The following is a 130,557-nucleotide window of genomic DNA, read 5'->3' as shown; positions in this document are numbered from 1 at the left end:
TATACTCTTAATTTGGTTCCCTTTTATAATCTCATACATGCTAAATTTGCCTATCTCAGCTAAGGTTTCCAATATCTGTACATTTTTGATGTCCCTGAAGTACAACTCTGCAAGAGCTTGACTGGCACCAAGTTTCATTGAAAAAATTAGATTATTTCTCTGCTCATGTAGGGTGTGTTTTGCCCCAAGCTAAACAGGCTAGGCTTTAGCCCTACTGTGTTCTATGGGGAACATCAAGTGGCTTCGATGAAAAGAAAAAGAAGATGACAGATCTTGTGTTCCCTTATTTATTGGACTATTATCTCATGCCAACACCTAAGGAAGACTTGAAATTATGCTCTAGAAGCCAGAATTAAGACTGATTGAATGACTGGCATTATTAAAGATCAGTGCTATTGTAAACAACAACAATAATAAGTGTGCCTAGCAATATTTGATTTTTTTTTTCCCCTGGATTTGGGATGGGGTTGGGCATTTGGAAATTTTATTTATTTATTTTATTTTGTTGCAGCAAATCCAGGGGACATGGCCACAATAAACAGGGCAACAGAGGTACGGTACAACTTTCATGGCACTTCAGGGGATACCGGCACCTAGCGCATGACCCAACCAAACAAGCTGGTCAAATTGGATCCTTTCAAACATTGTAGAGGGTGCGGGAATTCCTAAGAACATCAGAAGAGCCCTGCTGGATCAGACCAAGGGTCCATCTAGTCCAGCACTGTGTTCACACAGTGGTCAACCAGCTGTCGACCAGGGACCCAGAAGCAGGACCAATTCAGCTTTTGAATGACATGCTGTCCTTGGTGTGATGGCATAAAACAGGCTTCCTCAATCTGGTGCCCTCCAGATGTGTTGGGCTGCAGCCATGTGGATAATGTGAGTTGTTATATCCCAACACAGCTGAAAACCACTAGGGTGGGGTGGGGGACAGGCTGGTCTAAGAGGTGAGCCTTAGAGAAGTGTTCAGTGGACACTTCTCAGTCATGTCTCAGTGAGAACATAAGTCATAAGCAAGCATCGTCAAAAGGCTGCTTGTTTGCCGCTACTACAACTGCAGCAAAGTGTGGATGTGCTCTAGGTTGCACCTTCTGTTCATTTATGATGAACAGAGTGAGGGTTGGCCAGTGTCCCACATCTACAAAGTGTACATCAGTGTGTGTGTGTATGCACACACAAATGCCACGTGTGAGTTCAGTATTGGAAGCAAAGTAAAGGCCCATTACACACAGGTAGCCCCGGGGCCCATCATGGCCTTGATCTGGCCCTATGCATCAGGAATTGTGTTTCTGGCCCCTATGTTTTAGTATTGAGATTACCTGGAAAAGGTGTGTTTTGTATGATTGGATTGTTTTGCTCATGAGGAAGAGCATGTGGCATTTGAGAACATACACTTGGTTGAATTAATCTCTGCAATATAATAACATACAACGTTATTAAGTAGGGCTGTACACACCCTCCCCGAAGCGCTTCGGATCCCGATCTGGACCTTCTGCATTGGGCCCAAACTGGTTCGGGTTGATCCAGAACTCCCCCAATCAGCTCCGGAACTGGATCCGGAGCGGGATCTGGAGGTCCGGATCAATATTCGGACACCATTTTGCCCCCCTTCCCCAATTACTTGCCTCCACGGCGGACAGCAGAGGCAGGTAAGTGGGGAAGTGGGGACAAAATGGGGGCTGAATAAGCCCCCTCCCCCCTTAACTGGCTCCGCCATCCGCCACGGACCGCGGCAGCAGGTGGCGGAGCCAGGTAAGCCCCCCTCCTCCACTTACCTGGCTCTATTATCCGCCACCATGGTCCATGCGGCGGCTTCAACTGCCGCCCAGGCCTAAAGCCGGAAATGGGCCGCAGTTGAAGCCGCCGCACGGACCGCAGCAGATGACGGAGCCAGGTAATCCCCTTCCCCATTTACCTGGCTCTTTCTTTCTTTCTTTCTTTCTTTCTTTCTTTCTTTCTTTGCATTTGCAATTTATGCAAATCTCTATTTAAGCATTTTTTTAAAAAAACAACAGAAAAAGTTCCTGGATTTGGGGGAAAGGCCATGGCTCGGCCCGCAAAGTCAGGTGGGCAGTGTGATCTAAAACATATAGATCAAATTATTAAGTAGCCACATCCTTATTTCCAAGGAGAGGTTAAATATTTGAAGTCTGCAATCATATGCACATCTGCTTTAGAAGGAACTACACTGAATACAATGGGACTTACTTCTGAGCAAACAGGCATAGGGTTTCGCTGAAAGCATCAGCTCACATTCATGTTTCATAGTCTAGGCATTTGCATACCACACTCAGTTTAGGAAACCAAGGCCTGAATCTCAGTTTGGAATAACATTAATGGATTTCCATCTCAGGAAGGAGTCTTGATTTCTGTTAATAAAGACATCAGGAGAAGCCAGTGAGAGAGATACATGCTTTGTGTTATCTGCCTTCTCAGATGGTAGAGATTGGCTCATTAGCCTTAAAGCATATCAACTCAATAACCCTATTTATTCCATATAGAATAATGATTTACTTTAAAGGAGAGACGGCCACTGCAGAAACAAAAATGAACTCATTCATTATTAACTGCTTTCATATGCACAGATATGCGTTTTAACTTATGTACAAACACTGAGAAGTAGGGGAAAATAAAAATAAAATAAAAAAGTAGCCCAGAGATAAGTCAATTCCTAAGTTACAGAAAGTCAAAGAAATCTCATGTCTCTTACTAGCACAGTGTTGGAAGCAGCAATGCTATGGCCACTAGACAATGTCCAGACAGCCATAGGATTTTTCAGTTTCTGGGAACCAAGGTTGGAGTCAGAGCTCTGACCTTGGTTCCCAGAAACTGTTCGCCCTGCTCCCTCGTAGCTGGTGTAGTTCTTTCCATGCCAGCTACTTCTGGGGTGCCCTATCATTTGGCACAGTGAGGCAGTTGTGTCAGGTGGCAGAAGCTAGGTGGTATGGATAGGCAGCAGTGACAACTCCTTAGCTGTTCCACTCTGTTGGGGGACTGATTAGATAGATAGATAGATAGATAGATAGATAGATAGATAGATAGATAGATAGATAGATGTTCTAGGCAACTTCTGTATGTGTAATAGGTGTAGTGACAACTTGAGTTTCACCACAGGCATGCACAGCACTTTTCATTAGGTTGTGCACCCAGGGACTTTTTTTTAAAGGCAAGCATTTATTGGATACACAATCATAAAGGACATTATTTTTATTCATTTATGTATTAACCACTGTAGACACTGAGGGGGAGGGGAATGAGGAGTCACTCCTCAAGCCCCAGCAGTGGTGGGGCTTTGTGACATTGGCTGGAGGAGGAGCTTACAGGGTGATATTAGCCTTTTGGGTCCCTCCTCCTGGCCTCTTTGAAGTATGTATGTATATATGTATTATTGCATTTATATCCCACCTTTTTTCCTCCAAGGAACCCAAGGCGGCATACATAATCCTCCTCCCCCTCTCCATGTTATCCTCACAACAACAACCCTGTGAGGTGGGTTGGGCTGAGAGTCTATGACTGGCCCAAAGTCACCAGTGGGTTTCCATAGCCGAGTGCGGACTAGAACCTGGAACTCTTGGCTCCCAGTCTGACTTTTTAGCCACTATACCACACTGGCTCTCAAGTGTGGCTACTGGCAGAGAGGATCCTAGCAGAGTGATTCTGTTTTGTTCCTGCTGATGGGAGCAAATTGCACGGTGTTGGGGGGTGACAGCAGTGGAGAAGCCAGGGGACCATTCTCACTGTGTCTGGATCCTCCTCTGGATCCCCTCAATGTCCCCCTTAATTTGGCGATTACTGCTTGAGACATTAGGGTGTGCCTGGGCACACCTGGCACACCCTTTTCCATGCCTATGAAAGGCAGTAAAATGTCCTGGGTCAGCCTTGTACATACATCTGATGGAGTGGGCAATAGCATGAAAGCTTATGCTGTTCTCAATTCACCCTTCTTTATGCTGCAATTGTGCTCTGTTTTGTGACGTACGTGTGTGTGTGTGTGTGTGTGTTTACTCTGTTCCATGATAATAGCAACTTTGTTTTTATTTTGTTTTCCCCTATTTGCACGGTTTTTGTTAAGAAAAAAATAATTTGAATTGATTTTGTTTGTTTTTCAGCTCTCTAAATGGAGCACATCTCTCAATTGGAAAACGGGTACAAATTGAAATGTTGTAGATCTGCTAGAACTTTCACAATCTGGTACCCTCCAGATGTTTTGGGTCTTCAACTCCCATCAGCTCTAGCCTGCATGGCCAATGGTCAGGAATGCTGGGAATTGTAGTTCAAAATGCCCGGAGTACTGCAGGTTGGGGGAGGTTTTGATACACACACACACACATGCACATACACACACATTCTGAGTTATTATCCATGGCTTATTAGATGTCCACAGAAAACCGAAAAGATGCCTTTCACAGTCCCTTGTATCCTGCTGCTAGAGGAATAGTCCTGCAGTGTTCAAGCAATATTGTTGCCAATAAAAATATTTTTTGTTAAAAAAAAAAGATACTTTAAACATGCAGAAGTTGTGTCTGAAAATTAAATATCTTCACCATTAATTTTTCCGTCTCCAAATTACTGAAAAGCACCAGTCCCCACTAAAGCCTAACCGCTTGTAAAATTGGATTTTTGAAGATTAAGTCTTTTGAAAAGTAATGCTGGCCGAAGGGAGGAAATAAGGTGTAGGAGGGACGTTAGAGCCCTGCTTTGTATGGGCCACACCCCATTTCACAGATGCTAGAATTCATGCTGATCACATCTGTGTTTTCAGACACGGTGATTTAAAAGAGCTGAGATAGTAAACCTCACAATATATGGAGCAGAGAGTGATTCAGGCCATGGATAATGAGATATTGATCTCCCTGCCTCCAGGTTACAGGTTCAAATCTGCATAGGTTGGTAGTCACTTGAGTAGTGCAAACGACATCACATCCAGGACTGCTTCTTGAAGGCCTTAAGGTGGTGCAAAGATCATGGTGGAAGGGTTGCCCATAAACCTATTTAACCGTGAGTATGCTCATTCTCCTATCTGACTCTCATCACTTTGCCATGCATAGGCATAAAACAATTGCCTTACACCAGGGGAGGGCCACCTTCAGCCTGTGGGCTACTAGTCCTGGTGGCTAATTTTAACCTCCAGGATCAGAAGCAGTAAGTCTGTATACACTAGTTGTTGGGGAACATGGGTGGGAGGGTGCTGTTGCACTATGTCCTGCTTGTGGGTCTCTGGTCGACAGCAGCTTGACCACTGTGTGAAGAGCGTGCTGGACTAAATGGATCTTTGGTCTGATCCTGCAGGGCTCTTCTTATGTTCTTACGTGGTCCACACTGGAGCCCAATCTGGTCCACAGAGGGTTGACCACCCTCCACAGCTGCCTCCATCTTCCAACTACCAAACACTTGAATCCTGAGGGCATGAGGTGCAATGAGGAATCCCTTTCTTATCTCCAAATGGAGTAGGGCTGTCCATCACGTGGGAAATCCATTTTTTCTTTGGCATTATGGAGTTCTTTGACATGCCAACTCAGCTCACATTTATGGGCCAAGCTGTGGGTTTTTCTTGAACATAAGAAGTACAATGCTGGATCAGGCTGAGGGTCCAGCTAGTCCAGCCCTCTGTTCACACAGTGGCCAACCAGCTGTCGACCAGGGACCAACAAAGCAGGAACTTTTTTGTAAGTTTTATTTTAATGAATGTGTGCAGTAAGAGCAATGTATTTGTGACGACCTCATAGCAAACCCTGGGAATGAATGAATGAAAGATATTATGCTCCCTGGGAAGAACAGAAAACTATCACTGGTTCACGTCTTCTAATTCCAAACACCATTTTTACTCCAGTTTCAATGGACTGGTTTAATTGGGTTTCCTTCAGTCACCATGGGAAATCTGTTCTTGGACTAATAGGTTTCTCTGTTACTAAATTTGCTTTTGCTCAGTTTCACCCCATTACTGCTAACTATACTCCCTTCAAGCACTCCTCTCCCACTCGTTGGTGGTTGCAAACTCCATATCCTTCCAGGTGCTAAATGACGATATTGCTGCTAGAGCACGTTTAGCTAATTACACATCCTGAGAAGGACTGTAGTTCAGTAGCAGAGCATGCACTTTTTATGTAAAAGGCCCCAGGTTCAATCCCTGCTTCTCTAGGCAGGGCTGGAAAAGAGTTCTTTCTGAAACCCGGACAGTCACTGCAAGACTGTATAGGCAATACTGAGCTAAATGGTCAGACTGAATGTTCCGAATCTGATTGATATGCATTAATTAGACTGTCCTCCCATTTAATCAGGTCTGTTCCTCTTCCCCAAACCAGAAATACATTCATAGAAGCTTCTGCACATACATTTATGTCTTCAATAGTGTAACTTCATAGTCTAGGTTCTAGATCCTTAGTGGTGTACATCCTTGTTCTAGATCCTAGAGCAATATTGTTCTTCTCACCCAAGGTTTGATGTACGCACCAGTGCATGTATGATGAAAATGTGTTTGTGGGGAGATACCACCACAGTAGAATTTCCTTAGAAACATTCATGAGTGGTAAAACACAACATGTACACCAGAGCTCATGCTCAATGACCAATCCGAGTGCATACTTCTGCTTACCCTACGTAGGTTGCTCTTTATGTTGCCTCATAACAAGTGCACCCTTAGTCCTCATCTGCATTGCAGTTGATTTGCTTCTATTTAGGTTTTCCTTTGGCCTACCGCACATTTCTCTACTGACATCTGCTCAATCCGAGAGATCCAACGTAGACATGAAGGTCTGTGCTAGTTGTTGCCTCCATTCATACAACTCCACTGCATGTAGGGATAGATGAACTCACCTCTGTTCATTTTAGGAGAAAGCTTACCAAACCGCACAAGCCGCTGGACTGCCCAGCGAGTGCCTGGGGAGCACTGTGGGACCACCCGGCCCCTTAGTGAGCTAGCATTTTGCATAAAGATGTTGGCTCATATTTTTGGGAAATCTAATACATAAATGGTGGCAGTAAAGGGGTCATCAACACAATATTACAGGTGAGCATCAGGGGAAAGTTTCTGGTAGGTGGCAATGGCCCAACAAGAGGGGTTAGGGTGGTTGAGCTGTTGGACCCCACCCCTCACCCAGCCATGGATTCCCATGACATCCCTAACTGCATGCAAACATCACTTGAGCATCACTGTTTCTCACTGAGGCAATGGGACCAAACCCTACAGATTTCACCTAAGAAGGTGGAAGAGATAAGAGAGACCACAGAGAGATGTGACAAGCTCCACACATAGGCATAAAGGTAGTGTCTGGTTTTCTTGGTTTTACATCCATACATATTTATGAAGTGTGAAAAGTCGATGTGCAAAATTGCCCTTTATTAGATTTCTGTACATTCCAGTTGTGTTATCTGTGTAGGCCACTCAGGACAGGTCTCCTCCCAGAGTTCTATGCACCCTCTTGGTACACAGACGGCTTCGTTTAAGAAGGAACTGGCCCACAGACCTGTGTTATCATTATTATTATTATTATTATTATTTATTTATTTATTTATTTATTTATTGCATTTTTATACCGCCCAACAGCCAAAGATCCCAGGGAGGTTCACAAAAACCATTCAGAGTATAAAACAGTATAAAGACATTTGCATTTAATAATATCAGCAGTATATATTTGGATCCAATGACTACTGGAGTTGTTGGGATATTCACCAACCATTGCAACATTGCCTTGGCCAACTGTTCTCTTTCTTTCTTTCTTTCTTTCTTTCTTTCTTTCTTTCTTTCTTTCTTTCTTCCTTCCTTCCTTCCTTCCTTCCTTCCTTCCTTCCTTTTTCATTTTAGGGCTATCACTTCCTCTTCTCTTTATTCTGCTATCTGTGGGTTAAATCCTTCTTCTAGCTGCATTTAATCATATTTATCTTAGCAGCATTTTATTCTTAATCCCTGCCCATTTTTTTAACCTCTTCAAAATCCTTTGTGCTATTACTCTGTCCTCAGCGGCACTTGCAACACCTCCTAATTTACCATCATCTGTGAATTTAATTAATGTACAGTTTCCCCCATCCTTCAGATCATTAATAAAGATGTTAAATGCAACCATGTCTACAACTGATTATGCCTTTGAAGTAGATTGAAAGTTACAATAGGACGCAATCTCGTCATAAATTATTGGCTGGGATTTTGGATTGTTGCATTCATCAGTGGCCCATTTGTTACAAATACAAACACAAATCAACCATTCAGTTCCAAATATTAGCCAGTGTCTTCCATTTAGGTACCTTCAATCAGGGCCAGCATGAGGCCTAATCTACACCAAGTAGGATATTGCACTATGAAAGCGGTATATAAAAGGCAGGAGCCACACTACTGCTTTATAGCAGTATTGAAATGCACTTACAACTGTTGGGGCCCATTGACACATGCCATATACCGCTTTCATGCCACTATATCCTGCTTGGTGTGGCTCCTGCCTTTCATATACTGCTTCCATAGAGCAATATGGATGGCTTTAAAAGGGGGTTGGATAAATTCCTGGAGGCAAAGGCTATCAATGGCTACTAGCCCTGATGGTTGTGTGCTATCTCCAGTATTCGAGGCACTAAGCCTGTGTGCACCAGTGGCTGGGGAACATGGGAGGGAGGGTGCTGTTGCACCATGTCCTGCTTGTTCATCCCTGACCGATGGCTGGTTGGCCACTGTGTGAACAGAGTGCTGGACTAGATGGACCCTTGGTCTGATCCAGCATGGCATTTCTTATGTTCTTAATATCCTGCTTGGTATAGATGAGGCCCAAGACATTATGCTATCCAAGTGGCTGCAGCACATAATCCAAAACATGTTTCCCCATGATTCCTTGCTGGATGCAACTCTTCTTAGATTGCATGCTGTTTAGGCAATCGCAAAAAAAAGGATAGATAACATGGGTGTCATGATAGTCTTAAGTCAGCTCCAGCACTATTCAAGAATTGCATTTTCTCTGAAAACAATAGCTGGCCAGGCATCCTAGTGACATGCATGGAACTCATTGAGGTTAACAAGATCATGCTTACATTCTCCACCCCCAAATTTTATGGATTAATCCCAAAGTCAGAAAAGAGTGTGCAGATGTACACGCTGTCGAACCATAGGCTTTTCCTGAGGGGTTTGGACCTCTAAATGACAAAGGGGGTATTCATGACTTTTCATGGGCACCTGGAGTCTAGCAGGCACAATTCCACTCTACTTCAAATTCACATCCACCCATATATTGGGGTGAATGGGGTGGGCTGTAATGTGTGGTGGAAGGGAGTTCCCAAAATATTGGGCAGAGGGACCTTCCATTAGTAGAGCTTCCTCTCACAGGAGCTTCCTCCTGGATCCAGTATAGATGATTTCCATCCAGTTTATACAGCGCCGGCTCAGAGATTTTGCTGCCTGTGGTGGAGGACAAAATGGCACCCCTCCTATTCCATGTACAAAAGCCAATTGGACCAGCAGATGAAACTTCCTTCAGTACAGGCAACAGGACAGCCTTCACCATACCTGAATGCAGCAGGCTAGCTTAGAAACCACAGGGCAGGTCATATGGCCGCCCACAGCTCTCTTCTCCAAAACTTTGCTTCTGCCTTCCGGCATCTGTTTCCTGGAGTGACTGCTTGACTTTACCTAATGTTAGGGTCTGCCCTGAGTTTATGATGAAAACTGCAAATTTTGCTAAGTACCTACCAGAAAATGAACTTATCCCATTCTCAATCACTGTGGAAAACAGGATGCTGGATGAGTTGGACCATTGGCCTGATCCAGCCAGGGTCCTCTTCTGTTCTTATGGTGAAAACACATTATCACTGATTTTGTGAAGTAGCAACCAGCTTTCTAATACACTCTTGAGCCTTCCCCTTATTGTCGTGCTGTAAAAAGGAGTGAAACCTTCTCAGCATTTTATCATGCTGCTGTGCCAATACTTGCAATTATGTTGAGTATAACAGTTTATGGTGATGGGACAATGTATCTATGTTATTTCTCCAGTGAATCTATGGAAAGTAAAAACCAACTTATTTTAGGGGCCTCCAGTCCTTTGTTTATTCTTATTATTGTTAATATGGAAAATAATGCACTTGAAACCATGGCAAAACCATAAAAGGGATGCAATATTTCCCAAGGATGACTTATTATTTCTTGCAGTATTACCCGTAGGTCATTATACGATTATTGGCATTACCGGTTATAACCAACTCCAGAAATTTCCTGCTTACTAGAGTCCTTTTTCTTGTGTCAACAAAAGGTAGAGTCCTGATATACAGTTGCTGATGGGAGGTATAATAGACAGTCCCATCACAGATGCTAGTATCACACAATTTGAATCTTTCTTCTACTTGTTCAGATTTGCTATACCTTAAAACAAAGTCACCATCGGTTTGCTGGACCAAGTTACATTTTCAATTAGATAAATGCTGATAAAGACATTGAAAAGACATTTCTAAAATGGGGAACTCAATTTGTATAAGCAAATTAAAGTCAAAATGAAATGCCTTCCCTAGATAAAGTCCCTGATCTTAAACGAAAGGATCTATAAAACAAAATACATTAAACAATACATATATTAAACAAATGGTGCCTTAAGTGCCATTTTTGATAGAAGGGCAGAGTACAAATCAAGTAAAATCAATAAATGGGGTTTCAACTATTTTTACCCATATTGATTTGAACTGTTAGCGCACATGTGCGAACAGAGTTAGTGGACAAGGGGTGACTATTGACTCCATGTTGAACTCTCTTCATACATGACGTATTTTTAAAATTGAATAAAGATTCTAATCCATGTAGGCGTTACATTTGAATTGCAGCTGTAACACATGCAAAAGGTTAAGTGTCATGAGTGAAGATGCCCAAACAAAGAAGTTGGTAAAACCTTTCATTGTTCTCCTTTAGTCCTCCTTCTTTCCATCATTTGCAAGATCTTTTTTTTTTTTGACAATGAGAATTTTCCACATTTCTGAAATTTAGGCATATTCAAAACATCATACATGACCATTCTTCTGAACATTTTGTGATGTTTTCTCTCACAGTGATGGAAATCAGATGGAGGGATCCATTTCGATTCAGCCTCTACAGCCAACATAGTAATAGCAAGCAGTATTTTTTTTAAAGAAATATTTGCTGCTGCTCTAGGTATGGTGGTGACCAAGTCCTTTGTACAAGGCAGCTCCTACTACAGCTTGGTGAACTGAGCTTTGCTGGCTGAATTGTGAGTGCTGAGTTTTCTGTAAAGTTGCCAGGTGGCTTCATCACACTCCCAGGTATAGCTCATCATTACATGTGTCGCTGTATACCCACCATGACAAGTTCCCAGTTGATACATCTGTATTGATTCTATGGCTTGGATTCAGCATCTGCCTGTGTAGACAGAAAGGTTACTGATTCAATGGAGCATTTCTGCTATTGGAATAAGGGAGGTGATCTTCACTGATTCTCTCCTCCTGCTACAGTACCCTATGCCACCCAAATATTTGGTCTGCAGGGTTGTGAACAGTAGGGATGTAGGAAACGGCCTGTGTCAAGCCGTTGGTCCATCTATCCCAGTACTGTTGACACTGACTGGCAGCAGTGGCTCTCCAGGCTTTCAGGTGGGAGTTTTTCCAGCCCTACCTGGAGAAGCCGGTGATTGAACCTGAGACCTTCTGCATGCAAAGCATGTGCTCTACCAATGACCTGTGGCCCTTCCACCCAATGGTGTGGGAAAATGCTCCAGGATGAAGAGAGAAGGGTTCTCAGCAAATAACGCCCACACCCATACACACACACACACACACACACTTTTCGCCAGCAGGAGCATCCTGCACAGAAATCAGTCCTGGATCCAACCCTATACCTTGAGTGAATCCAATGTTAAATTTGTTGAGATGAAGAGGGGACAGTTCTGCTCCAGAGTCAGTTGAGACGGTGTATTCCATCCGTCGCTAAAATTGCAGCTGTGGATTCCAGTCTGGTTTCAAATGAAGAATTGAATTTGGGGCCAAGACAATACTTCATACAATATTCTGTTTTCAGAAATGGTACTTCATTCATCAAAAGCTGTTGCCTGCCTACCATGTATATGACGATTTGTAGTTTCACCTCACATGGCGTATATATATGCATAAATAACCATGTGCTGTATAAATAATTACATGTAGGAAAGGCAGTAAAACACAGACGACATATTAATACTTTTGACATACGAAAATAGAAACCGCAGCATTATTCCGCACGGAGAGGGGGCATTATACATTGAATGGACTCACGTAGAGAACATTTCCCAAAGTTTCCGGCCGCCTTCACCAACCTCTTTCAGGTCACACTAACATTATAGTTAGCAAATTGATAAGGTTCCTCCGTTAAGCTTTATTACTTCTGACACGAGCCTATGACACTTTATAAAAAGAAGTAATCCCGAACAATCTCTAGGTAATTAACACCTAGATAAACAAACATAAATTTCTATATTGCATTTATTTGGACTACCACTCAAATATGCGTGAACCATGCTTTTTTAATTAAAAGATAAATCTATGTGACACTTAGCCTCAAACTTAATTATTCAGCATAGTATAATAAAAAATACAGCCCATTAAATGTGTCTTGCTCTGTATTTCTGTATTAACAGCAAAACAGTTCACTCTGGGATCATTTAAATTTTCTTCCCTCCTCTTTTCCTGTGATTTCCCTGTTCACCGAATCTCTCTCTCTCTCTCTCTCTCTCTCTCTCTCTCTCTCTCTCTCTCTCCCTCTCTCTCTCTCTCTCTCTCTTTTAAACATGACTTTAGCAACACCAACAGGTGAGGAGCTGTAGAACTTTTTTTTTTTTTTTTTTGTAATCTTCCCCTATCAAACCTGTGCAGGTTATTTTCCCTTTAAAATGTTTGACTGCAACCATCATTTTCCCTTTCTGCCCCTACGTACCTACCCACATTCTTCCTAGTAGAAGCATTTTGGCAATTTTGCCAATTCTGCCAAGCGCAAAGAGCCAGAAATGAAAACTACACTAGTTGAAAATAATTTTGCTGGGATTGTACACGTGGGGAGCACAATCCCAGCAAAATTATTTTCAACTAGTGTAGTTTTCATTTCTGGCTCTTTGTGCTTGGCAGAATTGGCAAAATTGCCAAGATACTTCTACTAGGAAGAAGCTTCTTGGTTATGGTACAGATGTTGAACAGATAGGAGAAGAATTCCTTTTCCCAGTGGCAGTAGAAAGAGGGGTTATAGGCCTTATAAAAGTTTCAACAAGAAACATTATCTTAAAGCTGAAAGCAGCTTCCAAATATGAGGTGGAGAATGTCTTGTCAAGGCATCCACCATCTGCCCAGGGAGGCTGCTGGCATAGTGAGGTTCTTCCTAAATGAGAGGCTGTGTGTGTCAACATGCGTGTGTGAGAGAAAGAGAGACGGACAGAATAGTATTTAACAATATTTGTGAATTTTCTGTTTCCCACAGCAAAGATGGGCTCCAGCTGCCATGTGCCTTAATGGAAGGTCTTGTAGCACCAGCTGTTTCCAAAGGTCAAATGAACAATTTTATCATGGGCTCTTACTGTCCATGCTGGGATGTACAAGAGATGGCTCACAATGATTTCTATCAAGATGCATACAGAACATCTGTCCTCACATTTATTGCATTTGTGAGTCAAAATACATGTTTGGAAATATTACTTACATAGGTTCCTGGAACAACACATGATGCCTCTAGTTGGAACGCCTCTCCCAACCCGAACATACTATGCTCAACATCTGGGTCCCCCTCCAAGTGCCACCTCCGAGGAAGGCTCGGAAGGTGGTGAGAAGGGAGAGGGCCTTTTCAGTGGTGACTCCCTAACTAGGAAATGAGCTTCCCATTTAGGTCTACCTGGCACCAACACTGTCATCTTTTTGGCACTAGGTTAAGATTGTGCTCTACTCTCAGGCATTTAATGACATATGATGGGGCAATTATGCCAGCCACCCAAAGAGGTCAAGGGTTCTATTGAAATTGTTTTTAGCTGTCTAAATAGTTTAACGTTTTGAATATGTAAAGTTTTATGCTGTTTTTTATGTTGTACTGTATTATGAATTATTGTATACCACCCAGAGCGCTTTGACTATCGGATGGCATAGAAATAAAATAACTAAATACATACATACATACATACATACATAAATGTTAGTGGCTGAAAACAACCACTGAATTTCCCCAGTGAATATTTCATTCATCAGATTCTGTATCGTAAACAATGACATAACAACGCAATTGAAACAAGTGTTCACCTTTTCCCCCCAGTCAAAAATGCATTGCTGTACTCTGCAGAAATATCCACATGCTCTGTTTCACTGATATCTCAAAGAAGCTCAACTTAGATACTTCCGAACTGTTACTCATTGTTGGACTCTTGTGTGACGTGAGAAAGAGACCACCTTCTGTGAGAGCAATTTCACACATTCAGGTCATCAAGTGATAATAGCACTTATCACATATGAGATCAGAGCTCATCCAAAGTTAATTAGTCAGGAGAGGCTGTGAAAGTTCAGTAAATCAGTCTTCCCCAAGCTGATACCCTCCTGGTACTGACTTGGGATGCTGGGAGTTGTAGTCCAACACACCTTCCTAAACTAGGTTGAGGAAGGCTATTGTAAACGATGGCTTTAGCGAAGAAAAAATATGGCACACCAAGCTTCCCCCGAAATCTATGGGGCTTCAGAATCTAACCAACTTTGTGGATATCAGTGAGAATACCCATGTTTGTTCAATTACACTCCACTTGATGAGCACACAAAATGTAGATTCCCTCTTTCAAAATATGGTCAAGGGAGCTGGAGTTACCTTCTTTTACCATAAGCAACATGGATCCCTGACATGAAGTGATAGAAACAGCTTGCTAGTAAGAAAGTATTAATTGCTGAATACACTTTAATGCTCGATCAGAATAAATATAACAGTAGGTCTGTTGAGACGACACCTTAAATCCTGCTAGTTAAGGCTTTTGGTTAAGCAGCAGGGTTTAAGGTGTTTTGTGCAATGTGTTGTGCTAAATCCTGCTCACTCAGTAACCACAGTCAGACCATCTGCAGAAGGGTTAGCGGCTGTAACTGTGGCTGAAAGTGTTTTGTGCGACAGCACGGCTTGTGGTTAGTGCTAACCTCAGAGAACCACAGTTTGGTTTACAGAGCTTGAAGTGTCATCTGACCGGGCCCAGTATTTGCCAAATTGCTCAGCCCATTCTGATGAATGTCTGATTTGACTAAGGCTGCAACCTCTTGGGGAGCAGGCCTCACTGAATGCAGCGGGACCTATTTCTAAGTGAATATGCCTAGGCTTGCTGCTTTCTGAACTCTGCAAAAAAGAATCTGCTTGAATATTCTTGAGTAAGATTAAAGACAGCTCAACTGTTAGGATGCTAGGATATTCAATGGGTTGGATTCAGACCTAGGCATTGAAATCAATGCCCCAAGTTAGTCACAACTAACGTTGGTCTCCTTGAATTCAATGGGTCTATTCCAAGTAGGGATGTCTGTTGTTGAGAAATGTGGTGTGTGTTTTTTTACTTGACAGAGTCCTGCAGCATGTATGAATTGATTTGTCAGCCAAGCTGCAGGCTTGACTCCAAATTCCGTCATATTTTCACAAATTGTTCAGAAAACTGCAGAATCTGCATCATCATCATCATCGTCATCATAATCATAATACTGAAAAGTTCAGGAAAATTCAGAAACTGACCCAACTCACTGCAGGCACCACAACAGGAACCAGAATTAATTCTGGGGGCCGAACATAGGAAAACCCATCAAACTCCACCACCCCAAATTGATTCTTCTGACATCCCTAATTTTAAGCATAACAAAATCTGAATCCAGCCCAATAATTTGTATTCTTCTCCAAGGAAATTTGATGTATTTTGACTGTAACATATTTTTAGAAATTCTGAGTAAATTAAGAATACTTACATAGTTTTTATATATACCTGAACACTGAGTTGTATGCTGTAAACCAGAATATTAACTGGTTCTAGAAACATGATGAACGATTCATTATCTTCCACAATGAATTGCTTTGATTAAAATCCATCAGACTGAACCACTATGAGTCTCTGCAAGTATGCTTGCCAATGTGATTGCCCTTACATAATGAGTTAGTTCGGTAGCTTGAAGACCTTAGACCATGAGAATATGACACTTTCCCAACAAGTACACACATTTCAGTTTTCTTATAGTACTAATTTTGACATTTCATTTCTATGTATATTGGTGGATCACATGTCAGTATGAAACCTAGATGTTTCAACATTCACAGAATCTTCTCCAGAGTTGACCATTTCCCACCCTGCCGGTATGGCTAGGGTGGGAGCAAGTTGTTGTGGGCAGGGGAGAAAGGAAATAGCACATCACGTGCCTTTGCACGTAATGCTATGTAGTGCATGGGCGGGGCTCACCTATAAAGGTGAGTCCTGCGCACTTACCCAGCCTCTTTTGCTCTTCTGGCCCCCACTCTCCCACCCTCAACTAGTATGGGATTAGCTAGTCGCCCCCTTTGGAGGGGGGGGCTGAGTAGGAATTTTACCTGCCACATATTGGATGTGGTGTACAAGGTTTTTTTTGCCTATTTCGTACTGGAATTTAATATTAGTCGAGGGTGGGTAAATCGGTTGATCTGTCGGCAGGGTTGTGCGGGAATCTTGGGATATTCTATGAGGTTGGTTAGCACCTTATGGTGAGTGGCTGGTTTCGAGGCTGGTTTCAAGGTCATCAGGGACTGTGGGGCTCTCTACCCAGGATATGGCTTGCATTTAGAAACCTCACTGTCTCGTTTACTTGGGGTTATGTGGCTCCAGGTGGGAGTGACACGGGGAGGTCTCCCCCTGAGCACACACATGTAGCTTTTATGCAGGCTAGTTGCTTGGAGACAGGATGCTTGAATTCCCACACTCTCACATTGTCGTCTTTCTCAGAAAACTCTTGCTTTCGATGGGAGGCAAATGACGAGGCTTGCTAAGTAATCTACAAAGCTTTTATTAAGCAACAAACATTTCAACCTGAGGAGAGTGTAACCTCTTGGAAATGTCTCCCTAGGTAAAACTATGCAAACTAAGTGAGACAATTGTCTGACCAAGGAGAACAGGAAGCCACTTCCCAAATGCCTGTAACTTCAGAGAGCCTGGTGCGGAGGCAGGTTCTGGTGTAATCAAACTGACTTTCTCATGCCTTCCTTCCAAGTCATGTGTTCGAGCTTCCAGCGGACCCTAGCATCAGCTAGCTTGTCAGGATGCTCACCTCCGGAAGAAACCTCACTTCCCACTGAGTTTGTAGGCTTTGGCCTTGAGGAGATCAGCCCTGGAGAGGGCTGACTCCCAGCTGGGGAATCGCCCGTGAGAGCTTCCTCCTCCACTGGTACAGGCTGGCTGGTGTCTGGCGCTGCATCTTCTAGTTCTGTATCTGATTCTGATTGATTACCTGAAACATCTTCTCCCAAAACAGGGGCAGTAGGATTAGACATGACACACATGCAGATCCAGGGAGGGGTGAGTTACCTCATTTAAATAAAGAGGCCCTAGTTATATCCAAGCTCTGGTGTCCGTGTTGTTATTTCCTTGCTTCTCCCTCTATCCGCAACAGTTCTGTTGTGTTTATCTGAACTTCCCAAAAAGGGAATGTGACATCAAAACTAGCCTTTCCAAGCTTTGCTGATCACCAAAGTGAAAATTCAGATCCTGCATGCAATTTTAGATTAGAATTCCAAACTACTATTTTTCTTCTTGTCTCATTTTAATCGTGCTGTAATTTTATTACATTTATCAAAATGAATCGGAACCTAAAATAATGAGTAATCGGTTTAGCTGGAGAATAGCAGGAGTGAGAACATGAGACGAGCAGTCATATGGTGCAGCTTTTTCTGGGCTGCACCATTTTGGATTGCATACATATTGCCCTTCCTCCCTAAATACATTTTCTTTAGTAGAAGCCCTGAAATGGTACAGCCCAGCAAACATCTCACTATGGGATTTTTCTGATTTTGTGTTCTAGTTCTGGTTTTCTTTCCCTGTCTCTTTTTGCCACGTTCCTTTTATTTGATTTGCATATTTGAAACACTGACTTATTGGATGTTACTCTTTCCAATGAGCAGTTGTCAAGAAGAGAAGATTGAGGGGAGACATGATAGCACTCTTCAAATACTTAAAAGGTTGTCACACAGAGGAGGGCCAGGATCTCTTCTCGATCCTCCCAGAGTGCAGGACACGGAATAATGGGCTCAAGTTACAGGAAGCCAGATCAGGACATCAGGAAAAACGTCCTGACAGTTAGAGCAGTACGGCAATGGAACCAGTTACCTAGGGAGGTTGTGGGCTCTCCCCCACTAGAGGCATTCAAGAGGCAGCTGGACAACCATCTGTCAGGGATGCTTTAAGGTGGATTCCTGCATTGAGCAGGGGGTTGGACTCAATGGCCTTTAGGCCCCTTCCAACTCTACTATTCTATGATTCTATGAACTTCAGATCCTTTAATTTCATCTGAGTGGGAAAATCAAACTACATATGAGAAGAAAGATGATACGTCTGAGAATATGATGCCTCTTGCACTTGTAGATTCCTTTGGAATGGAAAGACGTCTGATGGCATGCACCATTTCAGTAAACCTCACAATTTTCTAACATAAAAAAAAATCTATATAAACAAATATTTTCTTTGATGTACACATGGCTTTATACATTATAGTGTACGATGCACAATTAGAACACTTTAAGATCAGTTTGATAGACCCATCACCTTTTTTTCCTGTAGTACATCATCAGTATTAAATAATTATATGCTAATATTTTTAATCAAGCTAGTTTATCTATTTGTTCAGAAAAATATAATAAGGGGCTTGAGCAAACATCAGTGCATTACACTCCAGTACCTGCCTAACAACTATAACTTTACTAGCATCAATTCCCACCTCTACCCCCTCAAATCTAACAAAACTGCAGGGGGAAAAATGTTTGTAACTTCCTAATAAAGATAAGCAAGTAGGAAAACTTCTCTTTTTTCCCAGAGGTAGAGGTTTTATTGCGTAAAACACTGGATAAAACTGTACTGCTTAAAAGACATTTTTTTTTATTCTAACAGAAAAAAGAAAAGAAAAAAACAGTCATTTGCTAGGGTGGGGAACAACTTTTAATACTTCTATACCAGAATAAAGTTCTGTCAACTGATGTATTATAATAATAAATAATGACCAAGAATAAACTTTAAATACAAAGTTTTTTTTCCTAATCGTTACAAGCATAGCAACAAAATCCTCTACTCTATTGATCTCAGATTTTCTCCAAGATAGTTTTTTTTCCTTTGCGTAGGAATGTAGACAGTATTTTGACCAATATCACAGACTACAGAAGTTACAGAGAAAAAACTTGACATGTTTAGATATGAGAAGCATGATGATATTCAGAAACTGACAATGTTTCACTGCTCCTGTCACTTGTTTGTATTCCAAGTTACAAATGTTCTGGGAGGAAAAAAAGGGTGGATGTCAGAGGCAAAAATAGGGACAGTAGCACCAGACCAAATGGATTCAACACACACATCACAAAGAACGGGGGGGGGGGGAAGTTTCCAGTGTCACAAACGGAATTATTGCCTGTCATATCTGAAAATGCTCAGAAGACACAAAAGAATACTGAAAATAGCTCCAAAAAGTGCAAGAAAATGGAATGTGGGACCTTTTTTTTTTCCTCTTTTTTTTTCTCGCTAAGATACTGAAGGCAAACACACAAAAAGCAAGCGACCGAAACACAGTCACCAAACACGGTAGTGCAGTTAAAATCCTAAAGCTTACTACAGTCAGAAAGTCTTCAATTACATTTTGATCCTTTTTCCAAGGATCATAAGAAACAGTTGCATTAAGTTTATCAACTCGGTTTAAGTAAGGCAGTGAGAACTAGACTATGAAAAAAAAAAAAACCCAAAAAACAAGAAAAGCAGCTTGCCTTCTGCCAGACGGGGGTCCAAGGAACACAGCGATCTCAGTTTAACTGGAACTTCAATTGGAAGGTACCATTTTTATTTTTTCTGACAGCATATGCAAACCGTATTCCTTATTAGCCTGAGAATCTTTTTTTTCCTTTCTTTTCAGTCTCAGGGTAGCGCTACGAATTTTATTTACATTGATTGCAGTTTAGAGGGTTTTTTTTTTGTAAACTGCTGTAGGCAGAGCTGAAGGTTTTTTTTTAAGGCCCTGGGGTTTTACTCTGTGCTCCCAGCCTGCAAGGACATATTGACTTTTTCCCATTCTTTTTTTTTCTCTCTTTAAAGTCTGAATGATTTTGTTTTGAGAAGAAGTTAATACTTCTCTATCATCGTAAACGGCACCAATCTTGCTTCTCTCAAAGGAAGTGCATGAAAAGACTAACATCTTTTGCTATTCAAGTGGATATAAGAATAAACCATTAACCGGAATTCTTATTTTTGTTCCTCCTTTCCTTTCCTTTTACTCAGTCATGTAGTTCATTGTCATCTCTCCAAAGCTTCTTAGGTGGGAAACAACAGCATCAAATTTGGAGGGGCCAATTAATAGAAAAGCTAAAATCTGCAAAAATATAGAACACACTTTTCTTTTTCCTTACAAAAACAAAGAAATATTAGTTAACACTTTTTTGTTCTTGTTCTTCTTCTTTTTTTTCACTAGGACAAAAAGCAGGATATCTGGATTCATATTTTAGGTCAAACCTCTTGAAAAGAGAGTGTTCCAGTAAAAACAAAACAAGACTCCTGCACAATGTCTGTAACACTTATTTTTTTAAAAAATACAACATTGTAATAAATGAAAACTAATCTTGACTGGGGAATCCTTCATTCAAGTTTTCTTTAAATGGAAAAGAAACAAACTTTCTATTGAATTATATATGCACCGATATCTCCTCTAGATAAGGCTAAATAGTTACCCTATCCAGTACATTTTTCAATATGCATTTCTAAATCTCTCTATAGTAACCTACTTTATTTTTTTTTAAAGGAACAAAATAAGAAGGAAAACTTTTCTCTCAATACTGCAAGTCGATCTAAAAATAAAATAAAACACAATCCCAAAAAGACATCATACAATAAATCTGCAATCTCTCCTTGGGCTGAAGAATTTCTTTCTCTCTAACACTTAATTCATTTGGTCTATGTGTGTGTGTGCCTGTGTACATATATGTGTGTCTATCTGGCTATCCATGTCATATATATATATATATATATATATATATATATATATATATATCTTTTAAAAATTAAAATGTAATAACACAATCCTTTTCAGTATAGGTCAGCGTTGACCGTAGCTTATGGGCCATCTAACATTTCTCCTATAGTGCAGTTGAATTGATTTTCTCTGCAATGACAGCTCCAGTCAGACTGGCTCCAATACATCTCATTACTATGCTAGGCAAATGACAGCGGTTGGTGTCATATTAAAAAGGTGTTTTCAACAATGAAAACACAGACACCGCCCCCCCCCCCCACTTCCACAATCTTCAAGGCAACATTAAATCAGTAAGATGGGATAGGTTATTTGTTGTTTTTCTGGCAAGAGCATTATTTCGGAACAAATACCACTTCTGTGTTGGAAATGCCCCCTTTTATTTCCATATTTTTCCACACACAAGAATCTTACATCTTCCTCACGTTTTTGGTGTGTGTGTGTGGGTGGGTGGGGGGGAAACACCCACTTGATTTATCCCCACCTACATTGTTTGGAAGTACTTGTTGCCAGGTAACAGTTTAACAGCCATTTTCAAGGGCTGGGATATTTCTTTTTCTTTTCTTTTTTTCCTTTTAATATATATCTATATCTATATATCTTTAATGTCTTAAACACTGCGTATACTTCTGGGAATTTGCACACAATTCGTTTTCCTCAGAAGGCAGTTAAGCAAACTCTCTGTTACCCAAATGCATATCTAAAAACTGTGTAAAATAATATTGCAATATACAGATTGATTTGTTCTGGTGCATTACTCCTGGGCCTCTCTGCCCTCCTCCGTTAACTCTGCTGAGCTCCCAGGTTTGACAGCTGCAGGTTCCTCTAAATTCCCAGAAGTCTCGGAGTCAACTCTGGAGCGCTTGAACCTGCGGTCTGGATACTGGCTGTTGTCAAAAGGCATGCGATGGACACAAAGAACGTGGGTCTTCAGATTTCCCTTCTGAGAGGCACTGTAGGGGCAGTATCGACATTGGAAAGGCCGGTGACCTGTACAACAGACAAACATCAGGTTAGTTTTTCCTCACATCGACAGGGTTTTTTTCTGTTCTTTTTCCTGTTCTTTTTCTTTTTTGTAGTACAGTTCATGGAATGAAAGAATGTAAAAATATAAACATCTTCTTTTTTCATATATGGGCTGATTCATACAGCCTCTTTCTGAAGCGGTACAGGCTTTATACAGGCACAGTGCCACCAAAATTTGACAATGGGGCAATATTTGCCCATAATTACACACACACACACACATGGAATTTGCAGAACTTAGAGGATTTCTACACCAGAGAAAACCCCTCAACTTTATCAGTGCTTTCTGTTTCCATTTTTGTCGCATGGTCACGATGTGATCTCCTTACATGACCTTTCCTTTCCCCCTCCGCTTTTCCACCTCTACCTGTGAGTTATATGGGCATGTCTAGACCTAGAGAGGGCAGGGGGAGGATCTCACGACATGGTGATCACGAGATCCTCCCCCTCAGTCTACACACAGCACAAGATATCCCGAGAGGAAGAGAACATCGCACCCGCCATTTTGGTTTCTTTTTTTATCAAAAAAGCATGCTTGATTGCTAAAGGTAGGTGTTGTTGTTTTTTAAAAGACCCTGCTCCCCCTCTCTGACCCCCTCTGGGCACGGTTTCTGGCCCCTTGCATTTACTTGCGAGGAGCCGGGAAGAAACCGGGATGGCTGCCCACACGTACCACAGTCTCGGGACAATCCTGAGACTGTGAGAAAAGTCAGGATTAAAGCCGTTCCAGTTATCCCGGGGAAAGGGAGGGATCATCCCTCCCTGCCCCCAGGATCCCGTGTGCATCATGTGGATACACAGGGATGATCCCAGGGTGATCACCAGGATAAACCTTCATCTAGACTTGCCCTGTGTTTCATTTATTTAGCCACAAGATGGTGCTGTGGTCTGCCTCATCTAATCACGGGATTTCCTCTTTTCATGCTCAAATGGAAAATGAGTCTTTTTGTTGCTAGTTTATTTCCATTTCAAATTACACCAAGGAAACCATTTGAAAGTATGAGGGAGGTGCTGGAGGCTGCCAGCATCGTGTAAAGACCCACGAACATTTGTGAGTGGCCAATCACGAGTGTGCAATTAATTGCTCATTTGAAGAAGCCCTTAATGTATCGGACAAAAGGCCTCTCTCTCTCTCTCTCTCTCTCTCTCTCTTTCTGCAATTTGCAAAGGAGAGTGGATTTCACATTAAATCTATCCCCCAAGAAACTGCAGTGCCCATGACATGAGTTTACCACCTCAGGATAGAAAGGGGGCAATGAAACTTTGGACAAGTGGGGTTTTTTTCCTATAGAAAAGAGTGAGTGAATTATTTGACAATTCAAATATCATACCCAAGTTTTCAAAAGGTTCTGCCCAGCTAAAGGAAGTGAATAAGGCTCACACTGATGTAGAATGGTGCTGAGGCAAACTTGCTTAGAACACATTTTTCTCAGAAGATTCCTGATTTTTCTTTTTCTTTATTTCTTAACTCCACCCCCCAAAAAGGTCACTCTGCAGCATTTTCTCCAAATATGTGCCACCATTTTTGTTTGAGTATTGGCTGCCATTTCCCCCTCACGATGCAAAGATGATGCTCTGTCTGGGGCATTGTGTAGGAAGCAAAACAATGGGCAGGCCTGCCAACAAAGTTACTGCTGCCACTTGTAGAGGTAGCAAAGGAAATCAAAAACCTTGGGAAAGAAGAAAGATACTGTACGATGGCTACTGCTAACAGTGAGCCCTGCCCCTGAGAAACGGTTGGAGAATTTCTCCACCTCCTGGAGAAATTCAGTGAAATGACTCCCCAATTCCTCGACTCGCAAACAGGGTGGAGGGTTTCTATCCATGCACCGCTTTAATTATAGCATATAATCCTCTTGAACTGTACAGCTCGCTTCTTGCATAGATTATATTTTGTGCCCGATTATTCCGATCCAGCCTAAAATTTAATGCTGTATCTAGCTTGGGAGATTGTGTTTCAGCAATCACATTTCAATTTCAACCTATGCTGGGAAGTTGTTGATGTGTTTTACTGGAACTTTATGAGCTTTGTCTCTCAAATTAACTTAAACCAGAGCCATCTGAGGTCAAATGCACTTAGCTTACTTTAATTTGCTGAAATAAATGAATAAATAAATGTGCCTGACCATCTACATAAAAAGCCGAGGCGACTGGGAGATACAATCTATTAACAACAACCCTATTTCTTCTTTCTGTTGTTTGTGTTGCATGCAAACATCCACTCGTGCTTGTGAGCTACCCTCACATTTTAGAGGAGGAATGATCAAAGCGACTCAGGCTTTATGTACATACTGGGCATGATCCAGGTGTGTACATGGAGAACTATCACTACAATCTTGCAAAGAATGTATTATGCTAACTCCCATCTATGTACCACATGCTTGTCTCCCATATCTGAGAGGGAGGAATAGATGGCATAACATTTACAGGCGTTAGCTCCAGGCTGAACTGTGAGCCTTCACACCTATAAATCACTATTGGCTCTCAGTCCAATTTCAAATCTGACTGCTCTAGGAATGAATGCAGTAGTCTATGGCCTTAGCTAGACCTAAGGTTTATCCCAGACAAATGGAGGGGTCGTCCCTGCCTGTTCCCGGGATCCCCTGTGTGTCATTTAGATGGACAGGAATGATGATCCCGGGATATAGGCCTGGTCTAGCCATGGCCTATTTCCAGCCCATTTCAGTTCCACATGTGTTCATCCATATGATCCTTCCTCCTGCATCAAACTACTATTTTTAAACAAAACAAACCCAGAAACCCCCAACAACAACACACAAATTTCAATATGAGGTACCTATTTGGAGATGAGAATTAGTGTGAAAACCAAAGGATAACTGCATTTCAGCCCACGTTTTAGTCTGGGAAGTGTGAATCAGTACACTTAAAAATATGGACCAAACAAAAACTTCAAGCATCCCTAGCCTAAGTACTACTCAAAGTTTTGATAAAGAAGGAAGGAACAAGGAAGGATTCATCTGAAATGTCTATTTTAACACCCAAAGGAAAGGTAGAGGGAAATGCCAGGAACAAAATTATAAGCAGGAGATAGGTACAGCTCAGGAATTTTCTGCAGAAGGATTTTAAAAGGCTGTTAATGGAGAAATTGCACTTTGGAGGCTAAGGATGAATCTGCTTATTACCTTGTGGGCCGATATAATCTATGTTGTAATGTGCTAAGGGATTTTACTGTGGCAACAATGAAGCCTCTGGCACCCATTGGATGAGCTGAAGTGATGCCATGGGATATCCATGAACATTCTATTTGCTGGGGGAAGTTGTCAGCAGTCAAATGCTCATAATAGTTCAGTGGGTTGAAAAGAAAGGTAAGTTGGGCTGAAGAAATCCCTTGCAGTCCCTCACCAAGGGCCAGGAGGAAGTGTTTGGAGTCAGGTGGGGAAACTGAAGGTTATATATCGTATTTCTTCGATTTTAAGACGCCATCGATTGTAAGACGCACACTAATTTCAGTACCACTAACAGGAAAAAGAAAACCTAAGACACACCTGTGATTTTAAGACGCACCCCATTTTTAGAGATGTTTATATGGGGGGAAAAGTGTGTCTTAGAATCAAAGAAATAGGGCAGCTTAGTAGGGCTGATGGTGAAAAGCCCTGGACAAAGGAGGCAGAGGACTGAAAAACAAGAGCCCAAAGAAGGGGTAAATATTGGAGACAGAGGCCTTAGCTAGGCCTACCAGTCTAGCACGATGGAGGGGTGAAGATCTTGAGATATTTTTATTGTGAGATCTCCTGCTCTGTTTACACGCAGCGCGCAATGACCTCAGAGGTAGAGGATGTCATGCCCGCCATTTTGTTTTTTTAAAAAAGAGGAAGGAGAGCACGCGCACTCATGCACAAAAGGTAAGTGTTTTATTTTTTTAAAAAAAAAATCCTGCTTCCCCCACCCCACCCCCGATGGGCACAGAGCTCCTGAGGAGCTCTGGGCCCCGTGTGCAGGTCCCAGCTCCTTGCGAGTAACCGCGAGTAACCGAGACAAACTGGTACGCCAGCCCACATGTTTTGTGGTCTCAGGATCAGCCCAAGACTGGGGGGAAAGTGGGCCTAAAGTATAGAGCAAGATCCCGGGGCAAGGGAGGGATCATGCCTCCCTGATCACGGGATCCCCTGTGCATCATGTGAATGCACAGGGACAACCCCAGGGATCAACCCGGGATAAAGCCCCATCTAGCTATGGCCAGAGACTTAAGGAAAGTTAAGAGGAAAGAACATTTTATAGTTGCTCAGCACTCATAATTTCTACATTGGGGGGTCCTACTTTTTCATATTTTGGGGGGGGGGAGTTTTCTATGAAGAATATTGCCCAAAAATGTCCACCAAGAGTAGCTTGTAACCTTAAATTTCAGGGAAAAGTCTATGCAAGTGGTTTTAGATTAGTGCAACCAACTACCGTATTCCTTCGATTCTAAGACGCACTTTTCCCCCTAAATAAACAGCTCTAAAAATGGGGTTCGTCTTAGAATCGATGGCGTCTTAGAATCGAAGCAATATGGTAGATGCAAAAAGACTCTATCCTATTAAAAACGGGTCTGAAACATCCATTCTCTCTAGCTTTATTGCTTTTAGAAAGCTGAGCAAGCAGGGCTTTTTAAGATTGCTTTGCAGGCTGATTGGGGCTACAGCGCGCCCCGTGCAGCTCCGGCCCTCGTCAGCCACGCCGGGAAGACACGTGGCTCCAAGAGTCTCCACCCCCCCAAGCACCAGGTCCCCCCCCCAGCTGCCGCGCTGGGAAGCGCGCGTCCCGCCTGGAACTCCTCATGCCCGCGGAAAAAGCTGTGCCCAGAGGCTAAAGATGTGCTGCTCCACTGAAGCTGCTCTCACGCGGCAGCTCCAGCTCCAGTCATCTCTCTCCTCCTCGTGCAGGCAGGCCTCCAAAAGATGAAGTTCCTACAGCAGCCGTAAGCCAGGAGGAGGAGCTGGGAGGGTAAGCACCTGTATTTTTTGCTTACCCCTAAGCCCCTCCCAGCCCAGTGGCCCCAAAACCCAGCTCTTTCTAAGAAATTCTAAGATATTTTTCGAAATTCTACTCATAAAAGATGTTCAAAGAAATTTGTTTTTTCTTCGAATCAAAGCTTTTTTTCCCTGTTGGTGGCACTGAAATTAGTGTGCGTCTTAGAATCAATGGCATCTTACAATCGAAGAAATACGGTAGGTTTATGGTATTATAGACACTTAAGTCCCATCCATTTCAATGGTTCTACTCTCCGTAGGACTAACATTGGCTACTCCTATGGTTACCAGCACTGAATCAGGCTATCTGATCCTCCTGTCTCTGAAACAGAATTTAGAGATGGAAAATTAGGAGGGATTTCTGTATGCGAATATAGAAATATTTTACTACCCCCTAAAGCAGAGGTACGCAACTTTTTTGGCTGTGGGAACCACAGGTGACGAAGTGTCTCTATGAAGATCTCTGCAGCAAAGAGAAGAGAACCGTCTTTGTAATCCTTCTACCAGTGATCCTGATAGAGATCTGCTATTATCAGCGATGGAAAAAGGGTGCTCTTTGGGATCTCTGGGGAAGGGAGTGGAGAGAATAGGGGGTGGGGTATTTGGTAATGAAGTGAGGGTCATGGGATCATTAGGGCTGTAGTAAAGGCCTCAGGGACTGCAGGTTGTGTGACCATGTTCTAAAATAATACACAATTTGAAATTAAGTCTAATGCTATACTAACCCCATCTGCCTCACAATTTGCAAAACTCTTAACACACACACACACACACACACACACACACGTGTGTATGGGATGAGATATGGCCTCTATCAGGGTGGGTGGGATTTTGGCAACATTTGTGGTTGATAGGTGCTTGGTGTTTATATTAACTTCATGAGGTGGTGCTGTGGGGCTCGTCTTCCTTTAAACATTGTCTTTAAAAAAGGCTTGTTCACATTCTGGCCACCTGGAAGGCTGTGGAGATTCTGTAAAACCACATGCCACGTTGAAAGGGCCTCATCCTTTTTTAAAAACCAAGTTTACAGGAAGAAAAATGGCATGATGCCACCTTATAAAGGTAAGGTAAACATCAAATCCCAACCCCCTCAATCCTTCCCCCCACAAATTTCACCAATTTCTTTCTCACCCTCCATCTTAAAGAATCTTTGGCTTTTTCCTACCTTCCACATACCCACAAATGCCCAAATAAAGTTTGACAGAACATTTTAGAACAGCTCTAATTACGTCTTCACAGATCTTTTAGTGGGGCACCATAGCCGGAGGGTCTCATAGAAACTATTTCGTTCTGTTTTGTTTTCGCACAATTTGAGCTTGTAAATCTTAAATAAGGAACCTTAAATAAGGACTATTAAATAAGGAATGACTACAGTACTGAAAGTTGAAACAGATTGTCTCCTCCAAGCCTATAACATTCCCAATCACTGTCTATACTGTGGGGATTTCCCAATATAGTGTGGAAGGACCTAATGGATTTCTCTGATTGGACAATATTCCCCAGTTGGGTTCAAAAGGGACATTACCTTCATACACCTACTTGACTCCTAGGGAACCACTGAGGATTAGGCTCCCTTGGTGAATTCTCACTCTATGTTCCCTGATGGTCATTTATCTAGTCATCCCTTCCCCAACCATGGAATCTCATCTCTTCGTATGAGTCCTGTTGTCTTAACCCTATGGCTATGATAGATTGTTATGGTGGATTCATATCATACAGTCAGAAAACACTACAGTGCTGTTGTTGTGGATGATGGCTGGCTACCGTTCTCCGTCATTACCTAGAACACAGTTATCACAGTCTAACAAATCTAAGGACCTGTAAGCTAAAGCTGGAATCTATTTCCCAACCTACTATTTCTACCTGTGATACCAGTGGTAGCTACCAAGTATATTAGCTTAATCAAGAGCAGCAATCGTTAAAACATTAACAGTAATTCATTAAACAATTTACTAAAATAATTTTAAAGGACCCAAGAAGAGTGAACTAAATAGCACTTAATTATGCCTCCAAATGCTTTCTCCACTTAGTATCATACTCTCACCCACCCACCCCCAAATTCTGAAAATTAATATAGGCACAAACACATTACAGATTTTGCTTATTAATTCAACCACATTAAACAAGCAGGAAAGCATTAATGACACCTAAAGTGGTCTCCACTCTCCACTGCCTTGTTGTTGTTTTTTCCTATCACTAACTTTTGGGGGCCATCAAAAATTTCACATCACTGTCATGCGAAAAGTTAAGTACACAATAAGTTAATTTATATTGTCACTGTGCAGTACAACGGCGGTAAAGAGCACATCAATTTTTAATCTGGTATGAATAATATATAAATATGTATACACAGTGAGGGTCAAAAAGTGTAAGAGCAAAAAAAGTGTAAGAGTATGTTGTTTACAGCAGCAGTCATATCCCTCCCCCCCCAAAAAAAAATCCTGGAGATCAGTCTTACAGAAGATAACAACATCTGCAATTTGCTTGTAACTAGGGGGTAAAGCAAAATGCCCATTTCTCTTGGGGAACACCACCCATTAATTACTGCTCAAAACTGGTTGTGGGCAGCAAGATCTTAAAATAACCAGGCCTAGATAAGCAGGCAAGTAATTTATACCATTTTTATCAGATGGTAGTTGAGGAGGATTTGGGGACTGCTGCGGGCTCCTCCGTTTCAAGTCATAGATCACTTATATACTAGCTGGGATGTATCTCCCAACATATAATCATTTGGAAGTCATTTTAAGAGAACACTCTCTCGTCGTTCTGAAGACAAATATCGTACCACGATTCCAGAAAGTAAAAATTATCAGTGGGTTAGGCTGGCAACTGGCAGTCTGTGCATTTAGGACTGCTTCGAAAGAGCCAGACACAAAGAGGTGAGGAGTGCCATTGTGGCTTTGGGGTCTCTGAAAGAAGCACATCTCATAGGTATCTCTGACTGTTCCGATCTTACATAGATACCTTTCTGGCTGCTTCCCTATGCATATTTTCAAAATGGTGTTTCTTCCCTATCTGTCCTCTACCCTTTTGATGTGCCTAACTGTAACTAACATCATGAATTTTGGTTGTATTTTTTTTTACTAAGCTGAGCTATTTCTTTATGGACATCCTGCAAGTGCATTCTTGATTTCAGTTCAATGGCTCTTATTAGCTCTGGTTTGTGAATGCATTTCAACATCATAGGAAGTATCTTAGAGATAGACAGCCTGTATCACCAATAAATGTGTTCTGTCTTGTTTCTGCATTAATTGGATTTTTTTAAAAAAAAAAATCCATATGAAAATATGAATTTAAGTATGTACTAAATAAAAATATACTTTTTAAATGTATTTTGATAAAAAAAAAAATGAGCTGAAAAGTCATTGTGTGAAGTTCATGGGCAGTTAAGTCCCAACACACATTAATGGGCAGCTAAGTCCCAACACACATTAATCCAAGAGGTGCAGATCAATCCTTTTTGGAATTTGCAAGGATAATCCCCCCCCACACACACATCATACTTAGCATTACAGACTTAAACTTGTTTAATTGTAATTCTCTCCTTCAAGGGAACATTGGGAACTGTGAGCAGGTCTAAGGATGAAATTCTATACACGCTTAATTGGGAGTAAGTCCAACTGAAACAAACAGGAATTGCCAGTGAATGCCTGCAGCTCCTAATTTGGTGGGGTTGTGAATCCATTCTGGGTTTCCATCAGACCCACCCATAACTCTAAAGGAGCTATCCAAGGTGCTGAACCTGGTTTGGTGATAGACTCAGCACCGTGGACAGCTCCTTTAGAGTTACGGCTGGTTGCAACTGAAACTTAGAATGGATTCACAGCCCCACCAGCCTCTATCGGGAACTGCTCCTGAATAGACATGCAGAGGATTGTGCTGCAAAAATCTTTAGAAGTGAGTTCTCAGTTCACACACCAAACTACAGTTTCCAGGATTCTTAATCAACGACAGTTAAATTGGTATGAAATTAGTATTATTTTGTAGTGCTAGTGTACTACATCCCTCACTACTGAATCTTTGTGAAGTACCAATCTGGAATGACCTCTGTGTTTATTATTCCTTTGTAACTTTTCTCTGGGTTAGGTCAGTTTAAGCCTTGTTGAATTAGATTAGTCAAAATTTCTGTTGTCTGGTGTGCTAAACCCAAACTACTCCTGACTATCTTACAGGAGTGTTGGTATTAAGTTGGCAACCGTTTTGGAGAACATTTCTTAGTCAAAAGGAAGGGCAAAAAGGAAATTCCCCTCCTTTTTACAATGTACTTTTTTCCCCCTTTGCAATGTTACTCAATTAATTTGGCCTTTGAGACGGAAAATGGTTTGTTTTGTTTTCTTTTCTTTCAAATTTGTGTTCTGATATGTAGCTTTGTGACACAGAATGTCAGCTTGTATCAATCACATCACATCACATTAAGTTTCATGAGATGGTGCGCTTGAGTGCTGAGTCCAAGGAAGAGCATAAAACAGAATAGGTTCTGAAATTTTGAGGGTGTGCGTTGTTGGTGTGTGTGTTTTCCAAATCTCAAATGCTGCTTTCGTGACTCTTATCAGGTTGACATAGCTTATAGCAGCAACTTTTCCCTTTTTTTCCTTTGAAAGTATAGTTCATTAGTAGATTTCTAGGGATTAAAATATTTGTCAGCTTTTTAGAAAACACACTGGCACCCTTTCAGAACACAAAACAACACCTAACGGAACATACAATGCAATCCTATATATGTCTACTCAAAAGTAAGCCACAATGAGTTCAATAGGACTTACTCTCAGGTAAGTATGTATACACTAGCAGTCTGTTTTAAGGTGTCTGTTCAGAAGTACATTCCATTGAATTCAATGGGGCTTGTTCCCAGGTAAAAAGATATAGGATTGCAATTTTAGTGGCCATAATCCAGCAATTAAGTACATGGAATCCGTCCCATGAAGGAACTTCCCATATTCATGGGAAATGCTCAGAACACCCAATGGGATATCCAAGTCATGGCCAATACTTGCGAGAAGAACCCTTTATCAGTTACTAATGTATGGGCATCATTAAATGCCATTATTTGAAAATGCTACTATGGAAGGACACACAAATAAAAGAAGATAAAGGTAATCAACGTTAAAGATGTTTATTTGCATGGTCAACGTAAATTAATTCTGCTCTTTTACCAATATTTGATCAGTGTCCAAACACCATCTACAGTTCCACCAAGAAATAACTAATCTCTGCGATCTAAAAAGGCACATATGTAGGGGTTTGCTCAGAAGTGTAAAAAAAGACCATTAGAATAGTCATATGGCTGAGATGAGGAATTAATTCCAGATTGTTACGGTTGTACTAATAGCAGCAAAATCATGGCTTTCTCCCAAAACAGCAAGAAACGGTAATTTCAAAGAAAAATGCCACTAGTCTATTACTCAAAAGCCTTCTGCTTTTCCCACTATGCTGTGTTTTATGGTTTTGCATATTTGTATGGATATTGTTTATGCGCAGATGCAAAGAGAAAACATATCAAAACATACACACATTCACACTCTTTAATGTTAGATAAAGAAGCAAGAAATAAGGATAATCTGCTAATGAACATTAAAAGCCATAAAAGCAACTATAAATTACAGCTGACAGGGCACAGATTCCCCTTAAAAACAATCCTCTCCAGATTCACCCTCTCCAAATTCACCCTCTCCAGATTCAGTAGCAATTTGACTGAAAAATGTGACAAACTCTGGTTGTGGAAGTTGTTCCCTGGAATAAGATGAGAATGATCAAAGATGCTGTAACATTACTACACTCTTTGCATGGATCATTTAAGATAGATAGATAGATAGATAGATAGAGGGCTCATCTACACCAAACAAAATATTCCACTACGAAAGTGGCATATAAGAGGCAGGAGCCACACTACTGCTTTACAGCGGTATTGAAGTGCACTACAGGAACTACGTTACTGCTTTATGGCGGTACTGAAGGGCACTGACAACTGTTGGGGCCCATGACACATCTACGCCAAGCAGGATATAACACTATGAAAGTGGTATAAAAGCGGTATATGGTATATATCAATGGGCCCCAACAGTTGTCAGTGCACTTCAATACCACTATAAAGCAGTAATGTGGCCTTTTATATACTGCTTTCTTAGTGGAATATCCTGTTCAGTGTAGATGAGACCATAGATAGATAGATAGATAGATAGATAGCATTTCTAAAACATTTTAAATGTGATTGTCTGCTTCCAGTCCTTGGAACTATGACTGAAGAAGAAGAACGGACACTAACAATGGCCGCCCATAGAGGATTGGAGACGGAGCTTCCCAGATTAGTTCTTAGTCAGGAAGCGGGGAAACAAACTGAGTTCAGGCCAGGCATGCATTCACCCACCCATGGCTCAGTGGTAGAGTGTATCCTTGACATGCACAAAGGCCCAGGTTTATCCCATGCCAGCTGCTTAAAAAAAAATGAGGTAGCAGGTGACAGGAAAGACAAAGTCTGATGGAGACCTGTTGCTAGCCATAGCATAGCAGGCAATGCTTGGGTAGATAGACAGATCATCTGATCTAGTATAAGGCAGGTTCCTGTGGTTAGGGAAGTACAGATTTTGTTCCATCTGTGTTTTGTGGATTGTCAGGCGTTTTTCGATCCATCATTGTCTGCTCGTTGACAGAGTTGGATTTTCCTTACCAGAATTATGTTCTATTTGTGCTAATGGGCACTTGATCAAATACACTAATCCACATTCCTGCTAATACAACCCACCCACCCCACCCACCCAGTGGAATACCAGTCCACAAGCCCGGATGGAAGCCAAGAATGAGGTACAGTTTCATAAATGAAAGTTGGGGACTCTTTAGGGAACTGCTCCCATTTTCAAAACAGAGCACCACATTATGTAGTCCAGGAATTTGAAGAGGCACGTATATTTCCCCCTGTCCCTTAAAGCCTGCCTGGTGACGACTGCTGTGCTTGTGCATTTAGATTTCCCTCCCCTCCCTGCAATGAACTCCTGGCATATATATATATATATATTTTACTATCCATAGCTAACGTTCTAAAATACTGTATGCATTACCCGATAGACCAAAATGGCCCTAAAGCAACCATTCTGACCTGGAACATAATATTGTGGATCAGAAAAATGCTGAATAAATGCATTCATCCAATAGACAATAATGGCTCTGATGAAGCCATTCTGCTTTATGAGTCTCACAATATACATTTTGGAAAGGGGAAAACAAAACGCCTCCCCTATTGCTGGACCAATTGAGATGGCTCCAGTCAACTACATACTCATAATGAAAGTTTTCAGAAACTTTCTAGATGAGCTTTCATCCAAACGTTGACACAGAGGCTGCTAAAAGGAGCCGCTGACTGAACAGTAAATATTCCACAAGATGCTGTTGCCCCAATTATAGTAGAAAGAGCGAGAACAGCTTGTTTTGCCGGGGTGGGTTCCATTGTTCATGGGTCCAGATCTGGGCCTGGAGTGGCCCAAAATAGTTCAAATTGAAACAGCTGCTGAAATGTGGAGAATGTTTGTTCAATGGTTGTTTGTTTGTTTTGAGGGGGAGAGGGAAATAGTCAAAACATTTCAGAGGGGGTGATGATTAACTTTTCATTTTGGTGCTCTTTTCTTTTTCTTTTTAAAAAAGTAGTCTGATGGAGAAAGGGAGTATTGCTGGCTTCCATCCCACCCCCTCAGGAGGTGATAGTAGCAACGCTACTTTAAGATGTATTTCCAGTACAGTCATCTGGTAGGGACAAAATGGTGGGTGGCAGCCAACAGCATTCTCTCAGAGAGAGAGAGAGAGAGAGAGAGAGAGAGAGAAACTACATCAAGAGGATAGATCTGGGAAGCCACCATTGAAAATATCCCACAACACCCCGGACCACTCAAGGTAGCATCATTGTAAACGTCAACTGTGACACTTGTAGAAAATCTAAATTGTGACTCATAACTAGGTAACACAAGACATGGTGGCTGTCCTATACCATGAGCCCTTCAGAATCACAGGGGAAGCTGGTAGTGTCCAGTGGAGTCAAATCTTGTCAAGGAAGACAAAATCCAGTCATCATAAGCACATTCAAATTAAGCAAGTCCAGTCCAGTCAAGGTAGGTAGAGTCATGTCACAGCAGGCAAGGTACGATCAAGTAGATAAACTCAGGCAAGGTTGATGTTGGATACTTCCAAGTGAGCCTTGCTGGCTGAGGCTCTCGCTTACATAAGGAGCAAAAGCCAACTGAATCCTTATGAAGGCTGACAAGACCTGTAGCATGGTTGGTTCCACCCCCAGAAGAGCTTACTAGGTTGCTTGATTTTGCCATCTTTGACTCCTGTTGTGCATGGCTGGGGAAGAGGAGATACTGCAGGGATATCATTTGAATCCAAAGTTGGTGGCACACTCCCCCGTCAAGAAGAAGGAGGAGGAGGAAGAGGAGGAGGAGGAGGAGGAGGAGGAGGAGGAGGAGGAGGAGGAGGAGGAACTTTGCCTTCATCCTCATCCTCCATTGCGTATAAGGTCTGAAGGTTAGAGGTCCTCACTAGTCTCCTCCATTTTTAAAAAAACCCTTTTCCCCAGCAGCACAGAGGTGTGCATAGGAGCAGAGTGTTGTAACAAATGGCTCTGTTGTGGTTCCTAGCCTACATTTTTGAAAAGAGACTATATATTTTTTTTTTAATGAGAGGAATTACTACTTCCACATTAACTGTGTTGCCTTCTACAGTTATGTGTAAGGGCAAGTACACACACACACACACATACACACACTGTCATCCTGCATATTGTGTATACTTTTAAGTCATCCATCAGATGACTCACCAAAACGTAGTGGAAATATCAATAATTTTAAGGTTAAAAAAGAAATCCAGTAAAATATATCTATTGATGAGTCACAGGAATATATATGTGAATTATCACTGTATGAGGCAATGGTAAAGACAGAAGGATTTTCAGTTGAGTAATTAAAGTTCCAGAAATATCTAGTTATAATTATGTCCATGACAAATGTAGAAGGCCAAATCTTTTATATGCCTTGGAACATTACTCCACCATTTAGAGAAAAAAAGCAGTTGCGCAAATATGGCAGACACTATATTCTCATGGTAGGGAACACATGGATCAGTAGAAATTATGGGTCGTTGCAAAGCATTCGGATCTTCAGGGCTGAATGTTGTAAACTTGACTGTTTCAACTTTAGAGTTCATTGGCTGATGAATTCTTTGACATCACCAAGTGAATTTACAATAGGAAGTAGTCTATCAGATGGATTACGAACAGGGATCCAAGAGTTACTGGGGAAAACAATGGAACACGATTATGAATGAGAAGAACAAGTGTGAACTTTCCAAATTAAACTGGAAGTTCTCCCTTTGGGAAAATGTCTGAGGTATTTCAATGGAAGCAAAAAAGAGCTTTGCAAATGTGAGTGAAATTTCTTAGAGAAGTTGTACACAATCCAACAAGATGACCCATTTCCATGAGTTTTACAGAGTTTTGCCTAAGTATCTTTTATTTCTTAAACTACATTATACTTGGCTTCCATGATGTCACTAAAAATAAATATGCTCCTGCTTTTTAATGTGAGCTGCTGCTTTGTTATGAAAGTTAAGTAATTTAGATGCTATTTTGTCACATTATAACTCGTCTTCCCACCAAAGATGCTATAACCTACAATGACAGTTTACTAAGGTGTCTCAAAAACTCCTTGCAAGTAATTTCTAAACGGTGACATTACACATAATCTAGGTATAATTCAGTGCCCTGAACAAGGAAAAAAATCCTTCTCTTTCAAATAACGACTATACATCTGGAAGTGAGAACAGAGAATCACTCTGTTAAAAATAAACTTGCTTTGCATCCAAATGCATTGTTGCTGCAATGAATAATATTACTGTATGTGTAAGGGAGCATAATTTAAACGTGTGGGGGGGGTCGTCTGTGTGTCATGTGTGTGAGTCGTGTGTGTGTGTGTCATGTGTGTGTGTCGTGTGTGTGTCGTGTGTGTGTCATGTGTTTGTGTGTCATGTGTTTGTGTGTCATGTGTTTGTGTGTCATGTGTGTGTGTCATGTGTGTTGTGTGTGTGTTTATGTGTGTGTTTAGAGCAGAGGTGAGCAAATGTTGCCCCTCCATAGGTATTAGCCATCATTTCTAACCAGCTTAGTGTAAGCGGAGTTGTAGGCCAAAATACCTGGGAAGATTAACCATAGAAATGAGCAAGAAGTTCACTAGTACTTGCTAGTTTGTTTTGGCATTTTAGGGATGAGAGGACTGTGCAACCGAAAAACAGAAGAGCCATGCTGGATCAGGCCAAGGGTCCATCTAGTCCAGCACTCTGTCACACAGTGGGTAACCAGCTGTCGACCACCAACAAGCAAGACAGGTGCTACAGCACCCTCTCTCCCACGTTCCACAGCAACTGGTCTACATAGGCTTACTGCCTATGATACTGGAAGTAGCACATAGCCATCGGGACTAGTAGCCATTCATGGCCTTCTCCCCTTTTTAAAGCCATCCAAATTGTTGGCCATCACTACATCTTGTGGTAGAGAATTCTGTACTTTAACTGTGCTGGACCCTGGGCATTACACCCTCAGTGGCCCCCTTCCTCGGTGAATCTACATTATCATCACAACTGGCACTAGCTGCTTTGCTCCTCATGTTCTTTCAGATCACTGCTACCACTTGCTGGCTTGGCAGGCAGAGGGCAGTGAGTAACTAGGCACTAGCATCTACTACTATTCCTTCTCCTCACCTTTTCTGAGAAAGCTCTCACACACACACACATCTTGACACACACACACACACACACACACACGAAAGGTGTCAGCCTTTGCTTTTCCTTCCTGACACAATCCAGGATGCATAGCCAAGGAATGGCAGATACCTGCAACCAGCTGCAATGAAGCATGCAGACGTTTCCATCTGATCCACTTATTTCACTGCCATCAAATAAACCAAAACAAATGGGCAGCTTGCTTACATAACAAAGGGTGGTTTTAAAAAGTTATAGAAGAATATAATACAACCTAAAAACGTAAGAGCATAAGAAGAGAGATGCTGGATCAGACCAAGGGTCCACCTACTCCAGAACTCTGTTCACACAACAGCCAACCAGCTGTCGACCAGGAACCCAGGAGCTGGTCTACATAGGCTTACTGCCTCTGATACTGGAGGCAGCACAAAACCATCAGGACTAGTAGCCGTTTTTCCACCGCAAATCATATATTAGAGCACGGCTGGATCAGACCAAAGGTCCATTTAGTCCACTAGACTGATTCCAGTGGCCAACCAGATGGCTCTGGGAAGCTCACAAGCAAGCCCCCAATTCGTTGTTGCTCCTCATCCTCTGGTAGTGAGAACCACCTTGCCACTGATACCTCAGGACTGAATATAACCACCATGACTAGTAGCCTTTGATAGACTTTTCCTCCATGAATTTGTCTAACCCCCCTCCCTTTAGAAGCCATCCAAATTAGCGGCCATCACTACATCTTGTGGCAGCGAACTCCATAAACGAATCTATAAAAATTGGAGGAAGGTTGATCTGAATGAAAGAGCTGCTGGCTGAAAGAAACAGACAGAGACAATAAAGAACCTTTTTAAGTATTGGAATAATAACATTAAAGCTTATTATCGAAACACCGTAAATGGTTGTTGTTCAATATTATTCGATTCAATGGGAGTTCGGCAATTGATTCCAACAGGATGTAGATTATACTCAGTTATTATAATGAAGAATTTATTTATATTGGAAAAGGACATGGACTAATATTTAAAAGCCCAAGAGTAGAATCCTTAGCATTTTAGTCAGACATCCTGCTGAGTTCAATGGAACTTTTTTCATACTAAACGTGCAGACTAAGCATCAGGCTTTGCTACAGCTTGATGAGAGGTTTGGACTAGGGATGTGCTCTGCTTCTAATCGGACCGTAGAAGCAGGAGCGGAGCGGGGGGCTTCGCATGCCCTTAAGGCGGAGGCGAAGAGGATTGGGGGGCCAGCGGAGCGTGGCGAAGAGGATCGAGGTGAAGGCGGATCCTTCGCCTCGATCCGGAGCTCCGCCGGAAAGGTAAGTGGGGTTTACCGGGCCCTGCCGCTGTTTTACAATACAATGTAAAAGCTCAACCAGATAAAAACAGCAGCAATGCAAAATTACAAATTTAAAACCATGTTATTTAAAATTTATAGATTGTTAAAATGCTGGAAGAATAAAAAGGTCTTCACCTGGCGTCTAAAAGCATATAATGTAGGTGCCAAGCGAACCTCCTTAGGGAGCTCATTCCACAGCCTGGGTGCCACAGCAGAGAAGGCCCTCCTCCTGGTAGCCACCTGCCTCACTTCCTTTGGCAGGGGTTCACGGAGAAGGACCCCTGAAGATGACCTTAGGGTCCAGGCAGGTACATATGGGAGGAGGCGTTCCTTCAGATAGCCTGGCCCCAAGCCGTTTAGGGCTTTAAATGTTAATACCAGCACTTTGAATCGGGCCCGGACCTGGACTGGCAGCCAATTTTACCAACCTCGGGAGGATGGAAGGCTGAGTCGACCCGAGCCGGCTGCCTGAAACCAGCTTCAGCTGCAGGAGCTATACTAGCGTGACCAGATTTAAAAGAGGGCAGGGCACCTGCAGCTTTAACTGGTGTGATGAAGAGGAAATTTCACCAGGTTCTCCATATATACAAATGACACCTGCAGAAATTCCCTTTACAATACAACTGTTAAGGATACAGGAGCCCTGTCCTCCTTTTCATATAGTCACCCTAACCAACCTTATATATTTTACTACATGTTACCAGAGGTTAGGGGAGACCTTGACAAGTGCCTACCATTTTCAGTGGTAGCCTCGTGTAATGTGTCATTTCATCCTAAGATAGAAAAGGGGTGCAGATACTACAGAATTTATATTTCATGGACAAGAGATATTTATGAGGCTAAAATACATTTTTAATGTTTTTGAGTCTTGCTTTTGAAATAATAATAATAATAATAATAATAATAATAATAATAATAATAATAATAGATCCCAGGCACAATGCACACACACTTAAGTACATTTAACACTGAAATCAATAGCATGTAATCAGTTCACTGGGTGTGTAAATCACGTTGATTTCAATAGGACTTGTGCGTTAACATTCTCCGGATGGCGGCCATTCGCATCTAATGAAAAGAATGTCCTTTGCATCTCTGTTTTGCGGAATGCCTGGAAAGAAAAGCCGTTCCTTATTTTGTTATGCCAGAGGGAGTACTCTAATGAAAGTGAACATGGCATTGCTTCCTGGAAAGAAAGACCCTGCCTCTCTTTAAACATGTAAGGCCATCACCTTTTGAACTCACCCTCCTTTAATCCTTGTAAGGCAAGAGAAATGATAAGAAGCCATGTGGGGCTTCCCTCAATCCCCCACCCACCCACTCGCCCCCATCAGCAGCTTCAACAGCTGTGAAGCCCTCTTCCAGCACAATTCATAAAAAAAGACGACGTGTCGGATTTTCGCCCGTGGCGGAATGGCGTACAATTCCTGGCCCTTCAGGCTAAAACAATAACATGCAAAGAGGAAAATGTGAGAGGATTTTTCTTCTCCCCTCTCTCCTGTTCCCCCTTTAAACTTCCCACAACAACCTCAGCAAAACCACATGACTTGTCTTGTACGATCTCCCTGGTGTTTTCAGCGCTACTTTGGCAGGAAATCAGAATTACTGTTATATAAATTCCATCTGATGCCAGAGCTACCATCTGTGAGTAAAACTGTTTCACCTACGTCGGCCGGCAAAGCCATTCTCTCAGAGACAAGGGAGGAGGTGGGAAGGGGGGAGAGAGAGAGAGAGAGAGAGATGGGGGGAATTTTTTTTGATTAATTTGCAGAATGCTTGTGATTTGCTCATATATTATTATAACTGCTCATCACCACATGACAAATTCCCAGCACTCTGCACAGGACCCCGTTCATTTTCAGCAGTTTCTTTGTATCGGCACCTGACAGACTGTAGAGCCTCTAATGACTTTCAGATGCTTACAAACAGTAATTCTATCTTCAGCATAAAACAGAATAAAAAAAAAATAGAGGGGCGGGTAAGAATTCGTAGGAAGGGGGGGGCAGAAAGTGTTGAGTTAGTCTGTTTCATTTCCTTCCTCTGTATCGACGCGATTTAACTCTTGAGAGCAGCGTCAGTTCCAAGATCGCAGGGATTCCTGAACAAACACACACACAGAGGCAAAAACTGCCAATCTCAGGAGAAAAGGTGAAATAAATAATAATTAAAAATGCCCTGCTTCTTGATGCACACACTCACATACAAATGCACATGCACACCTCCATGTCAAAAGCAGCTGAATGATTACGCAGGAATCCCAATCCAAATATGGTGTAGGGATGAGGAAGAATCATCCAAAGCACCCTAATTTTATTTATTCCCCCCCATTTTGATATTTCCGATAACCTTCCTGCGTTTCCGGCAAGCGCATCTGCTTCTTAACTGCAGAAGATGCCCCCCGCTCTTTAAAGCTATGATTATGCTTTCTGAAACACTGTCTGTGTGCTTGATTGCCTGTTTTAGATTAGAGATTTTAGCAAGGAAACAAAGACTTGAGGATGCACATCAGTCGTACATATGAGAAACCACAGAAGGAATAAGCAGTAAAATGTGATGCACCATCTGTCCGCTAACAATAACCTGCATGTTCTGAAGGTTTACAAATTATTTAGTGCACAACCTCGCCGAATTATAGGACCCTTAAACAGAGCAATAGACTGGGGATGTGAGAACCTCTTTGATGTCCCCACACACACACCTTCCTTGCCTGTTTTGCTTTAGTTTGCCTCCACCCTCACCCTCACCCCACACCAAACACATCCTCAATTGATTGCTTAACAGCGGAGGTATTTCCCAATGACTATTGGAGCCGGTTGATTTTCATTAACTAGGTCTCCATAGAATTTTGTGGCACAGATTTGAACAGTGGGGTATATATTGCCTCTCCAGCCGTAGCCTGCTTCAAACATCATGTTAATCAAAAGACGGTCTCAACATAATAGCCACTTGGGAGGTAGGCTTCTAAGGGACAAATTCCGTCTCAAACAGGGATGAGCTATTGATTTCAGCTCGAAACTCTGAAGAAGGAGTTCCTAAAGCTATTTAGAGGTTACAGGCTTGGACATAGGGGGTACATGGGAAAGGCTTAGTAGGCAATAAATCGTCTGGTATCCTGCAATGGTAAAGTGTTACCGTCCCCATCTCAGTTTAAAAAAGTGAAATGAGTTTTTCTTTCTTTTTTTATTTATTTGTGACTATTTTCTTGAAAACTGATTTGATCCAAAGTTGGGGTGAGGTTTACTGGGTTCCTGGGGAATTGGCAGATTTGAATTTTATGCTGCCTGAAATTTAGGATCTTTGTTTCTACCACCATCCCATCTGCGTGGCCTCTGCTTGGAAATGCTTCAGTAAACGTTAGGCGTCCGATCCAAAAGGCAGGGATGGGATCATATGGGGATGAGGAGTGGATGGCGGGGGGGAGCAAACTCAGGAACCAGTTTTGTTTTTGTAGTGACCAGCAGGGACAGAAAGAGCAGGTTGATGGAATGGCTTCTGCTACATGATAGAAGAGGAGCCAAGAGATACCATCATTGGGATATCTGATGTCCTAATTTCCTCGTTAAATCCATCAGTCTGCAGCAGAGGGAGAGAAGGGAAGCAGAGCACTCCATCAGCAGGGCATTTCCTTCTCTCCCTCCGCTGCAGGCTGATGGACTTTAAAGAGGCAACTAGAATGTCAGAAATGACAATGGTGCAAAGGAAACAGGAAGCACAAATGTATCCTGTTCCCTGTTATTCTTTATCTTCATCCCATGCAATGTAGATCTTTTGCAGCTCCCTAGAAGAGACTTGCACCACCTGCCCCTGTGACAAAACTATTTACATTTCTCCATCAGAGAAGAGGCCAAAGATATCTCTGGCCTGAGGAGACACAGTGGAACGGGAAGCATAAGACACTTGATTGGTGCATTCATTCACATGTCCTCTTGAGTTTCTTGGGAGGAGCATTGTGATTTTAGTTTATGGCAAGTGGGGCCTAAAATAAAATGTTGTAGTCTGGAGAGCTGCTGTTCAGGATTGCAGCCACTCCATTCCCCTCTCCCTCCCCCTCCCCCTCCCCAGTTCTCCTTTTTTTTTTCTCTAGCAGCATTCCATGGGCAATTGACATGCTCAGTTCTCTTTGGGATACTTCAGGGTGGGGGGCTCTCCCCAAAATATCACCTATGTCTTCAAAGACTACTGATTCCACATTGGACTAAAGCTGGAACAAGAAGAGACCAGGACAGGGCTGTAAAGGGTTAAACAATGTCGGCAGTCTTGTCTGCCACAACTAGAGATGTTGGAGGAATCCGGATTGAGGATGAAACTCGGTGAGTTTTTGCTAGCTCGGCCCCCTGGATGGCAGCTCATGGATCCCTGAGCTGGCTTGACTCAGCACATGCTGAGTCATGCAAGCTCACAGTTTCCTGGTTTGTGGGTCTCTGTGTGTGCAAATCCCAATTTGCACACATTTGCAGCTGGGAACATTTATGCCTGCAATTTTCTGCAAATGGCAATTTCCATAAATGTTTCCAGCTGCAGCTTTGCACAAATCACAACCCCGTTCTCACCAAGCACCCAGGGACCCTCTGGCTGTTTGCCCCACGTGCGTGCATGCGTGCGTGCCAGGGTCAGGCAAACAGCAGGAGTCTGGCAAGCAGAGCATGAACAGAACTTGTGGGAGTCCACCTGTCCCTATGAAGGACCAGTTCAAATGCATGGCTGTTTATTGAATCTTGCAGAACTCAGAGTGGGAACCAATGCTAACCAAAGTGAAATGTGGAGGAAAATTGGTTTTCCCTGTCAAGGGCTGCATCCCCTTGGGCTGCATTCCAGGAGAGGGGAAGCCAAAAGTGAGCAGGGCCACCCTTTCTCTCTTTCTCATCCAGTTCCCTGACCTGCCCCCACCCTGTGCTGACTCAAATACAACCCACCAGCCTCAGAGCATCATCACACAGGTGGAAATCGTATCTGCTTACCGTCACTTCTCCACCCACGCATTTGTCCCTCATTACTTCCTCTTTTGAAAGAGGAAGCAAACAGCTTGTGCATGGCCCGTTCAGTGGGCTGTTTTGATCCCACTGCTTCTCCTGCACACAGTAGGAGGTAGTGGTAGGGTGACCATATTTGGGAAACCAAAAAAGAGGACACCTAGTGTGTGTGTGGGGAAGCAGCTTTCTGAGTCCTGCAAAAAGTACGTTATTCCCCCGCCACCTTAAAGAACCCGATTGGAGTGGAGGAGGGGAAAGGATTTCATTCTGCACCACCACCATCCACTCCAATTGGGGCCTTTTCTATAATGTCCACGAATGACCCACTTTCCCCTTTAAGACCTCAATTGGAGCTCGGGGTGGGGGAATGATGTGCCTCAAGAAAGCATGTCATTCACTCCTGCCATGCTAATGGCAGCCTTAAAGGGGAAGGTGTGTCATTCCAGGACATTATTGAAAATTATAGAAAATCCCCCCTGACACTATGGAAAGAACAAAAACCAGGACAAATCCGGGGAAATCCTGACAGTTGGTCACCCTAGGCAACTTCCATCTTTAAAAATAGGTTGGATTTACTGGGGTGTTTTATTGTCATGCAAAGCAGGCTAGAAGGGGTAGGAGGTGCACAGGAGGCAGATGATGTCATGAGAGGGACCAGCAAAAATCCAGGAGTGCCCAGTAACGAACATGCAATAAACACTTGTCTGATGGAGCTCTCATTCTACGAGTGTTTTCCTACTTACTATATCATTCAACTGCCCGTCTACATGGCCCGACTATTAGTTTGGTATAAAAGATCACATATAAAACAAGCTGAAGTAGTCGGGTTTGTTATCAATTATTTCCAACATAAGTCTCCCAAGTGATTCTAGACACATACACAGAGAGAAAGTCCAGTACAGAAGTAGAAATTTGCAATATGGAGGCCCAATGAAATATGAAGGCCACCTTAAAAAAATAAAACAAATAACAACCGCTACATTGCACGACTTTCTCTGCCAAATTCTCTGGGGAGAGCTGGGCACCTTCATTTATCCCAGTTGGACAGAATTAGAAGTTGGGGTGACCTTACCAATTCTTAGGTACAGGAAAAGCAATTGCTGTCCCTTACAGCTTGGTGGTGTTTTTGCCCCAGAAAAACATAGTATACTTGGACTTCTTAAATGCAGTCCTACACATTCTCTGCTGCTAATTGCTAAGGATGGTTGACTTGCTAAGAATTAACTGGCAATTCAAAAAAAGACAAGGGGAAAAAAGGACCAGACTTCCCAAGCAGTAGTGATTTCTATGCATGGTGGAGTTTTACATCCACAACGTTTTGTACACAAATTTCTATTAAAGTTTCATTTGCTTAGATTATTGCATAACATTATTGTTGCCCCAATAAATATAATCCAGTACTGCTGGAATCTGTTTGTCCCCTCCAATAATGTCGGCTCAGTTCTATTCTACTATTCTATGATAAGTACGACAACGGAACCAATGACCAAGGGAGGCCGTGGCCTCTCCCACACTAGAGGCCTTCAAGAGGCAGCTGGACAACCATCTGTCAGAGATGCTTTAAGGTAGATTCCTGCATTGAGCAGGGGGTTGGACTCAATGGCCTTTAGGCCCCTTCCAACTCTCCTATTCTATGATAAGTATGACAATAGAACCAATGACCAAGGGAGGCTGTGGCCTCTCCCACACCAGAGGCCTTCAAGATGCAGCTGGACAGGCGTCTGTCAGAGATGCTTTAAGGTGGATTCCTGCATTGAGCAGGGGGTTGGACTTGATGGCCTTACAGGCACCTGCCAACAATACTATTCTATTTTCTATGATAAGCTCAAGTTTTGCCAGTTTGCATATCCCTCTTTTTGGCATGTCTTGTCAAAATTCAAATGTGCTTCCCATCTCCTCCCTTTCTCTGACTTTGTCTGAATGATTCCAAGTGAATTTTTACATTTGAAAATACTGAACTTCTGAATGTCTGTAAAACAGATCCTTAAAAGCCTTATTCTGTCCCTCCCAACATGTTCCATCGGGCATTGCTCACCCCTCCATATGTGGAAGGACTGCTGACAGGGAGGAGGTTGGTATCAGGGGACAGTCACACAACACTGAACAGGGTGCATAAGAAAGGATGTGATTTGGAGGGGACCACCCCACATCTCAAACATGGCTGTTGTTGTTTTAAAAAGAAGTTCTGGTAAAGAATGTGGATTTTAGCAAACCACATCAAACCTCTGATGCTAAATACCACACAGTCTTCTCACATTAACTTTTTCTCTCCCACCCTCAAAACACAGCTTCTGAGTCTCCATTAACTTTAGCAAGGATGGACAGGATAGCCAAGAGCGACCTTTGGAAATGGCATGAAACATGGCCCTGTTGTATTTCTTTTCCCCTTTTGTAAAGTGAATTCATCGTGCACAGCTTGTATTTCGAACATCTGGGTGTTGCTCCTCACGGAAAACTATGTCCGATACTCTTTCAACATGAAAGATACAAATAAGAACATTTGAACTGCCCTGGTGGCTCAGACCAGGTTTCATCTAGTCCAGCACAATCTGTTTCTGACTGCAGCTAACCTGATACACCTGATTGCTCACAGGTAGGACATGAAGATGACAGCTGTGGCTTGTCCCCAGCACTTGGTATTCAGAGGTAGGCTATCTCTGAACATGGAGGTTCTGGCAACTTTGCCATGTTATCGGGAAATATGCAGGTGCAACCAAGCACAGGAATATAGCCAAAATAAAGGTAACTAGTGAATTTATTTAACAAAAAGCAAAAGACCCCAGGTATCTCAGGCCTTATTTGGTTGGGTTTAATGATTTGGGTTAGTAGTGAGGAATAAGAGTCGGAATTGCATTTAGAAATCGCTATAAAGGGATTGAGATTAAATGCTTTGCAAAGCTGTTGTTTATAATCCTCTGTGCATAGTGCAAAGGCTTTCAGATGCATTCTCCCCAGTGCTATTTTTTAAAACAACAACAACAACAACAACAACAATAGTTTGATTTGTTTATGAAGTAGTGTGTCCCTATTTCCCTGAGATACAGACATTGACAGTAAATAGACCTTTTCTAATTGAACTGATAGGCTGAAAGTGAACATGTCCTTGAATTCACATGGAAAGATAGACAGTGATTATTTATAATAAGGGATGTATCAACTGCCGTTCCATTTGTACAGCAAGGACTTTATCATAAGACTCATGTTTAGGTAAATAGCGCCAAATAAGATAAATTTGGTATTAAAGGACAAATACTTTTGTTTTGATTTTGTTTTACAGTGTCAGATGTACACAGAAATAGATGTTTGGTTGACAGCTTGTCCTGTAAAGTGTAGTAAGAGGGAGGGTTGAAATAACTGTGTGTGTGTGTGTGTGTGTGTGTGTGTGTGTGCGGTGTGTGCTGTGTGTGTGTGTGGCTAATATATCAAAGTTTCTTCATCAGACTGTCTTCATTCCAAGCTGCACATCAGGATGCTTTTTAATTTATATCTCAGATTAATTTAATTTGAAACGTTTTCGGCCCTAGGTCCCTGTTTTTTGGTAGCTCTGGAAGAGAATTGCTGGATTTGCAAAACAGCATGGATGTGTGCGCGTTAATAAATGGCCTGTGTATTTAATCAGAGTCGAATCCTTTCTTTTAAATCACGCACACAGACACACCAACCCCGTCTCCCAGAGCTTCCTTTGCGCCCGATATTAGAGCTTTAGCTATCTCCTTGCTGAAGGACCTATTTGTCTACTTTAAGTGAAATCACTCAATTCTCAAAAGTCAGTGGAGGACTTTGGGAGGGGAGGGGGAGGGGAGAGGCCACTCCAAATAAGTTCCATTAATCAAAAGACACCGTCTAATGTAACTAATATTTTACAATTAGAGAAGACAAGATGGAACTAAAAGCAATCTATCTCTCTTACACCACATGATCATCGATTCATAATCAGAAGACTGAGAGTCGCACAAAGATGCATTTACAGGGGTTGGGCGGGCGGGAGGGGGGGGAGAGGGAGGAGGGGGGATTGGTCTGAGCTTGAGATAATGAACCCGATGAGAAGGAGCAGTGCTGAAGCCTGGGAAAAGATGACAGAGTGGTTCAGTGGTGACGGATGACATGAAGATGAGTACTGATACCTGACAGGCAGCAAATGATGGTTGGAGTTCTCTCCCACCATTATGATACTCAATTATCTTGGTAAGGGCTAAAAGAGATGCGGGGAGGGGCCCAAAGTGGGTGCAGCCCATTCGTTTATTTATAAAGCTTGGCTAGGATAGTGCTGGATTGTGCCAAATCCTGCTGGGGTGGGGGAGGAAGAAGAGGAGGCCAGCTTTTCACAATCGGATCCTCAGCATTTTGTCTGGGCTGTAGTTTCTGTCGTCACCGCTTATGGGCACAAGGAGAAAGGGGCAAAACAGAGGTTTTGCCCATCTGTTTTGTAGCTTCAAAAAGTGGAAGGGGGGGTAGATTCTTTCTCTTTCACTGCCACCTTCAGGATAAAAGAGAAGAAGACAACACACACACAAAAGGGAGATGGACGATCCGGTGGAGAGGGGAGTCCTTTAGCTTCTCCACGTACGTATTCACTGCCAATCCAGAAGTACTATTTGCAGATCTTCAAAATAAAAGCGATAGAGTGGGGAATATTCCGGGTGCGATAGAAGGATAGGGAGGAAGGAGCAGAGGAGGAGGGGGGAATGGAAGAGCCTTTTTTTTAAGGGTTCCTCATTGACTTAGGGAATTATTAATAAAAAGGAAGGAAAGTTACTATGAGACAGCTTTGTAGTTGTGAAAGATGCTACAGGCTAACGCTGCTCTTCCAAAAGTCAGGGCTGTCGCACTACATTATTTATTTTTAAAGATACAGAAATCTCCGAGATTAAATATGGTTGTAATCAGAGCTTTAGAACAAGTCATCCTTCATTTGCCACCCACCCACCAACCCACCCCGCCTTTTAATTTCACAACACCACAAACAGCTTGGAAAAGCTGATAATTATTTGATCTGATCAAATTTCGGCCAGTTCCAACGAGTGGAAGAATACAAAATGCCCCCCCCCCTTAATCCTGTGTGTATAGTTTTCACTGCATATGCTGCCAGTTATAGTAAGGTAGCCACAATAAAGATAATTTTGGAAGATACGCATTAATGTAAAGACAGCCAGTGTGGTGTAATTGTTAGAGCACTGGACTGGGACACAGGAAATCCGGGTTCTAGTCCCCACTTGGTGATGAAGCTCACTGGGTGACTTTGGACCAGTCACTGACTCTCAGCATAACCTACCTCACAGGGTTGTTTTTGTGGGGATAAAATAGAGAGGAGGAGGATGCAAGCCCCATTGGTTTCTTGGAGGAAAAATGAAGGGATATAAACATAACAATTAGGAAATGAACGAATGAATGAATGAATGAAGCAGCTAGTTGACCAAAAATAAATCCAAGTGTGCTATTCTTCTGCAAATTGAAAACCATGAGTCCAAGCTGTTCCATACCTAACAGTAAGGAAGTCCTTGTTACATTTAGTTTACTGGACCACTGTCAATGAATATATTCCAATTTATTTGCCCTTTTCTTTTTCAGATTTCTGTTATTCATAATTCTCTCTTTCTCTGTCTCTCTGTCTCTCTCTTTGTGTGTATGTATATAGAGAGAGAGGTGTATATAAATGTACACGCACGCACACACACACACACACACACACCATTTGACTTTGTTACAATCCTTTGATGTAGACCTCTAGGATTCCCATTTTACAGAGAGGAACTGAATTATTCCAGTTCAGAGGTTGCCTATAAAGACAGAAGCATTCATTGTCCACATACATTTCCCTAACCCTCAACATAGTGGAGGATGAATCTACCAGTTACGCTTTCTCCCCCCATGTGATTTTTGTAAACCTCAAAGTTCTTTCTGCCCTGTTTATGAAGAGGTGTGTGGATTTCAGTTAATTCTCATCAAACAATGAACTAAATGAAATTCTCACCCATTTGCACTAGCTACATTCTATAGGTGCAGCTATTCTTACCATGGAAAACTCCATGTTGTATTGTCTGCAATGTAACTGTACAAGATGAGGAGCATGTCAGGAAAAAGACATGGCAACACTATTTCAGGGCAACAATTATGACTGAATACACAGAGATTAATCCCCAGACTTTTAAGAGTGAAGTACTCAAGCACTGGACCTGAATGAACAAACAGTTCATAAGAACTTAAGAAGAGCCCTGCTGGATCAGGGCCCATCTAGTCCAGTACTCTGTTCGCACAGTGGCCAGCTGTCAACCAGAGACCAACAAAGCTGGACATGGTGCAATAGCACCCTCCCACCCATGTTCCCCAGCAACTGGTGCACACAGGCTTACTGCCTCGGATACTGGAGGTAACACATAACCATCAGGGCTAGTAGCCATTGATAGCCTTTGCCTCAGTTCAGTTTTACTTCCTATCACATCCATTTTTGTGAACTGCCCAGAGAGCTCCGGCTATTGGGCTGTATAGAAATGTAATAAATAAATAAATAAATAAATAAATAAATAATTTTTTAAAAAAAAATCTCCAGTATTTCCATTTTCTTTCTTTCCTTCCTTCCTTCTTTCGTTATGACATTTCTTTACCGCCCAACAGCCAAAGCTCTCTGGGCGGTTCACAACAATTATAACCATAAAATACAATATATGATATATGTAAACAAATTAAAATATAACAGTACCATAATAAAAAAAAGCACTAAAAACCAGAGTAAAAGCTAGCAGCAATGCAAAGATTTAGAACACAATAATAGATTTAAAGCAATATAAGACTTTAAAAAGCCCGAGAAAAGAAAAAAAAGGTCTTCATTCAGCTCCAGGAAGAGCACAATGTAGGTGCCTGCTAAGCTTCTCTGGGAAACTCATGCCACAGCTGGACTGCCAGAAAAGGTCCCAAAACAGTAGGTACATATGGGAGGAGATGATTCTTAAGGTAACCAAGCCATTTAGGGCTTTGAATATTAATACCAGCAGTTTGAATGTTCATACGAAGTAGAAGTAGTAGTAGTAGTAGTAGTAGTAGTAGTAGTAGAAGAAGAAGAAGAAGAAGACACCACCAATTTTGACAAATAATAATAATGAACCAGAATGAAATTCTCTCATCCATTCCTACCATCAACAGCACCCCAAGTTCTTCTATAGAGGAAGAACTCATGAGTGTCTATGAGTTCCATGATGGGGGATCAGGAATGTAACAGTGATTTAAGGGATTTTTAATTCAAAACACACACAAAAAAGGTCTTTGGTTAATTGCCCTAATAACCCCCCCCCCAAAAAATAAAACCCAACCCTGAATGCTCCCATCTTCCAACAAACTAAGCCAGGTGGCATTTCAGAATTACCAAGCTTTCTATTCTTCCATCCCACCCTTCGTTCCCCTAGAGTTTGAAAAGAGATATGCTGCAGAGGTGAAATGTTTAATTTATAGGAAGGTCATGGGTTACAACAGAAGAGAAATCGTCAAAGGGCAGGATGGTACAGACCACAGGTTTACCAAGTAATTGACTTCTCTGTTGCAGGTGACTAATCAGTGGCCACAGCAACAAAATTGGTCAAACAAAAAATAAATATTGCAACGATATCTGGTTATACATCAGGAAGCTGAAATAAGTTTGAAAATGCAGGCATACAGGAGATAGAGAGATGGTACCTGATATCATAATGGAACGCATAGGACTCTAAATGCAAATATATTTATTCCTTAGTTTAAGGAGAGGTATTAATGGAAACTAACAGGTTTGTTCCACCAAATGAATGTTGAGGATTGGCCTTCTCTACAATGGTGATAGAATAATGTCAAGATGGAAATCTATGTCATCATTTTAAACAGATCCACTAAAGTAACTGGTTGTGGTATAAATATGTCAGTAATACAAATATTATAATTTTCTTTTTAAAAATTCTTTTAAAAAAGCCAAAAGGAGACTTTGGGCCTTTTGGTCCTATTTTAATAATTACTACATGGAGTCATGGTGCTGCCAATATTACTACAGTGAATACTAAAAGTAAGGGGGGTGTTGAAAATGGACAGATACATAAACAAGACCTCAATAGTTCAAGAAGTGGGAGAAAATCAATAGTATTAAGCTAAATATATTTGTGATTGCTTGCATCAGTAAATGATAAGCTACTTTAAACCTTTGAGTGGTGCAATGGTCCTCATAGGCACTTAGGGAATATTCTGCCTCTAATTGGCAACACTGATACAAATGGAACATGAAGAGAGATTATGACATATGTCTAGAAGGCTTTATAGATGCCATTTGATGGACAAAGGGTATTTCTAGGTTGTTGTTAAAATATATTATTTGATGTATGGTACATTTTATGAAGCTGCTATACTATATGCTATACTACCACTTTTGTTTGTAATTTTGTATGGTACATTTTTATCCAACAATTACTGCTGCAACATTCACACACAAACACACACACACACACACACACACACACACACACAAACACACACACACACCTAAATAGCTAATACAATTACTTCACATTCCTACCTTCCCTGTCATTAAAAGTAATGGGTTGAAGCATTTAAGTGTTTGGTAAATATCTGATAGGATACTCATAAATAAATAAATAAATAAATAGTAATTTCAAATAGGATTCCATAATTGGTAAGTTGCCAGCCCACTGTAGAAATGTTTATTATCTTTCCTCCATTTCATCATTCAGATTTTGGATTGAGGATGTTTTTTGTAGCAGTGATTATCTCCCTGATATAACTTTTATATAACTTGCTTCTCTCCCATACAGTCCACCCCGCACACTCAGGTCCTCTGGGGAGAACGTACTTCAGTCAGTCAAATTTAGGCTGACAATTGTTACCCAGAGAACCTTTCCTTCTGTCGCCCCCAGACTGTGGAATGGCCTGCCAGAGGAGATTCGTAAACTCTCTCTCTCTGAATTTAAGACAGCTTTAAAGACTAGTATTTTCCGGCAGGCCTACCCAGATGAATGTGAAACCAAGAATTTTTAAGATGTGTTGATTTGTTGTACTAATGTTGTTCCCCGCCTTGATCCAAAGGGAGAGGCGGGTAATAAAGAAATTGATGATGATGATGATGAAGATGATGATGAAGATGATGATGATGATGATGATGATATTTCTGTTAATGTTGGATTATAAAATTCAATGTGTTTATTTATTTATTACATTTCTATACCGCCCAATAGCCGAAGCTATTCAACATGTTTAGCAAATGGACCAACATTCCACATTGAATTATCGGAACATATATGATATGGCAAATATTATTGATATGGCATATTCCTAATGCCATATCAAAATCACTACCCAAGAGTTCACCACCATCACACACACCATTATTACACATTGTTGAGACTCTGCTCCATATACCAAATTCATGTACTATACAATAGGTTGCCCTCTCTGGAGTTAAAAACCTAGAAGGTCTTTGTTCCTTCAGTTAAAGATCTGTGACATGCACACAATTGTCCGAAATTATAATACTGACAGGTCACAATGCTCCTCCTTGAGTGCTTTTTTTTTTGGTAGAAAAGGTGGGGTACAAATAAAATAAATAAATAATAAATACAGTTCCGCAGTTACATTCTGCAAAAACTACAGGTGGTGTGCATTTCATCAGAAGGTAGATCTCCAGATGTTTGGGACTTCAACCCCCAGAAGTCATCATGGCCAATAGTCAGTGGTGTTTGGAGTTGTAGTCCAAACATCTGGAGTGTATCTGACTGGAGAAGACTGCTGGGTGGGCTGCTTCAGCTGAAGTTACTGCTACTGATGCTTCCACCATCACTGGTCTTCTCCATTGGAGATCTACTTTCTACCCACCCTTGCACTACATGGGAGCTGATTTATAGCAAGTCAGATTATTTGTCCATCTAGCCCAGAGAAACCTCTTCTGAAGCCCCTGGGGAGCTGCTGCCGATCAGCCCAGTCTCATTGGCATCATTTCTCTAGGGTCTTAAGGAGACATCTTCCATGCTGCCTGCTACCAAATCTTCTTCAGTGCAGATTCCAATGATAGGATCTGGAAGAGACCTTTATGCAAAGCAAAGCAGATACTCTGGCACTCAGAGATGGTCCCTGCCCATGAATACATCCTTGCACATTGGATGTACATGCTCTAGAGACAAGATGCCCCATCCCATCTTTCCACCACACAGATATTTTACTGTGCAGCAAGGTGCTGGGGAGAGGTTAAGTATGCCTCTTCTACCAATAGGCACTAACTGGATTTTCTTTTTAATAAGGCTTCCCCAAGAGGCAAAAAATACAGACAAATTAAGGACAGGATAGAGGTCAAAAAATATGGAGTGTCCCTGGTAAATTGGGAGATTTGGAATACATGACAAGTTTGTTTGATTTTTAAATAATATAACTTTGTTTAGGTGCTGAATCATGAAACAAACGCTTTCTCTTAAAACTATACAAAGGATATAGATTCTAGGAAACTACCCAGTCACAGAATAGAGTTTATCCGGACACTCATTTGCCAAGCGCTAACATATCCCAGTGTACATATAATTTCTCAGTAAACTGGTTGTCTATATCATCCTGCCAGGTTATCAGAATATAATGTCTTGTGCAGACTTGTGGCCAAACACGTGATAAAATGGTCATCTATAACCATCGGGATTTCTGTCATAATACAGCAAAATAAGTGAAGATTATGTGATGGGTAAGTGGGTATTCTTTCATCAACACATCTCCTGATTCATTAATGTATTCTATATTGGATGGATGGTTCTACTGTGATGTCGACATTATCCACTTCAGCTGATTTAACTTCAGATTTTGGTGCAACTATAATTCTGTTCTTCTTGGTTTTCCCATGGTGGAAACACTTTGGAATTACATAACTCTTATTTAAAGTAAGAGTAATTCTGCAAGATGAATTGTTTCTAGCACTGCAAAAATCTCATTCAGAGTGGATGAGCTGCTCATCTGAATACACCTTTGACTTCACTGCTGCTTGATTCTCCAACCAATTATAGTGCTGATCTTAGATTTTAGCCCATTTCACACACACACACACACACACACACACACACACACACACACACACACACACAAACTAACTTTAGCAGGCTGTGGGCTAAGCTGTGCTCCCTAAATTGGGATGAGCCCGTCAATACATCCTTTGCAAGATCACAAGAAATGTTTTCCTGTGTTTTCTTCCCTTTCAGAATTAATGTTTCTGCTACCTCTAACGAAATACATTTAAGACAGGCAAATATTTGCCACTGTTTTGTGAACCGTTGATGTAGGTGATGCAACTTGGAACAATTAATGTTCTATATGAGAACTCTCCATAAACCATTGGTCTTTACATCCTAGAAAGCAGATACTTCGGAAAAATAAATTCTGAAAGCATACAATTTGGCCAAATGCATCCTGAACTTCTTTTGTGCACCCATTCCCAGCTCAGGATCTGTTGAATGTTCATCTGAACTATAGAAATAAAATCGTAGCCATTCAAAATTTGTCTAATACTGAGGCTGTGCTAAAATTTTATTTGGTGCCTGTCACACTGCATTTATTATAAAGCATCTAGATATTGATATAGCTTCTAGACCAACATGTAACACATCACAGGTTACAAAGCTAACACCGGATCTATCATGAACCCAGTGCCAATAGTATCTATTTTAATGATGCATTAGCTATCTTATTTGTAAGCCGGTTGTAAATAAGTATTAATAGCTAGGAGTAATAATACCACTATTTAACATTTACTTATCCCAGACAGTGCACTAAGGCGCCACTAATAATTTTAATACAAATTAGGTAGGAATGATCTTCAAAATGAAACCATAATAATAAAAAAAATCCACTGTTACAGATAGACCTCTAACTACATAATAAGGGAAGGATTCAAAATAATTATTTGGCCAAATATTAAACCTAAAAATCTATCAAATGTCTCATTAAAATGTAGATTACTTAGAGGTTATTACACATTCATATACCATTTGACCCCCCCCTCAAAAATGGTCCCCCTTTCCTCCGTAATTTGATCTTAAACTGAAACCATTGTTCAAAGGCTAAAAAGCATAATCCGCCTAACGCTGAACCCTTAACTAATGATATGCCTTCACATTGCTGCAAATGAGTTTGAACATTAAAATAACAAACCAGTGTGTTTGGGGGGGGGGGGGGATGAGAGAACCAAGTGCTTTAAAAGTGGTCTTCGGCGCCACCTCGAGGATTTAGGGCAGCACAGCAGCTTTTGCCACATGGAGGAAAATTAAATACAGCTGAATAATTGAACGTGAGGGCAAGTTCAAACAAGGGTCACCATCTGCTTGACTAGAACTCTTGGCAGATCTCAGCTAAGCCTCACCCACATCATAAACATGCTTGCAGATATCATATCACACACTGCCCTAAAAATGAAAGGAAATCATTTCTACAACATCCTTGAGCTCATTACATGTAACTCTGCCATGTCGTCATGGATACAAAAAAAATATATGAAGGTCAAAGTGATTCCTGCGCTATGAAGCGTCCTACCGGCAGAAAACAAAGACACACTCTGTCTTCAAAGCCCAGAGAGTTGATATAAAACTGCCCGTCTTATATCAATTGTACGATCCGCACATAAATGCATATTGAAGATTGGGGGGGGGGGAAATATCCTCCATATCCTAGAATCGGGGCTTTGAGTAATCAACAAAGGGAAAGTTTGTGAGGTCAACCCTACCGATATGAATACTTGCTTCTTACCGCTCTGTAGAATTTCAAAAGGGCTACAATGATCTTTACAACGTCCTTCTAAAGTAGTCAATATTTCACCTCAACCCCTTGGCATTTCTGCTGCGGGACCCCATAGGGGTCTAGCAGGGTTGGGCTAGAGGCAGAGAGAGGTGGATGCTTCAGGCAGCAGATGCTGAGTGGTGGCAAGATGTTGGAAGCACTGTGTGTGCTGTTTGGCATTCCCATGTAAGAGGATCCATGCTCAATCAGACCAAGGATCCATCTAGTATAGCACTCCATTAACAGTGGCCAACCAGCTGTCAATCAGACCCACAAGCAGGACACAGTGCAACAACACCCTCCCACCCATGTTCCCCTGCAACTGATGTGTATAGGTCTACTACCTCTGGTACTTAAGCTATCCTGCTGCCCTCAGGGCTAACAAACGATGCTGTCCTACTGCCACTGTTGAAGTAAGATTCAACTCTCAGTTTGGTTGGCTTCTGTTTGTGGAATGAAGGGGGCACCGCCTTGCCGATGCCTCAGGTAGCAAAATGGAATGGGGTGGCCCTAGGTTCAACCCCTGTGTTGTTCTTCATGGATGTGTTCATCTGGACCAAAGTGTCACCAATATGTGGATGTCTCTCAGCTCTATGTCTTATATTCACCAAATTCAGGTGAGGCAGGAGAGATGCAAAATCAGGAGATGTGGACATGGCAATGGACTGGATGAGAGACAATAAACTGAGGCTGCTGCTGCTGCTCCAGAGGGCAGGGATAAACCACTGGGTAGAAATTTCAGGCAAACAGATTCCAGCAAAACATTGGGCCCATATTGCCCTGAGATGTGATGGGGTATCCTCTGGCAAAGACTGAATTGCTTGTTTTTCCTCCTAAACCTTCTCCTCATCTCTCATTCTCTCTTACTGTCAATGATGTTACGCTTACTCCGGTCAAGGAAGCTCGTAGCCTTGGCTTTATATTTGACTCCTCTATTTATTCCTCATATTGAGGCAGTAGCTAAATCTTGTCATTTTTTCCTGTATAATATTGCCAGGATTTGATCATTTTTGTCTGTCTCTTCTGCCAAGACGCTTGTTCATGCGCTGGTTATTTCACGGTTGGACTACTGCAACCTTCTTCTCTCTGGCCTTCCTTCTTCTCACATCAGTCCATTGGTTTCTGTTCACCACTCTGCCGCAAAGATCATCTTCTTGGCTCGCCGCTCTGACCATGTTACTCCGCTTCTGAAATCTCTTCATTGGCTTCCAATTCACTTCAGAATCCAATATAAACTTCTCCTGTTAACCTTCAAAGCTTTTCACGGTCTAGCTCCTTCCTATCTCTCCTCTCTCATCTCACACTATTGCCCCGCTCGTGCTCTTCGCTCCTCTGATGCCATGTTTCTCGCCTGCCCAAGGGCCTCTACTTCCCTTGCTCGGCTTCGTCCATTTTCTTCTGCTGCCCCTTACGCCTGGAACGCTCTTCCAGAACATTTGAGAATTACAAGTTCAATCGCAGCTTTTAAAGCTCAACTAAAAACTTTTCTTTTTCCTAAAGCTTTTAAAACTTGATGTTGTGCGGACTTTATACTGTTAGTTTTACCCTATCCTGTACCTGCTTACCCTACCCTGTGCCTGTTGGCATTCTCTTCCCCTCCTTATTGTTTTACTATGATTTTAGTAGATTGTCAGCCTACGTGGCAGGGCCTTGCTATTTACTGTTTTACTCTGTACAGCACCATGTACATTGATGGTGCTATATAAATAAATAATAATAATAATTTAAACAGAAGCAGGATGGCCATCTGATAAGGACACTGCAATTGCAATCCTGCATTGCAAATCCTGCTCTGAGCAGCAGGGGTTGGATTAGATGATCTCCAAATTGCCTTCTAACTAGTGGAGGCTACTGGCTCTGATTTTGGTGGGGCTAAGAATCCATTCCAGGTTTCAGTCAGAACCAGCCAGAACTCTAAAGAAGTTATTATCCAACTTCCATGATTCTATTATTCAATCCATACAAGATGCAGGTACTGTCAGTAGGCAGTTTGTCTGCCCAGGTGAATGGAGTTCAACCTGTTTTGGAGCGAGCTGTATGCCTAATGGACCAGATCCACAGTTTGGGGGTGCCCATAGATCCAGCAATGTTACTGGATGTGAAAGTGAGCTCTGTGGCACAGAACACCTTCTATCAGCTGATATGCCAGCTGCAACTCCTCCCTTGGAAAACATTGCCTTGCTTCTGTTTTCATGCTCTGGTAATCATTGAAGGCATTGTATGTAAGGTTGCCTTTGAAAATAGCCTGGAAACTTCAGTTAGCCAAGAATAGGGTTGCAAGCTTATTAACTGGACCTGGACAGTTTGACCATATTATGCTTTGCCATTTGCGATGGCTGCCAGTCAATTTCTTGGCCTGATTTATAATGCCGTTTCTGTTCTTTAAAGTTCTTAATGGCATGAGACAAGGTTGCCTGACAGATTCCACCCTCCACCTTGACTTTGAGATCCTCACTTGACACCTTTCTCCAGGTGCCTACAGCAAGTTTAGTGCAGCAGGCAGCTACTGAGAAGAGGGCCTTTTCAGTGGTAGCACCCTAATTGTGGATGGCACAGTATAAAATAAGAACAATAACAAATGCTGATATTTTAAAAGTAGGAAATCCATATACCTGGGTTTACAGTATCACATGTATATTTGTATGTATTTAGAACATTTGTGTCTTCACTGGATTCTTGGTGCCTCCTGAATAATGGAATTCAGGGTTCCATTACTGTTTTGGTTTTCCTCTTTCTACCATAAGATTAAAGCTCATCTTTTATTAAGGTATGTCAAACAGGCACCGATCACCATTGATTTACAGCTGCACCACAGGACGCTGTATTACAAGGGCAGAAACTTAAATGTGTTTATTTGTAGGTGGTCACAATATGCAACCTAACGTTTTATTAAAAAAAGAATATGTTGCATTTTTCTAGCCCCAGCAACTTTGGCACGATGTCAGTGAACATTTGTAAACACGGCAAGGTAATAACGGCATCTCACAAGAGAGCCGGACACTTCCTTGGGGAAATCCATCATTCCGGTCGGCAAATATAGTATCCCCAGGACTATATAGATGCAAGTCCAGGGCATAATATTTATTGACCCTATCAACTGCATCTAATTCCAGCATTAGTGCAAATAACCTGGTGGCCTTTTCTCAGTTCAAAACAAAACATGGTAGCATGCTATGTCGTATTACTGTTTAGTCAATGGAGCTTTGGGTAGGCTTTAATGGGGGTTGGGAAGAAGGATTTGATTAGATTTCTTGCAATCATTTGTGCATTGAGAGGCATTTATGTATTTATTCCCTTTTTTGCCCCATCTTATGGGTCACAGAAGGAGCCACAAGGTACCTTACAACACCGTATGGTAAGGACAGAGCTAAAATGGAGTTGGCGGAACTGGGAAATGAGGCCAAACCTGCAAGTCCTGCCCCCAAATATCCCCATTCACCCACCTGTGTTAAAGAAATTTGTGCTCCACACATGAATGCATGGAAGTGGAATCGTATCCATGCATTGATCCCAACTTTAAGTGTAAGTAAGCCATAGATGCATACACGTTGAGTGATCTGACTCCTCAATTTATTTATTTTATATATTTAGCTTTATAGTGTGTTCTTTGAATAAACACATGTAGTAGTAGTAGTGGTGGTGGTAGTAGTACTACTACTACTACAACTACTAGAAACAGTAGTAATAGCAATAGAACTACTTGAAACTTGTGGTAAGAGCAGCAGACGTATATTGTCAATGGGCTACTCACTCATCGGTTTCAGTATAATGTTCTTTTGCTGTAGTTTATTGCTTCTACCAAATGCATCACTTTATGAAGAATAATCTGTATATATATCATATCAATAAAGTAACTAAGGAAACATTAACATGTGTATGGATGGAAACTTTTGTAGACATATTGCATCTAAGCCTCACTTTAACAAAAAGAAAAAAAAAACTTTATTTGCAATAAAGTCTCCAAAAATATTAAAAATCATATTTAAAGTGTTCTCATAAAATGTGTATAAAGAAAAGACAAGCTTAATTCTCAAAGGCTCCATTATCAGAGCAAAAATTAATATTTGTACTGTTTCTAAATTGGAATAAAATTGCAAAGATGCAAACGCCATCCTATATCATAATCTATAAAACAGTCACAAATGTTAAATCAGCTGTAAAAATGATTTAAAATCTACATGAATAATTTTATTAAACTGATTTAAAACCACATTTTGTTCTACCTTCATTTATTAACAGCATCTCAGACAACAATGCATTTAAAAAGAAATTTGCATGAATACAGCTACATATAAAAATATAGCGGTTATCTTTTGGGTGAAGGTGCTTACAGAAGAAAATCACCACATACTAGGAGAAAGTAGTTAATTTGAGAAACCAAATACTTGTACCAATAGAGGAGCCAGTGACCCAAATCCATTAAAGGGCTATAAAAATATGAGTAGGGTTGAAAGAACAGAAAGAAATCCTCTCTCTCTCTCTCTCTCTCTCCCTCCCTCCCTCCCTCCCTCCCTCCCTCTCTCTCTCTCTCTTTTCCTCTCTCTATCTCTTATAAAATTAGAACTGTGGGTGGGGATAGGAGCATTGGCAATAGGTTCAGATAGAAGCATGTACGTCTTCACCAATGTGGTTAATTCCTTGCCAGAAATATGATGATGACCTCTGGTTTAGAGATGGGCCACAGCAAGACCTAAGGTTTATCCTGGGCTCATCCAGGGTTCGCCCCTGCCTGAGCACTGGATCCCCTGTGTGTCACCTAGATGAACAGGTTTGACCCCTGGACGATCCAGGGATAAACTTTAGGTCTAGCTGTGGCCATGGTCTACATTAGAGGTACCAAAACTCATCTGCAAGCTGCAGTAAGATGGTCTTCAGAAACATTGTGGAACAGCTGAACATATCACAACTTGGCCCCGTACTATTTTTTTCAATGGAGATCTAGACTATTTTGACCAGGGCTGAACTATCAAATGGGCGAACAAGGCTGTATGATTTTCATAATATGGTGCTGGTACAATCTACTAATTTTTTCTTTTAAAATCCACAGTGAACAGGGTTCTTCCTGGTGGCCTGTTTGGGGCATGTGTGTTTTTCATAATCAGGCACTGGACCTGTGCAGACAACATGCTAAGCCATCGTTAGGCCACTAACCAATTTGCAGTACATGGTTAGTGAGCATCTTTAAACCATGGTTATGTAGCCACCATGATTAGGAATGGTTCACACAACACACTAAGGCCTTAGCTAGACATAAGGTTTATCCCAGAATCATCCTGGGGTTGTCCCTGCCTGCTCCTGGGATCCCCTGTGTGTCATTTACATGAACAGGGATGACCCCGGGATGATCCCGGGATAAACCTTAGGTCTAGCTAAGGCCTAAGTCATGGTTCACATGACATGCTAAGCCATCATGTGTAGCTGAAAATGCTTAACCACCATGGCTTAGTGTGTTGTCTGAACAGGGTCACAGATACGTAGAACAAAATGGTTTATTGAGTGGGGTTTTCTGAGATCCATTACTAATTTTTAAGTGGTCCACACACAAACAAAAAGTTTGGGAACCAATGATCTAGACTAGAGATGCTGGCAAAACTTGTATCCAGGCCCAGGTATGGTGAGCTTCACTGAACCCATAACAATGTTAACTCTAGCAAACAATGCTAATGAATGTTTAATAAAAAATTGCCTAAAGGTGAAAAGGGGAACAAAATAGGTTCAACAGTTTACCAGGGACACATAACAAAAAAATGGAGACTGTCCCTGTTTAATAGGTATAATTGTAATATATGAAAGAAGAAGCATATGGATTTGTTACATTCCTGGTGGACCATTATATGTGGCTGGGGGCGTCTTGATTGGTTTGGCGATGGGGCAGAAATTCACTCGGTTAACAATTTTAGTTTGAACTCACCTAATTTCACAATTTCAAGGCAATATGCAAACTCAATTAACCTTCAAATTTTTCAATGAAGTTCTCTAATAAAAACAAACAAACCTGTGCATATATTATGGAAAATAACATTAAAATGCATCATATTAGGAAAATTGCTTCCAAAAAATGAGTATTTTTGGCAAAATTGCATACAAGAATCATGTCTTAAGAGATATGTGCACAAAACGGCTTATGACTTTTCTGGGATGAATCAAATTTAAGACTGAGGAAACGCTCAATGTTCAAGATGAACCAAAGTTAAGGCAGGAAAAACAAGAATCTGAGAGAAGCCTGAATTAACAGATTCATCCATTCCCAGGTTGGTTACAAATTCGCCTACAAATCTGGCTACAAATTTTGTGTAGTTTAGCTCTACACATGACAGTACCTCTGGGTGGAAAATACAGAAGATGTTGTGTTGGTGCCAAGCTCTTTGCTTTGACAGTGAGTTCCAATATGCATCAAAAAAGGCACGAGCTTTTAAAGCTCTATTACGCACAGATGACCATGAGGCATTCTGATGCCCTTAAATTAGCAAATTATAGTGTTAGGTTCCTTTTTAAACTCTACCTCCAGATGATGTGACTACCATGGAGATGACAAAACTATCAGAATGGTTTGTCCAGATTAATATCCACATGTGATTAATATCACATTTTTTGTCTCTGTGTGTGTGTGTGTGTGTGTGTGTGTGTGTGTGTGGAGAGAGAGAGAGAGAGAGAGATTCTTCTCATCCAAGATCCTGACCTTTAACATCATTTCCCCCAAAAGTTAATTTCTGTGATTAATGCAATATACTAAAATGCATAAATTTGATCATCTGAAGGATTCAAATTAGGAATTATTGACAGCTGATAGAATAGAAGTGCAGACAGGAGGCAGATTTTCTCATCTGTCCATCTAAATGTTGGAATATATATTGATTATGATATGACAAGGGAGAGAATCTGCCATAAATCTAAACTCTATTAGATTAATACAGGCATTCAATTAACATGAAAATGACAACCTAAGAGAAAAGCTCCGAATGTTGGTCAGCTCTCTGTTTCAGAAGTTTGAGGCAACCTACGTTTGAAATAAACAACTATGATTTTAGCAGAGGCAAGCAAAAATCGAACAAACAAATGCATGGCCTTTGTGGCTTTCAGTTTGGACAACTGCATTTCTATCTTAGAGACAAAACCCTTGAGAACTTTTTGCACAGACAGGAACTGTGTACAATGATCATGTGACAAGTTGTATGCGCACAAATTTCCGTATGTGGATTTCAGATCATACTGGGAGAATCTCAGGGGTGGCAGAATATATTTTACTGCCTGAGGCAAAGGACAAGAAAGCCTCAATCAAATGGGGAGTTGAATTTTACATCAACACTGATAACAGGACAGGGTCCCCCACTTCACCTGAGGATAGCAGGTCAATTTAGGGTGCCAAGAATCACACACATCTCTGTGACCCAACACCTTGTTGACTGCTCTCTGCCCTTCTGGCATCTGGAAAATATGCAGAAAAATACGCAAATAATTCCATAAGAAAGTTCACAACGATTTACATAATTTATATTAGTATGTAACTTTTAGTGCATTGTCCCCCATTCCACTTTTCCCCACGTATATTTTCCAGAAGGGCATAAGTCTCAGCAGAAACATACATATTTCCTTGTATATTAATTTGCATAAATTTCAGAAAAGTAATAAATAAATAAACATGGAAGTCTGCGGATTCCACGCAGCCTGGGAAAGCCGGTTCATTGTGGATTCTGCAGGTCAGATGCATAGAAATCCAAACTCATTTTAGTCCATCTCAAATTTCTCCAGTATCTCTAGCAGCCATCTCAGCCTGCCTAATGGTAGGGCTGGCCCTGGGAAACCTAGGCATAGGATCTCTGCACAAAGAGCTAACGATGCATTTTTCAAAAGTGGTCACAAATAATTTGTAAGCATTTCTGAAAAGAATAAGAGCACTCTGGCTCACATTTGGGATTGAGAATGGGACACGTTCACATGATTTGTGAACAGAAACAAAATTTTCTTACATCCATAATTATAATCGCCAGAAGAATGGGGTTGAGGCTGGGAAAATAGTGCCATGCGCGGCCTTCTCAGTGGCTGCTCCAAGGTTCTGGAACTCCCTTCCCAGGAAGGCTAGACTGGCTCCCTCCTTGTTACACTTTCGGAGGCAGACAAAAGCTTTTTTGTTCCTGCATGCCGTTAGGAATACCCTGGACATGTGTTAATGTCTTGGATTTTTTTTTATTGCTATTTGCTTTTTATTTTATTCTTAAAAAATGTTTTTAATATTATAGGAGTTTAATTCTATTTTAACTTTTGTAAATTTATATTTATATGTTTTAATTGTATGATGTTAAATGTGTCTTTGCATTTAAAACACAGCTTTAAAAAAAGGGGAAGGGGGGAGAAAGAACTGAATTGTGCTAGGGTTAACGGCAGGCATGGAGGGGGAATTGAACCCTTGCCTCCCCTGTTGCAGTCCTGATCGAAATCCCACCGCTGAAACTAGTATTAACTTTGGGGGAGAAATCCCCATTGCGTCACTTTGTAACAGTTCTCTATACCAGCAACGCTAGCACCTAGGACCATTTCCATTCCTTCTCAGGAAAGAAAGAGGCATCAGGTTAGGGTACAATGCGAAAGCGGAACCCAAAGCTTTGTAAAATGGGTAGCATGGAAGCATATCAGGAGAAAGTTTGAACAAAAAGCCCAGTTCCTAAGATGCAAAGGCAACTCTGCAGTGCGCATGGTGGGGCTCATTATATACCTAGAGAGAACCTGAAACAAGTCACGTTAATTAGAATCAGGAAACTTCAATGCAAAAGGGCAACAAAGGTTGTTTAATAATAGCACTAATGTTGCCACTTCTGTCTCAAATGCGGTGCCACTTCACCGTGTCAGATGATGGGTGAGAGACATTTTGGAACTCCATAAGCAAAGTTGAATAAAAATCAATTTCAGAGCCTTAAAGTGGGAAATTCTAGTTCCGAAGGTCATTGCACATCATCAGATGCGCTCTGGCACTAGAGCTCATCTAAGTGGTCAATTTTAAAAAATGAAATGAATATGGAGGATTTAAGATGTGCTACACCAGTGCCTTGGAGGTTTGAAAGTAAGCACAGCATTAGAACATTCCTCCCAAAATAAACAGGAAGGTGGATATCTATCTATCTAGATTTTTGGCTCCAAAGAATGAGTTCACAAATTCTAAGTGGGGGTCTTTATTTCAGTTAGCAGATGCACATTTTCCACAATAAAAAAGCCCACTTCAGACAACCCTTAAATGATTTGATTTGAGTTATTAAATTGATATGGCCACCCATCAAGAAATATTCTCTTACAGATCAAGGACAAGCAAAATAAAATGTTGAAAAGCAAAATACAGTAACTAAAAAAAAAAAAGTCACAATGCAGCATGGCAATATTTCCTTCCAATACAGACACCATAAAACAATTAGCAGCTCAGATTAAAAGCATATTACAACATTAAGAGGCAAGGGCTGTTTAAATGCCCCAGATGAAGAAAATGTCTTCACCTAGTCCCCAAAAAGAGCATTAGAAAGGCACCAGGAGAGCCTCTCTGGGAAGGCTAAATAGCTCGTGGTCACCAATGAGAAGACCTTCCCCCTAGTAGCCACACACCTACCTCACTTGGAGAAGAATCAGGAAAAGGTGATATTTCTGGTAATCTGCTCATAGAAAGGGGAACATGAACCTAATTTTATCCCAGACTCCACCTTTCATTGAAAGGACCCTTGTAAATGCAACTTTAGGCACAAATGCCCCCCTCCACACTGCTGGAGATCCTGAAAAAAATATGAGTGCTCCTGATAGCACATAGAGAGGCATAAATAGGTGATGTTCTGACCTTCAATGACTCTATCTGTATGAATTGAATGCAGGTGGATTTCAGTGGGAGCTGCTACTTGATTCCTCTCCCTTTCTCTCTCTTTTCAAACATACACACACATGAACACATATTAAATGCTATGCAAATTAACCACATGGAGGGAAAGTAGCATTTTCTGAATCCAGAAATTAAGAAATCCAGTAGATTCAAGAGAGAGAAATTTCCCCCATAACATTCCAAGGAAAAAACGTGAGCCATAAAATAACATGGCCTTTGACCAGTTTGGTTTTTCAAAAGCAAACACATTTTTAATTGAAATTTGCACCAAAAACGGGGAATGCACAAATCAGCAGAACGGAAGCTCATTGAAGTTTTCTAACTTCCACATCAAAGCTGTTTCCAACTTGTATGTATATCTGATTACAAGCTTTGTGGGTTTGTGTCCGTGTGCGTCTGTGTTTCTTTTGGCATGAAAATTCATGCGTATTTTCTGGCGCATTTTTCCAAATCTATGCATCAGCTGTGCACAGTTTTGAGACGCACACATTTTTCTCCCACTGCCTAAAGCATGTCTGTATGTATTTTTCAAAAAGCATGTACTTTTTTCATGTGCATTTTTCAAATGTATGCATTTTTCATATGCAGTCCCCCCCCTCACTCCAAATTACAGCACACATTTATGGACTTTGGAAATTTATGGACTTTGACTGCAGAGGTCCTTTGGGTCTGTGTCTGGTTCCGGGAGGTGCAAACTGGGTAAATTCTGGCCGAAACCAACCTGAAACCAATTTCTCAGACATCCCTACGACAAAACTAAAGGGGGTGGGGAGGAGTCCATAGAAGCTCCAAATCTTCAAAATGAGTTGTAAAACTTTGCAGCTTGTATTGCTAGAGTCCAAGACCATTCTTGGTAGTAGGTAACAGGTGTGGATTAAACTCACATGAAGAGGCCTAAGAACAGGAATGATTCCTTTGGGGGGAATCAAACAGGAAGTAAGTAGGGAAGAGCAGCTGGGAAAGAGGAAAAGATAGCCTTGAAGAAAAGACAACATTGACTGTATTGAAGTTCTTTTGGCATAATGGCAGAGAAAATGAGCACCATCTGGTCAAAAGTGAGAAAGGAAGAGCAGATGACTGGAAGCAAAGAGGAAAAGAAGCACCAGGAAACTAGAACAGGGATTAATTTGTGAAGTTGAATGGTCTGAGGGCCAAAACAGACATTACTTTAGATCTGTGTCTGGCAGCTATATCTTTTTTAAAACTTATTTTTACTCTAGAGTAGGTACAGCCCCCCCCCATCTCAATCTGGAGCTTAAACGCTCCCTCTCATGCCATGCTAGGGTCCTGATCCAGATTGGGAGGGGGCTGAGTCTATTCTAGAATAAAAATGAAAAACAGGCATAGACACTAGGTACAGGTTTAAAGTAGGGTGACCATATGTGGGAAACCAAAAAAGAGGACACCTAGTGTGTGTGTGGGGAAGCAGCTTTCTGAGTCCTGCAGAAAGTATGTTATTCCCCCGCCACCTTAAAGAACCCGATTGGAGTGGAGGAGGGGAAAGGATTTCATTCTGCACCACCACCATCCACTCCAATGGGGGCCTTTTCTATAATGTCCACGAATGATCCACTTTCCCCTTTAAGACCTCAATTGGAGCTCAGGGTGGGGGAATGATGTGCCTCAAGAAAGCATGTCATTCCCTCCTGCCATGCTAATGGCAGCCTTAAAGAGGAAGGTGTGTCATTCCAGGACATTATTGAAAATTATAGAAAATCCCCCCTGACACCATGGAAAGAACAAAAACCAGGACAAATCCGGGGAAATCCTGACAGTTGGTCACCCTATTTAAAGTCATGGCCATTTTGGCCCTGAGACATTTTGCTTGCCTCTGCCTCTTTTCTCCAAACACATCAAAGCACAAAGACTAAGCCTGGGTTACTACTTTCCTTCATCCTTTCCTTTGACCCACGTTCCTTTCTCCTAGATATGAGGACCCTATTCATTGCCATACAGGCCCCTCTCAATTACAAATCACCACTTATAGTAGGCATAGCGAGGAAGACAGATGGTACTTTCTTTCTCATTCAATGCAGTTTCCACCCTCTCATCCATGTTGCAACAGTATAATATCTTCAAGATATAAGAACATAAGAACATACAAAACATAATAAGAGCCATGCTGGATCAGACAAAGGGTCCATCTCATCCAGCAGTCTGTTCACCCAGCGAGTAACCTGCTGCCCATGGGACATGAGTGCAACAGCACCCTCCCACCCATGTTCCTCAGCAATTGGTGTACATAGGCATGCTTCCTCTGATAGTGCAGGTGGCATACAGTGATTAGGACTAGTAGCCTTTGATAGCCTTCACTTCCATGAATTTGCCTAACCCCCCTTTAAAGCTATCCAAACTACTTGCTATCATTACGACTTGTGGAAGTGAGTCCCGTAGTTTAACTATGCGCTGTGTAAAGAAGTACTTAGAATCATAGAATAGCAGAGTTAGAAGGGTCCTACAAGGCCATCAAGTCCAACCCCATGCGCAATCCACCCTAAAGCATCCCTGACAGATGGTTGTCCAGCTGCCTCTTGAATGCCTCTAGTGAGGGAGAGCCCACAACCTCCCTAGGTAACTGATTCCATTGTCGTACTGCTCTAACAGTCAGGAAGATTTTCCTGATGTCCAGACGGAATTCTGCTTCCTGTAACTTGAGCCCGTTATTCCGTGTCCTGCACTCTGGGAGGATCCTTCATTTTAACTGTCCTGAATCTCCCACCAATCAGCTCCATGAGATGACCTCGGGTTTTATATTACAAGAGAGGGAGAAAAGGTCTCTCTATCCCCATTCTCCACAGCATGGATAATTTTGTACACCTCTATCATGTTTTTACTCACCTTTTCTCCCAAGTTAAAAAAAAATCCCATCTGCTGTAACCTTCCCTTGGTCATTTTAGTTGTCCTTTCCTTTGAACCCTTAGTGATCTTTGAAATACAGAATCCCAAAGAAGATGGAAACCAGATTAAACCAAGTTTATTTCTCCACCTAGTTTAGTGTTGTCAATGCTGACTGGCAGTAGATTTCAATGTTCTCAGGTAGAGGATTTTCCCATCACCGGCTACCTGATCTCTTTACTTGGAGATGCCAAGGATTGAACTTGAGATCTTTTGAATGTCAAAGATGTGTTCCATCACTAAGCTAAAGTCCCCTCCCAGCTCCTCACACACTCCAACCATGACGGTAATATTATTAAGAAACAAAAGTGGGGGAAATAGTCCTCATAAGCAATGGGAGATACTTGTGGGCATTACTCTCGGTGCTGACATATCTCGTGGGAATGATGCACCAGGTGTGAGGTAGGAAGTCATCTTCATTACATCAAACAAGACCCTTCCAGTGTGTGAAGCATAAAAGCTAAAGCTCTTTCATTCAGAAGTTGCGAGAAGAGGTATGATAAAGGAACGAAACAAAATAGAAGACCTGATAAGGGTGAAAGATGTACAAAGGCATACAGTGTACTTTATTCTAGTCACCAAATTATCACCTTACAAATAATTTTCACATCATTACATAGGGATCAAATGTCCCCACTCACATATTTTTTTTGACATGCAATAGGCAAAGCTCAGATGTTTTGGTGAATCATTAGTCAGTGGCTTTTGTAAGGTGCATATCTGCAATAATAATTTTTTTAAAAGGGCTCCAAGGACTATGTAGAATTTGAAATGATTTTTCATTACTCTGTTACAGCAAGAGCAGCAAGTTGATCATCACATCATAGGCCATAGACGGGCTCCTGTTAAGCCAGTGTAATGGATATGGGTTCTGGAGCTGCAGGCAGAACAGGAGGGCAAAGATAGGTAATAATCACTTGTTTTTTCTGTTAAAAATGTCTGCCAAATTTGGAAGTGCATGGTTCGTAAGTGAGGAGATTGTGATCCATTAATTCAGGAAAAAGAGAGCTGGATGTAACTGGATGATGGTAAGTCCATTGACAGGACATGGTCATCTCACCCCACATCCACACGCCACTTAACTCCTATGGTTCCTTTTCCCTGAAAATGTGCTGTGTGGATGCTATCAACCAAGGGTCCCAGTAAAGGAAATGGTAGTGTTAGATTTACACCTTCCTGGGAATACTGGTGCTCAGTTGTAGATTTTTGCAGAATGAACAGCACTCACCCCGCGCCCATTTGACACTTTGCTCCATGTTTAACTGATTCCCTAACATTGGGTTTTTTCATAGAACTGAAATAGAGATGTGAGATTATAGAGTTTGGGTTGGATCCAGATTTGATCAAATCTGGATCAACTGCAATGGCAGAAGTGGTCTTCCCTGCCCCCTCCTTCCCAGGGGAAGTCCTCCAGCCCTCTGAGAAAGGCTACGCAGATAGTCAGAAGACCCTGCTGAATGGGGTGCGCTATTTTTTCTGCTCGAAGCAAAAACCAAGATGGCACCCCTCCCATTCCACATTGGTAGACTAGTCTGTGTTTAGCAGTAATGATGGGTCAGCATTCTCCACTGCACCTGAAGTCAGTAGTTAACTTAGGGGGCACAGAGCAGGCTGCATGGCACACAGGTCTCTCCTCAAACACCTTGCTGCCACCACTCTCAGCCTCTGATGCCTAAGGTGACTGCTTCACTCTGCCTAAGGGTAGGGCCAGTGCTGGGTAACAAACACTGCCCCCAAATATTTCCTGCTAGTCTGTTTCCTTCCCCAGGCTTCAGCAACAATATTGTTTACATTGTTACATAGGAAGGATGTTATATAGGAAGGATTAAATCCTTGCCCTTCGTGTTTGGTATCCCTCAGCTAGTTTGTGGAGACTGTCTAAACCTTTCCCTAAAAGTTGCTGATGATACAATAGCTGGACTCAGCTGTGTATCGCATCTCTCTGAAAAGCAAATGTACAGGCAACCCAATCAGTTACATAGGGGAAAAAAAGGTTCTATGCAGTCTATGGGACTTATTCCCAAATTATCCTGTTAAGTAGGCAGAGGATTCCAACCTCCATGTTATATACTAAAACATTTGTACTTCACCCCTTGCTGCAGAAAAATATATATAAATAGGGAGAGTCCATAGCTCAGTGACAGAGCACCTGCTTTGCATGTAGAAGGACTCAGGTTCGATCCTTGGTTTCTCCAGGGCCAGATCTACACCAAACAAGATATGACACATTGAAAACGGTTTGAAAACTGTATACGGAATGTGTCCTGGGCCCTATCAGTCATCAGGGCTGTTAGAAACCATTTTAAAGCAGTCGTGTGGATCCTGCCCTAGTAGGGCATGATAAAATCCTGCCTGAACCCCTGGGGAGCCACTGCTGCCAGTCAGTGTGGACAATACTGGGCTCCATGGACCAATGGTCTGACTCAGTACAAGGCAATTTGTTATTGTTCCTGTGTTACATTTGCTTATTAAAAAATAAAATAAATTTAAAAAGTGAAGAAAGAAAATTGTGTTTCATTATGTGCCAAAAGGTTCAGCATGAACTTATGTATCTCGCAGAAAAAAACAGAATTACTAACATAGATACGTACACTTACACATACACTTTGAACTCTTAAACCTTCAGTCAGTTTCAAGCGGTTTTATTTTCACAAAACCCAGCCTTTTCTACTTGTTTTCAGGTTGTGAGCTCCCCCGTGTGGTTATATAAGGATTTCCAGCTGTGAGAGAAAATCTAAGAGTTTTCCATTGCATTAATTTCAAAAGGAACACCCACTCTGAAAATGCCATGCTAGGATATACACACACGTAGGTCTTAAAGCTACTTTTTATTTGGTCCTGGGCCAGATCTATACCAGGCAGGATATGACACCTTGAAAACGGTTTGAAAACAGTATCTGGAGTGTATCCTGGACCCCAGCAGTTGTCACTACTGTTATAAACTATTTTAAAGCAGTAGTGCAAATCCTGCCCTGGTTTTCCTTTGCTAATGCTCACCAGAATGGCAAATAAGGTGTGGGAAACCACAGGTATGGAACGATACAAAATCGTTCCATACCATATATACAGGCAATAATTTGGCACGACTTTAAGTACAGAATGGTGGATGAACGTATTCAACCAAATGGGAAGGAAAACATGGGGGGGGGGAGGACTCATATGGCCTGATTGGAATCCACCAGGAGAAGAGCCTTTAGTATGGTGGCCCCTTCTCTTTGGAGCTCCCTATCCCTGGAGGTCAAGCAGGCGCCAAAACTAGGCTGCTTCTGGCGCCTCCTGAAAACAACTCTGTTTTGAGAAGCCTTCCTCAACTGACTAGCCACTGTTTTGTCTGGTTCCTTTGTTTTAAAATTGACCAATTTTAATTTGTTTTTTTAATCTTCTCTCTTATACTGTTTATGTTAACCGCTCTAGAATCTGTCTTAGATAATTGAGCAGTATATAAATAATGTAAATAAACAAATAAATAACTTGGGCAAAGATTATAGAATCATAGAACTGTAGAGTTGGAAGGGGCCTATAAGGCCATTGAGTCCAACCCCTTCTCAATGCAGGAATCCACCCTAAAGCATCCCTGACAGATGGTTGTCCAGCTGCCTCTTGAATGCCTCTAGTGAGGGAGCGCCCACGACCTACCTAGGTAACTGATTCCATTGTCGTACTGCTCTAACAGTCAGGAAGATTTTCCTGATGTCCAGACGGAATTCTGCTTCCTGTAACTTGAGCCCGTTATTCCGTGTCCTGCACTCTGGGAGGATCCTTCGTTTTAACTGTCCTGAATCTCCCACCAATCAGCTTCATGGGATGACCTCAAGTTTTATATTACAAGAGAGGGAGAAAAGGTCTCTCTATCCCCATTCTCCACAGCATGGATAATTTTGTACACCTCTATCATGCTTTTACTCACCTTTTCTCCCAAGTTAAAAAAAAAATCCCAGCTGCTGTAACCTTCCCTTGGTCATTTTAGTTGTCCTTTCCTTTGAACCCTTAGTGATCTTTGAAATACAGAATCCCAAAGAAGATGGAAACCAGATTAAACCAAGTTTATTTCTCCACCTAGTTTAGTATTGTCAATGCTGACTGGCAGTAGATTTCAATGTTCTCAGGTAGAGGATTTTCCCATCACCGGCTACCTGATCTCTTTACTTGGAGATGCCAAGGATTGAACTTGAGATCTTTTGAATGTCAAAGATGTGTTCCATCACTGAGCTAAAGTCCCCTCCCAGCTCCTCACACACTCCAACCATGACGGTAATATTATTAAGAAACAAAAGTGGGGGAAATAGTCCTCATAAGCAATGGGAGATACTTGTGGGCATTACTCTCGGTGCTGACATATCTCGTGGGAATGATGCACCAGGTGTGAGGTAGGAAGTCATCTTCATTACATCAAACAAGACCCTTCCAGTGTGTGAAGCATAAAAGCTAAGCTCTTTCATTCAGAAGTTGCAAGAAGAGGTATGATAAAGGAACCAAACAAAATAGAAGACCTGATAAGGATGAAAGATGTACAAAGGCATACAGTGGTATGTCCTGCACACATGTCCTGCACTCTGGGACCACAAGATGTAGTGATGGCCACCAATCTGGATGGCCTCAAAAGGGGGTTGGATAAATTCCTGGAGGCAAAGGCTATCCATGGCTACTAGCCCTGATGGTTGTGGGCTATTTCCAGTATTTGAGGCAATAAGCCTGTGTGCACCAGTTGCTGGGGAACATGGGTGGGAGGGTGCTGTTGCACTGCTTGTGGGTCACTGGTTGACAGCTGGTTGGCCACTGTGTGAACAGAGTGCTGGACTAGATGGACCCTTGGTCTGACCCAGCATCAGGGCCCTTTTTATGTTCTTTTGTTCTTATTTCCTGGGGTTTGTTAGGACACTATAGTTTTGTTCTTGCTAAACCTTAAATGCTGTCTAATTCCATTAAAATGCTCACACTTAGAAAGCATAGGTTCTGATGTGCACATTAGCCTGGGACATGCAGATCAGGTCAATTGTATCTGAGGAAGCAATTTATTCAGTTTCCATTTTAATGAAAACCTACTAAATTTTGCATTTTTCAAACCGATATACAAACCGAAACTTAGTTATCATCAGAACTCATACTCCTCCAGATTTGCAGTGTTCTCCAATTAAAATATGCATACAAAAACATCTTTATTAGGGAAAACTGCTAGCAAAAGCGGACCTAATGTTTTAAAAATGCATCACGATAGGAAAATTGTTTGCAAAGAAATGTATGTAAGGCAAAATTGCATATAGTAAGTCAAATGCACATAAAACGAGGATGCATTTCATGCAAATTCTCAAAACTGAGGATGAACCAAATTTATAATTGGAAAAATGTAGAAATGAGAGAAATAGAACACAACAGATTCAGTCATCTCTAGTTCCAAGCTGTAAGTTATAAACTCGGTGTCTGCAAGGATCAAATTCCTTAACCATCCCTACTAGGGACATGCCCAAATCTTGAACCAGTGCATTTAAACCTTGAACTAGTGCACAGACACACACCATGCATAGACAGTACAGGGTTTTATTTTATAAGAGCTGAACCCATTGCAGAAATTTTGCATGTATTCACTAGGGGTGTGTTCTCCGTCACGGGATTATCAGGTGACAGTGAACAGCTGTGGAGCATTTGGTCTTCCAGAGCAGAGATTGGTCACTTCCAAACCCATTGATGGATATCAGAGTGGAGATGTGCCCAATCAGAGCTTCTAACATTTCTAAAATTATCTGACTGTTTTTCAGGCATCAATAGTGTGTGGGTGCATTGCATATCTTCATATTTGGAAGATGCTGAGTAGGGTGAGGGGTAGCTTTGATATTGACATCTGTGACTAACCAATTAGGAATGGCCACAGCACTGTCCATGACCATGTTCTCCTCCAATCACAGTGTTTGGGGGAGTGGGAAACGCTACATAGCTGATTGTTCTGGCCATGGGGATGGGAAACACATTTCTGCTCACACTCATAGAAGTCAATCATCCACAGTGAAAGTGCTGCTGGGCTGGCTGGCATCATGAGTGAGTAAGCTTCTACACCTGAGTCAGGCAGGCTCTTTATTTCCTGTAGGCTGGCTGGGCTTCCAGTGCAGGGTGCGGGGGGGAGGTCTATCCAATAGATCTGGAGGGCACCAGGTTGGAGAAGGCTGGAGTAGAAACTTCCACCAGCAGCAGTGGAGTTCTGCATCAGCAAAGTAAAGGATAGAAGATCCCTCCATAAATGTGCAGAGATGGATGTGTGTGTGTGTGTGTTTTAAGGGGGGATAATGGTTTGAGGAGGAAAATAAAAAATCAAGACATGAATGGATCTGCTACACACTTGGAATGCCTAAAGCCCTACTTAAGAGCTATCATTGGGCCAAGTTCCAACTCTACTAGTCTATGATTCTAAATAAATGTAGCCTGTGCCTAATATTTTAGACACGGGGCTAGAGGAAACATGGCATCCAGCTGTGCCTGGCAGAAGTCACAGCCAAAAAGCTGTGCTCCTCTAGCTCCTTGGGGCGCAGCTGCTTGATCACTGCCAGATTCAGGGGGATCCTTTGACTTCCTTGAGCTTGGGGTGTATGCTCATAGGCATGTGCAATTTCTGGTTGAAGGATTTTGATCTAGCTCTTCCATTAAAGCACTTTATTTGTACAGATTCTGTAAAATCCATTCCTTCTGCATTTTGTGGACCATTGGGCATATTTTGTTTTGTTGACAGCTCATGGACAACACTGTTAGTTTTTAGATGTGCGCAAATTCGTACTTGTGTTTCACACATTAACCTATGGGAGAAATGTGAATGTTTGGCCTTTTCTAAAAAAAAAAAAAATGCATGTTTTTGCTTTGCGTTTGTGCAAAATTCCAGAAAATTAGAAAAGCAGTCCAGAAGTCCAGAAGTCTTTTTGCCAACTGGCAAAAAGACAGTCAGCTGCGGAAACTATTAGTTGGGTTCATAAAAATCCAAACCCATTTCATTCTGTTGCAGGTTTCTCTGACATTGATACACACCTGTAATCTCTGACATGCTTCTCAGAGGTCCAGCAAGATGGGTCACCATGACTCTTAGCCTTATATTACAAGAGAGGGCTTGAGGTGTGCTCTTTTAAATCCCTACTGGGCATTCCTGGATGAGGTGAGGTAAGGTTTCTGGATGAGGAGAGAGGAAAGCCAATTCATAGCATATTTTCTCAGCAGTATAACTCCAGGTGCTGCCCTAGGCACTATATGTAGTGCCTCTACTTTGCTATAGGGGGCACTGTCTAGATGTGGCAGAGAGCCAGTGTGGTGTAGTGGCTAGAGTGTTGGACTGGGAAATAAGAGGGCCAGGTTCTAGTCCCCACTCAGCCACAGAAGCTCAGTGGGTAACTTTGGGCCAGTCACAGATTCTCAGTCCAACCTACCTCACAGGGTTGTTGTTGTGAGAGGAGGACGACTCTGTTATACTGCATGGGTTCCTTAAGGAGGAAAAAGTCAGTATATAAATGTAATAAATAAATAAATATAAATAAATAAATAAATAAATAAATAAATATCACATTTACCTCATAGGCACAGCGGCGATGAAAATGGCAGCACCATTTCTACCTATTTTGTTTAGGAAATCCAGGAAGTGGGAGATTTGTTTAAGATGAGCAATTTAGAGCTTCGGCTATTGGGCGGTATAAAAATGTAATAAATAAATAAATAAATAAATAAGATGAAATGACCTTGGGTGGTTATTTGGACCTCCCTACATAGGACTGACCACTATTAAGCACCCCATTCGTGCTCAGACAACTATCATGGCAGGGCTCCCAGGACTTCATGTTTTCTGCCTGCATCCTACAGATAGTTGGAACTCAAAAAAACAAACCCCCCAGCATATTAGTTGCCTTATTACAAGATCACTTAAATAGAAGACATTCCCTTTAATCTGGGTATATTACTCAGTGTTTACCATCCTTTTCTCATGGATTTCTCTAATATTTTAACTTTCCACTTGTCTGTGCAGGTTATTAGGGGTTCAGACTGGAGGACGACTGCTCAAATGCGAACGTTTTGCTTTTGTTGCCAAAATGAAATGACGGCGTGCCAAATAGCCAAAGCTTCGGAGGCAGCCGAATGACTCCAAAATTCTGGTCCAGGGGGACCAAAATTGTTCAGCCACAGGATGCACTATGTTTGGAGAAGAACCTCTTTGGAGCCACCATGAATAACGCTGCTTTTAAGCTCTCCGCTTTGAAAAAGGGTGCCCCCCCTTCATGATTTAATACTCAATCTGTGAATTTTAATAACCACCAGCACTTATCAGCCCATCTATCATCTTATATCTTTTGCAGCTGTTGAAAGACAATGTTGGTGCTTTTAACGTAGTCTCATCATAGATTCAAAAAGCCTAACACAAAAAAAAATTGGCAAACAAAAAGAGCCATATGCGTACTTGACCTGGGATACATAAACCTGTTGTTCAACCCAGAGAGAGGGATTACAGCATTACTTTTTACTAAGTTGCTTTTCATATGGAAATTTCTTTTCACAGCAGAGATCTGCATTTAATGGCATCAACATTTTTTTCTTTTTTAAAAAAATCCCTATTTTTAGTTCCCTGATCATGGACATATAGAATTTAATAGTGTCTGCAAGCATGCATTAATGTTAATTTCACAATTCTCCTTTGTATTTTGTTAATGTCACAATCTGCTGTAAAACCTTGCCAAGTTTCTTAACTGTCATGTTAATTCCAAGACCTATTCTGCACTCTTTGACATTTCAGGACAGAACATGGCAGTAAAAATAGATTAAAAACAGCTTATAAGTATTATAAAATCAGGAACTTTGCAGATGGTGGAATTAGATCTGCTCAGTTGAAATCCAGCAATTCAGAGCACAATAATATTAAAAAAAAAGTGTATTCATTTGGAAGGTAAACATTTTTTTGCCACAATAGCAAACTGCTATCTAAAGGGGAAAGGGGAACACACACATTCAAACGTTAAAAAGTTATTTTCTTTTAAGCATTGCTCTGAATGTGTATGTTATATCCATGTCAGTATTAGGTTTCAAATCATTTCAGTACTGTGTAAATAAAGGGAATCATAAGAGCTAGATTTCATTTCTGGTTGGTTCAAAGTTCACACAAATTATTTCACACAAGGGATTTCTCTGGGGCTCTTTTTTCGGTATCAAAAGAAATATATTAATGTTCTTTAGATATTAAATGACAATGTCGCACGGTAAGAAATTTGCAGGTAACAGACAGGAAACTAGACACTTCTCTGTACACTGATTGCAAAAGAATGCACACACTTTTTTAATACATGCGATCCATTTCAAAGGGACGCATTTGCTTGCTTTACTTTCTTTTGATGATTTCAGGAAGTTAAAAATCGGCTAATCAGGAAGTTCTGCAAACTTTAGAGTGAAATACGTTAGGATTCTTTTTACAAATCTATGTAATAAAAAGGAGAGAGAGAGAGAGAGAGAGAGAGAGAGAGAGAGAGAGAGAGAAATTCCCTTTCCATTTTCTTTTTCTTTAAGGGGTACTTATTATTTCTATCATCCATGTTGAGTGGTTGATGAATAGTTCACATCGTTTGCCAAGCCCCACCCACTGTCTTTTTTCCAAATCCTTTCCTCATTATTTGCTCAGTCTTTTTCCCACAGCCTAGACAGCCCGTCAAAGGCAGCTTAAAGAAAACACTGTATTAACGTTAGGAAATAGCATTCACTTCCCCAATTGATCTCCTAATACTTAATGTTGAAATGATAATTGGTGGAGTCTTCATTGAAAATAATAATAATAACGGCTGGGGTGGGGGGAACCTCAACCTCACCCCGAGGTATTATCTTAGTCGATGCATTCAGAGAAACCAAACAGATACTTTTTAAAAAATGTTTTATTATTTAACAAAAAAACAAACTAAAAAACCCACCCCCATCTGCTGGAGATTGCAGTCCACAATTCTTTTCAACTGACATAATCCAGATTGATTCGTTCAGCAGATAAAATTCCGGCCACTTCTGCCCTTTATAGGAGCAACATAATACCACTCTTTATTCAGTAACAATGTAACATAATGGGATCGGAATGTGCAAAATGACTGTTCTTATATTACTGCGACATACAACGGTTCTAAAGCAAGCTGGGCCTTAATGTAAAAAATCATTATGCACAGATTACTGAAGTGGCCTTGCATTAACAAGGTCAAACTGAGCCTGTTTTCTGCTGTTCTTAAAGGGCAGAAAATACACACAACCCTCCTCCTCTCTCCCCGCTACACAACAACTGCAAAACCCTGTTCACTAATATCTTGATTATAGTTGGGTTTACGAAAGGGACGGGGTGGGGGTGGGTATGTGAAGGTTTTAGAAGAAAGGAAAGGGGAGTTCATTTATAAGGAGTCCAATGGTTCAAGACTCCCCCTGCTGCCCCGAGCGCTGTTAAACCTATTACACAGTAAACCACATACATACATACACATGAAAATCTAAATTTCAAAGGTTGTCATGTAAATTTCCAGAGATGATTTTTTTGGTTCCCTGCCAGGCCAAATGAATTTAAAATACTTTCAAGGATGATAACTCTGCTGTCCCTTTCCTCTTTTGATCCAGCTACAGGCCAGGAGCTGTTCAGTCAGCTGCAATAGAATTCACAATATTTAAACCCATTTTTCACAAAATGCGTGAGGTTCTTTTAGTGCATTTTACCTTTAAATAACATAAAATGCACTGCACGATTTGGAGACATACAAAAATGGAAGACTAACTGTGTTATAATCCACAGATTTGCCCAACAAGTACAAATCAGGATGATTCCGCTAAAAATGTGGACAAAATGAAATCCTTGAGCATCCCTAGTGGGAATGGGGTTGGAGGTTAATCCATAGACTAGTGGTATGGTGGAGGGCTATCACTCTCCATTTGTCTTTTTCAAGCTTGTGGTGATGGGTGACCAGGATGCCATAATCCAAAATTCAGCAAGGCTCTGAGATGCACTTAGATGCAACACAAGACGATGGGTATTGAGAGTAGATACAGGATTGATAGTAGAAAGTGCCATTTGACATTAGATTTTCATTGCCACTGTGTGTGTGTGCACTTGGATTGTTAGGTGGCTTTTATGAAAGAGTAGTCAAATTGTTGGAAGGTCTATCAATTGCTATTAGCCGAGGCACCTAACAGAAGCTCTGTATTCAGACTTCCTGTGATTACCAGATGCAGGGAGCAAGAGCCAAAGAATGGCTATTTCCATCTGCCTTACCTTTTGACCTTTTCAAGGCAATTTGTTGCACATTGTGCAATAGACTGCAGATAGATTATTAGTCCGATCTGACATAGGAAATTTTGTTGTTACTGGGCCTGTTCAGAAGACACATTAAACCCTGCTGGTTAAGGCTTTCGGTTAAGCAGCAGGGTTTAAGGAGTCTTGTGCAATGTATTTTGCTAAACTCTGCTCACTCACTAATCCCAGTCGGACCGTCTACAGCTCTAACCATGGCTTAAAGTGTTGTGTGCGACAGCATAGCTTGTGCTTAGTGCTTACCTCAGAGAACCACAGTTTCACTAACCACAGAACCTGAAGTATTGTCTGAACAGGCCTGTTCCCTAAAACTGAACAGGCAAATGGATTGCTCTGACTCACTGGGAACTTGGTCTGAGGCCTGTTGTGAGGGTACCTGGCCAACTGGATCAGGCCAAACATATAAAAACATGATAAACTTAAAACTGATTGAATCTGAAATATTTCAATAATCTAGTCCGCATTCCAGATATCTGATTATCGAAATCAAATTAGCAAAATGTATGCGTTTGAAGTCCCTGATCAATAAAAAAGCTTTTAGGGCCCAATCCTCCAACAGTTGTATCAAAGATATAGTTGATGAGAAGAAGATTCATAGAATAATTAACCACCTTATGATACAGTGACTGCCTTGTGAAGGTAGATACCCTGAAAGGCAAGACAGAGATCTATACTACACAAATAAATTGCTAATTTAAAGCCACATCCTTTAAATAAAATGCAGTGCAATGATAATGATATAAATACTTGTTTAAATTTATTGGATAGCTCTAGTTAGATAGAACGATTATTTCTAATTTTTATTTTCCAGATTTTAATATGCAGTACAAATTCCACAACAGCCTAGCTAAATTTAAGCCCATTTTACTCCTATTGATTTCACAGGCTTAACTTTCTCCCATTTTGGCAAACAAAACACAAATGTGCTCAATTTTGTTAAGGTTAGTGGGGCTTAGCAAAAACCCACAAGCCACACAAAGAACTCCTACTTTTGACAACTCAACTAGCCTCTTCGTGATGCACAAATGCAAACTCTCTGCAAACATGCCAAGCCCACAAAACTTTGCTGCATCTCTAGAATGAAAGCCCTTCACAGTCTTTCAAATTCATAGTAGGATGGTTGCATGTAATGGTAGATATAGGACAATAGACGCTAAATTTTTAGTAAAGACTCTTCAGTCATCCCGAAGACAAAACTCACATCAGGGCAATTCTGCACAATGAAGGCAGAGAAGACAAACCCTAATTAGCAGAGGGGAAAAAAAACATATTTCAGCTCTTATTTGATTGGTGCTTCAGATTACAAGATGCGTTGATTGATAATTATTAATATAAAACTTTCCCATTTTCATTGAACAATCAAATGTTTCTTTTTTTGTGATTGCCATCTTATAATTAAGCATTAAGAAATTAGTGCAGTGAGTTATCATCACAAATCAGGTGTACTCAGAAGCATGCATAAGAAGGCTGAAGGGGAAAAACTGATTTTTATACCTTTTTTTTTACCCACAAGTCAACATGCTACCATCACCATTGGTATGAATCTCCAGTAGACAATTATATTCTACGTTCTTACGTCAGCCTCACAAACGTTTACTAGCACCAACACACACAACCTGTTAGGGTTATTTCCCCACATGCAAAACGTATAAGGGACATGGGTGATTAATGTTAACAAATAATGATTCGTGCCCCCCAAAATCACCAATGTACTATAGTTAGCTGGTTTTAGAGCAGTTGGCATATTTTACTAGATACCAGCTCTTCATCATGTGAGCAGAGGCTGCTTCAAGTACTCCTTATGGGCTTCTTCTAAATATTAGGTTTTTCGATTTCATATTGAGGGGAGTGACGTCCATTTACTCCTATTTTGAGGAATTTTCAAGTCAGCCCCCATGTTTTATAAATAGCCCTGAGTACTGATTAGCCTGGTATATTGGCCATTGAGGAAGACTTTGACCTTAGCTAGACCTAAGGTTTATCTCGGGATCGTCCCGGGGTCGTCCCTGCCTGCTCCCAGGATATCCTGTGTGTCATTAATATGAACAGGGATGACCCCGGGACAATCCCGGAATAAACCTTAGGTCTAGGTAAGGCCTTTGTTTCGAAACGCGTCTGGCCAAACCAATCAAGTTTGCTGAGCACTTTTCTTTTTATACCATTTTAATTGTGTGATTACACAGTTGATTCTGTTAATTTTTTGTGAACCACCCAGAGAGCTCCGGCTATTGGGTGGTATAGAAATGTAAATAATAATAATAATAATAATAATAATAATAATAATAATAATAAATTAATTAATTAATGAAAGTGCTCTTTATGATCTTCTTTTATTAGTGTATTAGACCTTGTTTATTGTTTACACCCTTAACTTTTTTGTTATCAATGGCATATTGGTGGCCATCTTTGGTGGCCCAGCTATGCCCCTAGCTGGACAGGGAAAGCCTAGCCTCAGTTGTCCATGCGCTGGTAACCTCCAAATTAGATTACTGCAATGCGCTTCTACGTGCCTTTGAAGACAGTTCAGAAACTGCAGCTTGTGCAAAATGCAGTGGCCAGATTGATAACTGGAACCAGAAGTTTGAACATATAAGACTGATACTTGCCCACTTGCATTGGCTGCCTACACATTTCCAAGCCCAATTCAAGATGGTGGTTTTAACCTATAAAGCCTTACATGGCTTGGGACACCTCTCCCAACATGAAACTACTCATACACTGTGCTCAACATCTAAGGTCCTCCTCTGAGTGCCTACTCCGAGGGAAGCTCGGAGAATGGCAACAAGGGAGAGGGACTTCCCAGTGGTGGCCCCCCAATTATGGAATGATCAGCACCATGTACATTGATGGTGCTATATAAATAAATAATAATAAATAATAATAATCTCCCTGATGAGGCTCGCCTGGCACCAACATTGTTATCTTTTCAAGACTTTTCTCTTCTCTCAGGCAGTTAACAACATATGCTGAATTTTTAATTGACCACAGAATAGTTGTTTTAAATCGATATTGTTTTAAATCAATATTGTTTTTATGCTCTTGATGGTTTTAAATCTTTGTATATCTGTTTTCAATGTTCATTTTTTTAACTTTTGTAAACCGCCCAGAGAGCTTTGGCTATGGTGCGGTATATAAATGTAATAAAATAAATAAATAAATAAATAAATAAATAAATAAATAAATAAACATTTTACTGTGCCATCTAGCCTGAACTCTGCATTTGTTCCTTTTTATTAGGGAGCAAAAGAATAAGCTTATACTTATTAATTAATTCTCAGGGCGGGTGTCAGGGTTCAGCATCATGGGGCAGCTGCCCACAGCCCGACACCAGGCCCATTGCCAACTTCTGGCCCTCCAACGTAGTGTTGCTGCCTAGTCACCTATCTCCCTGAAGCATGCAGGAAGTGACAAGAGCACAGAGAACAAGAGAACTCGCTTTGCTCGCTTCCTTTGTACAGATTGGACCCAAAGGAATGGCCAAGTGTATGTGCAGCAGCGACAACGATCTGGAAAAAGTGGGCCAACTCAGAGAGAGGGAGCCACTGAGGTGATCTTGCCCAAGGACCTCACACTCACTCACACACACACTAGAGCCAGCCCTACCATTAGGCCGAATGAGGCAGCTTCTTCAGGCAGCAGATGTTGGGAAGCAGGAGAAGGGTGTTGGAGGAGAAAGATGTGGGCCATGTGGCTTGCTCCACATACCCTAAATTTGCCTGCTGCCTACAACTGTGGTGGAGGATGCTGTTTCACCATCAGTGCAGAAACAGATTCATCTGCCAGTCCTGTCTGCTTTTGATCATGGAATGAAAGACGCCGCCCTCCTTTTCTTTGCCTCAGGTAGCCAAACGTTTTGGGCTGCTTCTGACACACACACACATCCTGTATCCCACACCCTCAATGGGCATCTTTAATCTTCATATGTTAACATATGAAGCCAATGAGATTTAACTATATGGAAGTGTGCATTGGAGGGTGAGTCCTGAAAGTAATGTTCAAGTCAAGAAAAACTGATGGAAAAGTTGCTCTTGCAAACATACAAGAGGAAAAATGGCACCGCTTCACAGAGGCTATCAAAATAAAAAAAAAATTAAAACGGATTCCGCGGGGCAGCCGGCAAACTTTTCCTTGTCTAGCTGTGCCGTTGACGCGGTGTCAAAGAGATGTGTGCTTTATGTTTGGTCTCATAATAAAATGACAAGAGTGGCTGTCCATTGACAAAGCCACATGATAAGGAGGTATCACACACCGACAGTACAGATGTATTATCACTCCGCCACTTAGACAGGAGTGACATCTTCCGAATCTCAAGAGACAGCACTGCGGACGAGCTAACCTGAGTGTGCCAGCTGTACGCTTAATGATATTGACAGTCAACAATTCCACAGACGTCAGGGGAAAGAGAACACTGAGGCCCACAGACAAGGATGCTCCTTTCCACATCAAACACAATGGCAAGGGAGAAAAGATGGCTGAGTGAAAGTAGCGTGGCGGCCATCCGCCAAACACTGTTCTTGCAATGAAATGAATGAGAATTTCATGTTTGGTGGACTGTGGGCAACCTCTATGGATGATAGGCTACTAACTTTTAAAACACATGGCTACAATGATTTATTTTTTAAATCAAAAATCTGTGGTGACGTGGGGGGGGGGAGAGAGAATAGCTAATTCCATACGCCAAGCCACTACACACATTATGAACTCACCTTGCCACGTAAAGGTGCTACTGAAAGCAATTTGAAGTTGTAGGCCATTTTTTTCTGCCTAAACATGCATAGGATAGCACTGTCTAGGTTTAGGGGAACACATATATATTTTCTAACACCCATCCTTTGCACCTCACGAATTTATTATCCCTCTCATTGTGTCATTAGTCACACCATATTTTTCCACCAGGAAAAGCACAACTAAGCAAAGCCCTAATTCAAAGCATTCAAATTGCATAACACAGAGGGGGGGGGAAATAACGTTTAAATGTCGAGAACAGAGCTATCCCACCCGAAAGAGTAGGTGTGAAATGGTTTAATGGTTTAACAAATTTGTTTCCTCACATTAGAAAGGACTGTGCCTAACGGATTCACGGTTCTCCATCCTTGGCTTTGCTTACTGATCATTTGATGGTTTATTTATTTATTTAAGCACTTTTATGCCGCCATTCAGCCAAAAAAGGCTCTCACGGCGGCTTACAAAAGTATTTCTTGACAGCCCCTGCCCACAGGCTTACAATCTAAAAGACATGACACAAAAGGAAAGCGGATTGGGAGGGAGGAGGAGGGTGGAAAGGAAAGCAAATTCAGATTTATGCCTGATTCATGGAAATAATATTTTTCCTCTATTGTCCTTGTGGTGGCTTGAATGCATCCAGTGCTTTCTGAATAAAGACTAAGTAAATGGTGCTGTGTGTGACACTCACATGGGGTAAAAGAAGGTCTTTGACTTATGGGAAACAACTTTGCCTCCTGTTTCGGTAGCACAATGAGTTGTTCATCGTGTATTTTAAGCCACTTTCTTTTCATGTTGAACTCTGTCTCAAATTTTATTGGATTCCAGGCTGGTCTGGTCTACATTGGAGCAAAGGGTGATGTTTAGGCAACCAGGCAATGATTCCAGTCCTGTCTCATTCCCCAGCATGTCAGCACTGACCTGGCTTTCCGTACAGAAAAGTGGGACCTGGGAAATAATGTTGCAATGTATCTTCTCTCCTAAAAGGGCTCCTGTTCAGAGTCCCATCCAGCCATTCCTGCCAAGCAGGGCATTATACTCTCCCACACTGGGGAGAGCCAGTGTGGTGTAGTGGCTAAGATGTTGGACTGGGAGTCAGGAGATCTGGGTTCTAGTCCCCACTCAGCCATGGAAACCCACTGGGTGACTTTGGGCCAGGCACATACTCTCAGCCCAACCTACCTCACAGGGTTGTTCTGAGGATAACATGGAGAGGAGGAGGATTATGTACACTGCCTTGGGTTCCTTGGAGGATCAAAGGTGGGATATAAATGTAATAATAAATAAATAAATAAATAAATACTCTCCCTGCTTCCCTAGTTTTCCATCTTTTCTTTTCCACCAAACTAATGTTTTGTTCTTCTTCATGGTTCCCAAGATAGTCCCTCTTGTTTCCCAGTTTGGCACCATTTCTGTCAACACTTACTACTTGAGTTTGCTATTAGAAGGAGGGATGAAGTCAAAATGTGCATGCAGTGTGCTACAGACCCTTCAGAAAGTAGACACACTGGACCTGATGGAGCTCACCTATCCAGTGAAGGCAGTAGCTACATTCGCACGTCTCCCTAACCATGGTTTAGCGTTATAAGGATGAATCACAGCAAGCTTCCAGCTCACACATTCCCCTTCCTCTCGGTGAAGATGAGTTCAGGTGCTTCTCTTTCTGTTTTAGACTAACCATATCAAAATCTGCAGTTTCTCTTAACTATAGTTAGTGGAAATGAACCAACAGCTGGCTTCCTTTCACTTTGGCACTATTCAGTCTGGAAGGCCTATCCAGTGGAATTTTAGGATGGTTTTAGGATGTTTTAACAATGTATGTTATGTTCTTAATTCAGTTTTATGTATTTTATATTTACTGTTGTTCCCCGCCTTGATCAAAATGGAGAGGTGAGTAAGAAATTATTATTATTATAATTATTATTATTATTGTTATTATTATTATTAAAATTAAAAAGTTATGAAACTCAAGCAGGAATGAGTAGCCTTGGTGTCATTTCACATCACAGCCCTCCCATAGGCATCCATGCATGCAGTGCAAACACCTGCAGCAGGGAGGCTTTCAAGTGCACACCTGGGCAATTGGGGTGCCAAATCCCCTGGAAACCTACACATGCACAGCTGTATGAGTGAAGCCCCCACCACCACTGTAGGCCCTATGAGTAGGGCTGTCACATAATTTGACATTCGGGGCATGGCTGTTCCTTCTTGATTGGTCAGTTTCACTGCATTTTATAACAATTGAAAAATAGGGCTTACCTGTAGTTAAGCTTCCATGCAGTTTAGGGTTCAGATGTAACACTAAACTGTGGTTCATCTACAATGATTCTAATGTCCTTGGGGCTTTGCCAAAAGAAGATAGAGGAGGGGAGGAGTGTGCAAGCCTCACTGTGGCTTCTGTGTTATTCTCAGGCATATTTCTCAGTTCCCTCCTCCATCTGGCCCATTCATGGCAGGATGTGGGATCATTAAATCAACACATCTGCTGTACACATCTGCTGTAATTCCAATCTGAACTTTAAAAAAAAGCAGGCAATAGCAGTGACGCATGGTCATAGAAGTGTGTTTGTTTGTGTTGTTTGCTTCTCTGTTAACATGGGCAACCCTGATCAAAAAAACACAGGGATCACTAGAGTTGCCTAAAGACAAATTTCAAGGCAAATTGGAAGATTCCTGCTCACTCAAAACATTCATTGAAGCAAAATATTTTGATAAAGATGACATGGGGCTAATTTTGAAATACCTCTACAAGCAAGCAGTTTAGGCCTCTGGCAAGAGAGAGAGAGAGAGAGAGAGAGAGAGAGAGAGAGAGAGAGAGAGATGTGCAGAAATAGAGAGAGAAAAGGTTGACCCCATGCACTTTTGGTCCTGGCTCCATTCATGACCAGCAGATTGGCCTTGAGAAAATATCACCCTTGAGAGGGGGGGGAAATGTTCTCCACCCTTGAGCTAAAGTGAGGTAGTGACTACCATCTCAACAGCTTTTGGTGGAAGGGACACTCCTTCTAGTTAATCCCTGTTTTCAGAGCAGAGAAATCAAAGCGCCCTGAGCACTCATCTCTGCCACTTTCTTTCTGGGACTAACCATCCTGTAACCTCTTTTTTCCCCACCCATGCATTGCCACACTTAAATTCTCATTGACATTTCTCTTGGTAGGATTCAAATGATATACCACTGGCAGAGAAGAAACACCTAGGGCCTCTTCCAGCATTCCTACAGTGATGAAGGAGGAATGTGGATCAAATCCCCAACATGTTTAGAATTGCATGAGGGACAGCAGGACAAGAGAACTAACTCCACCCCTTCAATCACCATCTCTATGAATGTCTGAATGTCTGCATCGGGGAGTCTTTTGTATCTATGTTGGCTCCTTGTGCACTCTAGAACCCTAAGGGTTCTAGATCACACAAGAGCTTTCAGAAGCAGAGCAGGCCCTCACCTGCAGATGTTCCCCCTCCAACTCATGGAGGGCCATTGGGCCAGCAACAGAGGGGGCAGAGCCAGTGGTCTTGAGTTTATAGCTAGAATACATGCCCCTGGCTCCCACCTCATGGAGTTCTAATTGTGTGGGGATTTTCACACCTGAATTGGGCTTGGGGTCAAGTCAGGAGTGTGAGGGGCTGCTGACCTGGCTCCTTCTCACATCAGTGTCAGCCTCATTTTGGGAAGAATCATACTGGCATGGAACGGAACCATATCATCAACCTTTCCCACATCACTTTGGGCTTGATTGAGCTGCAGGTGAAAAAGCTACATTGCTACTAAAGATTCACCAGAAAGGGGCCCTACTTTTATAAGGGTCTCTCTCTCCTCCTCACTACTTGCAACCTTTGTCTTCCCCAGCCAGATTTCAACAGATAAGACCCTCGTGTAAATTATGGGGCCACCGAGGTACAATATAAATTGCATGTGATGGGCAGATGAGAAACACCTAGAGGAAGAGACTGATTATAAATATTTCATTTCTTCTGTCTACTTGAGTTTTGTGCAAGATATAGTGGCATATACATACACAATTATATAAAAATCTGTTGGGGTATTTGCTTCTCTATGCATACACCGTTTATTAGTGTCATTCTAATCATAAATACAATTATTCTTGAGTACTCTATTGCAAAAACCAATAAAGTAGGCCTCAGCAGAGATTCCGAAATTGTTTAACTTTTCTCTAGAAAAATATTAAAACACTATTATCACATCAATGAGAGGAAGAGACAGGAAGATAATAAAGTTATGTTAAACCTCCCTGTATGTACTCATGTGTGAAACAGTTATGTCTGGTCACATAATTGCAATGGTTCTGAGAAATATTTCATATTTTATAATGAACATTAAAAGAGTTTGTGGATCATTACTTTATATGAGTTCCAAAGTTATTACATAAAACCCAACAGGAATGGTTATAAATTATTTGATCCTCCAGTCTAGCCTTGGTAAACATAACATGAAAGCTTAAACCATCGCAGAGTCGGCAGACAAGTTTCATGTCAGAAGGTAAAGTATATTTCTGCAGACAGGGAAGAACAAAAAAGGAAGTGTATGCACAGTGTGAGACCTTTCGTCGTTTCCTTTTTATTTGCAGTTTGGCCAAACTTTGATTCTGAGATTAACTTGGTGTTATGATCCCAATACAATGGATGTAAGAAAGTCCTATTCATTTCTGCTGAAGTTACTTTACATAAGGATGCTCACATAGAAACACACATTATTTGAAATATTGAAAATATTCACGGTACAATCCTTTCTCAACCAAGGAGTCAGTCAGTGGGTCACTCTAGGGGTGCTCCATTTATCTGCAGCACCCACCCTTTGCTATCACGATGGTGACATACATGCCAAAGTCACAAGGTTAATTTCAGTGATTACATTATAACCTAAAATACTAGCAGTCAATATCTGGCACTATCAGATAGGTGGGATCTCTGATGATAGTTTATACAAAACTATTAAATCAAATGGTCCCCCTTACAATCTACACAGACTTTGTTTAGAAAGTTATTTCTGATTTTTTGGGCTGCAGCCGCAAACTTTGCTATCTTAATTGTGATTACTTTACTATGGTCCGCCAGCAGATCGCAGATAATGTCTCTAGTGTGCCAACCCGCTCTTGCTAACAATAGTTCCTACATAAGGATGCATGGATTTTGTTTAATCTGTTCTGTCTGTGTTTCGCGGAGTGTCAGGCATTTCTTGTTTTGTTGTCTGCTCATTGCCAGAATCTGATTTTCTTCCCGTTTCAGAAAATTGCGCAAAAAAGTCTGCCATAATTTACAAAAATTTGGCCAGCACGTAATGTTTTGCGAATTTTCCTTAGCTCAGCATACAGTCACTGAGCAGGGCACGCACATAAAAAAAAAGAGTGCTACTCAGTGGAGATGGGAAAGAAATCAGAGAGATATTAACCATTGTGTTTTGTTTTCAAAAGTGGCATGTGTATTCACGTACTTTCCAGAAACTTTCACATTTTTGAACAACTCAGTTTTGCCATATCCACATGGCTTAGAAAATGTTGTATCTGCTGTGGAATCCACAGGTTGGACACACAGAAATCTGAAGTCATTGGAATCCATTTTGGATTTTTCCATCATCCCTAATTTTATATAATCTCATTTTAACAATGCAACCTTGCAACTGAATCCAAGAGTTATGCATTACTCTGAAAGGGGACAGAGCAGCATGAGCAAACATGGCTACACTGTGTGTGATGCTGCTGCTGAATAGTCTAATTCCCTTTTATGAATCTTCCATAGCATAGGAGCAGAGGGGTTCCCTGACATAGTTACCGCTGTGGTGACAGAAATGACTTTAGGATATTGCATAAAGGAAACATAGCTCTTATTACATTTAGACACTAGAAAGATATGTGGAAACTGACTTCTACCACATCAGAGAATTAGTCTTCCTAGAATGCTACTGACTACGATGGCTGGAAATGATCTGGGTATACAAGAGATTGAAACTTCAACTTCCATAGCATGTGTTCTGTGACTGAGCTATGGTCACAAGCATAAGATCATGGTCTCATAAGATCATACTCTTCAACTTTTCAGACAAAGCACCAACATTTGAGTCCAAGCTGCAGTATGGGCCCTATTTATTATTATTATTATTATTATTATTATTATTATTATTATTATTATTATTATTATTATTCAATAATAATAAGATAAGAAGAGTCATGCTGGAACAGACCAAGGGTCCATCTAGTCCACCATTCTGTTCATACAGTGGCCAACCAGCTGCCCACAAAGAATGCATGGCATGTGCAACAACACCCTCCCGCCCATGTTTCACAGCCACTGGTGTACCTAGGCTTACTGCCTCCAATACTAGAGGTAGCATATTATCATTTCTTATTACATTTCTATACCACCCCATAGCCGAAGCACTCTTGGCTGGTTACAAAAATTAAAACATTAAACATTAAAGATCTATATACAAGATTTAAAACCAGAAAAGCATAAAATAGACAACGTATAAAGACAATATACATTTTAAAACATATAGCCAACAGGACTAGCATATAGCCAACTGGACTAAAAGCCACTTCATAGCCTTCTCCTCCAGGAATCTGTCTAATCCAAATTGGTGGCCATCACAATAGAACACCATTCATTGCTGATAACGCTAGTCCTCTTTATGCAATCTATGTGTGGATTTGAATATTTGTGGGAACAAATTCTGTAGTTTAACTATGTGCTGTGTGAAGAAGTCCTTCCTTTCATCAGCCCTGAATCTCCCACCAATCGGTTTCATGGGATGACCCCATTGGATTCTAATATGATTGCGAGAGGGAGAAAAATGTCTCCCTAGCCACATTCTCCACACCATGCCTAATTTTGTACACCTCTTTCAGCCTCTCCCTCTACTCTTAAAAATACTTAACATAATTAGCATGCTCCCCCATCCTCTTTTGGTTGCAATGCAAACCAATTGCGTGTCATCCAACCAACCAAAGACCAGTATCTCTTGACACGTGACACTGTTACATTTCACTCTACTCTCCCTTTTTGTACTGATGTAGTAGCTCACAGAATGCAGCACAAAGTGGATCATATTAAGGTTGCAATCCTAAGAAAGTCTAATGAGATCTAAGTACTGTTAAGAACATAAGAACATAAGAAGAGCCATGCTGGGTCAGACCAAGGGTCCATCTAGTCCAGAAGTCTGTTCACACAGTGGCCAACCAGCCATTGGCCAGGGACCAACAAAGCAGGACATGGCGCAACAGCACCCTCCCACCCATGTTCCCCAGCAACTGGTGCACACAGGCTTACTGCCTCAAATACTGGAGATAGCACACAACCATCAGGGCTAGTAGCCATTGCTATCCTTTGCCTCCAGGAATTTATCCTACCCCCTTTTGAAGCCATCCAGATTGGTGGCCATCACTACATCTTGTGGTAGTGAGTTCCATAATTTTAAATCAGTGAGTCTTCCTTCCAACCAATTAGCCATTGTTATGGCTAGGACTGCAGCTAATCATTCTAAAAGCCACATCTGGAACAAACGGAAGCTTCCTCTCCTGCATATACTTTTTTCTATTGGTTTGATATTATTATAACCATAGCCCTAAAGTCATCATTCTTGAACTTACGCCACAGTGCATGTCTAAGATATCGTACTTAGTGAGAAAATAATATTGCAAGCAATTTATCTGATTTTTTTTTCTAAAGGGTCCTGAAGAGCATCTCATTGAAATATGAAAAATACAGTGTACTAACAAAAATTACATACTTGACACAATTAGCATGGAATTTTATTGTCTCCCAACTATAGTTAGCAGGCAGCATTTTAATGAATAAATGAGCATTTGTGTCAGAGATAAGTGTAATTCTAGATGTGTTCTCCGTGACATACTGCTTGTTCATCACGCTATGAGACTATTGCCTTTTGTTTGCAAATATTTCATGAATTGATATTTGTTTCCTTTCTTATAAAAAAACATTTTAAAAATTCCATTTCAAAATGAAGAAACATAACGACATCTCTGGATGTGTGGATTTAAATATTTGCAATGGCAAGTAATATACCCCAATGGAAAAACCCAATGAATTTTTTAGGATTTCATCTGATTTTTGCTGTATTGGTAGGCTTATATACCATGTTTCTTTTGTCAAGGAAATACCCCTGGTGGTTCACAACAACAAAAAATAATTACAACATTAAAGCACTTGTAAAATCAACCAAAGCAGTTATCCACAATCCCCAATAAGTCTACAGAAGCCAGTTTTAAAAAGAATTTTAAATGCACCTTTAAAAAGAAAAAGAAAAAGAAAGAAAGAAAAAGGAAAAAAGTAGGGGAGACACCAGCTCAAAAAGATATCAAGAGTCCAAGACTGTCCTAATAGTGCTACCATTTCCATGTTTCATAGACTATCAAATCAGATGCAGCCAAAGAGAACCCCCATTTTGCATGCCACGTCTCTTCCAGCTTGGGGGGGGGGGGCACTTGAGTTTGCCATTCCTGGGGACCCCCTAAATCCTTGACCCAACAATGAAAAAAAGCCCAAATCAAGCAGATCTAAATCACTCCTCCATCTCTACCATCTCAGGCCTTAGCTAGACCAGGCTATATCCCGAGGCAAACCCCGGGATCGTTCCTGTGTGTCCACATGATGCACAGGGGATCCCGGGATCAGGGAGGGATCATCCCTCCCTTGCCCTGGGATAGAGCCCTCCCCTTTAGGTCCACTTTTTCTGCTGTCCCGGGCTGAGCCCAAGACTGCGGAACATGTGGCCCATTTCCGCAGCTTGACCCCACTCCGCGCGATTACTCACACGGAGCCGGGAGCCGTGCACGGGGTGCAGCACTCCTCAGGAGCACTGTGCCCATTGGGGTTAGGGTGGGGGGAGCGGGAAAACCAAATTGAATTTTTTAAACAACCACTTACCTTCAGCGCACGAGCGTTCGTGCACTGCAGTCACTTTAAGAAAATTTTAAAAATGGCAGGCGTGACGCCTCTCTTCCTGAGGTCATCGTGCCTTACGTGTAAACAGAGGAGGGATCTTGAGTTAATTACAACGCGAGATCTTCTCTCCTCCATCGCGGACTATAAGGTAGGTCTAGCTAAGGCCTCTGTCCCCTCATTTCTTTCTCAACAAGGCTTCCCATCTACATCAGAAGTGTGGCTTAGGGAGGGAGACTCAGCAGAGCAACATTTGAGAACATTTCATAGATGGTAGTCTAGTGAGGCTGCTAGTTACACCGCACAGGATACCAGTATTTTAAACTGAGCCACGGCTCTCTTGTCAAATGGAAAGAGAACAACCACCAACGTGCAGAATATGAAAGGGACCCAGCATGGGAAGGCAGTGGGCTAAAGTGGGCAAACTTTTCCTCAACCCTTCCTTTGCTTGATGTTGTTGATCGCTTGAAATGCTGACAGAAGTCATCCTGTATGGGCTGTATGTACAAATGTATAGCTATTCATGAAATATATGGACAGTAGTACGATACTTGTGATTGACCAAGACAAACCCAACCCAACTACTCAGGATGGGCAAGCCAGTAACGTTTGAAATCGCCAAGATTCTCCGAACTCCACCTTAAAACTCAGATCACCTCACTCCCATTTTTGTCATGATCTGTTTCTCTTTTTGTTCAAAATGGGGAAATGAATATGCAAACCCAAATGCACACTTTCCTCCCACAAAGTATGATCATTGTTGTTGTTGTTATAAAGTGCATTTTTAAAGTATGCATTTTTAAAAAGTTGAATGCAAGTTTAGGAACCTGCAAGCTTTCTCCCTCCCACCCCTAAAAAAATGTGCTCACATTCATGTTTGAATTTGGAGATGCAAACAGATTTTTTTAAAAAATGAGCTAAAACAACATTCTTGTACATCTTTACCAACTACCATGTATGGTGTCCCACAAGAGTAGGGCCAGCATCTAAGGTAGGTGCGCTAGGGCTCCCATGGAGGGCCCACCCCCCAGCAGGGACCAACTGTCAAGAGATTTGCTGTTTTTCTTCACCATGGTAGACTGGCTTGCTTGTTCACTTGTCTCTGGCCCAAATAAAAATGACGGTAAGAAGGAGCAGTAAATTATTTATTATTATTATTATTATTATTATTATTATTATTATTTATTTATTTATTTATTTATATAGCACCATCAATGTACATGGTGCTGTACAGAGTAAAACAGTAAATAGCAAGACTCTGCCGCATAGGCTTACAATCTAATAAAATCATAGTAAAACAATAAGGAGGGGAAGAGAATGCCAACAGGCACAGGGTAGGGTAAGCAGGCACAGGGTAGGGTAAAACTAACAGTATAAAGTCCGCACAACATCAAGTTTTAAAAGCTTTAGGAAAAAGAAAAGTTTTTAGTTGAGCTTTAAAAGCTGCGGTTGAACTTGTAGTTCTCAAATGTTCTGGAAGAGCGTTCCAGGCGTAAGGGGCAGCAGAAGAAAATGGACGGAGCCGGGCAAGGGAAGTAGAGGCCCTTGGGCAGGCGAGAAACATGGCATCAGAGGAGCGAAGAGCACGAGCGGGGCAATAGTGTGAGATGAGAGAGGAGAGCGTGGCCTACTTGCTCACTGACTCTATGCCTGTCAAATGGTAGCAATGATGAGAAATACGAGGAGGAGCAATAGCAGCTGGTGACAATGTTGGCACAAGAGTAAACTTGTTGAGTGAGGGTGTTCAGTGAGGGTGTCGTCTTGCTCAAAGGCCCTCAGAACCCTGGCACTGGTTCTGCACTAGAGGATCAATAAACTTCCTGCTTTTGTTTCCTGCCTTTGGAAACAAAGATTACTTGGTTCCACCTTTGCCTTTGGCTATTTTTTACTCCCCTACGGGGTTTTCCTTGCTTTTCACTTCCTGCCTGGGTCCACCATAAGACATGTTTGTCATGTTTGGTGGGCTGCCTGTGACTTCTTGGCTATAATGTTTGGCCTACCCATTAGAACTGCCTTATACATGTCAAGAGGGACGACAATGGATGGGGAAGGATCAAGCCAGTGCAGGCCAAGGGCTCTGATTTCGGTGGGGCTGTGAATGCATTCCGGGTTTCAGCCAGAACAAGTCAAATGGAGCCATCAAAGATGCTGAACCTATCCCCAAAATAGCTTCAGGACTTTGGAAAGTTCCTTTAGCGTTCTGTCTGGTTCTCACTGAAAACCAGAATGGATTCATAGCCCCACCAAAATCAGAACCACTAGCCTCCACTCATCATAACTCACAGGTAGAGTACATGCTTTCCATGCTGTAGGTCCATGTTCAATCCCTGTCATTTATTATTATTAAAAAGTATCCAGTTTGGGGTGCGGGGGGTGGAATGATAGTTTGAGAGTGACCCTAGAATGTTGCTGCCAATGAGAGTAGATAATACTGGACAAGACAGACACAAAGTTTGGTATAAGGCAACTTCCAATTAGTTGTATCTATGGAATGTCTATCCTGCTCATCTGGAAGAAACATTGAAAGCAGCTAACATAATCATACATGACACAGAAGCAGTAGGAACAAGAACTATGTGAATGAGCCCGCTTGCAAACCCATAGCTGCAATTTACTCAATTCACTTACCGTATTTCTTCGATTCTAAGACACACTTTCCCCCCTAAATTAACAGCTCTAAAAATGGACCGCGTCTTAGAATCGATGGCGTCTTAGAATCGGAGAAATACGGTATTGTCCTTTGTTTTAGTACATCCCGTCACCGATTTGGATGGCTCAAAAGCGGGTTGGATAAATCCTCTGAGGAGAAGGCTATCCAAAGCTATTTAGTCCTGGTGGTTAAGTTCCTCTGCAGGGGCGTTGCTTTTCCTTCCTGGAAACCTGCTGCTGCTTTAACCTCTGAGCTCCAACGAGGGTTAACGACTGAATCCGCCCCTCTATATGAGGGTTTGGGGGGGTGGCGGCACTTAGGAGGATCTTTTGCCTGAGGCGGCGCAGAAGTCACTCTGAGTCAATAAAGGAAGCGGAGCCATTCGCGTCTTCCCCGCCCCTTCTCCCTCCCTTCTTAGGCGCGAAACCAAACTCTGGCGTTTCCCGCCCTGGATGCAGCGGAGAGCGGCTGGAGGCCTTTCAGCGTTCATCTCCCCCTCTGTGCTCAGGACCCCCGAACCTTTCAGGCTGCCCCTCGGCCGGCCCCCTCCTGCCCGCAGCCCCTGCAGCTCCTTCCTGCCGCGACCCTGGGCTCAGCGGGGAGGAAGCAGGAGGGTGGCAGAAGGGCTCTTGCTTCGTCCTGCGTTTGTGCAGGGCGGGCGGTGGGGGGTTGCTTTGCAGCAGAAACAAAACTCCAAGATGGAGGGCAGACACAGACAGGAAATTCAGGCAGCTTTTGACAGGAAACAAACTACCGTATTTCTTTGATTCTAAGATGCCCTTTTCCCCCCCAAATTAACATCTCTAAAAATGGGGTGCGCCTTAGAATCGATGGCGTCTTAGAATCGAAGAAATACGGTATATGCATTCCGGGTTTCTGGGGATCCATGCCTCTCTCTCTCAAGAGTGATGTGGGTAGGCTCTGAAAGGAGACATGTTCAGCTCAAGCACGTTCCCATGGATTGAGGAGTGCAAATTCTCCGTTCCACGTCTCCGCATCACATGGGGAAACCACCCTTCGGCTCTGGACTGATTCCCTCTTTCATATTTCCCATGGCGAAGTCAACATGAGACTATTTTACCTCATCGGTTTCACATAGCGAGTGTTTCTTATGAACGCACCCCTCCCCAACGTGGTGACAACTAGCATTTACCACATCAGGGAGCCTGTTAGCTCCCGAGCTTTTCACCTGATGTGGTAAATACCAGCTGTCACTAAGTGGGGGTGCATTCATAGGAAATATTTCTCCATGTGAAAATGGTGATGTAAACGGATATCAGGGAGACAACATGTCAAAAATGGACGTTGGAATCAGGTGTTCAGAGCTCTACTGGGAATTTTTGGAATTTTTGTTTCTTGTATGTTTGATTTCCTTGCTTTTCTCGCCTACACACACGCCTTTAAATATCACTTTATCATAGAACAAATTTGGTTTCTGGGTCAAAAATGTCATCAAGGTTGTGTCAAGCAACTGTTCTTTAATCCGGGGAGGCATGCCATGACAAAGTTTGAGAATGGACAGTAACTCTCAATATAGCAGATGTTCAAGTAAGATATAATGTCAGTCTTCAATTCCTATATTGTTCTGGCAGAAAACCTCAGATCAGTAATTTTGAGACGTGCCAACTTGTTTAGCGATCTCCTGATGGCAGTATTCGTTAAACTTCTCACAAGTTTACCATTTTAAACACATCTCAAGACTTCTTGTAGAAGAACCGAGTAGACCTCAAGGGGAAATGGTCGATCCTTTTATACTGCAACCACAATATTGAAACATGCAGATTCTATTGATTGCAACAATTGATATTCATGATAATTCCCAAACTATGTAATATCACCTTGAAGTTGAGCAGTCTAGTTCCTCTAAAACTGCACAACTCGAAATGAACTTATATTTTCAGTGCTGAGGGATGGGGGTGACCTTATTAAGAATGCGTTGGAATTTTTAAGCTTAATCTATTCATCATTGTTTTCTTCTACGTGAAAAAAAAAAAGATTTTGAAATATTTTAGAAATGCCCTCTAGGTGGTGCTAATACTGCATTGCTTTGGAATTTCGGCACAATGAAAACATTAATTTGCTATGAGATAATTTTTGACGTAAATGTAAAATGGTGCCCATTCGAACTCAGTAATGAAGCATAGTGCATTTCTACAGCTCCTAATTTGACTAGTTAAATGACTCCATTACGTGTCTAACAGACAGAAGCAAATAATTTCTGGTCAGTTGACGCTCACTTATCCGTATCATTTTACCCTGAAAATAAAGTCTCTAATCTACAGTTTCTTTGTCTTAGTTTTTAATATTATTAAAGCACATATACTTGAGTAATAAGAAATGAAAACAACACAAACTAACAATTAGGTGGGGGGGGAAGATTTGAAATGCATATATTTTAGTAGCATTTTTTTAAATGAATTAAAGGAAAAGACAATGACATTGTTTTGCCTTTATTGTTGGAGACAGTGTTCTCTATTTATTTTTATTTATTTATTTTAAAATTATTTATTTCAGATATATTTATTTACTGTTTTTCAATGGACAATAGGAGCCGTTGCTGGAGCTATGTCTGCTAAAGTTTACAATCCAAGTTTGAAAATGTTTCAACAGATCCTTTATGGAACATATTGATAGAGTAAATAGGGCAGCCATCTTAATAAATATCAGGTGATGAATATTTTTGCCTCAAGGAACAAAAACGGTCAATGCCAAATCTTTATGTTCCTTGACTAAAGGCTTTTTTTTTCTTCCTGCAGAAAACAAGTTTAGAATTAAAGCATATCACTTTACACATATTGCATGCATATTAGTGAGACACAGCTGTTTATGCCTCACTCTTAAGAGCCATATGATTAAGTTATGGGATATCAGATAATCCAGAGTCTCTTTCCATTGGTCACCTTCCACAGACAAAGGCTTTTTAGTTTTAAGTCCATTTAATGACAGAATGTCCAATTCGACAAATGTGTGAGTAATTCGAATGGAACACCTGTGGCTCCCTCTGCTAGACTATGGAACAGAAGATATAAAATGTCATTACAGTAGCATGCAGTGCCCAACTTTCATCTGTAAAAAAAAAGGGGGGGATATTCCAGCTCAATCATGTTCAAGGATCCAGTGTTTCCTGGGCATTGAATGCCATCTTAGCAATCAAAGGTGTAGCCAATCTTTTTCTCATTCATTCTCTTTTTCTGGCATACTATGGGTGAGCTAAGGACAGAGTAGTGTTTTTTTGTGTGTGTGTTTTTTAAAGATGCCACACTCACAGGTTAATTTCACAGCAATGTGGAAGTGCCTCACTTGTTAATGGCAGATATGTAGCTCAGAGGCCAACCAGTGATTAAACTGAAGCACTTGGAATTAAGCCGATTTAGTCCCTCTGAAGTCCGTAAGACTCTCAATCACCTTAAATCCACATGCTTCACCTTAACTGGGCTATGAACTGGGCAGCAGGTTCTCATTGGAAATGCACTGTAAACTGCCTTATAGTTCTCATATTCACTGATTTAGGGGTGTAGGAGTTAGCATAGCTGTAAGGCTATATTTTAATGCTTTGATTGATTGATTGATTGATTGAGAATTGTAATCATGTAGCAGGCAAAGCAAATCCCGAACAATACCTGGTGCTGGGTGGACCAGAATTGGGCATCCCTTCAAAACTCTGCAAACTGATCCACCCAGGGTTCCCCCTTTTTTCCTTTTTTTTTAGTTTTGCAATATGCATGGTTAAGTAACAAGAGTTCCTTCTGTTTCATGTGAAACAAGGAGATATGAAAGTTCTGTCTGTGAGTAGATATAGAACTTCTGCCTATAGCACTGATGATCTGATCACACATGGAAATCAATACTAAGGCCTTAGCTAGACCTAAGGTTTATCCTGGGGTCATCCCTGCCTGCTCCCGGGATCCCCTGTGTGTCATTTACATGAACAGGGATGACCCCAGGACGATCTCGGGATAAACTTTAGGTCTAGCTAAGGCCATAGTGTTACAGCCATCAAGCAATGAACATGCATGTGTAATTAAGCATAAAGTAACATGGGGAAAACAAGCAGGCATTACCAATCGATCCAAAGTTTTGGATTTTGCAGCGATCATTCCCCTCCCCCACAAAAAAAGTTCTTTATGAAAATTTAGTCTATAGTAGGGATGTCAGAGAACAATAGAATCAAATGAATTTGGATTTCTATGACTGTGATCGATGGATTCTGCAGGGGACCAGCTTTTCCCAAGTCACACAGATTGTGTGGACTTGTGGACCATTACTGGTTGTTTTGTTTTTAACTTTCCTGAATTTTACATGAATTTAGTGATAGAAAAATATGTGAAATAAAAGTAGTGCATTTCTCCCCTATAGGATAAATTATGGAAATACACAATTTTGCAAATGTAAATTTTTACAAATGCACATTTCTGTAAAATCAGGAAATTGGGGGGGGGAAATCTGATTCTGTCACTGAGCAGACAATGGGATGAAAAGCCCATAACAATTGCTGTTTTAAATTTGAATTTTAAATTTGTATTTCTGCACTGCTGCTGATTTTATCGTGGTTGTGCTTTTATATTGTATTTTATATTATGGTTTTATACTGTGGTTTTATGCTTTGAGTGGTCTTAATTTTTGTGAACCACCCAGAGAGCTTCGGCTATTGGGTGGTATAGAAATGCAATAAATAAATAAATAGTCACCGTGGTTAAAGCCATGGTTTAAGATGTCTTCTGAACATGGCCTGGCTTTCTGGCTTAACCACCATGGTTAAAGCCATAGTTTAAGATGTCTTCTGAACAAGGTCATAATGTGTTTCGATGCCATTCTTAACAATCCATTGCCAATCATTTTTTTCTGTAACTTGTCTATGGATATGAACATGCAGACAGGCAGGGATTGGCACTGTATACCCAACCTGTGCAGATTAAAAAGTATAATGGTATGTGGAGAGCAGGGATACTCAAGGATTTGGTTTGATCCACATTTTTTAAGCGAACCATTATTATTATTATTATTATTATTATTATTATTATTATTATTTATATAGTATCATCAGTGTACATGGTGCTGTACAGAGTAAAACAATAAAATAGCAAAACCCTGCAACATAGGCTTACATTCTAATAGAATCATAATAAAATAATAAGAAGGGGAAGAGAATGCACCAAACAGGCACAGGGTAGAGTAAAACTAACAGTATAAAAGTAAGATCAAAATCAAGTTTTAAAAGTTTTAGAAAAAAGAAAAGTTTTTAGCTGAGCTTTAAAAACTGCGATTGAACTTGTAGTTCTCAAATGTTCTGGAAGAGCATTCCAGGTGTAAGGGACAGAGGAAGAAAATGGACGAAGCCAAGCAAGGGAAGTAGAGACCCTTGGGCAGGCAAGAAATATGGCATCAGAGGAGCGAAGAGCACGAGCGGGGCAATAGTGTGAGATGAGAGAGGAAAGATAGGAAGGAGCTAGACTGTGAAAAGCTTTGTAGGTCAACAGGAGAAGTTTATATTGGATTCTGAGGTGAATTGGAAGCCAATGAAGAGATTTCAGAAGTGGAGTGACATGGTCAGAGAGGAGAGCCAAGAAGATGATCTTAGCAGCAGAGTGGTGAGCAGAAACCAATGAACTGACGTGAGAAGAAGGAAGGCCAGTGAGAAGAAGGTTGCAGCAGTCCAACCGAGAAATAACCAATGCATGAACAAGAGTCTTGGCAGAAGAGACTGACAAAAATGATCAAATTGAGCACAGTTTTCTTTTGGGTTTCCCACTTCCCCAAATCTTGCAATGAAGTTCTTAGTTGAAAAAACCACACCACATTGTGCATAAAACTGCATATTTCAGAATATAATACATACAGAAATATACATTTTGTGAACAAAATATATTTTCATATTTAAATGTGGGTTTTCATATGGTTACAAAATCACAGATAGGTGCATAAATGGGACAGAATGGACTTACGAAAGGACATGTGCAAAACTGATGGACTGGAAACATCTGAAATGCAGTGATTCTATACGTGCTATCAAGGAACTTCACCGATTGGGATAGCTTTAAAAAGTGATTGGACAAGTTCCTGGAGGAGAGGGCTGTCAATGGGAATAAATAGTCTATATGCTACCTTCTGAATCAGAGGCAGTATGCCTTTCTATACCAATTGCTGGGGAAATGGGCAGAAGGGTGCTGTTGCACCCCTGTGTCCTGCTTCTGGGTTTTCCATGGGCAGTTGGTTGGCCATTGTGTGAACAGAGTGCTAGACTAGATAGACCCTTAGTCTGATCCAGCATGGCACTTTTTATTTTTTTATGGGATAGGCAGATCTTCAGACAGACAGGCTGTGGCATTACCCCACAGTTCTGTTCCCTTAGGTATGTCTGTATCTTTGTATGTCTAGTGAGTGCAGAATGTTGGACTGAGTGGGTGTGGCTGATGATGCTGTGAAAGGGGGGAGGAGTATAAATGTTGGTTGGTTGGGAGTTGGGAGTGTCAGGATTGTCAGTGGTGTGGAGAGTGAAAGGAGATAAGATTTTAAGAGACTTAAGATGACTGTTATTATTAAAACTAGTAGATTAAGCAGGTTAACTTGAATTTGAAATAACTAAGATCTGTTAAACAAAAATAAACATTTTATTTTGTTTTGTTACCTCAAACCACGTGTCTGCTTGGCTTTATCACCTGCTCTGCAGTTACTATAGTAAACACCTTATATATAACCTTCGGTTTATTACATACACAGTAAAACTTTTTCAGGCCTTTACGCTCTCATATGAGGGAAAGGTTGCATTTTACCCCACACTCAGGTTGTTCAAGTGGTGGTGCTTGGCTTGAGGAGAGTTTGTGTGCAACAAGGCCTGGCGTGTGAGGTCTGTGTCGTGACACAGGATCTTAGCCATTCAGAGGTTAACATTTCAAGGTTAACAATAACACCTTGAACTGAGCCTCAGAAAGAATTGGCAACCAGTACAGCACTGGATGATTCAACCCTGAAGCTTCTGGATGGTCTTCAAGGCCAGTCCCACAGAGAGCACATTGCAACCATAATATAACCAAGGCATGGACAACTGTTGATAGTTCTGATGGTAATGCTGTTTATATATGCTGAGATCTAAAACAATAGATATGTCTTTCAAAATATTTAAGGTATGAAAATGAAGGAGAAATCAAGTGGGCTCTGGCCAATGTTTCAAATGCGAGTTGAGTACTAATGGATGGGGCAAATGATGTAACACTTATGCTTAATAACAGCTTTAGGAAAGATCAAGGAAATTAAACACCAATAAGCTCAACTTCAGCAGTGGGGAAGATATTGGAAACACTAATCAGGGACAAAACAGGGAAACTTATGATTTAATTAAAGATATTCAGCATGGATTCACAAAAGGGAGATCATACGTAACAAAAACTAATAGAATATGGGGGGGGAACCACACACGCAAAAAAAGAAATGAAGACGGATGCTGTGAGCATGATTAACGGCCTTTGTTTTGCTACCACCTGAAACCTTTACCTGCTATCCACGTCCCACTGATGTCAATGAGAGAACTTGCACTGATTTGTAAAGGATTTTGGTTTGCTCCCCAACTTTATAGGTGTAATAGAAGAGGTGAGCTGTACAAGTGTATGCATGTGTCTGAATACGTACTTTTTTTCTTACATCGATAATGGATAATGGAATGGAATGCATAAAAACACTACCCCTCTTGCATCCAACCCTGGCAATTCCAGACATTCTTGGGGGTCTCACTCTCAAAAAGGATTTAGGCAGCATGAGTGACAGATGCGACAATTAGGACCAAAACCTCTCCCCCAGCCTAGTCCTACTCAGTCTCCTGGACTCCAGTAGGGATGGACACCAGTTGTCGGACCACCAGCACTTACAAGCCCCTGTTCAGATGTCTGGTCAAGCTGCTTCATGGGCACCCAGCACCCAACCCCTCAGTGAGCTGCCATTTTGCATAACACTGGTGGGTCATTGTTTTATGTAACAGACCTTTACACAAATGGTGGCCATAAAGCAGCCAATTATGCAAGATTACAGGCAGGAATGGTCCATTCTTGCATAAACTTGCCTAAATGGTCGCTTTACGGTCATATTTTTTTTATCACAGAGCCAACCTAAGACATTCTTCTGCTTGAGGGAAAGGATGCAATGCTGTGCCCTCTCCAGACCACATGCAGAAGCTGGGAGTTGAATGTTATTTCAACACTGGCAAGGGCACAGCACCTTCTACCAGATTCTAGTCTAGGGAGTATCTCACATAGTGCTCTGCAATGAGGTTATGAGAACAGTTGGTTGGCAGCCACTGCTGCTCCTTGGCATCTGCTGCCTGGGATGGTCTCCTCACGCTGCCTTATGGTACGACCTGCCCTGCATTTACATCTCAGTACCTCATTCAATCTGCTCAATGTAGTGGATATCAAACCCATGCCTCTCCATTTGACATCTATCCACCACATTGCACTGGCTGTTATGAAATTGATCTTGACTCTGTGTGTGTGTGTGTGTGTGTGTGTGTGTGTGTGTGTGTGTAGGGCTGGCACTACCATTAGGCCAACTAGGCAGCCGCCTAGGGCACAGATCTCAGAGGGGCGCAGTACTGACCTTTAAGGGTCACAGTTTTATACAAATTAGCTGTTTTAAGGGGGAAAAAAGGAAAATATAATAGTTCATTGTTAGTTCATAACCAGTTTATTGTTTTCAACACTAACAATACTCATCATCATCCACTTTATTATGGTCACCGACCAGACATTACACATGCACAAGAGTAGGGCAAAATTACATACAGATTTGAAAAGTATGCAGCGGAATCAATTCTGGAGAGACCTTATTCTCATAGCATTCAAAAAGAATTTTGCAAATGCTTCGATTGTGTCTCTGTCCTCACTAACAATACTGTTAACTTTAACAGTAACCTTAAATAGTATATATATACTTAAAGGTGTGTGAAGTAAAAGGTTTTCATGTTGTGCTACCAATGGCAGAGGTATGCATTATACCAAGTGCCCTTTAGGTCAAAATGATTTGTGTGCCAAAATATTTTCTTTTATATTTGCAGAAGATAATCAAAAATTGATTATTACTTATTCTTACAATTTAAAATAAATTTAGCAGTTTCAAGTTTTGTGCTGTTTATTTTTTTCTACAAAACATCTGTTCTTAAAAATTGAAGTTGGCAAAAAAAAATTGGCGGGGGGCAAATAGCTCACCTTGCCTAGGGTGCAAAATAGTCTGGCACCAACCGTGTGTGTGTGTGTGTGTGTGTGTGTGTGTGAGAGAGAGAGAGAGAGAGAGAGAGAGAGAGAGAGAGAGAGACTGTACATTTTCTCTCAAGCTTCATAATGGCATAGAAAACATTTTTTAAAATTATTATGAAAAAGTTGAGGAACTCTTATCCGGGGATAATGAAAGTCAAAATGCTCTGAGATGCTAATGAGAAACCTGATCCAACTGAGGAATACTAAAGGCATCCTAGGCGAGTGTCATATCTCTACCAACAAGTGGATATGAACTGATGTTAAGAAGAAGCAGGCAGCTAAGGAATTTAGATGGAATGCCTTGATATAGATGTGACAGGAAAGGTGTGAGAATCAAGCAATGGCACCAGAACTGACGGCATATTTAACAACAGAGAGGAGTTGCTCAAAAAATACAGAAGTACTGATTGCATACTAAGGCCTGGACAGAGACTTCAGAAAGCATTGCCTTTCCCAGAGCAAATCAGCTAGAGTTTTTCATCTAATTATAGAGGTCAATGAGGAAGAAGTTTTAACTGGATGGAAACTCAAAAGGTGGTGAAGAGTGAGAGATGGGAGGCAGAAAATTTAGTACTAAGGACAAAGAAGGAAGAATATCCATGATGTTAGTTAAAATCTGGGGAGTTGTAAAATCTTATTGGAAGTTTTCAGATTTCTAATAAAATTCTTCCAAATTTCAACCTAAATATTAAGGTCCAATTTCAGTTTGAATGCTGCTTTTGACAGTGACAGTGTAGGCATATAAACACACAGCCCCTGTAAGAATTTTACTAGACTTTATCAAAGCACTTCTGGCTTCCTTCAAACATTTTCCAATCTTTCACCTAAAGAAGAAGGCTGGTTTGGTTTGATTGACATTTCAGTGGTTGCTCTCTTAAAAACCTGTCCACTATCCACCTAGCAAGAAAGCATAAATGGGCCTTTGGATCAAGCCTCAGGTACTACCTATCATTTCATTGACAAAAAAAAAAAAAAGTTATGGTATTTAAAAAAAAGTTTGTACTATAAACAATTCAAAGTCCACTTTGACCTCTAGCCCTTCAAGCTGGTGTGATTAACACAACAGTGTTGAAGCTTTAAATTCAAGAACAATGGTTGGCAGAAGGTAAGTGATGGTCTACATGTGAACCACTTCCTAATTCCCCAAGGATGCCTTAGCATTGCCGAAATTCTTGCAGAGAATCTTGGACTAGATGGATCTTGATCCATCAAGGCACTTATTATGTTCTTAAGCAAAGCCCCTATTCAGGATCACTAAAATAAATCCATTATATCTTAAATGTTAAGAGATCCTGGGAGCTTTACATTTATTTTATAAATGTAACAGCATAATCCTATACAAGTCAACTCAAAAGAAAGTCCCCTTGCTCACTCCCAGGTAAGAGGGTATAAGATTGTAGCCAATATTAGGGGGCATGGAGATTTGTTGTTGTTGTTATCTTTTAGTAAACTCTAGCAATGCATTTGTAATGTAGAGAAAAATAGCTAAGGACAGACATTGGCTTGAAATCTGTTGTTCTCGTATGAGCATAATCCTTTTGTTACTACACATCGTATGCCTAAGAGTTCCTTATGAAATATGTCAAATTTGGCTCTTATTGCGATAAGACTTTGAGAGCTGTGATCCACACTCTCTTAAAACAATCAAACACATGGGCTCTCCACTTTGTTCCAATACATCACTGTGCATTTTCATAACAGCTCAAAAATTCAGTATTCATCCTAACAGTGCAATCCTATACAAGAATGCTTCAATGGGAATTACTCCCCAGTAATATATAGGATTGTAGCCTAATTTACTGATATTATTAATCAGTAATATCAATACTATTTTTCAGATGACTCTTTTCAGATAATAAATTCATATGATATCAAGCAGTTCATCATTTCGTTAAATGAACTGCATGATCTAAAACACACACATACACACAAGTAGATCTTGGCAAGTAGATCATTCAAGACTACAGTCTGCCCCCCTCAAAGAAAATACAAAATAGTCTACAACTGGGTAAACTGGAGGAGATTCTATGGCATTAAGACTAAATTATGCTTCACAACTATCGAGAATATACTCAAGTGCACTATCCATTTAGTCACCGTGGGGAAAATACTAAAGTGCTAAAAATATTTCTCCCTAAACCAGTAGGTGGTATTTTCAGCCAGAGTTTATATATACAGCCCAAATACCTGCTCTGGAAAGTTAATATACATTTATACGAGATACCATCTTTGTCTAAATAAAAAGTGAACATTGAGCACCAACACATTCAGCACATCTGCTTCTTTTTTCCCTTACATCTTGACCAATTTGTACATTATGATGAGTATTAATTCTGACATAAGTTATCTACGTTTGGAATTCACCATTACTATACAGAAACGTTAAGCTACAATACTGGTCTATCCTGGTGACAGGAGCGTGACAAATGTTCATTTTATTCTTTATAACGTGTTTGTATCTCTTTCACTTGGCTCAAGGTAGCTTACAAAAAGTGTTAGATTAGAACAACGAGACCATGTCACTTGGGACAATCACATCTCAGCTTAATAAACTGAGATACAGACAAGACTTTTGGTCTCACGCACAGATCCTTTGCTTTGCAAGCGAACAAACTAGAATGTCTTCAATGAACTGTATTTCCCATTTTGTTGGAACCAGGAAAATATATTTAACAAACCAAGATGGTAAGCCATGATTGGAATTTGGCTTAATATTCTGGCTTATTCTGAAGTTGTTAACCATAACTTTCCACTTTGGATGAAACACAACATGAAAGTTAATTGAAGACTTCCTGGTTGGATGGCCAGCTCACGCAAAAGGAAGAGAAGGGTGCAATGTGCACAGACAATATGCTCATTCATATCTCAGCTTATTAAGCCAAAGTATGATTGTCCAAACTCTCCCAATATAAATTCAAAGACAAAAGACAGAAATACAATGAAATACCCATTGCAGACTAGCCAGCAAGATAAAAGACCAGACCAAAAAGAGGTACCATGTTGCAACCCCTGGAGAAACCCTGCAGGAGATTATTCCAAGAGTTGTTCCACTCTTGGAGCAACTGATGACCTGCTTCTAGCTATGATAGTGCCCACTTCACATATTAAGCAAACTTTGACCTGATTACCAGAGTCAGCAAAGGAGCTGATAAGGGGAGATGCAGGGTGAAATACACATCCCACTGAAATCAATCACATAACTCCCATTTTTAGATTGCCCCCACCATGCAAAAACAAAATGACATAACCCATAGTGTTAACAACACATAAGGGGGGGAATCAGTTTGGAAAAGGCTGAATGTGACCAGAGAGGAACAGGGTATGCAAGAGACGGGAACTCACAGCAATCACACATTAAGACAAACTACACTTTCAGAACTCTCATGCAGTGCATCTCTTCCTAGACAAACCCACTTCAAATTGAGGGTGGGGAATAGCCTGAGTCTATACTCCATGCAAAACAAACAGCCTCCCTGTCTGCGGAAAGCTAGTATATCAAGGTTTTAGTGTGGCTGAGCATTCAGATGTGCTGAGTTCTGAAGTCCAATCAGGAAGGGCTGCGCTATGGAATATTTCTGAACGTGTAGTTCAACTCTCAGTGAGATACGCTCAGGATCACCTTTGTAGTTATTTCATAGTTTATTCAATAGCATAGCATAGCCCCAGGGAAATACTATATTCAGTTGCCTGCTGCAATAATCTCTACAAAGCCCAATGTACATAGGGATCAGACCACTGCTATCCTGATTTCCCCACTCATTTCAATGGAGAGAATGAATTCCGGTATATGACTTCTGTCCATTGAAATGTGTTGGAACTTTTAGCTGGGTGCTCAAGACACCTTGGTGTAGCTCTGAGCACTTCTCCCAGTTAGTGTTTTGTTCATAGCAGCATGAAACTTTATCCACTTCTCTCCACCTCCCCCCTTGTCAGGCTCACATAAGGCTAAGTATCAGGGGCTTATTCAGTTATCTAACATAATTCTAATTCACAATATAGCCTCCCCCTTTTCAATGAAAACAAAAACCACAAATACAAGCCATCTCAAATGAAAACGAAGTGTTAAAAAAATACCTGTCTGGATTTTCTCTTGAAAATCAGTCATTGAGAATCATCTGTCAGTAAGACAAAATTAATTACTACATGTGAAATGGAGAAAATCAACATAAATTTAAATATTGCATAATATTACAAAAGCTTAAGTAATCCTATTATCTATTTGTCATACATGCTTACAGTTTAACATACCCCTTGCCTCCCCTGTTCCCAGATAACTAACATGACATCATCAGATTTAACCCTCCAAAATGTTTTGATACCTTTCCATTTAGATGTTTTGGGGAAACATACTGTCTGCAAAATATAGTAACTTGCAAAATTCACAGCGCAATCCTGTACATGTCCTCTCGGGAGTAAGTCTCACTGAGTTGAATGAGACTTATTCCTCGGTAAAAGATTGCAGCCCTGCTCATATTTTTTAAAACGCTTTTGGTGGTAATGGTGAAACCAACTTGGTTCATGCATGCCTTTGAACCTACACCAGTTGGGTCAGATGTAAATTGCACAGCCATGCTGTGCAATACTGAGCAACTTTTTTCTCTCTCCCCATATAGCACAGTGCAAAAAGGTGAAAAGATCATCTGAACTGTCCACCACATGCAGAATTTGTAATTGGGCGTACTGCAAGACTTGTGATGTCATTCAGAATCATGATTTGGTATATATGGTGAAGACTCAGATCACCCACGTGCATAGAATGCTTTGGGCAAAAAGAAAGACCTGTCTCAATGGCTGTGCCAAGTAATATGCAGCACAATGAAGGCAGGTGGGCTAAGATTTTGGTGGGGCTGTGAGTCCGTTCTAGCTTTCAGTCAGAACCAGCCAGAACTCTAGAAGAGCTATCCAAGGTGCTGAACCCTATCTCCCAAATAGGTTTAGCACCTTGGCGGAGAGCTCCTTTAGAGTCCTGTCTGGTTCTGATGAAACCCAAAGTTTCACAGCCCCACCAAAATTAGAGCCACCAGCCTCACTGTGTGATATGGCCCTGATTAGGGATGTGGAGGTGGAGGGGGTTCCATTTCTTTTGATAAGAATTTATCAAAAAATTGTGAAGTTTGCCATATTTGGAACGAAAAGAACTCGATTAAAAAAAATAAGTGTACGAAAAACTGAAACTGACAGACGCATCCATCCAGGCTCAGCGCTTTGAGTGCTTTGCTCTGAAAAGCATGGGTTTGAATCCCTGTATATTCAACCATGTTATCCCTAAATTAGGGTTGCCACCTCTTTTTTCCTGGCAGGCTCTTCATCTTTAAACAACTATATGGAATAACTGTGCTTAATTTTGCTGGAGCATCTGGGTGAGAATTTCGTTTGACTTCCTTTTTGGAAACAATTCCCCCCAATTCACAAAGTTCTTCATATTCAGGAAGGAAAGAACTTGAAATTTAACATATTCTAATGTGGGAGAAAGTGAGACTGACAGATTTGCCCAATCCCTAGCCCTGACCTATCCTGGATTCTAAACATGACAAGCCGTACCTGACATGCATATTACCCCAATCACGTCCAAGTTGTTTTGCCACATGGGCCAGATCAACACCAAGCAGGATATGACACATTGAAAATGGTTTGAAAACTGAGCGTGGAGTGTGTCCTGGGCCCCAACAGTTGTCACTACTATTATAAACTGTTTTAAAGCAGTAGTGTAGATCCTGCTACACTTACATGACTCAGAGGGGCATCCTAATTTCCTTTGCAAGGTCACACCAGATAGGGGACCTCTGTATATAGAGGAGCATAGAGATGTGCCTCCACAACTTCTCTGACATTGCCAGGGCTCCTACTGCACACTTCTGGCTACCATTCGAATTCTTTGCATGGTCTCATTGACCCTGGTCACTACCTGGGCTTCTTCAAGGTGGGGGTGGGAAATGCATTCACATTGTGCTTTTCCTAGAGCTAGTAAAATCAACACTGCTGAAGCAAATGGAGCATGGTTCATGGGTATGGGGCAGCAACACGGGTCAGGTTGAGATACATTGTGTCTCCAAACATGAAAGCACCATCAGACACACAGAGAGAGATTGAAATCCAAGCCGAGGGTGTAAATAGAAACCCTACCCCGCTCCCCTTCCGTTCAGAGGTGCTATATTGCCATTACAAGGTATACAACAAGAGTAATTATCATAATGTCCCCAAGCAAACTTTATTCAGTCTTTATGCAAAGCTGGGATTTCCCCATACAACTCAATCCATCGCCGCAAATACATTAAACCTGCATTTTTAATTTGACAGGTGAATTTAGTATTGGGATGCATCGTAAAAGGCTTTCTTCGTGACTTCTAGGAGGCAACATGTGCTAATGGTTCTATGAGATTACTTGGGGGGAGGAAGGGAAATATTGAGATGCATCTTACATTGTATTGTGCTTTTGGCAGTGAAGCCGTGCCATGAACAATCCATGTGTCAGGGAGGAAGAAAAGATGGGTGCAAGATGGCATGAATGAGTGTGGGGGGGGGAGAGAGAGAGACAGAGACAGAGACAGAGACAGAGAGAAGAGAAGAGAAGAGAAGAGAAGAGAAGAGAAGAGAAGAGAAGAGAAGAGAAGAGATCATCTCAAGAAGAACTGGTTTCCATTCCAAATTGAGTTTGCCAGATTTATAATGGCACCACTCCTGTGCCTTTAACAGCAGCCTGGCACACAGAAAGTCAGTATGTGGACTTCTTTTATTGCCATCACTAATCTCCATGATATACCCAGTAAATGTTGAGGGGCCAGGAAATGGGGCAATCCTACACTCAAGTCCAGTGATGTAGAAGATCTAGGGCTCAAACAGAAACACAATACGTTCATTTTGATTAGAAGGGATGCTGACATCATCTGCACACACAGCCCACAAAGAATTCCCTGTTCCCTCTGAGCTTATTTGCAAACCTCACTAGTTGGGTGTGTGAATTGCCCCAATTACAATATATAATATTGTACATTATATAATATATATAATATATAATATTGTCTTGAGTACAATATTCAAGAATTGCCCCAATTGTGATGCAAAATATTCTGGGGTGGTTTGGTCTTGAACAGACAAGTAAGACCCATTTGCTTTACAGAATCATAGAATAGTAGAGTTGGAAGGGGCCTATAAGGCCATTGAGTCCAACCCCCTACTCAATGCAGGAATCCACCTTAAAGCATACCTGACCTCCTACTGGAGTTGAGAGCTTCTAGAACTGGTTCGTTGATATGGATCAAAATAGTTGCTTTCCTTTTGGGGGAGAGGACTTTCTATGGGTGTGCAACTACAAGCACTGTCATGGTACTCTTCAAAATCTACCACTACGCCACTGTCAAAGTCAGTACAAAATGGGGACTTTGGGGCTTCTTTGTTTCCTATGTCACCAATGGTGCTGGAAACGTCCCAGGGATCTTGGATTGAGGACAACAAAAGAGGCTACACACTTCTGAAGCTGTGCTCCTTACCAACCTGGCCCTTTCCAGATGGTTTGGGCTGCCAAGATGGTTGTTGTCCTTGGTGGCTGAGAACAATGGCTGCCAAGTCATGGCCAACATGTGTGGGGCTTTTCTCTCTCTCTCTCTCTCTCTCTCTCTCTCTCTCTCTCTCTCTCTCTAGTTTAGAAAAAAGAGGACTAAGGATGATAAAATTATGGATGGTATGTGGAAGGTGGGCAGTGAGAAGTTTTCTTCTTCTCCTGTCATACGATGAACTCCAATGATTTGTAGTAGAGTGAGGACAGACAAAAGAAAGTACTTCTTCGCACAACATGGAACTATGGAATTTGCTGCCAGGAGATGTGGTAGTGGGGGCCACTAGCTCAGAGAGCTTTAAAAGAAGATCAGACAATTCCATGGAAGAAATGTCTACTGTGGTGGACATATGGAGCATCCAGGTTTAGTCAGTGGAGGCTGGTGGCTTTGATGTCAGTGGGCAGGGAATCTGCTCCAGGTTTTTGTTAGTACCAGTCAGAACTCAAATGGTGCTGTTGCACATTGGATAGCTCCTTTAGAGTTCTGGTTGGTTCTGACTGAAACCTGGAGCAGATTCACCACCCCACTGACTTCGGAGTCAACAGGCTCTACTAGGTTCAGTGGCAACATGCTTCTAAATATCACTTGCTGGGGAGCAGCAACTGCCTCTAGGAAACCAACAAACCCAATAAGGACATTAGTGTGGTAGCACCATCCCTGTTGCACTCCCCAACAATTGGTGTACATAGACATACTGTTCCTGTTACTGGAGGTAGCATGTAGCCATTGGGACTAGTAGCCATTGATAGACTTCTCTTCCATGAAATAGTTGAGATCTTCTTATGTGAATCCTGCCACACAGGCAGTACCCAGAATCACCCCTATTTATAGCATGAAGAGATGGGAAAACAGTAGTCAAGTACGTGGGCTAGAGATGCTAGTAAGACAGCTAAGAATACATATGTCCATACAACCCAGCTTCTTTAACTCCAAGGAAAGACAGCATGGTCTACTCAATCAACTGTCAGATCTAAGGCATGCCTGGTCACATTTAACTCCCTGCCCAGCCACCAAGCCACCTGGGTGTCCTTAAGCCAGTTACACTCCGTCAGCCTAATCTACTTCATAGGGTTGTTGTAGGGATAAAAAAAAATGGGATCATGCTATGTATGCTGTGTTGAGCTTCTCAGAGGAAGGGTGGGAATACTAATGAAATATAGACATAAAAATCCACCGTGCATACTGCACTTGTAGATTATAGTTGTGGGGGTTCAACCTGTCATTTCTGGAATGGAGGAGAATTTGCTATGACAACATTTGAGGGCTCTTCTTCAGATGGGCCACTGAGCCACATGGGAATTCAACTGCCCTCATTCCCCCAGAACTCTTCTTGGCATTCTATGGTTTGATCGCCAACAGCTCACTCTTTTGAATAGGGATGTCTGAGAAATCCGTTTTGGGGGTGGATCTTGGCAAGTGGAACTCTTTTTTTATTTGTGCTCTTTCTTATTTGTGCATTTGTGCAAAATACAGCCATAAATATTGCAATCTGCACATGTGTCAATGGTCCTTTACACCTGCAATTTTACACAAATTGGTCTATTTACAGCTGTGATTTTGCGCTAATTCTGATTTCCATAAATATTTGCAAGTGCAATTTTGTGCAAATGGTGGCTCATGACACAAATAAATAAAGATGCAAGCTCTCGCCGGGCACCTGAGGACTACCTGGCAACTCACCCTGTATGCCTGCCCCAGGTTCAGGCAACCGGCAGACGCCCAGCAAGCAAACCATGAACAGGATGCAGGGGAGTTTTCCCATCCCTTCTTTTGAATATGCGTATATCATTCATTCCTTTTAATTTGTTCAATTGATGAGTCGCCCTATAGCCAAAGCTCTCAGGACAACATTCATATCAGCTTTGGTCTCTCATAAATGTTCATATCTACAAGACACTGCATTTCTATTATCTTCTTAACACAGCTTCCTTTAGCCACTTTTCAACATTGCTGCCCTCAGTGAGAACAATTCCATGATTACAAGGGATAAGATTCAAGACTCAAAATTCCTGCCTGATACTTTCAGGGCTTAGTGAAAACTGGTTTATAGCAGAAGCTTTATGTTTTTATTGTAGCCCAGATGAATCCTAAATCTTTTTTTTTCCAATCCCTCTCCCTAAGAAGGAAAGTGTCCCAGCTTTTATCTAGAACTGACAGTTTTATGCCACACTACAGAACAGGAAGCGCACAAGTGCAAATGTCAAAACCAAAGCACGAGGAAGACTAGAATCTCATGGCAGGCAAGAACTGTACTTTCACTAGGGAGACCAAACTTTAATTCCTTGCTCAGCCATGATGCTGATTCAGTGGGTGTATACACGCCATTCTCTTTCGGCAGCTAACCTTCCTGGATTGTTGGGAAATAGGCTAGCAGAGTATATTCTGTCCTGAACTCCTTTAAAAAAAGTGGGGAAATGAATTACCATTCATCTAGCATGTAGGATGGATAAAACATTTGTTTTCAGCTTCTTATCACATCAACCACTCGTGGTGGGTCACTCTTAGGCCATGGCTAGACCAGGCCTATATCCTGAGATCATCCCTGTACATCCAAATGACACACAGGGGATACCGGGAGCAGGCAGGGATGACCCTTCCATTTGCCTGGGATAATCCTTAAGTCTAGCTAAGGCCTTAGTTACATTTTACAACTGAGGCTGAAAGAGCAACTTCTCCAAAGGTATACAATTCAGTTGGTTAAGGCAGGCCTTGAATCCACTTCTCCCAGATTCACAGCACTTTATGCACCAGACCACGCACTCAGTGCAATCTTATGTCTCTCTACTCAGACACAAGTCCCAAAGCATTCAAAATGGCTCATTGCCAACTAAGTGGGTTTAGGAATGCAACCTTCTCCAGATCTGCCACTGCCATCTAAAGCTTCATAGAATAACACCCTGAGGTAGCTCTGTGTGAGGACTGACTGTCCACACATAAGCAGATAGAAATACCCTCCTTTAGTGAATGCTTGTGTATGTGGGGAGGGTGCAGGAGAATTGGGAATTATGACAGTCAGCGGAGACTGTGGCTTTGATGTGGGGGCATGAATCCACTCTGGCTTTCAGTTAGAACCAATCAGAAATCAAACGGAGCTGTCTAAGGTGCTGAACCAATTTTGGGGATATCACCTTTAGAGTTCTGGCTGGTTCTGACTGAAACCCAGAGCGGGTTCACAGCCCCATTGATATCGGAGCCACCAGCCTTGTCATGTTTCCCAAAAACTCCCGCCTTGTTGGGAGATAATAAAGAAGTCCGCCATGTAATCCATGAATCCTTATTCACGCAATAAACAACTCTTCACACCTGAAGAGAGTCCAACCTTTAGGAACTTTCCTCTAGGCAAAACTATGCAAACTAAGCGAGACAATTGTCCTTTCAAGAAGAGCGGAAAGCCTTTTCCCAGAACGCTTTAACTTCAGGGAGACTGGTTCTGAAGAAGCCATTGGCGAGAAGCTAGCCGGTCCAACCTTCTCCCACCTTCCTTTAGCTCCGCCCATTTTAGTCTGTGGTGTACTCTTGGATCAGCTAGCCTTGCAGTGCCCACCCCCCTTGGAAGAATACTGATTTCCCACAGACTGTGTGTTGTTAACATTTTCAGAGATAAGGTCTGGTGAAGGTTCATCCCCAGCTGGTGAAGAGCCTGTAAGAGTCACCTCCCCCACTCCCCACATAGGCTGGTATGTTTCTGGCACCATCTCTTCTGCTTCAGAATCTGATTCTGATTAATCACCGGAAACTCCTTCCCCCTGCCTAAGGGAAACAGGCCTAGTCATGACAAGCCTCCACTGATGAAAGTTTTCTCCTTTCATGACCTCTATGTATTCATCATGCAGTGTTCATCAACTGTATGCATGAGCAGGGAGCCTGCCTCTTACAGGGCCCATGGTTAAAAAGAGAGCCCATTCACATACAATATGTATTTGTGTAGGCTAGGATTATGTTGCCTATTTCTGATAGTAGTTTTGGAGATGCCAAGAGGTATGAGGGATGATGGCAGAAAGAGTGAACCATTTTCCTTCTCCAGCACCAAAGTGGCCTGTCTTCTACCATCTTTGAGTGGGACAAACAAAAGCCCAACTTGCAACACGAACTGGTATAGGATCTATGGGACCAGAAGAACAGATGGGTAGGAGATGAAGCACCTGCATCCTGTCTCCATTTTGGACCTTGAAAAAGTCCAGGTCTTGTATTGTCCCCAGTGAAAACCAGTGGCAGAATTCATGCTTTGCCTGCCAATGGTCCCAGTTTCAACCCCCAACATCTCCAGTTAAAAAATAGTGAGTAAGATACAAGACTCTTATTCCTGTGTTCCTAGAGGGCCATCCAGGCTAGATGGATAAAACTTCTGACCTGGTATAACCTAGATGGATAAAATTATCTGACCACGTTCCTATGAAAACGTATGGGGTCAATCCATGAATCTGGACCAAGGGTCAATTTCCTGCAGTGAATTTGTGCTAGTTTCCCAGACATGAATTGGAAGCACTAGGCAGTCTAAGAAATGTGGCAAGGTTCTTCGCCCGAAACGAAGTTTGCATTCGGTCATCAAAACTGCACTCCAGAGCAATCTCTGAGAGACTTCCCAATTTATACCGGATAAATTTGTAAATGCTTTCTAATACAACAGCAAAGCCATAAACATGGTTAAATGTGTCTTCATAGGCACCATCCACTGCCTGCACTTTTGCCAACACGAATCTCCAGTTGCCAAAGTCAGAAAATGACGAATACTGTAAGTACTCCATTTTAGCTTCCTTGCCTTTTCCCTACTAAATACACTTATAAAAAAGAACAACAGCCAAAAACAATTGTAAGCTTAATAACAGTTGAAGAATATTCAGCAGATGGTACCATCTAGACTCAACTAATTTCTGGCCAAGCAATCTAAATCCCAGTTGTAGACAAGGATGCATAAACAAAATTTGATATCGATGAATAGGGAGAGTGGTGACAAATAAGAGAAACTGAGGATGGCATCTGTCTCAGCTGTAATTGCATTAGTGTTTGCGAATATGGCTAATGCACAAATTCATAAGAGGCTAGGTTCAGATTTCACACTAGTATCGATCCTGCTGCGCTCCTGATACCCAAAGACCAAAGTTTAAATGACTTAACACCACTGATTTAGGATGTTAGCAGCCTTGTTAGGGCGCAATACTTAACTATGGTTAAGTATTCTCCCATCCCCTCTCCTCCTCCAGTCTGGTACAAGATCAAACTACATTTTACATTTGCAGTGTGCAGTTGATCCTCTCCTTTTTACTCTAAAGGAAGCATGCAGGAATCCCATCTGGACCAGAACCACCATGCACGGTAAGGAAGATTTAAACCTACCCCTGCCCTAGCTATTTGTTTTCTGAAATGTTCTCCCCCATGCAGGGACTAAAAACAACAACACAATTTCCATTAGCCCCAATGGTGGCTGCCCCCTCACATCTATTTTTTATCCCCTGGGTGAAACAAGGAGGGTCAGCTGCACACTACATATTTAATGCATCATGAAGTTTAACCCTAAGAGGAGATTGGAAGCATCTGCTACTTTTTTTTTTTTTACTAGCCACAGTTTGTCGTTACGGCCTAAGCAGAAACTGTGGTTAGCTTTAACTATGGTTTATCCAAACTAGCCAGAACCATAAAGTACAGGTTGAAGTTGGCCTGCTCAGACAAACCATAGTTATTTAAACTAACCACAGTTTGTTCCAGTTCATCCATAACAACCACAATAAGTTGAAAATGGAAGCAAATGCTTCTAATCTCCAGTTCACAGTTGTGCTAACCCGTAGCTTGTTCACATCACATTAAACCATAGTTTAGTATTACATCTGAATGTAATCAGCATTTTTTTTTGCGAGTGATGTAAAGAATTATATTGCCACCACATTTTTTGCGTGATTTTTACAGACAATATTCGTATCATCGCAAGCCCTTTTCAGCCACTTCTCTTCTCCAGACGATTAAGATTGCATGGAGAAAGTTGGGGGATGCTCACCCTCCCCCGTGGTTCCACTCCACGCTAGCCCCTTTTTGTGAGTTGTCCGTGAGTTGTGGGGGGAGGTCTGTCGTGGGAAATCTGCAGAACACACACAGTCTGTGCCCATGAGCTAAAACCATTGGTGGAAAGAAATGCCTGTGCAGGGTAGCAGTGCTAATGAAGCAGTTTGGATCTCTTTGCCCTTAATTCTTAGTACATGTACTTCCTGTAGCTCTTTAGTTCTTGCATGGTGGTAGGGCTGGATGAGGTAGCAAGAACAATATGCTGGTACAGAAAACCTGGATGGACAAAGAGGTCCCTGGGGATGGGGAACACATTTCAAAGGTTCTGTCACCAGCAGGATAAAGTATTGGCCATATTTGAGACTCAACTGGGAATGAATTAGTTCAGAGGAAGAACTAATTGCCTTCCTTCAATGAAATCTGTACAATGGAACTCAAGAAATACAGTAGAAGCCTCCCATACCAGTCCTTCATATATGCAACTCCATCTTGGTTATCCATACCTTCTAGTACATGCCATGCTTATCTATACCAATGGATGTCTATTTAACTAGCTCTTCCATTTACTGAACCTTCCTATACCCCAACATGTTGGCTAAGCTCCCAAGTTGTCGCATCTCCGGTTGCACTATAGGACTCTATATGTATCAATCTATATTACACATTAGTTTCTTCTTCACCTCTAATGAAGGCAGCTGTTTCAGAGAAAGAAAAATGAGAAGACAAGCACACCGCCTTACCACCTGCAGTGAAAGGTCGTATATGCTTGCTACCTAAGCCCAGGCTGTACTTTCCATATTGCTCAAACATGCTCATTATTAACTGCCAACTGTACACGTAACTAAATTAAAATTGGCTCGATGCTAACGAAACATAGCAAATTGAGACAGAATCAGGTCAGATTTCTGTTTGAATTATCTCACCGAGTTTCTAACCTGGTTGCGTTATTTAAATCCCCCCGCCCGCCAAAAAAAGAATCAACAGAATGGATGAAAAAGCTGGAAAGACGTATTCACCTTAGTTAATATCAAGTGCTTGTGCACTCCACATTACTTTCAAGGTGGCTTGCAGAGGAAATGTTGCTGATGGGTTGTGTTCATGGAATACTCCTCTCCGTTAAGTATGCGGGAATGATAGCATCGCTACAATCTTATTCTTTTCCACTTCTATTGCAAAACATTTACATTTTCACACGGTTAATTAGCCTCAACCTCGTGTATCAAAAAGCACGCAAACTCTGGATAAAATAATCTGAGCCAATGAATCAATTCCTTTACAATTAAAAAAAACAAAACCAGCACACAACAATCACTCTTCTATGCAAAAAGCTAACATTTTACGTGTTAGACTGGAACACACTATTGACTGGGATCATAAGCTCGTCAAGCGCTCAAAAGGAGTGTTCCAAGGAAAGTTGGTAGTTAAGCATATGGTAAACCCGTCCGGTCCATATGACTGGTTGAATGCCGACCACCACTGTTGATACAATCTTCCCTCAATATTATGACAGCAATTGTCAATGGGACTTAAATTGCTGTCAAACTTACCCGACTAACTTACAGCACAACAGTCAGAGGAAGCCAGCTCAGTGACTCACGCCAATAAGGCCTCTCTTTTTTCCCCCTCCCCTAAACACTCATTCATTTTACCCACTTGCAAACTACTACTACTACTACTAATAATAATAATAATGCCTTATGATGTGTGTGTGTGTGTGTGTGTGTGTGTGTGTGTGTGTGTGAGTGAGTGCGTGTGCGTGTGCGTGTGCAGTTTCAGCAATTAGCAATATGAGCATTCAGGGCCTTTATGCATCTGTAGGATAAATAGGCTATTCTCCAAACCAATGTATATGAAATTGCTCTGTGATTCTTTTCAGGTCAAGGCATCTTTGATTTCCTTATTATTGTGTTTGAAATTGTAAGGACAGTCACTCAATATGTCTCCCACAATATATATATTTTTGTGTAAATTGGTACAAGCAAAATAACTGGTTTTGTATGTGTACTCACGTACATACACAGGCACACACACTGAACACACTGCATGTGATCCAAATCCTGCCAGGGTCAAATGTTGAAGGATGTTCCGTGCACACAATGGAAAATTCCACAGCATGTCTCACACATTCCCAACTCACAAACAGGAAAGGTAAGGTCTCTGGTTGCATGGAACGCTGTGTCGACAGCGGAGGCCCAGAGTGAACACTGAAACCATTGGATTGTGTCTTTAATTTGGAGTTAAGTCAATGGAATTACATCTAGGATCATGGCTGAAGTTACGTCGTTTGCATGACATAACACTGAAATTATTCAAACAACTTCAAGGAAATGCATCCAATTTCAAACAAATTTACGTCCAGGGATGTCGCAGGCGTTCATTTTGGGCTCAATGCTCAGCAATTTCTCCCTGGCTCACTTGAATCCATGGACCGCCTTGCTTGCCCAGCTTGGTGCATGCCAAGTTAGGCAAGGGCAGAGGGCCCCACTCCTCCACCGCCCCACAAAATGGCAGCTCATCCTCTCTTTTTCTTTTTCTTTTTCTTTTTCATAAAGAGCCCTTTTGCGCCATTGGCAGCAAATTCACACAAAATCACAGGCGTAAATGGTCTTTACGGCCGCCATTTGCACAAAAGGGCCCTTCACAGAAACGGCCAAGACACACGTTTTATGCAAAATGGCAGCTCAGCTCCATCCATCCCTACTTACTTCCACGCCAGTGTTATTAAGATTATAGTCTGAGTACAGGAAAGGTGCTTATTTTGCAAACAACCAAATATAGGAACAGTCCCTTCAACTCCATGTTATTACTGCTAACATGATTTTGTGTTTATGGGATAAGTACCTTTACAGATTCCAAAGTACAGAAGGAAATGTCCTCCACTGAAACACTCTGATCATGATCTCACCTAATGCAAAGTAAGTCCAGATTTCACTAGTCTAGGACTTACTTCGAAGATTTGTCTTTAGGACATAATTGATGAAGACTATTATCCATCCAGGAAGAGGCAACATTTTGGGAACAACTGACATACACACCAGAAATTTAAAATCTTCATTTGTTTAAACAATTAAGAATTGGGTTATTCACTCTGCTGTTTAAAAAAAACAACAACCACAAGCTAACATACAATTACTTTCCTTCCTTATAAAAACAAAAATTACCATGCTGCATAAATAACAGGGCCAACACCAACAAATCAAACTGATTTTTTTCATGTAAGAATATATTGCCCACTTCTTCCTTTTGACTGAAAGAGGGGAAAGACACTTGTATTCATTTTCAGGTATCTGGGAGTGGAGGTGTTCCTTCTCCATCACACTGAAGGTACTTTCAAGACAGCTGCCATTGGTGCTAGAGAAATGTATGGGCAGGCACATCAAATTAAGCCCCAAACCCATTTATAGGAAAGACTCACAGTAAAAGGTAACATAGGCCATTTGTTTGCAACCTTCCCTTTTTTTCATCCATCACCTTCCCCCCCCCCTCCAATCTTGCATCTCATGCAAAGAAATTACTGTTAAAGTAAATCCAATTTGCAGAACTGGTATGGAATTCCAATATCTTCATCACCTCCCTATACCTGTTATAAACGAATTTCCTCATTAATATGAACAGTAGTGTGAGGTTGTGTTGTTGGTGTTGCTTTAATGATCATCAAATCAATTTTTATTGTTTGAACAGGCGGCACTGATCGAAAACAGCCAAACCAAATGTCACCAAATCTGTCTCCGTTTTAAGGATTGGAGCCTGCTCAGGCAACAGAGGGGTAGTGGGTAAACTCAATTATTAATGCTCCAACCCTAAACCTTCAGACCAGTATTCCTTGCTTACAGTACCAATGACATCCATGGAATGCCACTTATGAAGATAAGTGCTTTGAGATTCCACTGGCATTGTGGTTGCTATGTTATATCCAAACACTTAGATTTGCAAAACACCCTTCTGATTATATGGGCGCCATCACTTCAGAATGGACCCCTTTGAAAAAGAGCAATGATTGCATTGGGGCTAACCCCATGCTGACACAGGTTCAGGCCATGCTTCTCAGGCCTTAGTTAGACCTAAGGTCCCTGCCTGCTCCCAGGATATCCTGTGTGTCGTTTACATGAACAGGGATGACCCCGGGATGATCCCAGGATAAACCTTAGGTCTAGTGAAGGGGTCAGTCACCACAGATTACCTCAGGAGACAATTATTTTGCCAGAGGAAGTTCTGCAGAGGAAGGCCTTAGAACAAAGAACAGGCCAAAATGCGTCGGGCTCCTTGAAAATAAATATTTTGCATCCTGAGAACTTGTTTCTCTTCCTTTTGACCTGTTCCAGATGCTCACCTCCTTTTGTTTTTGTTTTTTTCATTCTTCTAGAACTGCCACCACATCTGCAGCGGACACAGACGGGAAGTAGTGTATCAGATGCATGTAGGACTGACATAGATCTGTAGGCACAAACAAGGCCTTATGTGCTAGCCTACCAAGGGAAATCTGCAAGAAATGCAGAATTGCAGAGGGCCAAGTGTCTATCTATTTGGCCAGAGCAAGAATGAAGGCTGCCAGGAGGAATTATTTATCGGGATCATAGGAAATGGAGACCAATTAGGAGATAGGGCCCATTAGCTGCTGTTAATCAGGAGAGAAGGGATGCTTTATACTGATCCAGGCAGGCTGCTGACCAAACCACTTATTACTCCTAGTCTTGAGGGACTCCTGCAATCCAATGTTTGTTGGTTGTTTCTGAAATGAAAAATGGCCACAGGACTGCGGGCTTCAGGTTTTTGAGGGCCCTAGGTCAAGGCATCGTTAATGCCCCCCTCCTTCAATGAGTCTATCTTCTTACAACCATCATCACCAGCTGCTTTGGTTCCTCGTCTTCTTTCTCATCATGGCTACCATTTGGTTGCTTGGTAGGCAGGCAATGAACAAGCACGCAGTGATATCTGCTGTTGCTCCTCACCACCACCACCACCATTGTCTCGGCCAGAATGAGAAGCACAATAACAAGCAGGTTAGAATGATGAAGGAGCCTCGTGTGGCGCAGAGCGGTAAAGCAGCAGTTTCTGCAGCTGAAACTCTCCCCACGGCCTGAGTTCGATCCCAGCGGAAGCTGGTTTCAGGCAGCCGGCTCGGGTCGACTCAGCCTTCCATCCTTCCGAGGTCGGTAAAATGAGTACCCAGTTAGCTGGAGGAAAGGTAATAACGGCCGGGGAAGGCAACGGCAAACCACCCCGCTATAAGGCCTGCCAAGAAAACGTCATCGAAAGCTGGCATCCCTCCAAGAGTCAGTAATGACTCAGTGCTTGCACGAGAGGTTCCTTTCCTTTCCTTTCCTTAAGGTGTCTTCTGAACACAACCTGGCTTTCTGGCTTAACCACCATGATGAAATCCATGGTTTAAGGTGTCTTCTGAATGGGCCCACCATTGAGCCATCTAGCCAACTATTGTCTACACTGCCTGGCAGCAGCTTTCCAGGGCCTGTTCACCTGCTACTCTGTCCGTCTACCTGCAAAGGATTGAACCTGGGACCTTCTGGATGCAAAGCAGGTGCTCTGTGCCTGAGCTATGGCTCCTCCTTTTCCCTGCGAGCTGTTTTTCTCTCAAAATCAATCCCTTCCTTCAGGCTGCTTTTTTCTACTAGCCCTGATGGTTGTCTGCTATCTCCAGTATTTGAGACAGTAAGCCTGTGTGCATCAGTTGCTGGGTAACATGAGTGGGAGGGTGCTGTTGCACCATGTCCTACCTTCTTGGTCCCTGGCCGATGGCTGGTTGGCCACTGTGTGAACAGAGTGCTAGACTAGATGGACCCTTGGTCTGATCCAGCATGACACTTCTTATGTTCTTATGTTCCTTTTCGGGTAAAGACACAAGAGCCTGTTGATACCACACACCCAACTCACAATGTCTCCCCTCTCCCTTTAACTGCTGAATCACCAAAGAAAGAGCACGTATATCTGTGGCTGCATCCCTGGGATAAAGGAGGGGGAAGGATCCTCCTTGTCTCCATGACACTTTGACGTATCCCGTAGCTGCTACAAGTGGGGAAGGTGCTAAAGTTGACTTAATCACAACACTAACAAACTTTTTGCCCTGCCTTAACTTTGTAGGACTCTTGCCCAAGGTGTCCAATAGACATAATGGATAGTTCAGGATCTATCATAGATCTTACAAGATCAGTGTGTGGATGCATATGCTTCACAGTTTGTAAACTAACATTTCTTTGTTTCATTATTGTAAACTAATGTTCGTTTGTTTCATTATTGAAAGCTACTTTGGGTGCCTTGGGAGAAAGGTATATAGAAATGCATTAAATAAATAAATATAAATACAGAGATGGGAAATCATTATTATTGCTAATAATAATAGCAGTTAATAGCAATTGTGGCACCCCGACTGTGGAATGCCCTCCCCTTGGAGACCCGACTGGCGCCAACGCTGATTTTATTCCAGCACCAAGTGAAAACATGGCTTTTTAACAAAGCTTTTAATGGTTGAATTCACTAGGCACATTGTTTTAACTGTTTTAATAGTTTTACTGCTTTTAAATTATATATTGTCTTAACTTGGTTTATGGTTTAATTTGTTTTTTGCTGTGTATATTTACTGTTTTTATACTGTATGCTTTTATTTGTACGCTGTCCTGAGATCTTATTGATATAGGGTGGGATATAAATGTTTTAAATAAATAAACAATACATACTATGTAGTTGTATTTGGCAATCACTTCAACTTAGGTACTCTACTAGAGATGCAAAAGGAACCTCTAAAATACGAAAATGGCTTTCTTGTGTGAATATGCATATACATACATGCATACATATACGGAGCAAGAGAGAATGGTTGATTGATTTGTTCAGATGGATGGAAATCACGATAGCAGGCTATGCATAACTCTTTTGCATAAGTATTCTTTGAGAAATGCTTTGGAACTATACGCATACACACACATACTTGTGAAGATTACATATGAGATGGGCATGGTGGAAGAAAGACTAGTAGGCAGTCGATGGCAGGGAAGTGTTTGTGGGGGGGGGGGAGGGGGAGAAAGAAATAGAAGATGGATGACTTAGATCTCTGCCGGAAGGTGATAATGTCACACCAGCCATCACAATTTCAGCACATCGATGGTGGAATTCTCAGTCCGACTCTGCTCTCCCATGCACAAAGAGGTACGTTCTGGCAGTGTAACAAAAGCCAATGTGGGTGGCAAGGTAGCTGCAAATTTAAGCATGAATGCTCTGGATGTGGGGGCTTGCACCTGATTACCAGATGCTTCAAACAGATGGCCAGGGAGAAAACAGAACAGGGCTCCTAGTCGCTTCGATAGGGTTACAGAAAGCACCAACTCTTCTGAGAGCAGCAATAATCCTTCCCTGGCTGTGAATGTACCAAGGCAGACTCCCATACAGATAACTTGCATACATCCTGCTGATCTTCCTTAGCGTCTTCTAATGTAAATAAGAGACAGCTAATAGACAGACACGCACCTAACTTTGGCTGGAGAGCAGTTACAGGGTTCAGACAAAATGAGAATGGTGTGACTTCATGCAGTCCATTTGGTCCTTTGCCCAAGGAAGAGTAGCTCATATGGGGGGGTGCCGTGTGTTCCTAAAGTATGGATTGTATTCCCGAGTGGAGCTGCCCCACCAGATAACAGGATTATCTGGAGCTCATGTTAGCACTCTGCGAATTGAAGGCTGCTATTGATTTGGCGATGTGATAACAAACAAGGATTCTAGACAGCAGGACCATCAGAAAGGCTGCACCCCAAGTTGTCACAAGATAATACATGTCAATACATGTTAACCTCTTTACAGGCTATGGGATTTCATACATAATTCCTATCATTCTTCTGCACTTCCTTGTGGTTAATAGAAGTATATCCCAATGGATGAAATCCAGATAAATCACAGGGAAGCACAGTATTCTGTTGTAATTAAAAGAATGATGCACCATGGAAGACATTGTATAAATGGACTATACACATTCACACCCATACAAACACACACCAAAAAAGAGGGGTAAGGGCTTGTGTCTCGCAGATATTTTCATTGCCAATTTTTCTCCATGCACTCAAATTTGGGCACATATATCTATGATTGCATGGATAAGGAGTGTCTGAGCCAAAGGTCAATGCTTTTGCAGCTAACAAGTATGGCGCCAATACTGGGCAAGTGTTGGGGCTCCAGCATTTCGGTAGGGCCCACCAGCTCTGACCCCTGCCAAGGGCCCCTAGTCTTGAGGAGCTGGGTCTACAAACCGCTGACCACTACTGCCAGGGACCAACCAGTATAGGAGGGGGCTGTTAAAAGTCCTTTGACTAAGGGTCCATTCAGACATTGAGTTGGCCCTGGCAATGATTCCTATAATCACGGCAGGAATATGTTTTGGCATCATGGCAGGAATATGTTTTGGCGGTACTAGGAATATCTGTGAAGTGCATACTACCGGATCCTTACTTTCCTGACATTGACTTCAGGTTCAGTTTGCATGGCGAAAACAATGGGTGGCAACTGCTCTTGGTAGCAGCCATATGTAAGCCTACTAACTGATGGAATAGGCATGTCTCCAAAAAGAGTCATATAACCAAAGTGAGTCCAGTGGGCATAATGGAGTACTGATTCTCCTCACCCAACCATTCCTCAAGAACCAGGGATGTCAGGGGCACCTGTCTTAGTCCGGGAGTCCAATGGACTGCCCCACTTCACCCCACCCCTCCAGACCCAGTCAGGCACCTGCAGCACATCCATGGACCTGTGCTCTGAGCGCCCATGAGGCCCAACGGGCAACTGGCGACCGCCTGCCCTGGTCTGGAGGCTCCATTGTAGTACACAATGGAGGTTCCAGAAATTGTGCATTTCCCCCACTATGTAAATGGCAGCCATAAAGGATGGACAGCAGCGGTGGGGTGAGAATTCGGCAAGGGTGAGTTTGTCTACCAAGTATGACATGACTGCTTCCATTTAAAGGAGGAGAAAAGGCATGTTTGCTCCCTGCAAAGTTTTATTTATTCACCTCCTTCTGCCCATTGGCTCAGGATAGATTTTTCAAGGCCACCCCCTTTAGCTACTATGACTATGAGAATTGGAAAGTATTTAAAAGGAAAAAAGGAGCGATGAAGAGAGAAGGTTTCACTATAAGTACATAAAACTTAAAAATAACTGTTCATGTTCATTTACGCAATGGTGTAAATGATGTATTTTCTGCAGAATGGACCCTCTGATTGAGGGTGGATGGGGTCTCAACATCGTTGGATGCTCGCCAAGCTGAAACAGAAGCACCCGCAGCACTGCAAGTGTCTGACAAATGGGACACCGGTGAGTTCACCCATCCCTGCCAGTAAAGGACCAGATCCAGAGGAAGCCTCCCATCCCTAGAAGTCATTAACCAGACAGACAACCCAATGAAACCACCACTTATGGTGGACTTGCCTCTTTTCATGTTCTAATCATTACAGCCACTCGGCGTTAATTTTTCCTTCTGCACAAATAATTAAGAAACACCTGTGTTCTCTTTCAATCATTAAGCAAGGCACAGCTTAAAGAAACCCATCATAAAAGCTGGATCTTTCAGTATAACGGTGACATCTTTTACACACACACACACACACACAAAGTTTATGTTTCGAAGGATCCATAAAGGCAACGAAGTACCCAAAATATATAATTCTTTTCTTTTTAAAAAAGACACAGCCTGATTACTTCCTAATGTGAATGTGCTTCAAAATGGCTGGTACCCCCGTAGAACTTTGAAATCTGAACAAACTCCTGGAGGTGTTTCCTTGCCAGCCTCCGCGCCTCTGCCAGATTTTTCACAAGCGAACAGCTTGTATCTCCATGAAAACCAATGGATGGAACAAATTGTATTAAATTATGTAAAATGATACTAAAAAGCACCATCGAGTAGTTAAGGCAAAATATTTAAAAACTGAAGTGGGGGGGGGAAGAATCTAATTTACTAAATACAATGGATTTGTCATTGTTGTTGAAATCAGTGTATGGGGTGTTGGAGAGACATTTATTTATTTATTGGATTGCAAAAAGAAATAAGGATTCCTGACACTGCAAGCAAGAAATTTGATTTATCCCTTCATGGGGCAGGCCAGCATATTTCTTTCATGAACCCGGCACCTGTGAATTATTTAGCTTTCCTGATACTTTAAGAAATCCTGTCCTCCGAGCACAACCCTGTATCACATTGTCCCTCCCTATCACATCACAGGAGTTGTCACTGCAGAATCCACATTGAAACGTCCTCCTATTTCATATTCTACCAATATTTCTTTTCCTCTTTTTTTTTTTAAGGGCAGAGGATTTATAAATAACTGTAATTAGCACCAGCTTTGCAATATGATTAAGTACACTGTAGACACATCCGTATGAAATGTATTGGTTGTGCCTGTTTAGGATCATTCTGATAATTTCAGCTATGATTTTTACATTTCTGATAACCCCCCCCCCCCTTTCTCTCTCTCTCTCTCTCACACACACACACACAGAGAGAGAGAGAGAGAGAGAGAGA

General features: G+C 41.6%; 1 protein-coding gene across 1 annotated transcript; it reads right to left on the bottom strand.

Annotated features, from left to right (window-relative positions):
* Positions 1-21,913: 21,913 nt before the first annotated feature.
* On the bottom strand, positions 21,914-110,610 carry LOC134408730 (homeotic protein spalt-major-like). The gene is made up of 2 exons (XM_063141124.1): positions 110,575-110,610; positions 21,914-22,149 (listed from the first exon to the last, which is right to left on the bottom strand). The coding sequence occupies exons 1-2, from the start codon at positions 110,603-110,605 to the stop codon at positions 21,914-21,916; spliced, it is 267 nt and encodes an 88-aa protein (XP_062997194.1). The 5' UTR covers positions 110,606-110,610.
* Positions 110,611-130,557: the final 19,947 nt, after the last annotated feature.

Source organism: Elgaria multicarinata, chromosome 14 (assembly GCF_023053635.1).
Source record: "Elgaria multicarinata webbii isolate HBS135686 ecotype San Diego chromosome 14, rElgMul1.1.pri, whole genome shotgun sequence".
Taxonomy (NCBI): Eukaryota; Metazoa; Chordata; class Lepidosauria; order Squamata; family Anguidae; genus Elgaria; species Elgaria multicarinata.
Note: the sequence above shows the minus strand (reverse complement) of the source record. Positions and strands in the feature narration are given on the sequence as shown.

Excerpts from the sequence above, each read along its gene's own strand:
- LOC134408730 (XM_063141124.1), bottom strand. The coding sequence starts at position 110,605 with ATGACTGATTTTCAAGAGAAAATCCAGACAG. Across the intron at positions 22,150-110,574 it reads TCAAGAGAAAATCCAGACAG|GTCACCGGCCTTTCCAATGT; the intron begins GTATTTTTTTAA and ends TCTGTTGTACAG.